Raw genomic sequence first — 118414 nt, 5'->3', positions numbered from 1 at the left:
CCTGAGGAACCTGGGATTTTTCAAGTAACTGTTATTGTCGATGTAAAAAAAAATAACAAACAAACCAAGCGGTCTCAAGCGGTCATCTGGAGGAGGAAGTTTTTCACACCTGGGGAACCACATGGTTTTGGGACGCCGGGGGCTGGGGGAGCCGGTGGTAAGGTGGTAATCGGAGCTGCCGTGCTCAGCTCTGGGGAAGTGGTCCCTTCGGGCCCGCCCCGCCCCTCCTCCGTGGTGGAAGGGAAAGGAAGGCAACCCGAGCCGAGGCAGTCGGGGAGGGTGGCGAGCGAGGGTAAGGTTGGTGAGTCAGAGGACGGATGTTTCGATTCCAGGCCACGGCAGCCTGCGACGGGCAGAATCGAAAGGGTGGCAGGAGGGCAGGAGGTGCCCATGAAAATAGCCGAGGCCTCGGCTCCCCACTGCCTCTTGACCGTCTTGGGTCTAAAATGTCACATGGAGCGTGTTTTTCATCAGCCAAGCAAAAAAAATAATAAAACCCCAAACGAAAATCGCCTTATAAAGGGAAGGCGGGGTAGCTGGAAGGTTCAGTCGCCATCTCACGGCCCAAAAAGAGCCAGAGCAGGTGTCTCCTCTATCGACTTCAGAGGTGAAGAGATAGGCCCAGAGAGATTAAGTGACTTGTCCGAGGTCCCGCAGCCGGCCGGAGGCCCAGTGGGGCCGCTGACCCGGGCCTCTGGACTCCCCGGATCTGTGCTCCATCCACCAGGCCGAGCGAGTGACTGGCTTGTGGATTGGAAATCGTGCAAGACCAGAAGGATCAATCAGTCAGCCACGGGTATATAGCAAGCCCTTCTTGTGTGCCAAACGTTGTACTGAGTACTTGGGAGAGTACTGTGGAACGATTCCCTTGGCTCCTTGGGGCATTTGAGACAAACGTGGGCACAAATCAGGGAGGTATTTTTTTTTCCCAATCCTGCGCCCCTTATCTCTCTGAATCAAGAAAAGAGTACAGAAGTCCTGAATCTTGGTGAAATGAACCCATTTCCCCAATATTTAAGATCCCGGTTGACATCGCCTCATACTTATTATATAGATTGGGTGTTAGATTATTTACACGTGACCGATCGAAGTGTAGAAGTGTTGCATACTTCCCTGACTTCTCAGTGCAACCGCATTGTTAAACTCCCCCATTTTGTATCAATCGTGCAATTTTTTTAAATCAGTTTACCCCGCACCCAATCAGCAGTTTTTCTTGTCCTCTGGAATATATCTGGACTTCCCTGATCAAGGAGTAGGTAGTTAACCTTCAGTGGTTACTTGTTAATTATAATAACTGTGGCGCTGAAGTGCCTACTATGTGCCATGCTCTGTGCTCTGCCCTGGGGCGGACACAAGATCATCAGGTCAGGTCAGTCCCATGTGGGGCTTACATTCTAAGAGGGGAAAGTTGGTAATATTTTAATGTTGGTATTTGTTAAGCGCTTACTATGTGCCAAGCACTGTTCTAAGCGCTGGGGTAGACACAGGGGAATCAGGTTGTCCCACGTGGGGCTCACAGTCTTCATCCCCATTTTACAGATGAGGGAACTGAGGCACCGAGAAGTTAAGTGACTTGCCCAAAGTCACACAGCTGGCAAGTGGCAGAGCTGGGGTTTGAACCCATGACCTCTGACTCCAAAGCCCGTGCTCTTTCCAGTGAGCCACGCTGCTTCTAGTAATATTTTCAAATTTGAATGTTTGGGGTAAACATTAAGTGAAAAATGCAATGAAAGCATCAAAAGCATCTTGCAGGAGAGAGAGTAACCCATCTCACAGACCTGACAGCACAAGCGGATGTAAGAGAACCAATATTTTTACAGTAGAATAGAAAAAACTGCCCCAGAAGACTGCTACGGAACTGAAATTGGCCAGCCAGCGAGATGAGGGAAGACATGTGTGGTCAGACTTGAGTCAGATTTGTGACTTACTCTCACGTCGAGGACTCAGAACGATGAAGGAGGGCAGAGGTAGCCGAGTCGCCACGCCTTGTTCGCGGTTCCTTAACCTAAGGCCGAGTGGGGGAGCGGGTGAGGATCTCAGAATCTGGTGATTAAAATAGAAGCTTTGGAGACTGAGCTCCTCTTCCCCCTCTACTCCCTCTGCAATCCCCCCTTTACCTCTCCGCAGCTAAAGCTTCATTTTCCCCTTTTCCCTCTGCTCCTCCACCTCTCCCTTCCCATCCCCACAGCACCGTACTCGTCCGCTCAACTGTATATATTTTCGTTACCCTATTTATTTTGTTAATGAATTGTACATCGCCTCGATTCTATTTAGTTGCCATCGGTTTTTACGAGATGTTCTTCCCCTTGACGCTGTTTATTGCCATTGTTCTCGTCTGTCCGTCTCCCCCGATTAGACTGTAAGCCTGTCAAACGGCAGGGACTGTCTCTATCTGTTGCCGACTTGTTCATTCCAAGCGCTTAGTACAGTGCTCTGCACATAGTAAGCGCTCAATAAATACTATTGAATGAATGAATGAATGAGTCAACCTCCATCTCTGGTATTTACCGAGCACTTACTGTGGGTAGAGAACTGTACTGAGTGCTTAGGGGAGGAAAGTCCAATGGAGTTGGAAGACGCAGTCCTTGCCCTTGAGGAGCTGACAGTCCGGTTGCATTTATTCTCCTTAATATCTGTCAGTCACTTACCTTGTTTAAAGCACTCTACTAAGCGCTGGGGAGAGTACGATATTACAGAATCAGCAGACACATTACCTGCCCATAATGAGCTTACGGTCTAGAGAGGGAGACAGGCGTTACTATGAATTAATAAGTAATTTATAATCTGCAATTTAAAGATCTCTGCGTAAGTGCTTTGGGGCCGGGGGTGGGGCGAATATCCAACGTCCAAAGGTCACAGATCCAAATGCATCGATGACACAGAAGGGAGAGCAAGCCCGGGAAAAGCGGGCTTAATGGGGAAGGCCTCATGGAGGAGGTGGGGCCTTAATAGCAGAAGTAGGAGGGTATTTGTTGTCAGTTCACCATGTGACCTTAATAGCTGAAGTAGGAGGGCGTTTGTTGTCAACTCACCATCTTCTGGGGGTGTCAGAGGGGCATTTTTTAACGGCGAGGGTACCGTTTTCGTCAGGGGGCGAGTTTCCCAGCAGCCCTCAGTGTGTTTGTGACCCCACACTTCCTGTTTGGCTTCATAAACGGCTCTCTGGCCCCCACCCCCACCGGGGCCTTCGGCCCAAACCGCCCCCCGGGGTCGACCGGATCGTTCCGACCCCCGTCGGTCATCCTGGCGGGATCCTGGGTCCCACGCCCACCCTCAGGCGCTTCCCCTGTTGCCGAGCAGAGTCTGCAGGAGGAGCCTCGGATTGGCCGTCCTCCGGCGAGCCAGTCAGCTAGCCCGCTCACCCTCTTCCCCCCGTTATCCAAGCGGTGAAGCAATCCGTCCAGTTCAGAGGGGGCCGCGACAGCTTGCTTTTGCGGGCCTCCGCTCACATTCAGAAAACCTACAAGTGAGAAAAAGCCAAGGGTGGGGTGGGAGGGGGAGAAAAGATCTATTTCTCTCGCAGTTCTCCTATTGGAGCAGGAGGGTAGCAGAGTCAACTTCCTGTTGGGGCCTCGAAAACGGAGTGACGCAGTTGTTTGCCGAAGCAAAACCGACGTTATTTTTAGCTCGGACGGGAGCGCGGGAGGATGGACGGGACCTTTCGGGAGCCTGTCACGGGAGGAAGGCGGCAAAAACCCTCAGGATTCAGCAGCGGGAGCCTCAAAAGCAATTCCCATTAATTTGGCGGGGTGTGGAGGGTCGGGGGCAAATTGCAGACCTTAAAGCGTCGTTGGGTTAATCGACGGCACCCCAGAAAAAGAACGGTTTAAAAATCCAGGCGCGATGCAGAAGATCCTGACATGCTGTGGCAGTTAAACGGTTGTTTTCCCCTTGAAGTGTCTTTGCCCGCCCCGAAACGTTAACCCTGAGTTAAGGCTTAGACTCAGCGTCATGAGGGTAGAGGGGGCTCGGGGAGGGGGATCTTTGATCAAGGAGATGTGCGAACCTAGGGCACGCCGCCTAATTCTCAGCTACGCAACGGCAGCGTCTGGCAAATTGCAAGCCATCACCTAGAACCACTGGGAGCGAATTCCGCCCCTCTGGAAAAATGGAAGGCCATCCGGTTAACCAACAGGGCCGTAGAACCAACCGTCTTGCAGCTCGACAAATGAACGCTGCTTTCGCGGCAGCAGAACGACCCGTAAACTGTGTTCTAGATTATTTATACCGTGCAAGCAACCGGCGGGCGGTGTTGCTCAAAACCAAGCGCTTTTTAAACTGTGTTTTCCCCGACGCTTGTGTGTGTGTGTGTGTGTGTGTGTGTCTCTCTCCCCTCTGTTGCCAGGCAGATTTCTGAAAGCCGGCTGCCGATTGGCTAATTCTAGAAGCAGGCTCTCGTGCTGATTGGTGCCTTTTTGAGCTGGCAGATTATAGGCTAAGCCATTGCAGCTAACCTAAGACTTCCCTTTGTTTCAAAGGGGCGATCTCTCTGCTGCAGAGAAAAGGGCGGAAGGAAGCATGCTAATTGGCTGAGGAGGAAGAAGTCGCTTGGCTTTTGTTCGACACAGTTGGTAGAATTTGGTCTTATTCCTCAAACGTTGCTTTTCAGAGAATATCTAAGTAGGGAGGAAAAACCTTGCAGGACTGTGGGAATGCGTTTTGTGAGGAGTGTATTTTTGGCCGGTAATTTCTGCAGAGTTATGAAAGATTTTCTGCCCGAATGAGAAAACGGCCGGGAGAGCGTCCTAGTAAATGGCATTTTTGAGAGCTACGTGATGCGCGTCGGTTTGGGGGCGGAAAAAAGAGTTTCAAGGTTCTTTCCAGTTGATAAAACATGGATTTTCCCAGAGGAAAATCCCAACCGACCGATGTCTTTCAAGGCAGCCACGCGGTCGGTCCGAGGAGCGTGGTTCTCATTCCGCGGGCAAGGCCCTGAGACGGTCATCCGGGAAACCTAACCCAACCTTGCAGCAGAGACACCCGGGCGTGGAATCCGACATTCCCACCCCCGGAAAGAAAGACCGAAAAAGGTGTCCTAACGCGGCGGGTCGTTCCGGCTCCGCCCCCGAAAGCCTGCGGGCCACCGCCCCCTAACCTTTCTGCACATGCTTTCCCCGCTGCAGTGTTACACTTCTAAAGTAAGATGGCTGATGGGCTTGCCACCGATGCAGTCAAATCTCCCAGTCCTGATTCTTCACCTAATGCGCGTTCCTTGCTTCCGTCCCTCCTTCCTGATCGTATTCCTTTCCCCGGGAAAAACTGGTGCTTAGCTGCAGTCTGCCCCCTCGTGGCCAGCGACGGTAGTTTATTCTTTGATTCGCAAACGGTGGGCGAGCATGGCAGGTGATGGATGGTGGGCTGCTCTCTGCTCACTCCCCCCGAAGAATCTTCCGTCGCCTCGGTGCCGGCCAGAGAGACGGGACGCTTCCCGGTGAGGTAGGTGCCCCCCGGCCCCCCACCCCCACCCCCTCCCCCAGCTTGCCCGGCCCCCCGCATCCCGCCGTGGCTTTTCTAGTCTGGTTTTGGCCACGTTCAACGCGCGCGGTGACACGAACGAAGCCGGCCGAAGGGCAATAACGGCTAGGCGTATTTGCCCCCCGGGGGATCCGATCAAGCTGTTTTCTGGCCTGTTCATTGTGGCTACCCGCCAGACCCGGGGTTGCTTTTTGGGGTAACCTCTCTCACGGTGAAATCGTGTGGTGGTAGTCCAAGATGCTTTTTTCTGCCGGGTTTCCGCGTTCTGGGCCGCTCGCGTTGTTAATCAGAATCCTCGTAGCGAGGCAATTAAGCGAGAACGTTTTCTAAATGGGAGTTAACTGAGGGGTGCATTTGAAATTTCCAGACCATGGTGGACGTGGAGTGGGAGTTTTCTCTTTGGCTGTACTGTGGAGTTGCGGTAGCATTGTTCTGTTAAGTTGCACGTATGCTCTGTAGAAAGGTGGTACGAACATTTGCACACATGAGGTAAGAGTAAACGTGCCGTAAGATCAAGCGTTCCGAAGCCAGTTGTACTAATTTCCCTCTAGACTCTAAGCTCGCTGTGGGCAGGGAATGCGTCTGCTGTGTTGTCGCGTCATACTCTCCTAAGCGCTTACTACAGTGCCCTGCAGACAGTAAGCACTCAAAATAGGATCGCCTGATTGATCGGAGGCAAATTCAGATTAAACTTTGCTGGAAAGTAACTCCTGCTCCACAAAGATCTAAAGCCCAAGGCAAAGAGATCCCTGCGTTCTAAGATGAGAAATGTGGCATTCTGAGATGCTCTCAAATTCCAAATGGAAGCTGCCCTCGTGCGTTAGAGAGTAAGCTCTCTGTGGGCAGGAAACGCGTCCCTTCTTTGTTTGGCCCCGCCGAGCGTTCAGTACGGCGGAGTCGCACCCAGAGGCAGCTCAGTAAATGCTCTCCCTGCTGCTAGCCACGCTCCGCATCCTGACGGGGCTCTAGGAGCCCGTCTCCACTCCCTGGGCTGGGTCCCGGAAGCAGAGGAGACGGAGCATCTGCAGGTTCTGGTCCTGGCTCTGCTGCAGCCGCTCGCCGGCTCCCTCCCACCCCCACCCATCTCTCCCCCCTCCTTCCCTCCCTCCCTTCCTCTCTCCTCTGCAGAGTTGAGGGATACGTCGTCTAATCAGAGTGCTGGCTCCTCTCGGAAGCACGTTTCATTGCCCCGAGGAGAGCCAGAGAGAGCAGCCTGGCCTAATGGAAAGGGCATGGGCCTGGGAGTCAAAGGGTCCGGGTTCGAATACCGGCTCCTCCACTAACCTGTGTGCCCGTGGGGACGTCACCCTGCGTCTCTGGGCCTGTTTCCTCAGCTGTGAAATGGGGATTCAATCCCCGTTCTCCTTCCCGTTTAGATGGCGGGATGGGGACTGCGTCTGACCCGATTATCGGGTATCTGCCCCACCGCTTAGCACAGTGCCAGGTACGGAATAGCGTTTCTCAAAAGCTGTCATCGTCATCGTCGTCGTCATCCTCATAAGGCCGTCCCGTGGTATGGCTGAGGGTCTCAGTTGAAGGGGCCTCGGAATAAACCAAGGCTGGAGAACCTGTCCTCCCCAGCCAAAGTGGAAGATGTCACAGGAGGTTCAGGCCCCGAGGTTCGAACGCGCCTTCCGTCTACTGGGGGATAATGCCGGCTTGACGGGCTGCGGGGAGCACTGAAGGTTTGGGAATTGACCCATCGGGAGCTCCAACAACTGGGCTCCGGAGCACACGTAGAAGAAGTCGCAGACGGTCACGAATGGCATCGCCGAATCGGGAACCAGTCCGCGAAAGTGACAAACCAAAGGTGGCCACAACCTACTCTAGGAAAAAAACCACACACACCTCTAAAGATTTTTCAGTTGTGACAAAGGTGTGAAAGCCGTCAATGGATTCTGCTACCTAGGCAGCAGGAGGTTCCAAACAAAGAACAGCAGTGAACACTGCCAGAAGGAGACCGAAAAGGTGGAGTGCCCGCACGGCTTCATGCTTGAGGCCAAACAAAAGGCCGAGCGAGGAGCAGTGGTGGGATTTAGGCTTCGGCGTGCCTTGGCCGCATCTGGGTGAACTTCCTGGAAGAAGCTGGCTGCGCTTTGTTCTGCCGGCAGTGGCGACAGCTCTGGGATTCTGTCCGGTGATCTCCGTCCTTTCGCACAGCTCACATCTGCTGAGTGGCATCTGTGTCCTCGACATCAAGGTGGTGATTCTGGAAGCCCAGGGCGAGGATTTTTTTTTAATAGGCCCAAAAGACCCTGGCTGGGATCCCGCCAGCCATCACAGGACAAGAAGGGGCCACCAGAGGGCCTGCCGCCACCCTTTCTCTAGAGGAAGGAAACGGCGCTGTCTCGGGCACGCCACAATGCTTCGTCTCGGGCCCCCCCGTGCATGCCCCCATGTTGTTGGCCGAAACGCCGTTAGGCCCCCGGGCTTTCACTCGCTGGCTTCCTCGAGAGCCAGGCAGGCGGGCACGGGTTCACACCTGGACCGCTTCTCTGCCCTCAGCAGGATTGGAATGATGGGTGGTCCCACCCTCTGCCAGGGAGGCTCTGCTTGTCGGCCCAGCAGGGCGACGCGAGGGCCCCTATGGTGTCCTCTGTGACCCCGGGGATTCTATGGTCGTGCAGAACCAGAAGCTCCCCATATCAATCAATCAGTAGTCTTTACTGAGCACAGAGCACTGTACTAAGCACTTAGGAGACTCCAGCACAACAGAATTAGCAAACATTTTCCCTGCCCAGGAGAGAGCCCGGTCCTGGGAGTCAGAGTAGCTGGGTTCTAATCCCAGCTCCGCCACTTGTCTGCTGTGTGATGTTGGGCAAGTCACTTCACTTCTCTGGGCTTCAGTTATTTCATCTGTAAAATGGAGATTAAGATTGTGAGTCCCACGTGAGGCAGGGACTGTGTCCAACCTGATCAGCTTGTATCTATCCCAGCACTTAGTACAATGCCTGGCATCCAGTAAGTGATTAACAAATATCATTAAAATCAAACAAAAATCTACAGATGATCTTAGAGTCGCCATCCATGGCACAACCCTTGGCTTAGTCTGCAAGGCGCTTGCAAGTGTCTGACCCTGCTTCTCCTCTCCAATTTCCCCTATCCCTAATCTGAATCTGAACTCCTGCCTCCCCCTGTAGACTGGCAGCTCCTCATGGGCGGGGATCGTGTCTACCCACCGCCCTCTCCCAAGAACTCAGTCCGGTGCTGAGCGTCATCACCATCTACGGTATTTGTTAACCACTTACTACGTGCAGAGCACCGGACCTAGCACTCGGGGGTTGGCGGAAACGTTCCACGCCCACAATGCGTGCAAACAAAAAACGCTCAATAGATACCATCGAGTAATTGGTCACTTTTTGACGTGAGCGCGAGAAGCCGCTGGCATCAGGGATTCATCACTGGTTGTGCAGAAGGCCAGTTCTCCGTTTCCGAACCTGGATGGGGGCGGTCTGTGGGGGGGTGGAGAGAGGGAGGGTGGCGCGAGGGGAGGGGGAGTCGTCGCGTCTCAGCTGTCACCGCTCTGCTCTACGTCAGCCTTTGTTTGGGGGTTCAGACGTTCCTCCCCACCCTCCCGTCTCACCTTCCCACCGGGCAAGCATCTGGTCACCCGTCTGTCGCCTGTCGACAGTCGATGGCACTTCTTGAGCGCCTACTGCATGCCAATCCCCAGCACCACCCCGAGCTGAAGTCCCAAGGCCAAGGCGGCTAGAGCCCAGGAGTCCAAAGGACCTGGGTTCTAATCCCAGTTCTGCCATTTGTCTGCTTTGGGACCTCGGGCAGGTCACCTCACTTCTCCTTGCCTCAGTGACCTCACCTGTAAAATGGGGATTAAGACTGAGAGCACCATGTGGGGCAGGGACAGTGTCCAACTTGATTAGCTTGTGTCTCCCCCAGAGCTTAGAACAGTGCTTGAAATGTAGTAAACGCTTAACAAATATTATTATTATTAGTTACGCCCCTTTGGCGGGGACTTCTTGGGAAGTTGGATCAGAGTCATGCCTGTCAGGCCCTGACAGGTAACCTCTCTTTTTTGGGGTCTCAATTCCAGAGGTGGAATTTTAACGGACATAGGGATTTTTCCTACCCCACAGGGGTTGTGATCCCTAAGGACCTCGTGTTTGTGGGGAAATGTGACTTTATGGGGCAGAGTGGGGTCATTTAAGTGGTTCCAGAAGATTGGCACAACTGACATCTTCTGAATCCAATTTCTACATTACCGTTCCGTCCGCCGCCGTAGCAGAATTAGTTTCCACCCTTTTGATCGTCGCTGTTGTTTAATTGGATGAGACACGTTTAATTGGATGAGACACTGTAGAGGGGTGTAAAACCCAAAGAACTGTGAGGAAGCGGTGTGGCCTAGTGGATAGAGCCCGGGCCTGGGAGTCAGAAGGACCTGGGTTCTAGTCCCAGCTCTGCCATTACTCGACTGTGTGATCTTGGGCAAGTTACTTCATGTCCTCTGTGCCTCACTGACCTTATCTGTACAGTGGGGATTCAGACTGTGAGGCCCAGTGGACATGGATTGTGTCCAATTTAATTAGGTTGTGTCTACCCCAGTGCCTAGTACAATGCCTGGCAGATAGTAAGCACATAAAAAATACCAGAATGAAAAAACGAAAACAAAAAATGTACAGAGCAGAGTAGGTCAGGCCAAGAAGCATAATGACATATCTCAACTGACATCAGGCACATGCAAGCTGCCCTTCCCGCTTCTCGGTCAAGAATCGATGGTATTTATCGAGCCCTTAACGTGTGCAGAGCACTACACTAAACACGAGGGAGAGTCCAAAATAACAGAATGGGTAGATATGTTCCCTTTCCACAGAGAGCTTATAGTCTAGAAGGAGAGACACTAATATAAATGACGGATCTGGACGTAAGCCTCGTGGGGTTGAGGGAGCGGTGAATAAAGGGTGAAAATCCAAGTGCGAAATCCCTACACCAAGCCCATCCCTGCCACTTTGCAGGACACCCACTATGGGAACAGACCCGCTCCGGAGGGAGACAGGCCTATGGTTTGCCCATTCTCAGACCTCACCCCGAAGACCGGGGCGTCGGGGGGAGGTCGGTTTCGTTCCTGCATATGGCAGGGTAGACCCCCGTGTCACAATTCTCCAGTGGGCCTGGCAGGGGAGACGATTCGAAGGGCACGCCCTCTTGGGCGTTCCTAAAATGGACGACCTGGGGCTTGCCAGGAATCTGACCTGCCGTTCCCTCCTTAACATCTATTCGGTTATATTATACTCTCCCAAATGCTTAATATAGTGATGTGCACACATTAAGCGCTCAATAAATGCAATTGACTGGCTGCTCAACCACAGTATGGGCCTGCCCTAGTTCCATGGCACTCCCCTTTCTGTACTTGTGTATATTTTTTTGAATATTAATGTCTGTCTTCCCTTTAGACGGTACGCTCGTGATGGGCAGGGGCCGTGCCTACCAACTCCATCGTATGGTCTTCTACCAGGTGCTTACTGCAGTGCTCTGCGTAGAGTCAGTGCTCAATAATTACAATTGGTTGATTGACTGACATGATGAGGGTCAAACAGGGGTGCGTCAGATTAGAGGTAGCGGGGCTTAGTGGAAAGAGCCTGGGCTTGGGAGTCAGAAGTCATGGGTTCTAATCCCGGCTCCGCTAACTTGTCTGCTGTGTGACCTTGGGCAAGTCACTTAACTTCTGTGCCTCAGTTACCTCATCTGTAAAAATGGGGATTAAAAAAAAATGTGAGCCCCACGTGGGACAATCTGATTACCCTGTATCTACCCCAGCACTTAAAACAGTGCTGTGCACATAGTAAGCGCTTAACAAATACCTTAATAATAATAATAATTAGTTTTCTTAGAGCCGGAGTGAGCTGGGTATGTTTCGCTGGCCAGTAGTGCCCCCTGGTGGCCCCATGGGGCAGCCCTTGGACGCTAAGAAATGCAGGCTCTGTTTTTAGATAATAATAATAATAATAATAATAATAATAATGGTTTTTAAGACCTTACTACGTGCTGGGGTTGGGTTGGACACCGTTTCTGTCCCCCATGGGGCTCCCAGTCTTATTTCCCATTTTACAGTTGAGGGAGCTGGGGCCCAGAGAAGTGAAGTGACTCGCCCGAGGTCACACAGCAGACACGTGGCGGAGCCGGGATGAGTGGCCAAGTGCTTCTGACTCCCAGGCCCGTGGCAGAGCAGGAGCGTGAGTTGTACGTGTGCGCTGGCGCTGGCCGGTAGCGTCTCCTTCAACCCCCGTGACCCGACGAGGCGGCCCCGGGGCGGTAAGAGATGCAGGCTCCGTTCCTAGTTGGGCCGCCGAGCCTGGGGAGGCCCTTGCCGGCCGGCCTACACCAGCCAAAGGTTCCGGAACCACTTCCCCGCCGGGGCTGAATTTGCTTCACTCTCTTCGGGTATTCACTCAGCTCTCTTTCCCGCCCCAGGTTCACGATGGACAGTGCCGAAGAGCCTCAGAAAAAAGTGTTTAAGGCCCGCAAGACCATGCGAGCGAGTGACCGCCAGCAGCTGGAGGCCGTATACAAAGTCAAAGAGGAGTTCCTGAAAACGGACACCAAGCTGTTGAACGGCAAGCACGAGAACGGCGACTCGGACTTGAACTCCCCGCTGGGCCACCCCGACGGCGCCGAGGACAGGAGGGAGGTGAACGGCATAGCCGCCGACGGCCCGGAGCCGGAGGAGGGGAGGACGGACTCCACGGACACCCCCAGCCCACCAGGCCCCGAGGGCCCCGACGAGAGGACGGACCCCGCCTCGATCGTCAAACGGGAAACGCCGCCTCCAGGCGAGGCGGTCCCCGAACAAGAGGAGGGCCCCGCCTCGAAGCCCGAAGACCCGCCTCTCGCCAACCATAAGGAGGACAGCTTCCGGGAGCCAACCGGCAGCCGGACCCCAGACCCGGGAGAGGACGGGGGTTCGCCGGCAGGAGAGGACGGAGCAGGCGGCGGCACAGAGCCCGACGGGGAAACGCCGGCCCTCGGCGAGCCCGTCTCCGTCCACCCGGACCCCGCCCCTGGCGGGGAAAAGAAGGACACCGAACACCCGGGGAGCGAGGAGGTCATCTCGAGCAGTGTGGAGGCTCGCCCAGACGCAGAACCCCCAGGGGACGCCCCCGGAAGTGACCGAGGAGACAGCCCCGGCCAGGACGGGGACGGCGACGACCCCATGGAGACGGACGAGATCATCCCCATCTTGGAGAAGCTGGCTCCGGCGGAGGACCAGCTGACCTGCTTCACGAAGGAGACCCTCCTGCCGGCCGGGACGGGGGCGGGGGCCGGGGCGGAGGAGGAGGAGGAGGAGGAGGAGATAGAGGAGGCGGCCAGCCTCTCCTCGGGCCTGGAGGACAGGCTGGACAGCTCCCTGGGCTCACCGTCCAAACAGGACACCAGCGAGAGCCTGCCCAAAGAAGCCTTCCTGGTCCTCTCCGACGAAGAGGAGCCCGTGGGCGAGAAGGAGGCCGAGGAGGAAAGGCCCGGGACCATTGAGGAGAATCCCACAGGTCAGGCCCTTTTGGGGAGTGGGAGCAGGGGTTCAACATTACCGGAGTGGGGGTTACTATTTCCTCCTATTTGTTTCCCAGGCTGTCCGGAGGTCTCGTTTTCCCCTGAAACTTTTGGTTGCCTCATTCATCCAGTCGAGTTTATTGAGCGCTTACTGTGTGCAGAGCACTGTAGTAAGCGCTTTGGAGAGTACAAAATAACATTTAGCTGACAACTGGGTAACCCCAGTTGGAATGCCCTCCTTTTAGAAGTCTTTCTCAGTAACGCCTCTGAATCTCAATGCCAACATTTCTTACAGCACTCTCTCACTCTGAGAGAATCTTGCCGAGTTTGCTCTGACCGACACCTCCTTTCCGCTCTTTAGAAGTGTTTTGGCTGACTTGAATAGAGTGACTAAAGCCCATTTCAATTGTGCAGCTCCTTGTGGGCAGAGAACCGGCAGTGGCTGCTTTCTCGAACTGTCAGTACTACAAGGTGGCTAACCAAGGTGTGAAAGGAAGTACATAATTGTTAAATGTTCACATAAACATACGGAATCTAATTCCAAACTTTTTCAGGTGCATAACATATGTATTGTTCTTTGGTTATATCACCATATTGTGCCTTCCCTTTTTAAAATATATCTGTATTGCTTTCGTCAACTGTTTGGATCATGGGGAGCTCCTTAATTCATTTCATATGATTTCCATTGAGAAGTAATACTTCATTTAGTTCTCTTTTTGCTTAACCTTATTTTTATGGAGCTAACGCAGAGCACTAACTAGGTGCAGCGGCGTGGCCTAGTGGCTAGAACTGGGCCTGGGAGTCCAAAGGACTTGGGTTCTAATCCCAGCTCCGCCACTAGCCTGCTGTGCGACCTTGGACAAGTTACTTCACTTCTCTGGGCCTCAATTCCCCATCTGTAAAATGGGGATTAAGTCTGTGAACCCCATGTGGGACAGAGACTATAGCCGACCTGATGAAACTGCATCTTCCCCGGTGCCTAGATCAGTGCTTGGTACATAGTAAGCAGTTAACAAATACCATTAAAAGAGAGGGCTGAGTCAAGAGACCCAGGTTCTAGTCCCAGTTTTGCCATTTGCATTTTGGAGTAGTAATCTTATGTATTGAGTGCCCCCTTGGTGAAGTGCACTTGAGAAGTAGGGAATAATGAAGCACCATGTTCCCAGTCAATAAGTGGTATTTACTGAATCCTCAAAGTGGGCAGAGCACTGTCCCAAACGCTTGGCAGAGTACTACCTGATAGAGTCGATAGACCCAATCCCAGCCCTCGACAGCCTACAGTCTAGTTTTCCCCGCCCATAAGGAGTTTGCACTCTGAGTAGATAAATATAAAATATATATATGCAACCGACAAAATAAATAATGGAATAAATATATACGTGAGGGTGGGTGTGAATAAATTTGCAAGTGCTCGAGTCGGGTAGATGGGATTTTACATTTCAGGATGCTGGGAAATTAATTAGGGGGAAAAGTTTTTGGAGGACTCATGACCTGCTAGGCACTCTCGGGTCTCAGTTAACTGTCTGTAAATGGCTATAAAATACCCTTTTATACTGTGAGTCCCATGTGGGACAGGGCCCGTGTCTGGTGTGATTATCTTGCAGCTATCCTGGCCCTCGGCTCGTAGTAAGCACTTGGTAAATTCCATCGTTATTATTACTATTCTACGTGTGTGAATGGTGTGTGTGTGTGGGGGGTCTGTCTTTATATATACGTGTATATAAACATATATACAAATATATAATATATATTTATAATTTATAAATATATATATTTATACAAATCTACGTATATATAAATGTAGATAATCTGGCTGGAGCAAACTTCTAAGGCGGCCTGCTTTGTTTTTGTTCTCTTAAATGGTATCTGATAAGCGCTCACTATGTGCCAGGCGCTGTACTATGCACGGGGATAGATAGAAGGTAATCAAGTTAGACGCGGTCCCTGTCCCTCACAGGGCTCATGGACTTAATCGCCATTTTAAAGATGAGGTGACTGAGGCCCAGAGAAGTTCAGAGACCTGCCCGCGGTCACACGAGAGACAAGTAGGGGAGTCAGGATTAGAACCCAGGTCCACTGACTCCCAGGCCCAGGGTGTTTCCACTAGGCCCCGATGTTTATTTGCCGAGGGGATGCCATAATCCCAATTTCATCTTGGGTTGGATATCCCGTGGTCGTACTGCAGCCGTGACAATGAAATCAGGGTATGCGTTTTAACTCTTGGCTCCCCCATAGGCTGTAAACTCACTGTGGGCAGGGAATGAGTCTGCCAACTCTCTTTGTATTTCCCTCTCCCAAGGCCTTAGTACAATGTTACGCACATAGTAAACACTCTATAAATTCCGTTGGTGGTGATGATGAATGGATGATATTTATTGAATATTTCCCATGTGCAGAGCCCTGCACTAAACTAGAGTTGGGCGACGCGATCCCTGCCCACAAGAAGCTTGCAGTCTACGGGGACGGGGGAGCGGCAAAGAGACGGGCTCGCTCTGAAATTGGGTTATGGCTGCTGGAGCTTCACCGTCCTGGCCCCGGGTCAGTGTCTTGGCACCGGTGCCGTCGCTCAGCGTCGCCTCGGCTTCCCCGGGTGGGACCCGTGAGGAGAACGGTCACCACAGGGGCACCTAGACCACTGCGGGGTGACTGCGAGCCGGTCGTTCCCACACGACAGCTTGGTGACCGCGAGGCGGTCATTCTCAAACGACGTCTGCGTGAGTACGAGTTCGCCGCTCTCAAACGGCGACCGTGTGACAACGAGCTGGTCGTTTTCGAACAACCGCCGGTGAATTAGCGGAAATGGGAAGGCCGAAGAGCAAAGAGGGTGGGCAGAGCGTCTTTAGGAAATGGCGAAACGTATTCTCAGACAAGGCTGCGTCTCAGCTCACGACCGGCACGGACCGACCAGCCCGGCGACTCACCCTCAGGCGCCTCTTGGTCGCAAGATCACAAGACAAGGAGAAGGTCGAGAGCGCCGGGCGCTCCAACCGAAAAGCGTGACCACACAGCCGAGGACAGGCTCTGTCCGAGGCCCAAGGCAGTAGCGTCTCCCCCACAACCTTTTCACCATCCGGCTTCTCTGGCACGCACGGAGCAGCCGGGTGTCTGTCGATCCATCGGTGGTACTTATTCAGCACTTCCTATATGCAGAGCACTGTAGTAACCGCTCGAGAGAATACAACAGAATTAACAGACACGCTTCTCACCCGTAATGAACGTACAGTCTTGAGGACGACAGTCTACACTAGTTTTCTACTTCTTCGTCTATCTTTGGCAAGTGCTGTCGGCCTGTCACCCCTCTCCCAGCGAGGAGGGCTTTCCCATCTTTCTCCCAGTGAGCTGTCCTGCCTTTCTTCTTGAAGCCGATGGCGAAGGTTGCAATGCGTTGGAAGTCTCCTATCCTCCTTGCCCCGTTTGTTAGAGTCCCCACTAAGTACAGAGCACTGTACTAAGCACTTGGGAGAGTACCATTCAACAGAATTAGCGGACATGCCCATAAAGAACTTACAGTTTAGAGGGGAAGATACATTAATATGAGTAAATTGTTTATAATTTATAATTTAAATAATATAATCTGCAGATGTGTTCCTCCCCAAACTCCGGGTCATCCCTCTTCTGTCACTGCCGCCGCTCTCCGCCACCTCCGCTGTCCGTCTCCGCCGCCTCGACCCACCCCCTTGGGGATCCCCCGCTCCGCTCTCCCTTCCCCTGCCGCCGCTCTCCCCCTCCCCGTCCCCCGACCCCCAACCTTTGACAAGGCAGTTGGATTCGTCGTATGTCATGGAAAAGCACAGCTGTTATGGCTAGTTTATTCCCCCCGCACCAGTGGCACTAGCCGCAGTTCAGAACCGACACTGAGGTGCTTGACAGTGGTTGTGTCTCTGTGGCCACGTCGGTAAAAGAAAGGGGCAGCTCGAGGTTTCCCAACATGATAGGAGAAAAGCCAGGCATCGATTCGATTGCCCTTGACCTCACGACCCATGGAGAGGACCCTGATTCCCCCTCGGCTAGCCAGTCCCGTTTCCGGTCGAGAGCTGTCGGGCCCCACTTGCCGGGATCAACTAACTCTTTCCATCTCTTTTCACAGAGGAAGCGGCGAGTGAGGAAAAAGATAAAGAGGACAAAGAAGAGGATGAGCCCAAGGAAGATGAGAAACCCCCTGAAAAAAGTATGGAGGTTTCAGCCATTCGTTTCAAGATAGCAAAACGGGCTCTTGACGTATGTGTGTGTGACTGATCGTAGTAGGATAGTAGGCACTGATCCAAATTGACCCCAGGCCTAGCCCAAAGTGTTTTCGGGGATGTTATAGACACCCCTTCAAGCAACTTCGATTTTCCCATTGGTTTCTGCCCCAAGTTCGCCAGAGAATCAGAAAGGGATGTGGGGGTTGGGTTTTTGTGATTTGGGGGCCTGGGAATCTCCCCAAGAGTTTGTGGGCGGGGGCAGAGGAATACAGAAGGGGACGCAGGAGAGGGAAAGAGAGACAGAGCGCGGGTGACAGCGACAAGTACAGTGGCAAAGGAATGGTTGGGGAAGAGATGGGAGGCTGAAGCGGGCACGAGGCCGAAGTGAAGTTTCTGGTTTGAAATTGGGCTGTCGAGAATCACCAGACCCCCTGCTCTCGGGGCACAGCCAGGCCCATCGAGGTTAAAATCCACGGGACGTAACCGGTCTCGCACGCTGACGGCCCCGGTACCCCAAAGTTTGGGGAGGGAGAGTTTGGCCGCAGGGGCGTTTTCCCGGTACCTCGGGAAAGCCCTCACAGTGCTTTGTGCTTCCAGACGAGGCGTCGCGAAGAAAACGGTCCAAGTCAGAGGACATGGACAGCATCCATTCGAAACGCCGACGCTACGTGGGCGAAGAGTACGAGGCGGAACTCCAAGTCAAGATCACCGCCAGAGAGGACATTAACCAGAAGCTGCAAAAGGTAGAATCGGTTCCGGCCGGGCCGCCCCCCACAGCCCCCCACCCCCTGATCCCTGGAACCCCGACAGCTAAACCAGATCTTCTGTTCCGAGGCCTCTTAGAAGAAAGAGGCTTTGCCCTGATCCCTCGGGAGGAATAAGGAGGGTCCAGGTCGTCAAGAAGCCACGCCGGGGGGACGGGGGCTTCCACGGTGGAATTCGGGACGGGTTCAGGGATTTAATCGTCGCTCTCTTCCAAGTCACCAAGCGTCCCGCATCAATAATACTAGGTAGGCCCGAGAGAGAGGCCGGGGGAGAAAGAGAGAGAAGTGGCGGGGAGGGAGACGGTTAGGCGGCCAGGTCTAGTGGAAAGAGCCTGGGCTCGGGCAACGGGAGGCCTGGCTCCTGGAGTCCCAGCGCAGTTGCTGGCCTGCTGCGTGACCTCGGACGAGTCACTTCCCCGCTCTGAACCTCCATCTCCCCTCGTGGTAAATAAAGCAGGGGGGATGTCATCCCTCCTTCCTTTATCAGCGTGTCACCAGGACGAAATGAGTTAGTAACACAGTCGCCCCGGGGAAAGAGAAAAGCATTATACAGACACGGGGGACTATCATGTTTGGTTTTTCAGCCTCATAGGAGCCTGTAGGTTCTCCCCTCCGTCGGTTGCCTTATCTCTGAACTCAAAGCCCGGGCCGACTCTGTTATTACAAGTTTAGGGAGCGTCCGGAAGAGGAAGGGTGTCCTTAACACATAAGGCAATTCGGGCCGGGAACTCCTTGCTGGCAGCCGGGAGTTTCCAACCCCTCCCGGAGCATGCCCCGGTCCTGGGGACACATGAAACAAGATCCCAGCGGCGCCTTTTAGCAGAGCCATTAATAATGACGATAATAATAATAATATTCATTATGGGATTTGGTGCTGAAAACGCACAAAGTTCCGTACTAAGCAGTGGGGTAGATAGGATAATAATAATAATGGCTTTTGTTAAGTGCTCACTGTGTGCAAAGTACTGTTTTAAGCGCTGGGGGATACAAGGTGATCAGGTCATCCCACATGGGGCTCACAGTGTTGATCCCCATTTTACAGATGAGTTCAATGAGGCTCAGAGAAGTTAAGTGACTTGCCCAAAGTCACACAGCTTACAAGTGGAGCCGGGATTAGAACCCATGACCTCTGTCTCCCAAGCCCGGGCTCTTTCCTCTGAGCCACACTGAGGTGGGACACAGTCCCTATATCCCATACAGGGACTGGGTGTTGTGTCCCCATTTTACAGGTGAGGAAACTGAGGCCTAGAGAAGGGAAGTGACTTGCACAGGGTCACACAGCCAGTGCGGGCGCAGCTGAACCACTACACCCAGCGGGCGGATGCACGGGGTGGCTGAGAAGCAGAAACCGGTGTTAAGCACTCGTGCCCACACGCAAAAGGAGTGGGAGGTTGAGAAATGTTTTGGGAAGCAAAGATAATTGCAACTTTTAAATGGCACCGTCTCTCTCGCACGCAAGGAGGCCACTGAAGGCTCATCCAGAAATAAAAAGTGTCCGTTCACCCCACCTTCCTCTTCAGTGCCCAGCTTAGACCGCGAGACTCAGGATGGGGTCTGCTCTCTATCAACCCATCCATCAGTGTATTTATCGAGTCCTTTCTGGGGGCAGAGCACTGTACTGAGCACCTGGGAGGGCACAGCGTACCGCAAGGCCGAGCCAGTTTTCCAGAGCTTGTCTCACTGGCCCGTTGGAGTAGTCAGTTGTATTTATTGACGGCTTACTGTGTGCAAAGCACCGTGCCGAACACTAAGCTCTTAGTACAGTACCAAGTAGGAGAGGCCTAGCTTGGCCAGAAGGACAGAGGGCAGCTTCAGGGCTCCGATTAGCAGAGGAACTGTGTGAGGGCAAGCAGGAGGTGCTCCCGAAGGCCTCGGGAGAGGCGGGTCTGCATCTGGGGGCTGGGGAGGAGATCTCCCCACAGAAGCAGCGTGGTTCAGTGGCAAGACGCCGGGCTTGGGAGTCCGAGGTCATGGGTTCGAATCCCGGACCTGCCGCTTGTCAGCTGTGTGACCGTGGGCATGTCACTTAACTTCTCCGTGCCTCATTTATCTCATCTGGAAAATGAGGATTAACTGTGAGCCTCACTTGGGACACCCTGATGACCCTGTATCTCCCCGAGCGCTTAGAACAGTGCTCCGCACGTAGTAAGCGCTTAACAAATACCAACATTATTATTATTATCTCTGAGGATCTTCCTCTGAGCAGCAGCAGCAGGAAGGAAAATAAGTCCCCAGGATTTAGAGCAGCAGAGGTCATCATAGGCAGGGCCTCACCCAAGGTACCACAATCCTAGAGGTGTCGGAGTGGGAGCTGTCGCTGGCCGTCTTGGGGCCGAGCACCCTACTGAGCACCGGGGGGGATGACGGGTGAGGAGGGCCGGTCCTCGGGGCCCCGGGGAGGCCCCCGACCTCCGGAGAGCCAGCCGAGGAGGAGGAGGGACCTGACGGCATCAGAGTTGGCCAGAGCGGTCGGGACTGGAGAGGAGCGAGGACCAGTCGCCGTTCTTGGGGCCCAGCTGCGGTTAGCCGCATGGCGGGAAGAAGGTCAGGGCTCAGTGGGAAGGCGGGTGAGGCGGCTTTGGAGGCGGAAGGGGCTGTAAGCTGTCCTCTGGACTGTAAGCTTCTTGTGGGCAGGGGCTGTGGCTTCCCACTTTTATACTGGACTCTTCCACATGCCTAGTTCAGTAGTCCTGCCTGCCCTAAGTACTCAATAGATATGATTGATTGAGGGCAGGGACCCAGCTTTGGGTGTGTATTACAGGCCCTCCAGTGCTGCTCCCGCTGCTGCTAGAAGGAGCGGTCCCCCCGAGTCTGGGAGGGCGGGGAGGTCCGTGGGGACCCCCGGGTCCTTCCACGCCCCTGAGCCAACCGGATAAGCCGTAGAGAGTCGCGGCGCCAGGGCGGGGTACGTCCCTTCGGCCTCAGCCCAGCGAATCCCACGGTACCGCTAGCCTGTCCTCACGGTTCCCGAGAGCGTCTCACCCGGACCGGTCACGCTCAGCTGGGGGAGCCCCTCTCTGGGCTTCTTTCGTTCGGAGGTTGTCGCTGGGCGAAGCCGCTAGTCTGGGTCTGCACGTCATTTGGCGGAAAGCAGGGGGCCGGGGTAGCCCGGGATCTGTGGCGACGAGCCCGTGCCCAACGGCCGTCCGTCTGTCCGCCCAGGTTGTCCAGCGCCTACTGGACGAGAAGCTCGGGGCCCTGCAGTGCGCCGTCTTCGACAAGGCCCTGGCCGACTTGAAAACCCGCGTGGAGAAGATCGAATGCAACAAGAGGCACAAGACGGTCCTGACGGAACTACAGGTATCTTGCCGGAGAGAGAGGGGCCGCAGAATCTAGCCCCGCTTTCCAACGCCTGTCCGGAAAAAACACCCAGGCATGCCTTTGATCTGAGCAGAAAACCAGTGACTCCCGCCCGCCGGGAATCTCGGTCACCATCGCCCCCTCCCCGAGGTAAAGGACGGTCGGGGAGAGACCTCGGCCGCCAGCGGAGAGAGCGTGGAGGGGACGAGGTGGCGGGAGAGCCGGGCTTTGTTCCCAGGCCGACCGGGTGACCTCGGGCTAGCCGCTCGGCATCTGGGGGTCCCTTGTGGGAGAGGGTCCGCGTCGGACCACCTGACCCAGAGTCCCCTGGCGCTCGGAGCGCAGTAACGTCTGTCTGCCGTGTGACCTAGGGCAAGTCCCTTCACTTTTCCGTGCCTCAGCTACCGCATCCGTAAAATGGGGATTCAGACCGTGAGCTCCGCATGCAGCATGAATCCCCATTTTGCAGGTGAGGAAACTGAGGCACGGAGAGGTTCAGTGACTCACCGAAGGCCAAACAAACAGCCAGTGCACGGGGATGAGAACCCAGGTCCTCTGATTGCCAGGCCTGGGCTCTTTCCACCCGGGCACCCTGCTGGACATCCTCCATCCTCCCGTCACCCCTTCTTCCCCTTCCTCACAGTCCTGTAGAGACCAAGGAAAGCAGCCAAATTTGGTGTCCCGTTGCCCAGTTTTTTCCTCCGCCTAGGGTCAAGGGACCCCGAAAGAAGGCCCCACTCCAGGCCCGTACGACACCATCGCAACCACGTCTTTTTTTTGTCGGCTTTTTCTTTCCCTTCGGACGCGTCTACCGACACCGTTATTTTTCAGATTTCTCTCTCTTTCCCCTAGGCTAAAATAGCCAGGTTGACAAAACGCTTCGGAGCAGCCAAAGAGGACCTGAAGAAAAGACAGCAAGTAAGGACTTGTTTTTTCCGTCCAGCCCCTTCTCGGCCGGGAGATGGGAAACGATCCTTCCGGTCGGGGCTTGGGTCCCCGCCCCCCCATCTCTGTTCCCACCTCCCAGCCTCCCACCGTCCTGAGGCGGTCTTACGGGGTTCGGGAAGGAGGTCGCCACGAGGCCGAGTGATGGCCGGGTAGTCCGGCACGCTGGTCGGCCCGAATCCTCCTCCCCGGACTCCAGGCTGGGAAAGCAGGGAGTGGGGCGAGGCGAGAAACCAACAGACATTTAAACCGAGTTGCCGGGAGTGGTGTCGGAGGGGTGCGCGTAGCGGGTTGGCAGAGCGGGTGCCTTCACCCAGTTGAGGCGGGAGATCGTGCGAGTGACTCGGTAGGCGGGGAGACGCCAGGGGAAGGACTCTCAATTGGTCCCGGCCCTTTTCAGAACCCGCCGAACCCTCCGCCGTCGCCGGGAAAATGCACCAGCGAGGCCGTCGGCGTCAACACGCTAACGTACAGGTGAGTTCCGAGACGGGCCCGGGGCGGGCCGGCCGCCCCCCGCCCCCAGGGAGCCGTCGCTTCCCGCTGCCGGGCTCACCCCTTGGGTCGGGGGCCCGGGGGCCGGGACATCTCCAGCCCGGGGTGGGAGAGGAGCTGCCCGTCTAACGTGGGGAGAGACCCCGGAAATGCTCCCCCGACTGGATGGACATTTAGCATTATTGGAAAACCGGTCTGATTTACTTTGTCGGTGTGTGTGTTTGGTTTTTTAAAGCCCACATCACCCCAAGTAGCTGATTTGGTACGTGGGGGTGGGTGGGCTCCCCTGCCGTTCCTCTCAAATCTGATTGGCCGCGGCGTGCCGTCGGTCACCGCCCGAGGTGAAAGATGGCCGCCCCGGGGAATGCGGATCTTTATTGGATTTTGCTTTCTAGTGCCGTCGCCCGCCCTGGACTGCCCACTCCCACCCCCACCCTCGGGGCTTCCCGTCGGGGCGGGAGGTGCCAGGCGCTAACGCGAACCCTCGTTCCGTAGGAACGCCGGCACGGTGAGGCAGATGCTGGAATCCAAGAGAAACGTCGGCGAGAACGCGCCGGCCCCCTTCCCGGTCCCCGTGAACACAGGTAACGGCGTGACCCCGACCCCTGGCCCCGAGATGGGTGTCGTCGCCGAGGGAGAGAGAGGCGGGGGTTGGAAAACGAGTCCGAGGACAGGCATCGCTCAATCGGTCGACGGTATTTATTGAGCGCTTCCTACGTGCAGAGCACTGAATTAAGCGCCTGGGCCAGTACAGTGCACCAGAATTAGCAGGTACACCCCCTGCCCGAAATGAGCTCCCAGTCTAGCCGGCGAGACGAACGTTATCACGAATAAATAAGTCTTTTCCATCTAATTTAAAGTCGGCACATAGGTGTCGTGCGTCTGGGGATGGGGCGTTTCGGGCCGAGTAACGCGGGTCTGGGCCGGATGAGGCCCGCCGAGATGGAGGGAGGGCACGGGAGACCCCGTGACGGACGTCCCGGAGAGTGCGTGCTCTCCGAGGGGGGTCACGCCGGCCCCCCCCCCGATAGGGGACGGAACCGGCGTGGTGGAGGCCCGCCGCCTATCGGCGGCCTATGTCCGTTGCCCGTCGGAACCCACCCCGTCTCCCCCGCAGCGTCTTCTACCGGGCCGGGCCCCACGCAAGCGGCGGGCGGAGGCCAGCCGAAGCCTCAGACCCCGGTGACCTCGGCGTCCCTGACGGCCTCCGTCCTCCCCGCCCCGAACGCGGCCACGGTGGTGGCCACCACCCAGGTGCCCAGCGGGAGCGGCCAGCCCGTGTCGGTGTCGCTGCAGTCCCTGCCGGTCATCCTCCACGTGCCGGTGGCCGTCTCCTCCCAGCCCCAGCTGCTGCAGGGCCACCCCGGGACCCTGGTCACCAACCAGCAGGCCGGCGGCGTCGAGTTCATCTCCGTGCAGAGCCAGGCCGCGGTGGGCGGACTGACCAAGCCCCCGCTCTCGCTGACGTCGCCCGGCGGGCCCAAGCCCGGGGGCAACGGGGGCGGCGGCCCCCCGCCCCCGGGGCCCGGCCCCGGCCTCCCCAGGAACTCTGCGGCCGGCCCCGGCTCCCTGGGGTCGGCCCTGGCCGTGCAGGCCGTCCCCCCTGCTCACCCCGCGGCCCACCCCGCCGCGCCCAACACCAGGACTCCTCTGCCCTCGGTGGGCACCCCGGGACTGTACGGCTCCACCACCGGCAGCCGCGGGGCCCCCCCCCATACAGATGAAGATCCCCCTCTCCGCCTTCAGCACCTCCTCCCCCGCCGAGCCCAGCAGCCCCGCGGTGCCCAGACCAGGTAGGTCGGTCGGCCGGGGGCCCCGGGCAGCGGGGAGAGGGCTGGGGAGGGGGGCAAAGGGAGGCCCTAGCGAAGCTCCTGGGAGAGACGGGCTGGGAAAGGGGTGTTTCCGTCGGCTCGCCTCTGAGTGAGAACGGGGATGGAAAAACGGGTCCCTTTTCCCCATCCCTCGGAAAGCGATCCGCGAGGGGAGCGCTTCTGGTTGACCGAGGCGCGTTCGGACACCGACCGTGGGGACGGTGGGCCTCCGGCCCCTCTTGAGCAGCACCTCCGAGCGCCTTGTGGGCGGTCCGGAGGAGAGCTCTCGGGGCCTCCGGGGAGGAAGTGCTTGACGCCCCTCGGGAGTCCGCTCCCGCCAGCCGCCACCCTGCCCAGACCGCGGGCTTCGGGAATCGCCTTGGGACCGCTCCCTCCTAAAACCGCCGTGTCCACCCCCACCCCCGAGCCCCCGGGGCTGACAGGCGGCACAGACGGATCCCGGGACTCTGGGGTTCAGCGGGTAGGCGAACATGAGGTCCTCAATCAAACGGTCCCTTAGGAGCGGGCAAAAACCCAACAAGATTTAGCACGGTGAACTGTTGATGTGTCTGCCGGGAATGGGTTGCGTGTTTGTGTGTGTGCACGCGCACTTGTGCAGTTTGCAGTTCCCATCCCGTACACGCAAGGCGGGTGCCGGTGTGTGCATTTGCCGTCCTCGGTTTTACCACACCGTGCGTCCGCCCCCTTGGGTTCTGTGGCTTAAGGCCCCCCAGGAAGAACGGGTCCCTTCGGCTTCGGGTGCCAGGCCGCGGCACCGCCCCTGGGCCCCTCTCCGGCTGGGCGGGCGGGTTCGCGGGCCGACCGGTAGGAAGAGTGCCGAGGCTCGTCTCTCTCCCCGTCCTTCGATCCGTGGCATTTATTAAGCGCTTACCGTGTGCGGAGAACGAGTTTGCCGTCTAAAGAGGAGCTTGCCATCTAAAGAGGACCCTTCTCTCAAGCGTACTGATGGAGTCCCGGCGAGGGCCACCCCTGCCGCCTCGGGGAGCCTGGCGATTCCGGGGTCCTCGTCCCCTCCTCCCGCTCCCCCCCAGCCCGGTTCATCCTTTTCACCCCGGCCCTTACCCGTAAACGGCCCGCCGCCTCCCGGCCGGCGTCCCCGGCGGCCTGGGCCGGCAGCCCGGCCCACGCCGGCGACCGGAGGCCAGGGTGGGGCGAGGTCAGGCGATTAACTCACCCTGAGTAGGTGGGCCTGAGGACCAAGTTTCACGTCCAGTTGTCGACATTCAGGCCGCCTCCCGGGGCTTTCGGGAGAATAAAGACGGCCATCAGCCAAAGGGGAGAGGAAGAAGGGAATAGACAGAGAGATGGGGGTGGGGGCGGGGGAGAGAGAGAATGAGGACGGATGAGCGAGAGCCCAGGCCTGGGAGACAGAGGGGCATGGGTCCTCATCCTGGCTCCGCCACGTTTCTGCTGTGTGACCTTGGGCAGAGTCACTTCACTTCCCTGGGCCTCAGTTACCTCATCTGTAAAATGGGGATTAAGACCACGAGCTCTACGGGGGGACAGGGACTGTGTCCAATCCGATTAGCTTGTATGTACCCCAGTCCTTAGTATGGTGTCTGGCACATAGTAAGCGCTTAACAAATACCATAAAAAATGGTGATGATGGCACTCATTAAGCACTGACTGTGGGCCAAGAGATAGGACGATCAGGTGGTGCACAGTCCTCCGCCCCACTTGAGGGTCCCACTGGGTGGCTCTCGGGGAAGAACAGAACGGGGGCACTTGCCATTTGTGAAACGAGATGGGCCTTCCCCACCCCCGGCGCGCAGGGGCATCTAGAAAGGGGAGGTGCCCCGTCCCCCCCGCCCCCCACTGGCCCACAGACACCTCCCCACCCTCCCTCCGAAGCCGGGTCTGTCCAGGAGAGTGGCATTCCGTTCCGCCCCTCTGCCGTTCCCCAGGGTCCGCCCACCTGTCACTGGGAGAGCTGAGGCCCCCCGAACCCTCTTGAGGGTCTGTCTTGAGGCTGTCCTGACTCGTCCATTGGGTTGCTCTGCCTCTCGGATGTTAGGAGATGCAGGAGCGAGGGTGGAAGCTCTGAGCACCCAGGAGGTGTTTGAAGAGGCTGCTGGCCCCACTCAAAGGAACAGAACGGGCCAGATAGATGGGCGGTTTGGCCGAGGGTAGAGACCCTGGGGGTGCCCCTCGGGCCCGGCACGAAAATGCAAATGTCTTCTCTCCGCTACTTCTCCAGAGAACCAGTCCAGCCGGCCGACGGCAGACACCTCGATAAGTAAGAGAGCGGCGGAGAGCACGACTCAGGTGAGGCCTCCCTTCGATTTCCGCCGAAACCCACCTCGACTCCGGTCCCCGGGGTAGAACGGTCCCTCTCCCTCTCCGCCGCCAAAATCTCTCCCCACGACACGTCGAGGCCATTGGGCTAGAGCGTCCCGGGCCGAACGTCGAGAGCACCCGGAGAGCTCGTAAATTCCGTTGACCTGTCGAGAGGAAGGCTGCGATCCTATAGAGGACCCCTTTCTTGCAGGTTCCCAGGGGTCAGCCACATTTTGGCAACGCGAGGGCGTCGCGTAACCTTTGGGAGCACGGTATAAAACCGGTTGGAAATCCTCATGGCTTGCAAATGGTGTTTGGAGGACATGGAGGTGGGCTTAGGCGGGCAAGCGGGTTTATCAGAACCTGAAACCTGGCAGAGGGTAGAGCCACGGCACTTCTGAATTCCCCTCAGGGGCAGTGCTAGGGGACGGTCCCGACGACCTCCTCGCTTAGGCCAAGAGAAAAGAGGCTCGAATGGCAGGTTTCAGCCGACGGCCGAGCCCTGAAAGTGACGTTGGCCTGGGATTTCTGGCCCTGTAATGACGCCCCCGTTTTTTGAGGGAAATTTCCCGGGCGGCCTCCCGGGCCTCAACAGAGCAACCGGGTAAATGATGCGATACACAGCTCCCCTAGAGTCTCCTGGGTCACCGCCTCCCGTCCCCCATCTTTCAGAATGGGAGGGAGTTGTCTGTGTGCCTGATGACCCGGGCACTTGCCGTGGCGAGACCTAGACCGGTCCTTTCAAAAACTGGAATGAGGCTTCGGCTGAGAGAGGCGAGGCGACACGATCCAAGTTGAACCTCCCGTGAGGGTATTTTCCCCCCTTCTCTGGGGGAGAGGGCACCGAGAGCACCCCGAAACAGAGCCGACAGGAGCGGCCGTGGCCCTGGAGAAGCGGTAGCCGTCCCAGCTTTCCCCAGCAGTGCTCCGGTCACCCCCCCCAGAGAGAGTCCGGCGGCGCCCGACCCCACTGAGGGCCGCAGAATTGCCCTGCCGGTGGTGACCGAAAGTGGAGGAGGATGGGTCTCCGCACCGAATGTCTCCCTCCAAGAGATAACGGATGCAAGAGGCCCGAGTCCGGCCCGTCCCCTCACCTTCCACAGCACAGCGTTCCAGAAGAAGGGATTTTTTTTTTCCGCATCACATGATAAAAATGGAGAACCCCCTCGTGGGGCTCACGGTTGAGAAGGGAGAACAGCTGTCTCATCCCCATAGTTCAGATGAGTAAACTAAGGCCCAGCAGAATGACTTGCCCAAGGTCACCCAGCAGGCGAGCCACGGGAGCCGGGACTAGAACTCACATCCTCCGCCTCCCAGGCCCGGACCCTTTCCTCTAGGCCGGGAAGAGGCTCCCGTAGGTCGGAAACACCCGGTCGCAGTGCGGCAGTCGACACGAGCGGGGGACGCGGGTGGAGAAGCCGGGCCGAGGCTGGGGTCCTTTTGCCGGGGCGGAAGGTCCTCTCACCCTTCAGAGCGTCCTCACGGAGCCGAGCTTCAGGTAGGGGTCCCCCGCCTCCCTTCGCCCATCGCAGGAATTTCCGTCTTTCAGAGTGCGAAGGTCACGGGTGGCGAGGCGGGAAGCGGCGTCATCGACCTCACGCTGGATGACGAGGAGTTCGGGGCTGCGCAGGGTAAGTCTGTCCGCCTCCCACAGAGCCCTGGCAGGGGTTGGGGTGCAGGGAAGGCCCACAGCGAAGGCCCCAGATTGAGGAAAGGCCAGGAGTCGGAGAGGGACGAAGAATCACCGGTAGCTTTGGTTCTGAACTAGCAGCGGCAGCCACAAGAAACCACTTACCAACCCACGGTCACCCCCGCGTTGAAGTTCTTCCTCCTTTCTGTTCAGGGGAGGTGCTGCCGGTGGTGGCGGCCGCGGTGGCCTCCGCCTCCCCTCGAGACCCTGAGGGTCACTGATGTCCACATTCGAGGGGGCCTCCTCCCGCTCTGCCTTCAGACACACCCAGGCCTCCCCAAACTCCCTCCTTTTGGCGCCCCGGCGTTTTCCTGGCCAAACTCCTCCGGGGGTTGGTGTCTCCACCTGCAGCCTCCCCGCCACCCCCGGCAGTTGCCACTCCCTCCGCCTGGCTCCTCCCTGCCCGCCGGGCCAGCGCAGTCCGGTCGGGCGCTGGTCTGGTCCGCGGGCTCCCCCGGGATCCTACAGGAGGTGGGGGGGGCGGAGGACCGGGGGCGGAGCACCCAACCATCCACGCTCCCCGGCTGGGGGTGAGAGAACAGGCACGGTCTGGACCCTGGGGACCCAGCCGCAGCGACGGCCCCCCTCACCTGGGAGCCGTCGGGTGGGCTCGGCGAGGGTCGGTCGGGGTTGCGGGTCGGGGAAGCCGGGGAAAAAACCCAAACCGAATCCAGAACAACAGAGACCACAACGGGGCCCCGCCGAACCCTTCCTCAGCTCCCCCTCCCCTCTCCCGTTCACAGATCCCAAGAAAGCGGGCCCCGCGGCGGCGCCGGCCCTCGGCCCTCCTCCCCCGGCTCTGACCCGCTCCCTGCAGCCCCTGCAGCCCCTGCAGCCTCTGCAGCCCCTACAGTCCGCCCCCCTGCAGCAGGCCGGAGTGCCCACCAGCGGCCCGTCCCAGACCACGATACACCTCCTGCCCACAGGTATGGGGCCTCCTGGGGCGGGCGGGGCCGGGCAGTGGGTCTGGAAGAGGGCGCGCTGCCAGAGCCAGCTGTCCCGGGGGCGCCTTCGCGGGGCTCAAGCTCCCCGTGCCCAGCGGGGTCACCTCCGGCACTCGGCTCTCGCCCCGGGAAAGGGCGAGAACGGGACCCCGCCCGAGCCGGGACTCGACGCCCCTCGAGGGCCCCGGGGCCGACCGTCACGCCCGACCTCTCTCTCCGTGTCCCCGGGCAGCCCCGACCACCGTGAACGTGACGCACCGGCCCGTGACACAGGCCGCCGCCAGGCTGCCGGTGCCCAGGGCTCCGGCCAACCACCAGGTGGTCTACACGACGCTCCCCGCGCCCCCGGCACAGCTGCCCGTCCGGGGGGCCGTCCTGCAGAACCCCAGCGTCCGGCCGGTCAACCCACAGAGCGGTACGGTGCTTCTTTTCTTCTTCACCTCGAGGGGGAAGAGGTGTGGGAACCGCCAAGGGGCAGGCCGGGGGCAGGGGGCCCGGGGAGGAGATGGGACGGTGAAAAATAAGAGAACGGAGGCGGCGCGGCTCAGCGAGGGAGCCGGGGAGGGACGGCCAGGCAGGAAGCTCGGGTTCCGGGCCCGGCTCTGCCGGTGACCCCCCAGTCAGGTGACCCCGGGTGAAGTGCTCGAGCTCTTCGGTCCTCAGTTTCCTCACCAGCAAAATGGGAATAACAAAGCCCGCCTCTCCCTACCTCACGGAGACGGTGTGAGGGAAAAATGAGATCATTTATTTGCGAGGGCGTTGGCAAAATAAAAGCGCCAGACGAAAAATAAGGTGGTATTTACGATTACCGTTTCCAAATCTCTAGTGTCAGCCCAGTTCCGATTCCCGATCTCTCAAGGGGCCGAGTTGCCATCATTAGGTTATACCAAAATGGTTTCATTTGCCACTCCCGGATTCCCGATCCCAGGAGCCGGCACGCCTCCTCGCACTGGGGTGGGCCAAACGGGCCCGGCCGCCTGACCCTAAGAGCCTGGGTGGGACCCCTCCCCCCGCCCCCGGGGTCCGGATCGGGGAACCCGAGCGACCCCGGCCATGTCCTCGCTTCCCCCCCCCCGCCCCCTCCCGACAGGCCTCACGGTCCGTGTCCCCCAGACGGCCGCCTACGTCGTGAACAGCGGGCTCGCCCTCGGGTCCGCGGGGCCGCAGCTCACCGTGCACCATCGGCCGCCCCAGGCCCATCCCGTGAGTACCCGCCCCCCGCCCCGGCCGACCTCGGGGGTCTGTCACTCGAGTCCTCTGCGCCTCCGTTTCCTCTTCCATAGAGCGGGGATCAAACCCCCCACTCTCTCTCCCCCTCCGACCCGGTCCCGACGGGACGGGGACCGTCTCTGACCCGACGATCCCGTGTCTGCCCCGGTGCTTGGCTTACAGTACAGCGGTATTCTGCCCGCCCCCGGCGTTCCCCCGGCCGCTCCGGCGCGCGGGCTCGGGTTCGGCTCCCTCCCCATCCCTCGGCGGCCCCCGCCCCCGCCGGTGTCCCGGGCCGCGTTCGCCGACTCTCCCGTCCCCGGTTCCCCTCCCGTCCCGCAGGAGCCGCCGCGGCCCGTTCACCCGGCCCCCCTCCCGGAAGCTCCCCAGCCCCCGCGCCTGCCCCCCGAAGCGGCCAGCACCTCCCCGCCTCAGAAGCCCCACCTGAAGCTGGCGCGAGTCCAGAGCCAGAACGGCATCGTGCTGTCATGGAGCGTCCTGGAGGTGGACCGGAGCTGCGCCAGCGTGGACAGCTACCACCTGTACGCCTACCACGAGGACCCGGGCGCCACGGCCCCGTCCCAGTGGAAGAAGATCGGCGAGGTCAAGGCTCTGCCGCTGCCCATGGCCTGCACGCTCACCCAGTTCGTCTCCGGCAGCAAGTACTACTTCGCCGTGCGGGCCAAGGACGTTCACGGACGCTTCGGCCCCTTCTGCGAGCCACAGTCCACCGACGTCATCTCCTCCCAGAGCAGCTAGGCGCCCGCCCGCCCCCCGTGCCCCCGCACGGCGGGGTGGCGGACCCCACCCCCGCCCCGCCCCCGCCCCCCGCTCGGGGTTTGGAGTCTCGTGCATGAAAAGTCGCTGTCAAACCCACGTGCGGCGAGAGGGGCCGGGGGCCGGCGGAGAGACCCCCCGAGACTCGACGTCCGTTTAGAACCCAAAGTCAAATAAACTCTCACGCCTGCCAAGAGAGTCGGGGGGTTTCCTCGGCGGCCCCGAGGTCCGGGCGCGGGAGCCCGAGGGGGCGCGTGGGGCGGGCGGGCGGGCGGCCGCTTCGGTTTGAGTTTGCCCGCGGCCCGGGACCCCCCGGGCTGCTCCCTGCCGGGGGGCTGGAGTTCCCCCTCCCCCACCCTTCCCCACCCCCCCCGATGCCGCTCCGCAGGAGCAGACAAAACCCAAAGAGAACGAACAAGAGGCCCCAGCCCCTCCCTCGCCCCGGACGGAAGCCGAGGTCCGTCAGTAAATGAAGTTCGGTCCGGGGTGCCGGGTGGCGGGTGCGTGGGCCGACCGGGAGACCCGTCGTCTGGCCCGGCGCTCCCGGGGCCCCGCTGAGGGGGGCGTGGGCGGCGGGGAGCCGCCGTGGGGCCTTTTCCGTTCAGTTCGAAGCGCGAGTCAGAGTTTGCCATCCCCACCCGGTCCATCCTCCCTCTCCCACCCCACTCCGCTCTTCCACTCCTGCTACCTTTGAAATTGATTTTCGTGCCTTAAAGAGTTTCTGAGAAAACAGCAGTACTCCTGGCGTCTCTCTTCCTGCCTCCGGAGCTCCCCGAGCCTCAGTTTCTCCCGGGCTCCTGGCAGTCCTTCCTCACGCCTCGTCGCCCGGCGGGAGAGAGGAGGCCAGAGGCACCGGTCCCCGACCGGTGAAGGGCCGTTTCTTCCGGCCAGGGGCGGCGGTGGCGGGAAGGCTGCCAGGGTACAGCTGGGTCCCGGGAGGGGCTCGGGGTCACCACCAGAGAGGCCAGCAGGCCGCCGGTCCCGGTGCCAGCCCGGTCGCTCAGCCCGTGGCCCGTCTTCGACCCCGCTGAGCTCCTCCCACCCCCCGGGGACATCCAGTTGAGGCCTCTCGCCCCACCGGGCCGGGCGGTATCCTCTCCCATCCCACCCATCTGACCCATCCCCGCGGAAGGAGATGGTTGGGCTCCGGGGCGGGGGCGGGCAGAGCCGCTTAAGACCGGCGGGCCGCCCAGCCTTTCCAGAGCGATACCGTCGAGCGTCAGGTGGCGGCCCAGTGGCGAGGTGCCGGAACGCCCGGCCTCCCGGAAGAGAGGGAGGACGGCCTGGCGGGATGACCTAGGAGGAAAGCCGCTCCGAAGGGAGCTGCCGGCTTCTCAGAGGCCAGCGTTCGAATCTGGCCTCTTTGTAACGAGGCGAGCGTTGGCTGTCGGAGACCAGGAAGCGTCTCTCCTCCACCGTGAAGTACTGCGGTTTGTCTCGTCGGTGGGAGACGAGCCGCCGTGGTCCACGGTGGAGGGTTGACGTTCGGATTGGGGGAGGCTTTCCTCGTGGCGCCATTGACTCCGAGGGGTCAGGCGGGGTCGGGGGGGGGAGGGGGCTCAGCCGGGCCGGAGCGAGCCGTGCCCGATGCCCTGAGCCCTGGGCTCCGTCTCCCGTGGGAGTCGGGGTCTCACATCCCCCTGTGGCCTGGTGCGTCCGGGCGAGAACCATCCCGGAGCTTGGCTTGGGCGGTCGCCGTGAGAGACGTTCCGGGCGGAACGTCGGCCGCGCTGGGCGGCAGGGTTACGTCCCGGGGAGGCGGGCAGTGGACGGTGGGCATGAGGGCACGAGGGTGTTTCTGTCTGGGCCGTGATGGGCCTCCCGGTCGCCAAGCTCCCCGATGGTCCGGTGACTCCACGTGTAACTTGGGGATCGGTTGGAGCGTCCCTCCAGGGGATCGGCTTCTTTTTGGCATCAGCCCCCGGTGAGGACCTCCGTGTCGACCGGGTGAGCGGGATGAGCGTAGCGGGCCTCGGTGCAGGGGGCTGCCCGCGTAGCGGCTCGGGAGGAGCTCTCTCCTCTATCGGGGGGGCGGTGCGGGGAGCCTTTCAGAAGTCCTCACTTGACAGATCCGAGCGAGGGATTTTTGTCTTCCGAGAAGTTCCCTCGGAAGAACTGAAGCCACTGAAGTGGGAGCGCTCCCTTGGGAAAAGGTTCGATTTTCCCATCCGGGAATCCGGCAGAAGGGTCCCGAGGTCTCCCCGCAGCAACCAGCGGGACCTCGGGAGGGGGGCGGCCGTCCCGTAGTCACGCGGCCAGGGTGATGCCCGCCGGGCGTGCACGAGTCTTCCCCTGGGGCAGATGGACCCCGGCCCGTTCCCACCCTCAGCCCGCAGGGCGGGACCCCCGTGGGGTCTACCCGCCCGTGCGGACCCGGACCCCCGAAGAAGGGAGCTGAGGTACGATCGGCCGGCCCACTCGGGGGGAGGGAGATGTGGCGGCGAAGTTCTGGTCGTTCTCATTTTGGCATCTGTGGCTTCTCCCGGGGTTCCCCCAGCCCTGGATCTCCAGTGCCAGGTTGGGGACTCGCTGGCAGCGAGGCTTTGCCGCGGGTTTTGAACGGCAGCGTCCAAGTGGAAGGAGCCTCGGGGATCAGGTTGAGCCTGCCGCAGGGGTCAGGATCAGCCCGCCTTGGGGGCTGCCTAGATTTCCAGGTGGCAGAGTAATGGGAGACGCCAGGCCGGGCATCAGACGGATCCTCCCTAGGCACTGTGAGTCTTCTTTCACCCTGTTTTAAGTGTGACCGTCCCCCGGTCCAGAAGCGTGCCGGGCGGACGGTGGTGACCGGCGGCCACGACTACGAAGCTGCCGGCCCGTTTCACTTTCCTCCCAGCAGAAGGCCCCGTCGGGCTTTGCCGACCGCCCTCCCGCCGGCTGCTCCCCCGTCACTTCCTTGTGGGCGACTGGTCCCCCGGGGGCCCTGAGGGGGAGCGAAGACGGAGGGGTGGTCCGTCCGGACGGGTCCCTTTTAGAGAGCCAGCAAGGGCCCCGCGTTTGCCCATAAACTCGGCCTCCTGTCTAAAAGTGGTTTCTCGGTCTCGGTTAACCGCTACGGAGGCACTCTCCGGCCGCCGCTTGAGCGCGTCTGGAAAACGGGGGCGCCGTCCCCTCCCGGCCCCCGGAGTCGGGGTGGGCAGAGCGTATTAGCCCAGCGGGACCTTCTGCCCCCATTCTTCCTCCCCACCTCGCGGCTCCAGGCCGAGACTGGGGAAAAAAGAGTAACGCCCACGGTATCCTTCCCGACCGGCCCTGCGGACGGCGGGTGGAGGGGACCGTCCCCTCCTCCTGCCCTCGTTCGGCTCGGCCCCGCTCTCCCCCTTCCAGAATAACCAGGCTCCAGTATTAAAAAAGGGCGAATGGCTCGTGCCCGGGGCAAAGCTGTGCTTCCGCTACCAAAAGCCCCGCCACGAGGGTGGCGTTTTGTGTCCGGGAAGGGGCGAGGCCGGGGGTTTTGGGAGCGGGGGGGCCAGGCCCCGGGCCGGGCGGGAGGAGAGGAGGCGGCCGGGGGGCCGAGAAGCCAGCTCCAGAGTCGGGAACCAGCGTGTCACTTGGCTGCTCTCGTCCCGCGCATCGGCGGGCGGTGGGGGCCGCCGGGCGGCCCCTCGCCTCCCTCGGGCCGGCGCGTTCGGGGCCGCGTCTCGTCCGCCGCGGGCCCGGCCGGAGGGCTGACGTGTCTTGGCTCCGTTAGAAAATCAAATTCAAAGAGAAATCTTTCGTTCGAAACCTCGAGGTCTCTCGCGTTTTTTTCTCCGCAGCTGAAAATGTAAATAAAACAGGATGTTGGAGGCTCCGCCTCGCGCCCAGTTTAAATTGGGCTACCGCAAGCTGTCCCCCGATTTTTATTTTATTTTATTTTGTACGTGGAGTAGAGTAGCGTGTGTATCAGTGTTAACTGTAGTGGGGTTTTGTCCGGCAAGCCTGAAATTTATACTTTGAAATAAACTACTGGGTTTGTAACATTCCACGTTCCGATGTGGTTTGTTCCGACGGCCCGGGGCCCCCGGCCCCGAGGGCTCTCTTCCTCCCCGGGGGCGGCGGCCCGACCTCCCGGCCCGGGCCCGGGCTCTGGCGACCGGCCCCGTGGCCGCCACCGTCGCTCCGGTCAACGGGGAGGGCATGTCGGAGTCGAGATCGGCTTCCTCTGCGGCCCCCTGCTCTGCCGCCCCAAACCTGCTCTGCCCCCGACCCCCGCTCCTTTCTCTGCCCTCACCCCCGTGGGCGTCCACCCCCTTTCTCGTTCTGCCCCTCCCCTCGGCCTCTTAGGGAAAGAAAAGGCCGTGGGGGAGACGGAACGTCTTTCACCACCCCGACTCCGGTGGCATCCGGAGGCCGCCGGCCCTGTCTCCCCAGGCCCCGGCCCGCCCCCGGGAAGAAGCGGCGGGGGAGAGAGCTGGACGGGGAGTCGCGGGCCGGAGTCCCAGCAGCTGCCTCCCCTGAGCACCGGAGGCAGAGGGCCAAGCAGATGGCCTCTGAGTGCCGGCGGTAGCCCTCCATCCCCTGAGCACCGGAGGCGGAGGGCCGAGCGGTGGGCCCGCAAACGGGGCTGGCGTGGGCAGCGGTCACTCCGGACAGGGGCGGCGGCCACAGCGAGGGGAGTCCGCCGGGGCCGCCCCGGGCTCGGGGCCGAGGCGCCTCCCCGCCGCCGAGGGTGACCATCCCGCGACTGCCGCCCGGCGAACCGGACTTCTTTCCCGTCGAGGTACGTCACCCCAGCCCCCTGCCCCAGCTGGGCCCTTCCTGTTTCCGGCTTCTCTCCTCCCTGCCCCTGGCACCGTGTCCCTCCCTAGCCCCCACTGCCCCTCTCTCTCCTTTTCACCACTCCCTGCCCTTGCCCCATTGTCGGTAAGTGGAGCCTCGTCCCACAAGGGGCAAGAGCCCATTCCCCTCTCCCACCGGCCGATGGTTTAGCCCCGAAGTCCAGGTGGACCGCTGCCCCCCTGCAGCTGGGTCCTGTTAGCCAACAGCCAGAGTCGCGTCGCACCGTCTCCTCTCCCGGGGAGCCATTTCCTTTATTCGGGAGAAGGGGGCGGGGGCCGCGTAGACCTCGGGCGGGACCCGCGCCCCCGGTCACCGCCCCCCGGCCTCCCGCGGCCACGGCGGTCTCAGGACGGGCCGCATGGTGACGAAGTCGAAGTCGTAGGCTTCCGGTAGGCCCCTGTGGACGGTGCCGTTGAAGCGGCTCCAGCGGAAGACGGGGAGGCCGCCCTGGACCGTGGGGCCGCTGATCGCGTGGGCCGTGAGCCGGGCCGCCAGGGCCATGTCCGACACCTGGGGGGACGGGAGGGGCGGCGTGGGCGACTCGACGGCTCCGCCCCGGGCCGGACCCTCGGAGGCCGGATGGCCGCGCTCCCACCTTGCTCCTCCTCCCCCGGCCCCTTCGCCTTGGGGCCGGGCTCTGACCGTTGGAGTGCCTTCCCCTCCACTGCCCCGGGAGGCGGGATTTCTCCTTCCCCTTTTACAGACGAGAAAACCGCGGCCCAGAGGTTCGGCCAATGACCCAAGCTTCAGCGGCCATCCGGGGGCGGAGCCGACACCTGAACCCGCTTCTCCCACCTCCCGGTTCTGCCGCCCCCCGCCCCGGAGCCCTCGCCCGAGCTGAGGTCTCTTTCGTACGGGGAGACGGCCTGGTCGCGGGAGAGGGTCCGGCCGGGAGCCGGGGGACCCCGGTCCAGGCCCACGGGGCCGGGTGAGTGCGGGAAGAGGCGTCGGGCTCGGTCCCCACTGTGACGCCCTCATACCGGACCCCGGTCCGGCTCGAGAAGCAGCCCGGCCTAGTGAATAGAGCCTGGACCTGGGTTCTAATTCCGTCTCCACCGTTTGCTGCGCGACCTCGGGTGAGTTTTTTCACTTCTCTGGGCCTCAGTTCCCTCATCTGTAAAACGGGGGTGAAGACTGCGAACCCCAAGGGGGACAGGGACCGTGTCCAACCCGATTAGCTTTTATCCACCCCGGTGCTCGGTACAGTTCCCGGCACACGGTAAGAGCTTGACAAATACCACTGGGAAAGGGAGAGAGGGTGGAGAGGGTGGGATCCCGAGTCTCCTCCAGCCCCCGAGGACCCCCTCTGGGCCCAGGGCCCTTTACCTTGGTGTCATAGCAGCCACCCGGGACCGGAGCCGTCAGATTCAGGTCCTCCCGGCAGCAGATAGTGCTGCAGGGGTTTCCGCCGGAATACGGGTCCTTCTGGTAGTCTAGGAAATGGGCCACGAGGGGCAGGAGACGTTAGCCGCTCTGTCCGGCCACGGGGGAGGAGACGGTAACCGGTCCACAGCATTGGGGGCAGGAAGGGGACGTAAGCCAGGCCAGCGACGCCCCAGAGGACGGCGAAGGGGGCTGGTTGGGGAAGACTCGTCCCTCCGTGAGCCCCGTGGGGAGCAGGGACTGGGTCCTACCCGATTCATTCGTATCTACCCCAGCGCTTAGTACAGCGCCCGACACACACTGAGCGTTTAAGAAATGACCATCAAAAAGGGCAGGGAGGCAAGACCCGGCTGGTCCAGCCCGGCGGTGCCCTCCGCCCGCCACCGCGGGCATGAGGGAGCGTGAGAGATGGGGCGGGGGGAAGGAGAGAAGCGCGCCATACTGTTGTATCGCATGATGAATTTCATGGACTCCAGGTCGGTCACCTTCCCCTGATCGCGGCGGAAGATCTTGGCTCTAGGAGCGAGCTCGTAGGAGAAGTCGAGGCCGAACTTGCGGACGAAGTCGGGATAGCCGCTCAGGTTGTAGATGGTGCTGTGGAACGGGACGTTGTAAGACGGCCAGTATCCTGAGGGCACATGGGGCGGGAGGAAGAAATGGGTTTTACAACTCCGTTGGGAAACAGCAACAGTTAACGATCTGAATTTTGGTGATTCCCCCCCCCCCCCCCCCCCCCCCCGCGAGATCCCTGGCTTCCAACAAGTGGGTGTCTGGAATCCAAAGAAGCAGCGTAGCCTAGTGGAAAGTCTGGGAGTCAGAGGACCTGGGTTCTAATCCCGGCTCCGCCATTTGCCTGCTGCGTGAGCTTGGGCGAGTCACTTTGCACCTCCGGGCCTCAGTTTCCTTATCTGTAAAATGGGGATTCAATACCTGTTCTCCCAAATCTGACTGTGAACCCCACGTGGGATGGAGGTTGGACCCGATTAGTTTATCTCCACCCCGGTGCTGCTCAGGAGAGGTTTTTTTCAATTGTTGTTTTGCTTTGTTTTTAATGGTCCTTGTTAAGCGATTACCATTTGTCAGGAACTGTTCCAAACGCCGCGGTAGATAGAAGCTAATCAGGTTGGACACAATCCAGGTCCCACATGGGCCTCCCGTTCTCAAACCCCATTTTACAGATGAGGTAATTGAGGCACAGAGAAGTTAGGTGCCTTGCCCAAGGTCACGCAGCAGGCTGTAGACCGTGAACTCGTGGTGGGCGGGGAATGTCGCTGTTTATTCTTATTAAATGGTAAACGTGGATGCAGGGCAGCCCGATTTAGGGGCTGGGGAGAGGGGCCCGGTCCTGACCCGAATTCACGGAGGGCAACAGCAGAGAGGCATTTCTGAGCATGTTTGATCCTCCTGTTGTGACTCTGAGGAGGAAGAGGAGGGCTGGGAGTGGGGAGTGGCGGGGAATCGTCCTCCACCTGGGCACCTCTGGATGCCCAGCCGTGCTGTGCCCTCTGTTCTGAGACTGGGACCGCCACCCCCCTCTCCCCCCCCCCCCCCCCCCCCAAACCCGCCCGGGACCAGAGGCCGAGCCCCCCCGACAACTGTTTCCAGCCTGGCTGGGGAGGGAGGGAGGGAAGGGGAAGCGGGGACGGAGCAGCCCTGACCTGCGCGGAGCACGTTGGTCTGGTCGGAGAATTTCACCAGGGTGGGGATTTGTTCCACGATGAACAGGGTCCCGTCTCCCAGGCTTTCCTTCGGCTTCACCTTCTTCAGATCCAGGATCATGTACTGGTTGTTGTAGGTGCCTGGAAGAGGGCGGCCCGGGCCCGGGGCTCGGCCCGGTGCTCGGTTAGTACCGTCGATGGCCCCGGGGCGCTGGGGAGGGTGGGCCGGGGAGGTGCCTATGGGAAGGAGTCGGTGACACGGGCCGAGGACCGGGTTCTTTTCCCACTGCCATTGAGATCCCCCAGGCAGACAGTCGGCGGTGTATGTATTAAGCATTTTGGGCAGGGACCCTGTCTACCAACTCTGTTTTACTGTACTCTCCCAAGCACTTAGCACAGCGCTCTGAGCACAGTAAGAACGCAAAAAATACCAGCGATGGATCGATTGAGCACCTCGTTCGGGCAGAACACCGTGCCGAGTGCCTGGAGGCCAGGGTCGGGGGGAGGGAAGTACTGTGTAGGGGCACCGAGATCACCGGAGTTGCACCTGGAAAAGGCCTGGGCCCAGTCCCTGCCACCCTGGGCCACCATGTTGGCCACGCGGACGCGCTGCCAGGCCAGGAGGGCCTGGGGGACCACGTGCCGCAGCAGGGAGGTGTTGAACACGTTGTTGGTCGTCTGGAGGACGGCCAGGCCGCTGCTCAGGAGGTAGAAGTCATCCAGAGACATCAGAAACCCTGAAGAGGAGGAGGAAGACGGGGGCGATGTCAAGGAGTAGGTCGGGGAGTTGGACGAGGAGGACAGGAGGATGAGGAAGAGGACAAGGAGAGATGGAGACGGGCGGGGCGGGCTCCTCTTTCTGGCCGGGGCACGGCTCCCCCTCACCTGGGCCCGACTCCCGCACCGTGGTGTTCCTGGAGGTAACGTGCCTTTGCCCGCAGAGTGAGGGGGGACTCTGGGGTCCGAGGTCCGTGCGACCCCAATAGAGATATAGAAGGCAAGAAGGCGGAAGTCCAAGTCATCAAGGACATGGGTCAGAAAGCTGGGAACGCCAGTCCGGGTTGGACGGCGGAAGGTCAGAGGCGGAGCCGAAGGGGTCGACGAGGTGTGGGGGCCGCATGTGAGACGAAAGGCCAGGCTGGCGAGGCAGTGCTTTATCGTTTTGCTCTTAACGGTACTGGTTAAGCGCCCGCTCTCTGCCAGACACTCTACTAAGCGCTGGGATAGATCCCAGCTCATCAGGTTGGACACAGTCCATGTCCCACGTGGGGGCTCACGGGCTTAATCCCTACTTTACAGATGAGGGAACTGAGGCCCGGAGAGGTGAAGGGAGTTGCCCGGGGTCACCCAGCGGACAAGAGGCGGAGCCGGGATTGCAACGAAACCCCTCGGACTCCCAGACCTGGGCTCCAGCCACTAGGCCACGCTGCTTCTCCGAGGGCTCGACTCGGCCCTCTCGGCGGGAGGCACTGATCAGGCCGGGTCCCCCATGGTCCTGTGGGCGGGGGCTGGTGCTTGTGGGCAGGGAATGTGCCTATTCATCGTTGTAAAGTACTCTCCCAAGCGCTCAGACCAGTGCTCTGCACACACAGTGAGCGCTCAGTAAATGCAACCGAGAGGCGCCGGTGCGGGTTTGTGCGCACAGGTACCTGGGTAGCTGCTGAAGGAGAGGCGGGCACTGCGAGTGTGCGCGTCGCGGAGGTTGAAGTCCCAGTGCTTGTAGACGCGCAGCATGGCGGCGTAGCTGAACCAGCTGGAGTGAGCCAAGTATACGTTCTCGTATCCCGGGAGAACCTGCGCCGAGCAGGGCGGGTGGGGGCGCTGGAAGTCTAGGGGGAACACGCACACACCCCCGACCCCCCCAACACACACACACCTCACCCGCTTCCCCCCTGCAGCCGGGAGGAGCCCGGGCGGGCGCGGGGAGGAGGGGCGGAGCGCGTGACTGTCCGGGGGTGACCAGTTGGTAAGCGTGTTCCCCGCCCGGGCGGTCTGCTCCAGGCCGAGCCGACGGAGGCGACCTCCGACCCCCGCCCTCGAGGGACGTGCCGGAGGGGAGGGGTGCCGGGCTCCGCCTTGAAGCCCCCAGAGTTCTGAGGGGGGTGTTGGCGCAGGGGTGGGGGAAGCTCTTACCTTGATGAGGGCGGAGCAGTGGCCCATGTCCCAGGCGCCCGAGGGTCCGGGGGCGGCGTGGAGCCAGCTCTCCGCTCGCCGCGGAAAGAGCGCCGGAATGAGATCCAGCAGGTCCCCGACCGCGTTGAGGAACTGGACCTGGAACCTGGTCACGGGCTGGGGAGGGGGTGGGAGGGGAGATGCGGCAGATGTTGCTGGGGAAGGAGCGGGCCGGGGGCGGGGGGGCCCCTCTGAGAGTCGCTCATTCGGGGAGGAGAGGTCTCTGTGGCCTATGACCTCTCCTTTCGTTTCCGTGGTATTTAAGTGCTTACTATGTGCCAGGCGCTGTACTAAGTGCTGGGGGAGATACGAGGTTGGGACGCAGTCCCCGTCCCACGTGGGGCTCCCAGTCTTCATCCCCATTTTACAGAGGAGGGAACCGAGGCCCAGAGAAGTGAAGCGACCCGCCCGAGGTGGCCGAGCCGGGACTCCCACCGGCGGCTCGTTCGTACGCTGGCGACGGTCAAAACGTATCTTTTGGGCAGGTGGGGGTGCCCAAGAGGGGAGGGGGCCCGGCGGCCTCCCCTTCCCTCACTCACCTGCTTGGCATGGGTGACGTTGGCCCACTCCTCCGCGCCCGCCGCCAGCCCGTCCTGCTGGGCCAGGACGTAGCCCACGTGCCTCCAGAAGGGGTCGTCCCGGCTGTCCCTGGCGTGACGCCGAGCCCAGCGCTCCTGCTTCCTGTGCGGGGAGCCGACTGGCATCGGACACCCCTCCCGCCCCCCACGCGTCCCCTCGCAGAAACCGGCTGTGAAATGATGGTGTGGAATGAGAGTGCCCCCTGGCCATTTGTTTCAACGGCTAAACTGGAAAGAGCCAAACCGAGAGAGGCGTACCCCAAAAACGCCGTCACTTCTTCCAAGACGAGTGGCTTCTTGATCAGCTGCGGGTAGAGGTTGGAGAAGTGATCTTGGATGTGCCTAAAGGAAGGATAAAAATGCCACTCTTCCCACCGTGGCCCTCAGAAACCAGGGCTGCTCACTGAATATGAGGGACTTAGGCATGGAACGGAATGAGAAGCAGCATGGCTTAGTGGCTAGAGACCGGATCCGGGAGCCCGGAGGACCTGGGTTCTAATCCCGGCTCTGCCGCTTGTCTGCTGTGTGACCTTGTGCAAGTCCCTTCACTTCTCTGGGCCTCAGCTCCCTCATCTGGAAAATGGGATTAAGACCGAGGAGCCCCATGTGGGACAGGGACTGTGTCCAACCCGATTTGCTCGTATTCGCCCAAGCGCATAGTACTGTGCCTGGCACATAGTAAATACTTAACCGATACCTTTATACGTGTGTATGTATATATCACAATTCTCCACTCCACAACCTATGTATCATCTACTTCTTGTCTGTGTGTGTTTGTGAGTGAACTGGACATGTAATGATAATTATTATTGTGGTATTTGTTGTGTTTGCTATGTACCAAGCACTGTACTAAGCGCCGGGGTAGGTTCAAGATAATCAGGTCGGAAACAGACTCCCCCGCCCCACTTGGGGCTCACGGTCTAAAGGGAAGAGAAAAGAGGTCGCGAATCTCCATTTTACAGATGAGGAAACCGAGGCCCAGAGAAGCGAACTGACTTGCCCAAGGCCACGCAGCGGGCGTGCGACTGAGCCGAGAAGACCGGGCACTCTTCCTCTGTTGATCGGGAAGCAACCGGCGTGTTACAGGTAAGTTACATATTACCTAGGTTTAGTTGAGCCTTGAGGGCCCCTCCGAGAGCCCTCGAAACCTGCAGAATCTGCGGAACCTACAGAACGTCAAGGGGAAGGGGGAGGAGAGACCACCGACCCACGCTCGCTCCCGAGCCGTCACCCTCCCGGGTGCCCGGGAATGCGGGCGCCGCTTCCGAGCCGCGAAACTCTACGGCCGGAGCAGTCGAGTGCCGAAAATCAAGATCGGCGACGAGGGGCATCCGGTCCCACGTCGCCCTGGACGGGGGAAGACCCGGCCGGTAACCGGACCGTCCGACACAAAGCCGGATGCGAGGGGGCCTCGGCCGTGGAAGGGTACTTACGGGGCAGTGAGGTATCCCTCCAGAAAACCGGCCACAAACATGACGACCTCATCGCTCAAGGCCTGGGCCCCATATCCAGCTCTGATCTCCAGGGTCCCCCAGCCCGTGGTTTGCACCGTGTGATTGTAGAAGCCATAGGCGTCCCCGTCCCAGTCCAGTACGTCCTTGACCCGGACCGTCTGCGTAGCGCTCTCCCAGTATGCCGTGGCGTAGCGGACGTCTGGGAAGGAAGAGGACAGTCATTCGGTCAGTGGTATTTATTGAGCGTTTATTGTGTGCAGAGCACTGTTGTAAGTAATTGGGAGAGGACACCAGAACAATAGAACACATTCCCTGCCCACAGTGAGCTTACCATCTATAGGGAGAGACAGCAGCGTAAATTAATAAATCACAGATAGGTATGTAAGTGCTGTGGGGCTGGGAAGGGAGACGGATAAAGGGAGCCGGTCGGGGCGACGCAGAAGGGAGTGGGAGAAGAGGAAAAGAGGGCTTAGTTGGGGTAGGAAGTGCCTTCAGTACGGCTTTGAAGCAGGGGAGAGGCCACTGTCTGTCGGATATGAAGGGGGAGGACGTTCCAGGCCAGAGGCAGGATGGAGGCGAGAGGTCGGTGGCGAGAAGAACGAAATGGAGGTTAGCATCAGGGGAGCAAAGTGTGTGGGCTGGATTTTAGTAGGAGAGTAAGCGAGGCGATACCCCTCTCAGGATGGCACCTGGAGAGTTTCCAGTACTCTACCAGTCTCGACTACGAGAGGGAGAGTAAAGCAGAGGCCTACCCGTTCCACTCCCAGCTTGGCCAGTGGCTAGCGAGTGGCGGGCCGTCTGCTACAAGTCAAAACACACCGTGCGGGGCAGCAGCGGCACGGGAGAGACTCGAGGGCGGACTCGAGTTTACCGCGCAGAAGCAGGCGACGGGAAGCCGCTTCTCTATTTGTACCAAGAGACCTCTGTGCTGGATCCACTACCAGAACGACTGCAGGTGGAGGCGGGGCGTTCTGGGAGAGATGCGTTCACGGAGTCACCGTGGGTCGGAGACGACTGGACGGCATAAGACAAGACAAGAAGCCAGACGAGGTAGGTGAGGGCAAGGAGATGAGGGATCCATCAGTCAGTGGTATTGATTGAGCCCTTGCTGTGGGCAGAGAAGCAGCGTGGCTCAGTGGAAAGAGCACGGGCTCATGAGTTCGAATCCCAGCTCTGCCACTTGTCGGCTGTGTGACTGTGGGCAAGTCACTTCACTTCTCTGTGCCTCAGTTCCCTCATCTGGAAAATGGGGATTAAGACTGTGAGCCCCACGTGGGACAACCTGATTCCCCTATGTCTACCCCAGCGCTTAGAACAGTGCTCGGCACATAGTAAGCGCTTAACAAATACCAACATTATTATTATTATTACTAAACGCTTGGGAGAGTACAATCTGACCGAGAGGGTGGGCACATTCCCCGCCCACAAAAACTTAGAGTCTGGAGAATGAAAAGAGATTTCCTCATTGGCCTCCTGGTAGGGGGACACGGTCATCCTGCTATAGGGTGAAGTCACCTGATGATCGTGACGATAAAAGTAACTTTTGCGGCCAAGAGGAGATAATTAAGCATCACTCTTAATTCTTGAGTTCGGTCCTCGGAGGGAGATTTTGGAGTCAGCCCTGGGCCCACTTCTGTGCCCCCAAACACTCACCCTCCCAACTCCGGTCACACTTAAGTCCACCCCTTTCAACTCGGTCTCTTCCCCTAGTTGTATTTTATTTCCACGTCTGTCTCCCCCGCTAGATTTTAAGGCCTCAATTGTCACTCTCCCAGGGGCTCTGTACTCTACAGAGAATAAGTGCTCAATAAATACTGATCGGTGGATAAATCAGATGTCAACAAATCCCCGAGACCGGGTTGGCATCTACCCGAGAGCTCGGAGGAACTCGGAGGGAAGTGCCAAATGCCAGACCGGGGTGTGTATGACCTAATGTTACAAATGGTCCCTGTCCGGAAGGCTGACAGCTCACCAGTGTAACTCCCAGGTGGTTCTGGAATTGATAACTTATTAATCGCCCCTGAACACCTGCTAATTATAATGAAGGGAACACAAAAGCCTGCCTACCGCCCTCTCTCCCGAACCCACAGAATCCCAGCAAGTCAATGAGGATGGGAAAGGACACCGGAAAAGAATATATTTCTTCAGTTCTGTTGATTAATAATGATGGTATTTGTTAAGCGCTCACTCTGTGCCAAGGACTGTTCTCTAAACGCTAGGGTATATACAAGGTAATCACGTCGTCCCACACGGTCTCAATCCCCATTTTACAAGTGAGGTAACTGAGGCAGTGCGAGGTCAAGTGACTTGCCCAAGGTCACACAGCAGACAAGCGTCAGAACCGGGATTAGAACCCACGACCTGTGCCTCCCAAGCCCGTGCTCTTGCCGCTAGGCCATGCTGCCCCATGATGGATTGTGTTTAGGCCCACCTGTTTTATTTATTTAACGTGGCCTATTTATTCATCGCTGGCCTATTGCCTAATGAATTTAAAAAAATATCTATTAAAGCATATGCTACTAGAGGGCAAGGACTGTGTCTTACAGGGTCCCAAATACCACCTTAGAAGTAAAAGCGCTCAATAAATGGCACCACTAACCAAGCCAGAGAAGCAGAGATAACTTACAAATGTCGGGAAGGTGGGAACACAGTCCATCCCATAAAGGTCACCCAAGCCCCCTCTCTGGAAACCCCCCTCCCCCCAAAAAAACCCAAACCCAGGAAGAAACCCTGACGTTTGAGTGTGTTAATAACAATAATAATAATAATAATAAAATGGTATTTAAGTGCTTACTATGTGCCAAGCACTGTATAAGCACCGGGGTGGATATAAGCAATCATTGTCGGACACGGTCCCCGACCCCACATGGAGCGCACGGTCTCAATCCCTATTTTACAGATGAGGTAACCGAGGCCCAGAGAGGTGAAGTGACTTGCCCAAGGTCGCAGACAAGTGGCAGAGAAGGGATTCGAACCCTTGACCTTCTAACTCCCAGGCCAGGGCTCTATCCACTACACCACACTGCATCTCCACACCGTGTTGGGGGTTGGGGGGGGGGGGAGTACGGACTTGCAGAGTGGTGGGAGAGGCTAGGGACGGGGGCGTGGGCGGGGGGTGAGGAAGAGGGTAGTGCCCCACGATGGCTTACCCTGCCATAGGGAAATATCTGCCCATATATGCCCAGCCAGAGAAGTCAGCTGGTGAGAGATGGAAAGGCCAAGATGGCTAACAGTCATCGTTCAACAAATACTAACTTTATTATTATTATTGTTATTAATTATCTCGGTGGGCCTCAGTCACCTCATCTGGAAAATGGGCGTGGACGCCGGGACCCTCTATGTCCCCCCCAGCGCTTAGAGCGGTGCTCTGCGCACAGTAATTGTTCAACAAATACCAACTTTATTATTATTATTAATCTCTGTGGGCCTCAGTGACCTCATCTGGAAAATGGGCGTGGACGCTGGGAGCCCTCCCCCCCTCCCCCCGCTGACCCTGTTTCTCCCCCCCGCCCCCCCCCAGCGCTTAGAGCTGTGCTCAGCGCACAGCCAGCGCTTAACAAATACTAACTTTATTATTGTTAACCTCTGTGGGCCTCAGTCATCTCACCTGGGAAATGGGGGTGGAGACTGGGAGCCCCAGCTGCTGACCCTGTGTCTCCCCCGGCGCTTAGAGCGGTGCTCAGCGCATAGTGAGCGCTTAAATGCCAACAAGGTGGCGAGAGGGACGGGGGTACGGAGAGGAGGTTGGCAGTCAGCTGTGTGACCGTGGGCAAGTCACTTCACTTCTCTGTGCCTCAGTTCCCTCATCTGGAAAATGGGGATGAAGACTGTGAGCCCCACGGGGGACGACCTGATTCCCCTGTGTCTCCCCCGGCGCTTAGAACGGTGCTCGGCACATAGTAAGCGCTTAACAAATACCAACATTATTATTATTCACCCCTGCTCTGGTGACTCTGGAGCAGAGCCGAGTAGGTTTGGGGAGGGTGGGGAGACGTGGGGTTGGAGAAAGACTGGGAGAGGGCGAGGGAACTGAGAGTGGGGGTGGGAAGTGGGAGGGGGAACCGAGGGTGGGGGCGAAGTGAGGATGGACTCTCGGTTAGGTCGGGGGTGAGAGTAGGGAGAGGAAGGGAACCGCCGCGCCCTCAGTTTCCCATCTCCGACCTCGGCTCGGTGCGGCTCGGCCTCTCCCCGGGGCAGGGCGCCCCGGCGCTCCCGGTGGATGGGCGGGCTGCCGGAAGGAAGTTGGCGGGTGGGTGTCGTGGGGGGCCCACATCCTCCTGACGAAAGCCAGCTGGGTGGTCGGCGGGGTGGGGCGGAAGCCGCGGGGGGCCTCGGCGGGGTCCGACCGGGCCACGCGGGGAGCCGTGGGCCCGGCTGAAACGAAGCCCCCGGGGGTGCCCGGTTGGCCGTGCCAGGGGAAGAGCCCGGGCACAGGGGGCCGAGGGCAGAGCCAGGGCAGACGCCGCCCAGGCCCCCGGGAGCGGGCACCTTGGTCGGGGCCTCGAGTCCGGGTCGTTCGCCCTCCGGCTCCCCCGGGAGCCGCGTAGTCAGACGGACAGCGTCGGGTGCCTTAAGGCCCGCGGGGCGCGGGTGACTGCCGGGCCGTGGTCCAGACAGGGTTTATGGCTCCTGAAAAGGAAGCCTAGGGGCCAGGGGGAAGAGGGATGTGCGAGGGGAAGGTCAATCAGTCAATCGGTGCTATTTGGTGAGCGCTTACTCGCTTGCGGAGCACGGTACTAAGCGCTTGGGAGAGTCCACTATGAGAGGTAGACACGTTCCCTGCTTAAAAGGAAGCTGCAGTCTACTATGTGCAGAGCACCGTGCTGAGCGCTTAGGAAAGTCTAATATGACAGAATTATTATTATTAATCGTATTTATTGAGCGCTTACCGTGAGTAAAGCAGCGTACTAAACGCTCGGGAGAGTACAGTATAGCATCAGACACATTCCCTGCCCACGATGAGCTCCCAGTCTGGAGTTGGTAGACACGGTCTCTGTTTAAAAGAAATCTGCAGTCTACCACGTGCAGAACACGCCACTAAACGCTTGGGATAGTCCGATATGACAGAGTCGGTAGACACATTCCCTGCCCACAACAAGCTTGAAAGGTGCCAGGGAACGGTATAAGGGGAAGGTGCCGGGGGTAACCCCAACCGGAGGAGACCCCCAGAAGCGAGCAGCGAGTTTGAGCCCGGTCCCTCCTCTCGAGGCTTCAGGTGGGCAAGCCGGGCCCCCGTGGGTGCCCTCTGTCCCCACGTCCAGACCACCCCGGCCCCCCTCCCCGACCCCGGCCCAGCCTCACCGGCTCCTCGGTCTGCGGTCCCGACCCGGCTGTGAGGGCCGCACGGCGCGTCCGCGCCGACGCCGCCAGTGGCCGGGCCCCACGGCCCCGGCACCAGGAGCAGCAACAGCAGCCCCGCCGGCGTCGGCGCCGGCTGCGGGGGTCCGGATCGCCCGCCCCGGCAGGTACGGCTCATGGCAGCGGGGCTTCCCCGGGGCCGGGCCGGGGGCGGGCAGACAGTGAGACGGGACCGGCCCGGGCTCGAGTCTCAGCTCGCCGCTGGCTCCCTGCCCCTGCCCCGTCCGGCCCCCTCAGGGCTGCTTTCACACAGACACACACGCCCAGACACCGCCCACGCACCCACAGAACACATCACACACACATAACCACGCAGACTACCCATCCGATCCAGGCACCGTACACCTCCCCCCACGCCCAAACCCCGTCCACCCATCCAATCCGGGCCCTGCCCCCGTCCCTCCCCACCCACACGCAGTCCCGCAACACGCCCGCCGACGGACTGCCCGTCCGATCCAGGCACCGGCACGCGCACATCCCGCACACAGACCCTTTCCGGAGGGGCCCGGGCCCGTGTCCGACCCGCGAATCGGGGACTTGGCCCGGGACTTAGTGCCGTGCTCAGCACCAGGTGAGTTGACCGAGCTCAGCACATTCTCCGAGTGAGGCGAGACCGGACCGAAACCCTGCCCCCTGTGGTCCTCCGGTCCCCCGGCCTTCCCGACCCCGGCCTCCCCCTGCCCCGGGGTGGTGATTTCGGGGGGAGGGGCACGGGATCCTCATTCTGAGGGAAGGGGGGAGGTGGGAACCCCGAACTGGCTCGGCGAGGTCACCCCGCACCCGCTTCTCCCGCCTGCACTCACATGATATCCCCGTGACTCACCTCCGCCCACTCAACCTGGGGTGGACACGGGAGGGGAGGAGGGAGCTGCCCGGAGCTTGGCAGGTGGGGAGGGACGGGACTCCGGGCCGACGGCCCCAGGGAGACGGGAACGGACACGGTCCCAGAGAATAGGAAGATGGGGAAAGAGATGGATTCAGGGAGGTGGGAGGACGGGGCAAGATGCGGGGGGAAGACGGGGGAAAGATGGGCAAAAGATACTAATAGTATTTAATGATTATGGCATTTGTTAAGTGCTTACTATGTGCCACGCACCGTTCTAAGCACTGGGATAGATATAAGATAATCAGGTGGGACACAGTCCCTGTCTCACGTGGGGCTCGCGGCCTTATTTCCCATTTTACAGATAAGGTAACTGGTGTGCAGAGAAGCGAAGTGACGAGCCCAAGGTCACAAAGCAGACAAGTAGCGGAACAGGGAGTAGACGGGGGAAAGATGGGAGAAAGACGGGGGAAGTGGTGGAGCTGAGATGAGAACCCAGGTCTTCCGACTCCCGGGCCCAGGTTTTCCATTTAGAGTTAGGATCGAGTTAGTTTAGCGCCAGGGTCGGAATCATATCTACCAACTCCGTCTTTTCGGTTTCAAGGTTCAGTCGAGAAGCGGCACGGCCTAGCGGGGAGGACTCGGGCCTGGGAGATGGGCGACTCGGGTACTAATCCGTCACTTATCCGCTGTACTAATCCGAAGTGACTCGGGCGGGTCGCTTCACTTCTCTGAGCCCCTCTCCTCATCTGTAAAATGGGAGTTAAATATCTGCTCTCCCTTTCCCTTAGACTGGCCCCCATGTGGGACAGGGACCGTCTGATCTAATTATCTTGGCTCTACCCTGGCTCTTCTCACAGTGTTGGGCACAAACTGACCACCAAACCGATACCGAAATAATTTTCCAAGACAGGGTGCCTGACTCTGGGCTGATGTATAGAGTAAGTTAAATTGCACATCGGGTCCGTTGCATTTTGGGGCGGCCTTTAGATAGGAACGGCAAAACAGATCCGTTGGAGGTTTTAATGACATCGCCACCAAACACATCGATGCCCATCTCCAAAAACGGCAAATTAAATAGGGGTGACGAGGGGGGTGACTGAAAAACAACGGAGGGGAGGGCTCGGGGGAGATACTATCCCAGAGGAAAAGCAAATACAAGCCGCGGTTCATTCCCCGACTCTGCTGGGCAGGGAAAATCGACCGTCGAGACAACGGCCACGACGATCCAGAAGCCCCCGCCGTCGACGGGCCGCCTTCGAGTCCGGCAAGAGAAGGCGCGTCTCCGGAGCCGTTACGGAGGACGGACGGGGCTTCCCGGCCTGGGCCTGCTCTGGGAAGGAGCCGGGGGGATTCGCGTTTCCGCAATTTGAAGTCTCCAAGGCCTACAGGTATGTGCCGCTGCTGTGGTCGGGAGTGGCCACCTGCAGATACTGCAGAGAGCCTTCCCGGTAACTGGCCACCCGGGAAGGCTTTTGCCGCTTGAAGCCCTCCGCCTGTCTCTTCCGCAAGGACTCCGTGATCATATTGGAGAATTCGGCCTGTAGCCGCTGCTGGTTTTCCCTGGGGGAGGAGGAGAGCCGGAAAATTTGCAGCCATTTTTAGTTTTTGTTTATTGTTTTGTAAATGGGATTTGTGGAGCACTTATTACGCGTCGTGCTGCTCTAAACGCTGGGTTAGATACAAGCTAGTCGGGTTGGACAGAGTCCCTGCCCACGTGGGGCTCACGCTCTTAATCCCCATTTTACGGACGAGGGAACGGAGGCACAGAGAAGTAATAATGTTGCTATTTGTTAAGCCCTTACTATGTGCAGAGCACTGTTCTTGAGCGCTGGGGTAGATACAGGGTCATCAGGTTGTCTCACGTGAGGCTCACAGTCTTAATCCCCATTTTACGGACGAGGGAACGGAGGCCCAGAGAAGTAAAGTGACTTGTCCGGGGTCCACCCGGCTGACGAGTGACAGAGCCGGGATTAGAACCCAGGTCCTTCTGACTCCCCGACCCACGTACTATCCACTAGGCTGCACTGCTTCTCTTGGTCCAGGGTTCCTCGGGCCCGGACATCTCCGGGACTCAGAATTTGCCCTCTTTTTTCCATTCACCTTCTACCACTCGATCTAAAGGTTGACCCTGGCCCTATCCCTAAGGCTACCCCCAACCTCCGCCCCATCCCTACCCCCAGCCACACTCATGGTATCTGAGCGGCCACTGGGTACGGTGCGCTGTCCTAGCCACCGGGGCCTAGCGGGAAGAGCCTGGGAGTTACAGGACCTGGATTTCCAACGCCGGCTCCGCCGTTGCTCGGCCGTGTAACCTCGGTCAGGTCACCTTCACTTCTCTGGGCCTCAGTTCCCTCATCTGCAAAATGGGGATTGGGACCGTGAGGCCCTCGTGGGACACGATGTCCAACCTGACTGTGTCATATCTTTGCCAGAGCGGAGTCCATACAGTGCCTGAGACATAGTAAACAATTAACAAATGCCATATAATAAAATAGAAAATGGCCCATTGCCTGTTCAAAAGGAACTTCCGCTCTCTGATATGGGGGAGTCGAACCCCAGTTCAAACCCAATCCTAACCCTGACCTTTAGCCTTAACTTTCCCCCTCCTCCTAGCCCTAATGTCGTTAAATGACCCCTGAGGTTGCTGCCGGGTGTATTTTGATTTGGGGAAACGCTTCAGCCAAGACCTTTCACTTCCCCCAAATGGAAGCCTCTTGCGCTTGGTCACGTAGCACTCTAGAAAGTCCCCAGGTTTTTCACTCCAGAAAGAGGGGTAGAATAAATAATGGTAATTATGATATTTGTTAAGCACTTACTGTGTGCCAAGCACTGTTCTAAGTGCTGGGTTAGATGGAAAGTCATCAGGTTGTCCCACGTGGGGCTCAGTCTTCATCCCCATTTTACAGATGAGGGAACTGAGGCCCAGAGAAGTTGAGTGGCTTGCACAAGGTCACACAGCAGACAAGTGGCGGAGCCGGGATTAGAACCCACGTCCTCTGAGTCCCAAGCCCAGGTTCTTGCCACCGAGCCACGTGGCTTTAGACCCCGATTTTGGCTTCCAACCTCCGCAGTCTCAACTGTCCCGCTGAGATTTGAGCGTGTGTGTGTTTGGCGGGGGTATGGGGAGTAAACCCTTATCCATCCCCCGCCGTATCCAAGCCCCCGCCCCACCTCCGTACTAACTGCTGGGGGTCCATTGCTCACAAATGCCTTTTTTTATGGCATTTAAGTGCTTACTACATTCCAGCCACTGTACTAAGCACTGGGGTAGATAGAAGTTAATCAGGTTGGACACAAGCCGTGTCCCACAACCCGGGGGCTCACGGTCTTAATCCCTATGATACAGATGAGGGAACTGAAGCCCAGAGAAGTGGAGGGATTTGCCCAAGGTCACACAACAGACAAGTGGCAGAGCTGGGACTAGAACCCAGGACCTGCTGACTTCCACACCGGATCTCTATCCGCTAGGCCACGTTGTTTCTCTTTTCCAAGCCCCTAAAGCCAAGGAAAAAATTGAAATGGCGACTGAGGCGGATGAGGCGAAACCAAGAAAATCAACCCCTCTTCTCAACTGAAGCAGTGTGGCCTCGTGGAAAGAATTCGGGTCTGGGAGTCACTCCCCCAACTTACGTGCTGTGTGACCTCCGGCAAGACATTTGCCTGCTCTGTGCCATCATTTCTTCAGCTGTAAAACTGGATTGAGTACCTGTTCTTTACGAGCCTCGCGTGGGACGGAAACTGCGTCCGACCCGATTATCTCGTATCGGCCCCATTGTTTAGTACTATGGCCGGCGCAGAGTAAGCGCTTAACAAATACCGCAGTTATTATTATCATCGTTATCCGGCTCTGGCCATTACTGCCCCTTCCTCTTGCCCGGCCCCCTTGGTTTTACCTCGGTAACCGAGATCACAGCCTTACCCCACACTTCCCCAATTGGCTTCTTCACAAAACAGATTAGACACCCACGCGTACGTATGTTACACGTGGAGGTACACATGTGTAGGGTGACAGTGTGGCCTAGTGGAAAGAGCCAGAGGAATGGGTTCTCATTCCAGCTCCGCCACCCATCTGCTGCGTGACCTTAGCCGAGTCACTCGCTTCTGTTTCCTTAAGGGTAAAATGGGGGTCCAACACCTGTTCTTCCTCCCAGGTGGGGCAAAGAGCGTATCCACCTTTAAGGCCAACTGATGCCCCAAAGCTGCCTAACTCTGTCACTCTTGCCAGAGTCGTGTGGCCTGCTGGGATCAGTTTCCTCCTCTTTTCGCCTATCGGCGTGTCGGTAGGGCTGTCTAGGTAGCAGAATTTGGTGGCCAGGTTCAGTTCTTCATTTCTAGCGAAAATATCTGGTTTCGTGAAAGGCTGCCCGAGTGTAGGCTCGTGTACCTGTACCGAACCTCATGCGTCCCCAGACCGATCATCACCTGTACAGCGGATACTGGCACAAGCCACAATAAATAAATCTGTGACAGACCCGCTCGCGCCCCTCTCCCCGCCCACCCACAGTACCGACACGTGCGCTCACTAAGACACAGTCCCACAGTCACTTCTTTTACTAGCTCTCCTGTGTGACCGTGGGCAAGTCACTTCACTTCTCTATGCTTCAGTGACCTCATCTGTAAAATGGGGATGAAGACTGTGAGCCTCACGTGCGATAACCTGACTACCCTGTATCTCCCCCAGCGCTTAGAACAGTGCTCTGCACGTAGTAAGCGCTTAACAAATACCAACATTATTTTTATTACTGTCCGCTTCTCCGGTTCAACCCCGTTTCCCACCTCAACAGCGAGGGGCTCTGGGCTGCTCGCCCTCGATCTGCCCCCCGCCCCGGCCTGGTGGGCGGTTACGAGGATGTCCTCACGCAGCGCTACGCTGGAAAAGCAGCGTGGCCTAGTGGCTAGAGCCCGGGCCTGAGAATCAGAGAGACCTGGGTTCTCATCCCGGCTCCGCCGCTTGTCCGCTGTGTGACCTCGGGCAAGTCGCTTGACTTCTCTGTGCCTCATCTGTAAAATGGGGATTAAGATTGTGAACCCCAGGTGGGGCGGGGACTGTGTCCGACCTGATTAGCTTTTATCTACACCAGCACTTAGAACAGTGCTTGCCACATAGTAAGCGCTTAACAGATACCATCATCATTATTATTATTATTACGCATGATGTCATCTGGTCAAGTGCGGTTGGGGGAGGAGCCCGCTAGTCGGACCTTTCTTAGTAACAACAACAATTATTATTAAGGTATTAGTTAAGTGCTTACTATGTGCCAGGCACCATACTAAGCGCTGGGGTGAGTACAAAGAAATCAGGTTGGATACAGTCCCTGTCTCACGTCGAGCTCCCCGTCTCAGACCCCATCTTGCAGATGAGGTACCTGAGGTCAAGAGAAGTGAAGCGACCCGCTCAAGGTCACAGAGCGGACAAGTGCCGGAGCGAGGATTAGAACCCGTGACCTTCTGACTTCCGGGCTCGTCCTCTTTAAGACAAGCGTGAGGCTGAAAACATGGAGCCTCCACCTCCCCACCCCGGGCCCCAGGCTTACACAGATGGTGGCGTGGGCAGGTTATACTCCTGGTGTTTCATCCCCGTCAGCCAGAACGTGGTCTCCGTCCCCTTGCCCTAGTGAGAGGGAAGATAGACAGACGTTCATTAGCTCAGCCCCCGGACCCCAGACCCGCCTTGGGCTCCGGGCCGGACGGTAAGCCAGCGCTCCGGGGCGCTTCGCCGAGGCGGCGATCGACAACGTCAAGTGACCCTGGGCGAGTCGCATCACTTCTCTGGGCCTTGGCTCCCTCATCTGTCAGTCAGTTGTATTTATTGAGCTGTTTCTGAGTGCACAGCCTGTACTAAGCACTTCGAGGGTACAGTTTGACAAGTCACATTCCCTGCCCACAATGACCTTATAGCCTAGAGACTGTAAAATGGGGATTGCCGCTGTGAACCTCATGCGGGACACGGGCTGTCCCCAACCTGGTTAATATGTATCTGTCCCAGCGTTTAGGTCAAGCAAGGAACGTAGTAAGCGCCTAACGAAATGCCATTAAAAAACCCCTCTAAGTAGCCACCCTCCCTCTGTGTCAGAGCCTGATCATCTTGTACCCCAGTGCCTAACATAGTGGCTGGCACACGACAAGGCGGATAAGTACCGTTATTTTTAATAATAGTGCAGATTTTGAGAGTTACAATTTTAGAACATTGGGAAGCGGCGTGGTCTAGTGGTAAGAGCACAGGCCTAGCAGTCAGTTGTCTTCTGCGTGACCTTGGCCGAGTCACTTCTCCGGGCCTCCGTCTCCTCCACCGCAAAATGGGAATTCGGTGCCTGTTCTCCCTTCTACTTAGATTGTGAGCATTATGCGGGACGGGGATTGTGGCTAACCTGGTTGACTGGTTTCCACACCTAGTAAGCACCTGACAAAGACCATAATAAATAGAGTAACGAAGTCTAAATAAATAAGGTTTTGGTCTGGACCAGACGCTTGGCCTGAGGCCCCTGCTGGTCTTTTTATTCACGGGACTTGTTGGACTCTGAACTTTGGCTTTTACGTTGTTTGTGCCTTCCTTCTTGTGGCCGTAGCCAAACCCTTCCTCACCTGCTTCCGAGATTGCGAGCCCTCGAAGGACCTAGGACTGTATCTAATTCCCACCGATGTATTTTTCCACCCCCCCACCCCCCCCCCGGTGCTCAGTACAGCTGCTCCGCACCCAAGTAGGTGCCTAACGAATACTCCGCGGACCGGTACTGCTGTTGCTATCTCAGTCGCTGCTGTGGGAACCGGGACGTGGGAGGGGAACGCAACGCCCTGGAGCAAAGGTGGGGGGAAATTAGTGGTCTTCCCCCCACGCCCAGAAAGACGGGGTTCAGGCCCACCCCAGGATGACATCGTTGCGTTACTCTGCGTGTGCGCATAAAACAGTGGGATGATGTCATAGCAGGCACAGGGGGGGTGGGAATTAGGGGCTCCCTCCCAGCCAGAAAGACGGGGTTCGGGCCCACCTCGGTATGACGCCATTACATTACTCTGCATGTGCACAGAGAACAATGGGATGACGTAAACACCAAGCGGCGGGCGTTGGCACATTCTTCCCTGCTTCTGGGGGGGGCGGGCTAATGGGTGATAATAATAATAATTATTATTATGCCATCTGTTCAGTGCCTCCTCTGAGCCAAGCACCGTTCTAAGCGCTGGGAGAGATACCGAGGTCATCAGGCTGTCCCACGTGGGGCTCACGCTCTCCATCCCCATTTTACAGAGGAGATCACTGAGGCCCAGAGAAGTGAAGCGGCTTGCCCAAGGTCACACGGCAGACAAGTGGCGGAGCCGGGATCAGAACCCACGTCCTCTGACTCCCAAGCCCGGGCTCTCGCCACTAAGCCACATGAAGCCCTGCGATTACTGGACGTCCCAGGCTGGAACAGTTTGGTTTTTCTTCCCACCGGAGTCTCTCCGGCTTTTTTTCTGGGCGTTACTGATTATCTGTCTCCCCTATAGACCTTCAGCTCACTGTGGGCGGGGAATGTGTTTGTTTATTGTTCCGTTGGACTCTCCCGAGCGCTCGTACAGTGCGCTGCGCACGGTAAGCGCCCAATCAGTACGACTGAATGAATGAATGAATCTCCAGGTGGGCCTCCCCTCGGTTATCAGAAGAGAAGCAGCGCGGCTCAGTGGAAAGAGCCTGGGCTTGAGAGTCAGAGGACACGGGTTCGAATCCTGGCTGTGACTGTGGGCAAGTCACTTCTCTGTGCCTCAGTTACCTCCTCTGGAAAATGGGGATTAACTGTGAGCCTCACGTGGGACAACCTGATGACCCTGTATCTCCCCCGGCTCTTAGAACAGTGCTCTGCAAGTAGTAAGCGCTTAACAAATACCAACATTATTGTTATCAGCAGTCACACCTTTAAGTGGGGCAGGTTTCTCAAGTTCGGTGGACTCTCCGCTCCCCGGCTGTGGGAGCCAAAGGGCACCCCAGGGAGCCTCACGGATGATGAGCGATGCTGGCTGGAGTTCTCGTGATGTTCCAGGGAGATGGGTCAGGCTGTTTATTATTCGACTGGATTCTCCCAAGCACTTAGTGCAGTGCTTTGCACATAGTAAGCGCTCAGTAGAGACGATTGAGTGAACGAATGGTGGTATGGAAGACACTGTGTGTGTGTGAGAGAGAGAGAGAGAGAAGGGGAGAGAGGCACTTACCTTTAGAAACGTTTCTCCTCTTACTTCGTACAGGAACTGGCACTGTGTCCTTTTGAGAATGGCGATAGTGGAGCCACTTACGTGAATCCTCAATGCTAGAAACAAACGAACAAAAAGGCAGAAGGACTTTGACTCGGGAAACTGGTTTCAGCGGGGTTGCCTCTCCCCGGGGTCTGCGGCGGTTCTCGGTCCGGGCTGCAGTGGGGTGAAGGAAAACCTGCTGATTCCAGGGCCCTTCCTTTCAATCGGTCAATCGATCACTGGTATTTACTGAGTGCTTCCCGTGTGCGGAGCACTGTACTAAGCACTTGGGGAGTGCTCTCTAACAATATGACCCATTGTCCCTGCCTCTTAGATTACAGGCACTGTGTGGGACAGGGACCGGTTATCTCGCATCTACCTTGGCTCTCAGCACCTAGGAAATGCCGAATAGACTATGATTATTCTCACTAGTATGATGATTATGGTGATTCTTCAGGGAGCTTGACCACCTTTCCCCCAAACTGGGTAGCAGAACAAGAGTCTGGATCTGAGTGGACAGAGGAGGGAGTCGCTTTGGGGGAAGAACCCCAGTGGTGAACGGAAAGGCCACGTGCTGGACCCGGGGAGAGATGGCTCCCGTCCACCTCGTGATCTCTCGGGTCCCGCCCTGTCGGATGGCGGCGGGGAGGGGATGGAGGAAGGGGGCCAGGGCTTACGGAGGCCAGTCGACTCCATCCTGGAGGCCGTGTTCACCGTATCTCCAAACAGACAGTAACGGGGCATCTTAATTCCAACCACTCCGGCGGCACACGGACCTGGAAGGGGAGCCGGGAGGAGGAGGAGGAAGGGTTACCGGTCACCCCGCGTTGCCCACCGCTCTGAGATCCCCAGCGGGCGGAGGTACGCCTCCGGCTGGATGTGTCTGAAGCCGCTTGGGTGCTCCCCGCCGGCCTCGGGCTCCGGGGCTGGGCAGGGGGCGAGGGCGGAGGCGGGCGAGAGAGGAGAGAGAGAGAGAGAGGAGCCCACCTGGCTTCGGAGCCCCAGCTTCGTCTCCCCGCTCTACGCGCCTTCCCGACTCACAGACCCACGGGGGAACCACCCCAGCCCCACCTGCTTCCTTCCTTCCAGGCCCACTAGGACATTAAAACCACGTAGTTACAGGAGCTGGAAGGGACTAAAGTCAGCTTTCGGGGAGCCACTGAGGCCCGCCCCGCCCTCAGACGTTCGGCCCTGCAAAGCTGGGAAGATTCACCCCTCCCCAACCCTCAATTCCTACGCTGTGATCCCGTCACACCCTGCGGGCACGCACGGCACCGTCCCCGTTCCCCCGGTCCCCGGTCACACAGACCCCACCCCAGACAGACGGAGACATGAGGCCGTTGGCATCCTCGACCTCCGCCACCCCTTTGACACGGTCACTTTCCTCAAGGTAGAGCCGGCCCTGCTTTATACGAGTCCTCTCAAGTCCAAACTAGCCCCGGCATCCTCAAGTGACCAGCAGCAGCGGGGAGAAGTCTGGGAGGTGACCAGGTCCTCCCGGCCGGGGCCCGCGCACGGCACCGGAGGCCGAAACCCCTACCGGAGTGCACGCCGATGCGAATCCAGACGGGCAGGCCGGGGAGGTGGCGGAGTTCGAAGGAGCCCATGAAGCTGAGGATATCCAGTGCCATCTTGGCGATGTCCACCGCGTGCCGGTGGCCGTTCCTCTTTGGCAAACCGCTAGCCACCATGTAGGCATCGCCGATGGTCTCCACCTGTGGGGACGGTTGGACGTCGCCAGCCGGGGCCGCTGGAACCCGTCGGGGCCGGAGTAGCGGGGAAGCAGCGTGGCCTACTGGGAAGAGCCCGGGCCGGGGAGTCGGAGGACCCGGGATCTAATCCCGGCCCCGCCACTTGGCTGCTGCTGACCTTAGGCCAGTCAGTTGGCTTCCCGGCGCCTCCGTTTCCTCATCGGTAAAATGGGGTTGAAATTCCCCTTTCCCCTCCTACTAAGACGGTGATCCCCGTGTGGGACAGGCACCGCGTCTGACCAGATGATCTTGAATCTCTCCCAGAACTTAGCACAGTGGTTGGTTTAATGAAAGCGCTTAGCAAATGACAACGATTATCGTTATTATTAGCCATCATCACCGCCAACACCCGCCTTGGTTTGGGCCTGAAACTAGGAGAGCAAGGGATGAGAAGGATGAAGAGCCAACAGGTTAAGAAACTCTGTTTCTCTCTCTCTCTCTCTCTGTCTTGTCACCGACTGCTTTTGAGTTCCGCTCTCTCCCGACCGCCACGGCCTCTTGTTTCTGCACTGACCGGCCTCTGCAGACCTCCAGATTCACCCCTCATCAGCGGCTCCCCAACATGAGCGAGCCTCGTAATTACCGAGCACCCCTTCCCTACTGAGATCAATCCTTCGGCGGGGTGGATCTCTCAGTCCTCTTCCCCCCCAGACCCCAGTTATTTTCAGCGCAGCTCCGCCGGGTTACCTTGTAGACGTCGTGGTGGTCCAGGATATGGTCAAAGCTCATGTAGACGTCATTGAGCATGTCCACTACCTCCATAGGCGTGCTGTACTTGCAGATGGTGGTGAAGCCCACGATGTCGCTGAAGTAGATGGTCACTTCCTCGTACAACTCCGGTTCCACCAGCCCCGTCTCCTTCAGGGACTTCACCACCAACCTGAGGAGAGGGAGAAACCCTCAGGGCTCTGTGGTAGCGAGGGCGGGAGGGGACGTCGGCCTCCGGCCGCCCGGACTCCCGGGGCCAGGGGAGGCGAGTCAGCCTGGTCGTCGTACCTGACGTGCCGACTGAGACGCCCCCCATCCAGTGCCGGGGAGGGTCGGAGCTGGGAGCCGACCCCAGGGCTCCGTCCCTTGGTGTGCTGGGGGACGGAAGAGGAGATAATCTAAGGGACGAATTTAGGTCTCCACTTGCATCTCTTGCCTGGCGCGTAGCAGAGTGCTTCGCACACAACAGCCCGGCCTAGAGAAGCGGCACCGTGTAGTGGATAAGCCCGGGGCGGGGAGTCAGAAGGTCAAGGGTTCTAATCCCAGCTCCACCACCTGCCTGATGTGAGACCTTAGGCAAGTCACTTCACTTCTGGGTGCCTCAGTTCCCTCGTCTGTAAAATGGGGATGAAGGCTCTGTGGGACAGGGACCGTGCCCAACTCCATTGTCTCGTATCTACCCCAGTGCTTGATACGGTGTCTGGTAAGGAGTAAGTGCTTAACAAATATCACGGTTATTATTATTGTACTGCTATTATTGTATTAAGAAGCAGCAGGGTTTAGTGGATGGAGCATGGGAATCAGGAGGACCTGGGTTCTAATCCCATCTCTGCCACATGCCTGCTCTGTGACCTGGGGCAAGGCATTTTACTTCTCTGGGCCTCGGTTCCCTCAACTGTAAAATGGGGATTGAAACTGTGAGCCCCATGTGGGACAGGGACTGGGTCCAACCCGATTTGCTTGTATCCAACCTAGCGCTTAGTACAGTGTCTGGCACATAGTATGCGTTTAACAAATACCATAATTACTATTCTTGCTGTGGGCAGGGAATGTGTCTATCATATTGTACTTTTCTAAGCGCTTAGTACACTCTTCTGCACACAGTAAGTGCTCAATAGGAGAAGCAGTGTGGCTTAGTGGACGGACCATGGGTCTGGGAGTCAGAAGGACCTGGGTTTTAATCCCGGCTCTGCCTCATGTCTTCCGTGTGACTTTGGGCAAGTCACTTCACTTCACTGGGGCTCAGTTCCCTCATCTGTAAAAGGGGCATTAAGAGTGTGAGCCCCACATGGGACAGGGACTGGATCCAACCTGATTAACTTGGCTCTATCCCTGTGTTCAGAACAGCGCTTTGCCCATAGTGTTTAACAAGTACCCTAATTATGATTCTCATTACTCTCCCAGGGGCTTAGCACGGTGCTCTGCGCACCGTAAGAGCTCCAAAAATACAGTCGAGTGAATGAAAGAAAAGGATAGCGCTCCCCACAGGGCAGCTTCCCCCCAGAAGGCCCAACCTGGGGAGGAGCATGAAGTTGAGCCTGTCGGCCCGGTCCCGCTCGGCCTTGTAGAGCTCGGTCCGCTCCTCCACCAGGTGCTCCAGATTCCGCGAGTAGAGCTGCAGGCGCCGGATCAGGGTGTCCATGTAGCTCTCGCTGTTCTGGCTGTGGAAGTTCCTGCCGGGGGAGAGTAGCACCGGGGATGTCGAGCGGGAAGACGCCCCCTCCCCGCCGCCGACGTCGGAAAGATCCTCCAGGCTGGAAGCTCGTTATGGGTGGGGAACGTGTCCGCTAACTCTGTGGTGTTGGCTCAGTACGGAGCTCTGCACCTAGCAAGCAGTCGGGAAATGCCACCGATTGATTTCAGGGCGGGCTCGTTTGTGGGCGGAGAACGTGTCCGTTGTATCGTTAGACTGTACTCTCCCAAGCGCTCGCTACAGAGCTCCGCACGTAGTAACCTCTCCGTAAATACGATTGACTGACGGAGTGGCGAGACCTCGGGGGAAGACCGTAGGACCAGGGGCCAGGCCACCTGGACCCCAGTCCGGACTCTGTCACTTGCCTGCTGGTTGATCTTGAGCAGATCGCTGAATCTCTCCAAACCTCAGTTTCCTCGTCTGTAAAATGGGGAGAACCCTGCCCTCTCTCCCTCTTCGACTGTGAGCCCCGGGTAGGAAAGGGACTGTGTCCGACCCGCCGGTCTGGGAACGGTATTCGTTAAGTGCTTACTGTGAGCCGGGAACCATACCGAGAGCTGGGGTAGATAGAAGTTAATCACGTTGGACACGGTCCCTGGGGCTCGCGGTCTTTATGGTCATTTTACAGATGAGGTTCAGAGAAGTGAAGTCACCTGCCCAAAGTCACACAGCAGACAGGCAGTGGAGTGCTTAACCACTACCACAATTATAATCATGGTTATCATGAGTGTTATTAGGACAGTTGCAGGAGAAGCCAAGACTTTAGACTGTAAGCTCGTTGCGGGAAGGGAATATGACTGTTTAGTGGTGCATTATCCTCTCCCGACACTTAGTACAGCGCCCCGCACACAGCGAGCGCTCAACGAATGCTGTTGAATGAAGGGCCCGGCCACCTACCCGTAGAGCTTAGCCAGAGTGCTCTCGATTTTCTTGAAGTCGGGCCTCTTCTCCGGATCCTCCTCCCAGCAGCTCTTCACCAGCAGATAGACCTAGGGGACCGAGCCGAGGTAGACCAGCTGAACCCCGGGAGGCCCGTCCGGGGAGGGAGGGGAGGCCAGGACGGGGGGACAGGACGGGAGGGGACGGGGGAGACGACACACATGGCTTTACCTCCACCTCTTTTTCCTCTGCGTTCTCCAAAAACAGATCTGGGCGGAAGGGCTTCGAACCTTCGGCCTTCTCCACTCGGTAGATTTTCTCTGATGTCAAGGGAAATGGAACCACTCAGTCCAGCGGGAACGTATGTCTTATATATATATATATATATATATATATATATATATATATATATATGGTATATTTTAATTATAAAAATGATAATTACGGTGTTTAAGCGCTTACCATGTGCCAAGCACTGTTCTAAGCACTGGGGTAGATACAAGGTAATCAGGTTGTCCCAGGTGGGGCTCACAGTCTTAATCCCCATTTGACAGATGAGGTAACTGAGGCCCAGAGAAGTGAAGTGGCTTGCCCAAGGTCACCCAACAGACGAGTGGTGGAGCCGGGATTAGAACCCTCATCCTCTGACTCCCAAGTCCGGGCTCTTTCCATTAAGCCACGCTGCTTCTCTAAGGACTCAGTATGTGCCAGGTACTGTTCCAAGCGCTGGGGTAGATAGGAGTTTATCAGGTTGGATATAGTTCCTGTCTCACATGGGGCTCATGGTTTTAATCCCCATTTTACAGGTGAGGGAACTGAGGCCCAGAGAAGCAAAGTGACTTGGTCCCACAGCAGACAGGAGGAGGAGCCGGGATGAGAACCCGGGTCCTTCCGATGCCCAGGCCCGGGCTCTCTCTGCTAGGCCACACTGCTTCTCACTATGCATTTGGGCTAGAACAGCTTCGGGGAGTTGAGGGAGACTTTTCTGCTCAGTGTTCTGGGGCCCCAAGGCCAGCCCACAGGAAATCCAAGTATCTTATCTCCAAACTGGCGCTAACGAGAGTACAGCCATATTGTCCTGTCCTAAGCGCTCAGTACAGTGCTCTGCCCACAGCGAGGGCCCAATAAATGCCACTAGTTTACTAACGGGGCAGGGCCTGCCCAGCCCAGCTGCCAATCACCGTTGCCGGGATCCCGGGCTCCATGGGGCCCACAGAGAGACGTCCTGCCTGTCCGTCAAGTGGACCTTTCTCTGCCGGCCCCAGTTGACGGGAGAGACCCCCCCCCCCCACCCCAAGCCGCGGCGGAGAGCGGAGTGAGGGCGTGGACGGACGTGGACCCCCATACCTTTGGGGTCCCAGCAGCACAGGGTATGGAAGGTCTCCTTGCGTAGGATGATCTCCTGGGCGATTATGCCGTAGCTATAAACGTCGCCCTTCTGGGATTCGCTGGCACGCCGGAGGTGTTCGGGAGCCGTCCACAGGTCTGTGAGGTCGCAAGGAGAAAGAGGGAAGGCGCTTAGAACGGTGTTTGACACCCAGGATGCGCTTAACGTATACCGTAATAATAATAGAAGAGGAAGGAGGTTAGGTTCCTATAACTTCCCCTTCCTCTTCCTTGGGTTTTCCTTCCTCCTCCTCCCTCAATGGGAAAGGGGGACAGAAGAGGGAGCTGAGAAGAGGGAGGGAGAGAGATAATAATAATGTTGGTATTTGTTAAGCGCTTACTATGTGCAGAGCACTGTTCTAAGGGCTGGGGGAGATCCAGGGTCATCAGGTTGTCCCACGTGAGGCTCCCAGTCTTCATCCCCATTTTACAGATTAGGGAATTGAGGCACAGAGAAGTGAAGTGACTTGCCCACAGTCACACAGCTGACAGAGGAAGAAGAGAGGAAGCCGAGAAGAATTCCAGTTCCCCTTCCTCCTACCCCTACGATGCTCCCTCCTTCTCACCTCTGACCCAGCCGGCACTTCCACCCCTCAGGATGCCCCGCCATTTCCAAACTTTCAGGGCCCACCAGAAACGTCAACCACTGGAGGAGGCCTTCGCCGATCTGGCCCCCATCTTCCCATCTCGCCTTCCCGCAAAGCACCTCAGCTCTCGTCCACTTATCCGCTCATTTCTTGTGTCTATTTATAACCCACCCTTCCCATTCTAAACCACAGAATAGTCCACATTCTCAGATTGTCAGCTCCTAAAATCAGGGATTATGCCCTTGCTTTCTTTTATATGCCACCCCGCTGCTCCTCAGCCTCATCCACTCCTCCCTCCAAGTGCCCTATACAAGGCGGATGCCCCGGGTGATGCTCAGCATCCATTAGGAGCTTAACCCACGCCAATAATGCATGACTCAGTGGAAAGAGCATGGGCTTTGGAGTCAGAGGTCATGGGTTCAAATCCCAGCTCTGCCACCTGTCAGCTGTGTGACTGTGGGCAAGTCACTTAACTTCTCTGTGCCTCAGTTCCCTCGTCTGTAAAATGGGGATTAAGACTGTGAGCCCCACGTGGGACAACCTGATTCCCCTGTGTCTACCCCAGCGCTTAGAACAGTGCTCGGCACATAGTAAGCGCTTAACAAACACCAACATTATTATTATTATTATTATTATTAATGCTTTTCCCGGCAAGATTATCCCCACAGATTGGGAATAGTGGCTGTGCTACTTGGCGTCGGTGACCTTGGGCAAGTGACTTCACTTCTCTGAGCCCCAGTTCCCTCATTTGTAAAATGGGATTAGGACTCTGAGCCCCTTGGGGGTCATGGACCATGTCCTACTCGATTTGTCCATTCCAAGCGCTTAGTACAGTGCTTTGCTCATAGTAAGCGGTCAATAAATACTATTGAATGAATTAGCTTGTATTTACTTCAGGGCTTAGAACAGTACTAAGTGCACATTTAACAAATACTGTAAACTCGTTATGGGCGGGGATTGTGTCTGCTAATTCTGTTTCATTGTACATTCCCAAGCGCTTAGTACAGTGCTCTGCACATAGCGCTCCATAAATACAATTGAAAAATATAAAAAATTATCTGTACCTCAGTTGCCTCATCTGTAAAATGGGGATTAAGACTCTGAGCCCTATGTGGGCCGTGACCTGTGTCTTAGTTGATTAGCTTGTATCCGTCACAGTGCCCGGCACGTAGTAAGTCCTTAAATAGAGAAGCAGCATGGCATAGTGGAAAGAGCCTGGGCTTGGGAGGCAGAGGTCGTGGGTTCTAATTCCGGCTCTGCCACTGATCAGCCATGTGACTTTAGGCAAGTCACTTGACTTCTCTGTGCCTCAGTGACTGCATAAAATGGGGATTAAGACTGTGTGGGACGATCTGGTGACCCTGTATCTCCCCAGCGCTTAGAACATTGCTCGGCATACAGTAAGCACTTAACAAATGCCAACATTATTATTATCTTAATCATTATTATTATTAAATGGCATTAAAAAAGTCCGTTTTCACTGAGAGCAATGTGGGATGTTGAGAAGCGGCTAAACTCTCAACTCTCGGTGCTGTGAAAAAGTCGAAGTCGGCGAGGTCTCTGCAGAGTCATGGAGAGAAGGGGAGACGGAGAAAGGGGGAGACCGAGATAATCGGATAAGGAGGACCCCAATGCCAGATGGTGAAGGGGAGACAGAGGGAAAGAAACCATGCCCCGTTAAAGGGTGGTCTTAGTCACGGGGTAATGAATAATAATACCGGAGATATCTGTTCAGTGCTTTCTACAGAAGAAACAAGATTATCAGATGAGACAGTCACTGTTCCACCCAGGACAGCAGCGTGGCTTAGCCTGGGAGTCAAAGGACCTGGGTTCTAATCCCCGATCCACCGCTCGCCTGCCCTGTGACCTGGGGCAAACCACGGAACTTCTCCGTGTCTGTTTCTTCACCTGCGAAATGGGGATTTAATAACCATGCTCCCTCCTACTTAGAAAGTGTGCCCTGTAGGGAACCTGTTGATCTTCTCTCTACCCCGGCGCCTAGTGCAGTGGTTGGCGCACGGTAAGCCCTTAACAAATACCGCAGTTATTATTGTTGTTGTTTTGATTATCATTAATCATCATTACTCAGGGCTCATAGTCTAGTTATTGCTGTTGTTGTTGCTTTGGTTATTATTAATCATCGTTACCCAGGGCTCAGAGTCGAAAGGGGAGGGAGAATAGGCACTGAGTCTCCATTTTCCAGAGGAGGAAACTGAGGCCCAGAGAAGCGAAGGGGCAGCGACGAACTTCATTCCAAACCTTTCTTGGGAGGCAGAATCGAACTGCAGCCAAAATCAGTGATCTTCACTACCATGCGGCTGTCCACCACGCAGTTGGTGGACTTCAAGCGTCCGTGCACTTCCGTTTTGCTGGCGTGCAGGTAGGACATTCCCTAGAATTTCCACAGTCAGAGGGAGAGAAAAGGTGAAAATGCAGAAACTTGCCCGGGTAATAACCACAGCTGTTCCATGAGTGGATACTCCTGGATTCTAGTGGATCCATACTAGTGGATACTGCCCAGGCTGGGCAGTCAGAAGGGCCTGGTTTCTAATCCCAGCTCCACCACTTGATAATCCTGGTATTTGTTAAGCACTTACTATGTGCCAGGCGTTGTGCTAAGCACTGGGGTGGATATAAGCAAATTGGGTTGGATTTAGTCCCCGTCCCATGTGGACCTCACAGTCTTCATCCCTATTTTACCATGGAGGTAGCTGAGGCACAGAGAAGTGAAGTGACTTGCCCAAAGCCAAACAGCAGATAAGTGGCGGAACTAGGATTAGAACCCAAGACCTTCTGATTTACACCAAATAACATAAAAAAAAACTGCACTATTCAACACTGAAGTCACGACTCCTCTGTAAAAATGGAGATTAAGGCTGCGAGCCCCATGTGGGACATGGACTGTGTCAAACCTGCTTAGCTGGTCTCTACCCCAGTGCTTAGTACAGTACATGGAACGCTCTAAGCGCTTAACAACTACCATTAAAAATATCAATTCATTTGAAATGAATTCAGAATCGATGCAATCGATACCATGTACTGGGCACCTGTGTGCAGAGCACTGTACTAATTGCCTGGGAGAATGCAATAGAGTTAGTAAACATGATCCCTGCCCTTGAAGACTTTACGGTCTGCGTGCAGAATGGTGGAATAACCCTTTTGGAGAGTATCGGGAAGTTAGAGACATAATCCAGTCAGCGGACGGACCAGACCAGTCCAGTCCCTGCCCTTGAGGGGCTGATAATCCAGAGGGGGGAGAACAGGCGAGGCACGAAGGAGAACCAGCCGATGTGCCGGCCGATATATTTTCGGAGGGAAAGTTTCAAACGGGACAGGGGTTCAAGCCAGCATCAGAGCAGGGAGAGATTACACAGGCGGAAAGAACTGTGGCTTCCCTGCTTGGGGCGAGGGTGAAACCACGGACTCTCAAACACCCTAGCACAGCTTTTCTTCCAGAGAATGAGGTTCTGTAAAGAAAGCATGGCCTAGTAGATGAAGCCCAGACCAGGGAGGCAGAGGACCCGGGTTCTAATCCCAGCTCCATCACTTGCCTGCTGTGTGACCGTGGGCAAGTCTACTTTGCTTCTCCAGGCCTCAGTTTCCTCAACTGCAAAATGGGGGTTCAGTACCCGTTCGCCCTCCTACTTGGACTGTGAGCCCCATGTGGGACAGGGACTGTATCCGGCCTGCTTAACTTCTGTCTACTCCAGATCTTAGAAAAGTGCTCAAACACGTAGTAAGCGCTTAACGATGTCATTAAAAAAGTTCCTCATCCAGTGTGATGAAATGGCTATCGCACCATCGTCTAATTAACGCACACAAATCACATTAACCCGTCAGCCGAAACATATTTATACACCTACTCGGCACATCTACGTACATGCTTATTCACTGGTACGTTCCATTGTTAATTTCGCTTTTTCTAAGTATTTTTGGGTCTAGACTGTAAGCCCCTGTCTAGACTCTAAGATCGTTGTGGGCAAGGAACGTGTCTACCACCTCTGTTATATCGTAATCTCCCAAGTGCTTAGTACAGCACGCTATACACAGTAAGCGCTCAATAAATACGATCGATTGACATGTCTCTCCTGTTCGAGTGTAAGCTACTCGGGGGCAGCTTTTTTTTGTACTTCTTAAGTGCCAAGTGTACTGCATTACACCCATAAGGGGCTCAGTAAATAGTTTGACTACTATACTGATCAGTCCTATTTACTGAGGGCTTACAGTGTGCAGAGCACTGTACTAAGCGCTTGGGAGATCCTCGGTACGTACCACCGATCGGGAGGAAGAGGGGACTTGAGCACTGATGAAACAGAGTGCTGAAATCACCTCTAGTTACCTCCCACCTGGGTCACCGGTTCACTTACCTTGGCGATATCGTACATGACGGAGATTTTAAATTCCAAATCCATGAATGCGCCGTCGGGGTAGGAGATTGAGTCATTCAGGACATCCTGCAAGGGAAGAGAAAGGAGGAGGGTGATATTCTGTAGCAGGGAAACAGACGGACAAAAAGCCCCTTGGGAGAGTTAGCCTTCCTTCCCCTGGAAAGTCTCCTGCGAAGATCAAAAGGCGCCGAAGCCCAAGATGGGACATTTCCCTTCCCTTAGAGCCCAGGTCCCCTGACTCCTAGATCGGTCTAACGCGTGACGGAGATGTGGATTAGACTGCGAGCCCATCATCGGGCAGGGATCGTCTCTATCTGTTGCCGAATTGTCCGTTCCAAACGCTTAGTACAGTGCTCTGCACATAGTAAGCGCTCAATAAATACTATTGAATGAATGAAAAATAAATAAAATACTATTGAATGAATAGTAAGCGCTCAATAAATACTACCGAATGAATCCTAAATCCTCAAGACCGTCAAGCCCGAGGCAAAGCAGCAGCACCGCACGTCATTCCAAACGTTCTTGGGAGGCAGAATCGAATTGCAAGATAGAATTCAGCTCAGAGAAAAATCTCTCTGGGAGTCCGTGTGGGACCGGGATTGCATTTGACCTAAATGCCTCAGGTATTTGCTATTTCAGCCAGATGGGAGGGTCTGAACTGGGAGGAAGAGGCATGGAGTGCGAGCATTTTTGTGGTTCTCTAGGTTGGGCTGTTGGGGTCCTGGGAAGCTGACCACACCGGCCACCATCCCAGCCACTGCCCAGCTGTCCCAGAGAATCGGAGCCAGGACTCTTCCCTGCCAAGATAATTTGGGGCATTTTGGCACCACCCCAGACCATGGTGGATAACAGCCGTTTGTTGCTTTTTTATGGTATTCGTTAAGCATTTATTATGTGCCAGGCTCTATACTACGCACTGGGGTGGATGCAAGTTAATCGCACTGGACACAGTCCCTTTCCCACACAGGGCTCAGAGTCTTAATCTCCATTTTACAGATGAGGGAACTGAGGCACAGAGAAGTGAAGTGACTTGCCCAAGGTCACACAGCAGGCAAGTAGCGGAGCTGGGATTAGAACCCAGGTTCTTCTGACTTCCAGGCCGGTGCTCTATCCGCTAATAATGATAATAATGTATTTGTTAAGCTCTTAAGCCAGGCACTGTTCTAAGCACTAGGGTAGATATAAGGTTGTCAGATTGGACACAGTCAATCCCCATTTTCAGATGAAGGAACTGAGGCACGGAGGAGTGAAGTGACTTGCCCAAGGCCACATAGCAGCCAAGTGGCAGAGCCGGAATTAGAACCCAGCTCCTTCTGACTTCCAGGCCTGTACCCTATCCATTAGGCTACGCTGCTCCTCTAACTGCGATTACTAATGCTCCCTTGGATAGATTTTTTAAGAGATGGACTCGTCTCTTTTCCCTGTCGGGCTGTTCAACTCCAACCGCTTGGGTCTCTGAAAGGTTTCCTTCCAGCCTCCACGCTCACCCCACAAACAGCAGGACCCCGTTTCCGTAGGCCTTCCCGGGATGCTCCCTTAGGGCGCTAATAACCCCCACGCCCACCTCCATTCCACTCACCGCCCTTAAGGAGGCTCACCTGAAATCACCCCTCCTCCCCGAGGCCTTCCGTGATTAATAGTAAGTGCTCAGCACAGAGTGGGCACACGGGAGATGCTCGATAAATACGATGGCTTGAAGTAGTGCATCAGTCTTACCTCGGAAAGTCAACTAAACAGGCGTACAGCTTTAAGCGCTCAGTGCGGTGCTCCGCACGCAGTAAGCACTTGATAAATATCAATAACTGATAGAAGAGCCTCTCACCCGGAGGGACCCTCTCTCGCAGTATTCGATCACCCCAAAGATGGTGGCGTCAATCTTCACCGTTCCGTAGAACTTGGTCAGGTTGTAGTAGTCCACCTGGAGCAGCTGAAATGAGATGCGTCGGTTCATTCAGACCAGGAGGCAGTGTGGCCTCATGGAAAGATCGCGGCCCTGGGAGTCAGGAGACACCAGTTCGAGTCCTTGGATGAGTCGCTTCGCTCCCCTGGGCCTCTGTTCCCTCCTCTGTCAGATGGAGTTAAAATACCCGCTCTCCTGCCCTCTTGCACCGTAATGCGCAGTTGGGCGTCTTAAAATACTACCAAGTTTCTATAGTCCATCTGGTGAGCACACATACCTTGTTCAGGGCTATCTTTTGCTTCTCGCTGAAGTTACCATCGTTGTATTTGAGATCTTTCAAGATCACGATCTGCGAAAAAGAACCAGTGAACTTTAAGTGCCACGGGGGTGGGGACCGTATACAATAGGAGCTGGTTTCGGGGGCGGAGAGAGAGGGTTTACTGCGGACAGGAAAGCGGATTCGCAACGTGGGCGAAACAGGCAGAGTAGGGAAGCAGCAGGGTCTAGCGGAAAGATCACTGAGGCCCCAAGAAGCTTCACTTGCTCAAGGTGAAATGGCGTTAGAATCCAGGGCCATCCACTAGGCCGTGCTGCTTCTCAGCATAGGTGGCATAGAAATGCTAAAGGGTATAGATTTGGGGGACTAGATTGAATCAGGGAAGGCCCAGGAGGAGGTGCGGTCCAGAAGAGCTTTGAAGATGGGGAGAGCGGCGGCCAAACGGTGACTACAGAGCTGGGTAGGGGTTAACCCCAGGAGCGGCCCACAGGAGCTGGCCTGGACAGGGGTCCCACGCCAGTTCTGGAGGTGGGCCAGACGGCGGGCACGGCTTAGGGGTCCAGGGTGGAGTAGGCAGGACACCCCGCGGCCCATCGGGTCCGAAGACGATGCTCCCGCGCGGTCGTGGTCGGGAGGACGGGGGCTGGCCTGACCACTGTGCCTCCGCTGGCAGCCGAGGGCCACTAACCTTTTTGTCATATTTGCCTTGTCGCAGCCTCGGGCCCGTATCACGCCTCTTGTCATCGTCAATCTGTACAGACAGAAGACGCTCTTCATCCGGGGAAGATAACACGTCCGCCCAACCGGCCCCGAGAGAGCGGCTTTGGGGCCGGGCTTGCGGTTGTGCAGCCGACATTCATCTCTCCGGCTCACCGCCATTGCGGGTCGCATCTGAAGAGCTCCAGGGGCTAGTGTGGCTAGCGGAGGCCAGGGCTCAAACATCTCAGTGGCCAGATGACCAGCGACCCTCGATGTTCTAGCACAGGAGAGAGGCAGGCTGGCCTAAAGGAAAGAGCTATTCTCATCCTGGCTCTGCCAATGGCCTGCCACGTGACCTCAGGTAAGTCATTTAGGACTCAGTTTCCTCATGTGTAAAACGGGGATCAAATTCATTCAATTGTACTTATTGAGCGTTTAGCACTTGGAAAGTACAATTCGGCAACAAATAGAGACAATTCCTACCCAACAACGGGCTCACAGTTTAGAAGCGGGGAGACAGACAAAAAAAAAGAGATAGGCCTCAATAGCATCAATATAAATAAACAGAATGATCAAATAACCACTCTCCCTTTTAGGTTGCAAAGAAACCCACGTGGGACCGAGACTGTTGGAGCCGATTAGCTCATCTCCACCCTCCTACTTAGTAAGCAATTTTTTTACATTTTATTTCTTTATAGTATTTCTTAAGCACTTACTATGTGCCAGTCGGTGTAATAAATACTAGGGTAGATGCAAGTCAATCAGATTGGACCCAATCCATGTCCATATTCCAGGGTCCATAGTCCACGGGGCTCACAGTCTTAATCTCCATTTTACAGATGAGGTAACAGGCCCCGAGAAGTGAAGTGACTTGCCCAAGACAAGTGGCAGAGCCAGGATTAGAACCTAGATCCTTCAGACTCCACTGCTCTATCCGCTAGACTGCACTCGACTGTGTCGAGCTTAATCAGTTTCTATCATTATTAGAGTCCAGACAGCTCGGTGAAATTCATTCCCCCTTGGTTTTGCGTTTAGAATCCGTCAGAGGTATTTACTGAGCGTTGGCTGTGTGGAGAACACTGTATTGGGCACTTGGAAGAAAGCAGTATAACAGTTAGTGGACAAGCTCCTTGCCCTTGAGGAGCTTTCGATTTAGTTGGGGAGACAGATACTAAATTAAGTTACACTCTGCCATAAAGGAGCAACGTGGCCTAGTGGATAGAGCGCGGGCCTGGGAGACAGAAGGTCAAGAGTTCTAATCGAGGCTCCACCACTTGTCAAAAGTGTGGCCTTGGGCAAGTCACTTCACTTCTCTGAGCCTCGGTTCCCTCATCTGTAAAATGGGGATTAAGACTGTGAGCCCTATTTAGGACAGGGACTATATCCAACCCTGGATGTACCCCGGCACTCAGAACGGTGCCTGGCACATAGTAAGAGTTTAACAAATACCATAATAATAATACTAATTATCACTATTATTATTTTCCCTGCCTGTATTGTACTTTAGTGTCTGTCTCCCCATCTAGACTGTACACTCCTTGTGGGCAGGGATTGGGCCCGCTGACACTATCGTATTATACTCTTCCAAGCACTGGGTCCAGTGCTCTGCACCCAGTAATAATAATAATAATATGATGGTATTTATTAAGCACTTACTATGTGCCAAGCACTGTTCTGAGCACTGGGGCAGATGCAAGGTAATCAGGTTGTCCCATAGTCTTCATCCCCATTTTAATAATAATAATAATAATAATGTTGGTATTTGTTAAGCGCTTTCTATGTGCCGAGCACTGTTCTAAGCGCTGGGGTAGACACAGGGGAATCAGGTTGTCCCACGTGGGGCTCACAGTCTTAATCCCCATTTTACAGATGAGGTAACTGAGGCACCGAGAAGTTAAGTGACTTGCCCAAAGTCACACAGCTGACAAGTACAGATGAGGGAACTGAGGCACAGAGAAGTGAAGTGACTTGCCCAAAGTCACCCAGCTGACAAGTGGCAGAGCCGGGATTTGAACCCACGATCTCTGACTCCCCAGTCTGGGCTCTTGCCACTGAGCCACGCTGCTTCCCGGGTCACAGTCAAAGCCAAACCCCCAGGAAGTCCACCCCGAGGTCACCCAGGGTCCCCCAGGTCCTACCTTCAGGCTGATGTGGTTGGACTCGTTGGTCTCCAGGGCGAGGATCTTCTCGGAGGGAATATGGGACCATTTCTTCTGGCGCAGTTCATGATCCCGGCGGTACTTCCTGGGGAACAAGGACAGCTGCTCTCCTGGGGCCCCGGGGAGGCCCCGTGGCCTAGTGGGAAAGGCTCGGGACTGGAAGTTGGGAGACTGAGGCCAAGTCACACAGCCTCTCCAAGCTGCAGTTTCCTCCTCTGTAGCGAGAGCTTCGCTCTCTTTCCCTCTCAGGTTGGAACTCTTGAGTGGAACTGGGACCTGACTGTCTTGTATTAACCCAGTGCATAGCACAAGGTAAGCACTTATTAATAAATACCATTATTATTATTAACGTGCTCAATCAGCAGCCAGAACTCCCCTCTGAGAGAATTGGAGAAGAATGTGGACTCCAAGCCTTCCTCCATAACCGGAGAGGTGTAGGAGGGTCTGACTGGCTTGGGGAAACGAGATGGGCTCAAGAGAGGTGTCCCCAATAGTCCCGTTGATACGACGACAGATCCTTGTGATGGGGATGGAGGAAATTTACGTCCAGTTTCCAAATGTGACTAGATCGGACATCAAATCGCTAGCCCCTTGGGAAGACAGGAGGAGAATTAAGAGTTCTGTCAGCCAACTGGATATGAAGGTCTTAATGTGAAGAGAATTTGGAGATTAGAGAGTGGGCAGAAAGCGGAAGAGAGGGGAGTTGAGGGAGAAGGAAAGAGGAAGAGCGGCCAGAGGAGGACTGGGAGAGAGGGAAAGGGAGAAGGAAGGGGAGAAAGGAAGAGAGGGGAAGAAAGAGGAAGAGACAAGGGGGAAGACAGAAGAAGAGACAGGGAAGAAAGAAGGGAAGAAAGGGAGATAGGAAGAGAAAGAAAGGGGAAGAGGGAGATGGAGTATGATTCTAACAACGATTCTCTTGGTTTTAGCTATTTTTTTACACCTTCTAGGTATTTCATGTAGCCCTGATAGTCCGGGGTTGGGTTTTTTTTGTTTTGATATGGGTTTTTTCGGAGGGGTAGGGGTTGATGTTATTTGTTAAATGGTTTCTATATGCCAAGCACTACACTGAGCACTGGGGCAGATACGAGATAATCAGGTCGGACACAGTCCTTGCCCCATAAGGGGCTACCAGTCTAATGGGAGGGAGGACGGGAGCAGAGCCCCGATGCCACAATTCGGGACTATATATAAGTGGGATGGTGCCGCTTGGACCCAGCACCCCCAAGCAGAGATCTAAGAACACTGACTTGAAAACGGGCAGACACGGAAAGGAGGGAGCCTTGAGCGTGGAGGGTTTGGAAGGGGGATAAAGGGTCAACTTGACCCCCTCCCCACTCTCAGATGGAAATCAAAGCAGCAATCATGGCCTCTTTCAGTCCTACTCCGGCGGCTGCTGGGAAGGGTCAGGAGGGTGGCCGTACCAGATCATCAGCAGGGCAATCAGCAGGATGAGAAACACAGCTCCCGTGAGGGCGAAGGTCACAATCATCAGGAAGGGGAGGCCTGTGGGAGGGAAGAAAAAAAACGTCCAATTGCCCAGGGAACTAAGGGAGGAGAGACTCCGGATTTCTCGATTAATCCACAACACCCTAACTGTGTCAACCCTACCCCCACCTTGCATCCCTAAAGTATTTTATTCCTATTCTCAGCACTCACTCCCCTATGGATATTTTTATCTGTTCATCCATTAAGTTCTACATTTATTTGTATATTCCATTAGTCGACTATTTCATCTGGGTGCCACTTCCTGTCATATCCTTCCTCCCGCTTCACCATTTGTAGATACCTTCCGTCTCCCCCATTGGACAGGCAAGCTCCCTGAGGGCTTGAGAGCTTGTGTTTTGTTCCAGTTAGAGTAGTAGGAACTCCTGTTTGGGCTGGTACACTGTACCGGGCACTTGGGAAATACAGAACAAAGTGACTTCCATTCCCCGCCCATAGGGAGCTTACAGTCTTAGGCCTCTACAGTTGGCTCTGTAACCTTTAAGCACTTGATAGACACCCCCACGGCACTACTGGACGTACCCGTAATTTCCTGATTCAAATTAATGCCTGCCTCCCCCTCTAGACTGTAAACTCTTTGTGGGCAAGGAGCGTGTCTTACGACTCTGTCGTATTGGACTCACCCAAGTGCTTCACCCGGGGTTCTGCACCCAGTAAGTGCTCAGTAAATACCACTGATTGCCCTTGGTAGGCAGCAAGCTCGGTTATGGGCAGGAAACATGCCTGCTAATTCAATTGTATCATACTCCCCGAAGCGCTCAGTACAGTGCTCTGTACGTAATAAGCACTCAATAAATGCCACTGATGGACGGGTGGCTAGGGTCCGGGTGAACGTACAATAGGGTCCCGTCCTCCACACCAAGCCCCTTTTGGGGGCACCTGAGATGCTTGGGGAACTTCTTACCCTGTCCTGGCTTGTCGCTGGGTAGCTTCCCCTTCTTCCAGATGAACGTTGGGTCGGGGTCCCTGGGGTAGGACTTATTCTGGTGAGTGTCATAGTGCATGAGGACTTTGTACTACGGCAGAAGAAAACACACTTAGTCGGCCTCCTATTTGCCTTTCTCCTCCCTTCCCCGGTGCCGTCGATACAGGCCCGACCAGCCCCCCTGAATCCCAGGAACGACCTCCGGCATCGAGGCATCTCTGACTCCATTCCTCGAAGGCCATCTCGCCCTCCCTCTCTGATACCACAGGGGTGGGAGGGGGGCACCGTCAGCCCTCCAGACCCCATCCCATCCTCCTCTTTCCATCCCCACTCCCTCTCTTGGTCCCATTCTAACTTGACCCTCGGGAGTCAGGCCATCCGGGTTCTAGTCCCCGCTCTGCCGCTCGCCCTGTGTGTGACCTTGGGCAACTCACCTGGCCTCACTTTCCCACTCCGTAAAATGGGGAGAAGCTCCCTGCCCTCCCTACCTTTTTCACTTTGGGCCCCTTGGGGGGCAGGGGTTGTGTCCGCCCTGATGATTTCGTATAGACCGCAGCACTTAGCGTGTGGTGAGCGCTTTAACAAACCCCATCATTATGATTATTATTTTATGGGAGAGGTGACCTGGCAAAGTCACTGGGCAATTGGCGGGGGAGCCCAGATTAGGAAAGAACTTTCCAAACTTCTGGGTCGCTGATGAGATTTTGCAGGCAGGAACAAAGCGAGTCCGGAGGCCCCTGAGCCCTCCCATCATCCTTCACCCAAGGGTGTGATGGCACCTACTTTATTGTTGCCCATCGAAGTGTACAGAAGGGTCATATTACTGTCCACATCCCCAAACTCATCCACCGTAACAGGACCGAGTGCCCCTGGGGGGAAAAAAGAATTAGAAGAAGTTGCTGCCCAAAGCCCCTAGTTTGCCAAGAAAGCAGGTGACAAGCCAAGCAGGAAAGCAGCATAGCCTAATGGAAAGAGCCCAGGCCTGGGGGCGGGGGGGGGCGTGTCACAAGATCTGGGTTCTAATGCCGACATTCCACCACTTATCTGTTCCGTGACCTCGAGCAAGTCACCTCACTTCTCTGGGCCTCAGTTACCTCATCTGTAAAATGGGGATCAAGCCCATGAGCCCCATGTGGGACATGGAATGTGTCCAACCTTGTAACTACCTCAGGGTTTAGAACATTGTCCGGAACATAGTAAGCACTTAACAAATACCATTGTTCCCTCCACTTCTAGAAAAAGCTACCTCCACTTCTAGAGCAGAGGGAAGGTCCAGAAGTTTCTAGAGCAGGAAGCTGCTTACTCCTCATCCTCTCCTCCCTCAAGCGGAAACCCACAAGCCAGATCTGACTCCTTGAGCAGTTTTGCCAGCGGTATTTACGGGCTGGACTCAAAATCAGACGGCCGGCTCTCAGGTTGCTGTTGGACACCCAAGAAGAGGCCCTCAAGCAAACACCTCAGACTGACTGTAAACTTTCTGTGGGCAGGGAACGTGTCTGCCGACTCTGTTATATTGGATTTTCTGAGCGCTTAGTACAGTGCTCTGCGCACAGTAAGCGTTCAGCAAATACCACTGACTGACCTCCGGAACATCCAGGCCCAGATCCGCGTACCTGGGAAAGTGAGATTCCGGAACAGGCGGCCGAAGCTGAAGTCCAGAGTCTCCTTGTTTTGGAGCAGTTTCTTCAACATGTGACCAAAGAGCAAGACACCGTCTAGGTAAGCCACTGCAAACTCATCCTTGAGCTGGACAGAGCAGGAAAAAATCGGGGGAAGGGTCAGGAAGGCCATGTCCGCAAGGCGAAAGCCCCATCTCCTTCTCATCCCAGTCGGGAAGGCTTTGGGGTAGGAATCACACGTGGGAAGGGAAAATGTGGGGTGGGGTCACTAGAGGAGGGCGGTGGGACAAGAGCAGCAGGAAAGACTGACACAGCTCACTGAAGACTTTAACCCTCCACGTTTTGAGCCCAAACACTCTCCCTTTATGATCGCTCTCTCTTTCTGTCCCTGTCTCTCGCTCTTCCCCTCCGCCAAGCGGTTAGAGCTTGAGCCTCAGGCATAGGGGAATGTGTCCTTCTGGATGGAATAAGTCACTTAACTTCTCTGTGCCTCAGTTACCTCATCTGTAAAAAAAAATGGGGTTTAAAAGAAGTGTGAGCCCCACGTGGGACAATCTGACAATCCGATTACTCTGTATCTACCCCAGCGCTTAGAACAGTGCTCGGCACAGAGTAAGCGCTTAACAGATACCATAATTATTATTATTTATCAGTTCTGCATCTGTCACTCAATCGGAAGAGCCTCATTTAACTCGTTTAACCAAATTTGGTTCAGTTGGATTAGAGAAGCAGTGTGGCCTGGTGGAAAGAGCGCAGGCCAGAAGTCAGAGGAGCCGGGTTCTAATCCGAGAAATTCACTTAACTTCTCTGTGCCTCAGTTCCCTCATCTGCAAAGTGGGGATTCAAAACCTGTTCTCCTTCCTAGTTAGACTGAGCCCCATGTGGGATCTGATGATATTTTATCTATCCCAGCTCTTAGAGCAGTGTCTAGCACATGATAAGCATTTAACAACTACCACATGTCGTCATTATTATTATTCTTATGTTTCTCTCCCTGACCCCCGGGATGGCTGTGTTGGGGAGGGAGGGGTAAGGCGGTGAGGAAAGAGATTTCTGCTCGCTTTCCTCTCTCCAAACAGGGCACAAGCCTAAGAGGGCAGGGTGAGGATTAGAACTCACAGCTTCAGGCTTTCGGTCTCTCATGGACCACATCATCTAAGCCCTTGGTTCAAGCCAGAGCAGCAGAATCGATTTCTCTGGATCCAGTAACTTGCTAAGTTCTGCTGACCCAGATTCTAGGACCACTGATGACATAACGGAGTCAAGCCCGGTGTCGTGGCTAGAGCCCGGGCCTGGGAGTCAGAAGGTCGTGGGTTCTAATTCCGGCTCTGTCACTTGTGTGCTCTGTGATCTTGATCAAGTCACCTCACTTCGCTGAACCTCAGTTCCCTCATCTGCAAAATGGGGATTGAGACTGTGAGCCCCGTGGGGGACAGGGACTGTGTCCTACCGATTGGCTTATATCCACCCCAGCGCTTAGTACAGAGCCTGGCACATAGTATGCCCTTAACAAATACCACAATTATCATTATTATTATCATTATTATTAGGATTTTTAGAAACACAGATGGTTGGAGGGGGGCCAACAACTGACTTTTAGATGACCTCAAGGAGCAGGGAAACAACCCGGCTAGCAGTTAGAGCGCAGGCCTTAGAGTCGAAAGGACTTGGCTTCTAATCCCTGCTCCACCACTTATCTGTTGGTTGACCCTGGGCAAGTTGTCTAACTTCTCTGTGCCTCAGTTACCTCATCCAAAAAAAGGGATTGAAGATCGTGAAAACCCCATGTAGGACATGGACTCTGTCCAACCCAACTACTGACTGTGTCCAACCCGCTGACTCTACCCCAGCGCTCAGTACAAGGCTTGGAACATAGTAAGCACTTAACCTGTGCCATTTCAAAAAAAAACTAAAAAAGAGCAGACAAGAAAGAAGTCAGCGCATATAATTCCCACCGGTGTATTATTTCGCAGCATTTAGCATACAGCTCCACACACCCAGTAAACACTGAATACATTACATTACATATTGAATACATTATTACTACCACTAGGGAGAAGGATAGTTACCAGGGAGGATCCGTGAGGATAACCCTCTCCGAAGGTATAATTATCCGGCGGTGGCGGCAGGGTCACTACAAGGACATTGTGCATGTAGTCAGCAGACTGCTTTGGGTCCTCAAAGTACTTGCTGCTGCTACAACAAAAAAAGAAAAACCAGGCGCCTCAGGAAAAACACGAAAGCCAAAAAAATCAATCAGTGGTATTTATTGAGTGTGTGCAGTCTGTGCCCCACGTGGGGCTCGCGGACTTAATCCCCATTTTACAGATGAGGTCAGTGAGGCCCGGAGAAATGAAGTGAGCCCAGAGAAGTTAAAAATGACTCACCCAAGGTCCCGCAGCAGCAAAGTGGTGGAGCTGGGATTAGAACCCAGGTCCTTCTGATTCCCACTCTCTACTAGGCTCTATCCACCTGGCCACTGAAGTCCACGCCCGTAATTTTAATGTCTATCTCCCACTCAAGACTGTGAACTCCTTTTGAGTAGGGAGTGTGTCTACCAGCTCTGATGCGTTGGACTCTCCCGAGTGCTTGGTACGGTCATCTGCACTCAGGAAGTGCTCAACAAATACTATTGATTGAGTTGGGCCAACCCTAGCATGTGACATCTGACCCCACGCCCCACACGTCGGCTCCAGTGCCGTTGCATTTCCTCTTCCCCACCCCGCGAGGTTCTTATGGACGCCGGCACCGCGATGGAGCGAGGCTGACCTCGGGAAATCTAACCAGCGGATGGAAAAGTTTCCATGTCGGCATCGGGACCAGACCAAGGACGGGGCCCTGGGAAGCTGGGCACCAGCCCCCACCTGCAACCCCTGACACCCGAGAAGGGGAGAGCAGGGGAAGCCTCGGGGTAATACTGACCTAAAGAGATCCACAAGAATGATGATGATGTCTTCATCTACTTGCCGTCCCCCAACGATCTCAGACACGATCTCGGGGGTGCCGCACATGATGATCACTGGAGCAGAGACACGCAGAGAGGTTTGGATGTGCCCGGGAGACACCACGCTAACTTGAGATCATCGTTGCCCGGGGTGGTTTGGAGGGGCAGGACTTGGGGGGGTAAGGGGAGGGCAGAAGCGTTTAGACCCGGGTCAGGTGGCCGGGTGTCATTTGGCCCACGTGCCTCCTTCACCACCATAATAATAAGCAGTGGGGGAGAGCGCTCTCGACATCTCACCGTTACTCTTCCGGTTCTGATCCGTCAGGAAAGCCTGGAACTGCTCCTCGTTCCGTAAGACCTCCTTGAATTCGAGGATCCCTGAGAAATAGGTGACTCCGGCTTCCAGGGCATTGAGGTACCTGGGAGGAGAGCAGGCAGGGGCTGAGCAGGATGCCCCATCCACGGCGAGACCCGGGTTGGGGTTCGGGGGCCACCCGGCTTCCCTGGGGCCGAGGAGAGGTCCTGGATCACCTCGAGCCACTCGGGTCGGATGAGGCCGGACCAGTCGCCGGCTTTGGAGAGAGGAGGGAGTCATCCGGTTGGACATGGAAGGCCGCTCTGCTCAGCCTTGGCGAAACAGGACCTGACTCTGAGAAGACCCCAAAATAGCACAGAAGCAGCCTGGCGTAGCGGCTGGAGCCCGGGTCTGGGAGTCAGAAGGTCATGGGTTCTAATCCCAACTCTGCTGCTTGTCTGCTGTGTGACCTTGGGCAAATCACTTCACTTCCCTGGGCCTCAGTTCCCTCATCTGTAAAATGAGGATTAAGACTGTGAGCCCCACCTGGAACATGGACTGTGTCCAAACTGATTAGCTTGTATCTACTTCAGTGCGTAGTTCAGTGGCTGGGACATAGTAAGCGCTAAACAAAGACCATAAAAAAAATGGAAGAGGAAACTGAGCCCGGAAGCTTTACAGCAGGAATAAAGTAGAGCCCCGCAGCTCTCCGAGACCGGCCGGTGGGGATTTCGGGGTGCTTCTCACCAGAAACAGTCCTCGGAAAGATTCTGGTTTTTATACACGTAGGAGGTTTTCCAGGGGGTGGTTTTGAAGGGCAGGTTGGACATCTTCCAGAAGTCCACTAGAAAGTTGGTGAGCTTCCGGGCCGGGGTCATCAATCGGGTCAAGGTCTCCTTGAAGTCACACGACAGGCCGAAACTTCCGGCTGAAATCGTAGGCAGGTCCAGTTCCATGTCTAGGCTGAAAGAGGCATTCAAAGGTCACAGCCGATATTCCCGTTGCCGGACACTACAGGCCCCGCTTGTATAGATGTTGGATGGTTACAAAGATTTACCTATGTTTAGGTCTGTCTCCCCGTCTAGTCTGGAAACTCCTTGCGGGCAGGGAACATTTCTACCCACTCTGTTGTCCTGGAGTCCCCCAAGCACTTAGTACAGTGCTCTGGATACAGCAAACGCTCCATATACACCACTGATTGCCTGAATGAGCAACTAGATAAATCGGATATACGAACTGGATATACGAAAGGGCTAAATGGGGGTAAATTCATTTTCAAGTGCCAGGCTGCCATCTCGTCAGATCTGAAGTGGCATGGTTCAGTGGATAGAGCACAAGCCTGGGAGAGAGAAGGACCTGGCTTTTAATCCCGGCTCTGCCACTTGTCTGCTTTGTGACCTTGGGCAAGTTACTTTACTTCTATGGGGTTCAGTTACCTCATCTGGAAAATGGGGATGAAGACTGTGAGCCCTATGTGGGACAGGGACCGTATCCAACCAAGTGAACTTGCATCTACCTCAGTGCTTAGTACAGTGCCTGGCACATAGTAAGCACTTATCAGATACCACGGTTATTATTATTATTATTATTTGGGGAAGGAGGAATGCCGGCTGCCATGACATCACATGGCACTTGGGGGGACCCGACTCCGCAGATGACCCCAGGGCCCGTCGTCCTGGGCCTGGGTGGAGGGGGGAGGAAGCAGGTACGTGGGCCATCCCCGCTGACCCAAGGCACGGCAGGCCCCTCGAATGCTGCCCACTCTCCAAATGGCTTCTGTTTTCAGGCCAAAGAGCCATAGAAACCTGCTACCCCCTCTTTTCTCTTCCGGGAAGCCCCAGTCGGTGCCTCAGTTTTCCCGGCTCTGGGCCTTCTGCCTGGGAGCCCGACCTCTGATTTTCAGGGAGGAGGGCGGGACCCTTAGGGAAGAGGGAAGGGGGCTCAAGCCACTAAGTCAGTGCCATTTTCACAGAAGCAAGTCCGCTCCTCCCTCCATCCTTCAGACTTACTCTGGGCAACCCCAGGCACCACACCCGTGGAGACACCATCCATCTTGTGGGCGGGACTCGGGGCAGTTGCTGTGGGGAGAGGGGGAGGACCCGTGAGCCCATGTCATCAGCGCCCCAGTTGAGCTTGGGGGGGGGGGTAGGAAACCGGGGCCCTGGCTCTGGGGCTCGTGGGGTTCCCCTGGAGCTGTTCGGTAGCCCATTCTGGTTTCTGGGGGCCCACTCTGGTCCATAAACACCCCTAGGACATTATAAACTACACCGGGCCAGGAAAAGACCCCGGCCCAGAGACCCAAAAAACCTAGCCTCCAGGGGTGGTCACTGGCCTGGATATCCACCAAAGATGCTCCGAGTAGGGACTCTAGCCAAGAAGGGTCACCCAGATCCTCCTTCCCCATGCCCAAGTCCCCTCTCCTCCGGCCCCGTGGGGGCAAGCTTGGCAAGGCGGGGTGGGTCTAGCCCCCGCGTTGCCCATTTTCGGACACTTACTACATCTGGAAGGTGGCGTAGGTGCACGAGGGTCCCATGAGAGCGCAGCCCATCTTCTTTCCCTTCTGGAGGAGAACACATCACGGTCAGTAGCCGGACACCAGCCCCCACCATCCCAAAGCCTCGACTCGGGTGGGCGGCGGAGGGAAACGACGGAAGCCAGGCCAAGGGGCCCGATGGGTGCTTTGGGGAGGGGGCTCCCCCTTGACTCTTGGGGAGGCTTTTGATCAGGCCCCTGTCCCTCCTATCCGATCCCGAGAGCCCTGAGGAGGCCACTGGGGGTGGCAGGATGCACGAAGTGATTCTAGACAACGCAGGGGCTCGGGAGACCCGTAGGAGAGCGGCTGGGTGAGGCTTGGGTGAGAAACCTTCTCCCCGAGGAATCAAGGGATCCCAGTTTTCCCCATTAATCCTTTGCATAAACACACAAAAGGGGGATATCGGTGGTCAACGGGATTCATTCATGCAAAACACCTCTTTGTGGATAAACTTCTCCCCAGGGAATCCAGGGACCTCAGTTGTCCCCATGAATCGAGGCTCTCCAAAATGCCTGTTGATAGAATTCTCCATCTAACAAGGTTTTTATCAGAGAGGGTTGGACACTGATATAGCTCTTTTCATCTGGTTGTTGGGGGTTGGTGCTAGCTCAGTCGGCAAAGTATGAGACTCTTAATTTTGGGGTCATGGGTTTGAGACCCATGTAGGGCAGGATTCTATGTCCATAACTATATTATATCATATCCATATCCATACCATAAACAAAGAGATATTTGGGAGAAGCAGCGTGGCTCAGTGGAAAGAGCCCGGGCTTGGGAGTCAGAGGTCATGAGTTCGAATCCCAGTTCTGCCACTTGTCAGCTGTGTGACTATGGGCAAGTCACTTAACTTCTCTGTGTCTCAGTTGCCTCATCTGTAAAATGGGGATTAAGATTGTGAGCCTCACGTGGGACAACCTGATTACCCTGTACTTACCCCAGTGTTTAGAACAGTGCTCTGCACATAGTAAGAGCTTAACAAATACCAACATTATTATTATATCTGTAATTTTGTTATTTTTATTAATGTCTATCTCCCCCCTAGACTGTAAGCTCATTGTGGGCAGGGAATGTGACTGTTTATTGCTATATCATACTCTCCCAAGTGCCAGTGAATGAATGACTCTGGTCCGAACTTTGACCCCAGATATATTGACAAATTCCACAAGGACCTCCTTGATTTGTATTTTCTATGTCTATCAGTGCCTTGTCAGAAGGCCAACTGTCTGAGAAGCAGAATTTGGGGAGGACGTTAAGTCCATCTTGTTGCTGAAAATGTTTTCTGGCTTCTTGGAGCAGGCAGGGACAGGATGCAAGCTTTCCGTCTGGAAGGGTCGGCTCTTTTTTGTTTTCTTAAATAGTATCTGTAAAGTGCTTACTATGTGCCAGACACTATACTAAGCGCCGGGGTAGGCGCATTGGGCACAGTGCATTTCCCAGGAGGGGCTCACAGTCTTCATCCCCCTTTTACAGGGGAGGTACCGGCGGCACAGAGAAGTTAAGTGACTTGCCCGAGGTCACACAGCCGGAGCGGCTGCCGTGGAATCTTACCAGGATTCCCTTGATCAGATCCAGGCCCTCACACGTACTGGAGCGGCAGTCGGTCGACCTGTAGATCGGGCTTTCAGACTCAAAGAAGGAGGCGTTGACTTGCACATCGTGGCCTGCAGTTCAGAAAGGGGATACAACAAAGAAGCTTCCGTCACCGGATTCAGCTGCAGCTGCCTCCAGGCCTCTAGTCCTCGGTGAACCAGGAGAGAGTAAGAGAGCGAACACACACAAAAAACACACCCTGCTCCCCGGGTACCAGCCAAGAAGATGACAGTAATTAGGACGCGAGATAATCGGGTCAGACCCAAGCCCTGTCCCACGTGGGACTCCCGGCCCAAGACGGAGGGAGACCTGGTATTTCATCCCCATTTCACAGAGTCAGTCAGTCAATCGAATTTATCGTGTGCTTACTGTGTGCAGAGCACCGTACTAAGTGCTCGGGAGAGTGCAGTCTAACAATATAACGGACACATTCCCCACCCACAGTGAGCTTACAGAGAAGGACACTGAGGCGCAGAGAAATTAAACGATTCGTCCTAGGTCACGGAGCAGGCAAGCAGCGAGGCCGGGCTCGGGACCCAGGTCTCCTGACTCCCCGCTCTGGGTTCTACTAGATTACTCTCCCCGGTTCCAAACTGCCGAGAGATGCTGCAGTTCCCCTGTCCTTCAAAGGGACATTATAGGTTGTCCCAGAAGCCTGGACCCGCAGGTTTCTATTCTTTAAACATTTGTAATGTCGCTTGCATATCGTTCAGGGTCCACAGATCAAGGGGACGTCTGTGGCATGCCACCTAAATAGTATCCGGGGGGTCCAGGTTTGTAGGCCACCTCGACCAAGCCCCAGCAACGCGAACCCTGATTATGCTGCACTTCCTTGATTACTCACAAATCCCTGGTCTGCAAAAAGGTGCTCCTCTGGCCTGGCGATGGCACTCACTGGTTTAGCCTTTCTTCCCCCCCGGCAGCGGCACAAGTGCGAAAGCTCAATCTCTTCTCTGCTGCAGGAGACTTTTGGGGGTGGTGAGGGATTGGAGCCCTAGCTGCTACTCTCTCGGGAATCACCCCAGTTCACTCCCGCGGCTCAGTTCCCCTCTAGTCTGTGAGCTCACTGGGGGCAGGGAATCTGTCCGTTGATCGTTCTGTTGTACTCTCCCAAGCACTTAGTCCACTGTTCTGCCCATAGTAAGCGCTCAGTCAATATGATGATTTACTGACTCACTCTCTGAGGTCAGTGAGGGCTACCGGAAGGACTCCCGGGTCCGGGAATCAGCAGAGCTGGGTTCTGGCCTCAGTTTTGCTATTTGGCCCCTTGGGCGAGTCAATGAACCTCTCCGGGCCTCCGTTTCCTCATCTGTAAAATGGGGACAATGCTAATAATTCAAGGCTACCGCTCCCTGCCAAGCTGAGATATTTGGGAGACAAAATGAGAAAGAGCGATTAACGATAATGGCATTTTTTAACACCCTCTTTACGGGGCCAAGTCCTGGGTTACAGATATAAGATGATCTACACTACACCATAAACTCGTTGTGGGCAGGGAATGTGTCTATTTATTCTTACATTGTACTCTTCCCGGGGCTTAGTACAGTGTGTTGCACACAGTAAGCGCTCAATACATACAATTGAATGAATGAATGGCAGCGTGGCTTAGTGGAAAGTTCCCGGGCCTGGGAGTCCGAGGTCATGGGTTTGAACCCCAGCTCTGCCACTTGTCAACTGTGTGACTGTGGGCAAGTCACTTACCTTCTCTGTGCCTCAGTGACCTCATCTGTAAAATGGGGATGAAGACTGTGAGCCTCACGAGGGACAACCTGATGACCCTGTATCACACCAGCGCGTAGAACAGTGCTCTGCACATAGTAAGCACTTTACAAATACCAATATTAGTATTATTATAAAGTCACTTCACTTCTCTGGGCCTCAGTGACCTCATCTGGAAAATGGGAATGAAGACTGTGAGCCTCACGTGGGACAACCCGATGACCCTGTATCTCCCCCAGCATTTAGAACAGTGCTGTGCACATAGGAAGCGCTTAACAAATGCCAACATTATTATTATTATTATAAAGTCACTTCACTTCTCTGGGCCTCAGTGACCTCATCTGGAAAATGGGGATTAAGACTGTGAGCCTCATGTGGGACAACCTGATGACCCTGTATTACCCCAGCGCTTAGAACAGTGCTCTGCACATAGTAAGCGCTTTACAAATACCAACATTATTATATACGAAGTAGGTCCTTTGTGCTGCCATTCCCTCTTTGGCCACGAGGTGGCAGCAAGACCGACTCCCCCCGCCCACAAAAAAAACAGAATTTATTTCTATTTCTGAGTCCTCTTTCTTTAACCCGATTCCAACCCTCCCTGAGATCTGACTGGTTCCTAGCCTCTAAATCATCCTCATCCTCATCATCAGTGCTATTTATCGAGCTCTTACTAAGTGCAGAACACTGTACTAAGCAGCCGGCAGAGATTCGGTGAAGACAGAGCAGAGACTGTTCTAGAAAGGAGGAGGCTGGACCAATGTAATAATAATAATGGTATTTGGTGCTTATTATGTGCCAAGCACTCTTCTAAGCGCTGGGGTAGATACAGGGTTATCAGGATGTCCCCCGTGGGGCTCACAGTCTTAATCCCCATTTTACATATGAGGGAACTGAGGCACAGAGAAGTGAAGTGACTCACCCAAAGTCACACAGCTGACAAGTGAAGGGACGAAAGCGCTAGGCAGATGTACCTTTATGGCAGGGAGGGACTGTCAGGGGCAACTTCAGCCCCCTCACTTCCAGCCCGGGGACCTGATTTGGTGCTAAATAATAATAATATTAACTGTGGTAGCAGCGCGGCTCATTGGAAAGACCCTGGGCTTCGGAGTCAGAGGTCATGGGTTCCGCTCCCGACTCTGCCACTTGTCAGCTGTGTGACTGTGGGCAAGTCACTTAACTTCTCTGTGCCTCAGTTCCTTCATCTGTAAAATGGGGATTAACTGTGAGCCTCAGGTGGGACAACCTGATTACCCTGTATCTACCCCAGCAGCTTAGAACAGTGCTCTGCACATAGTAAGCGCTTAACAAATACCAACATTATTATTATTACGTGCCTGGCACCATACAAAGCAGCGGAAGACACGCAAGGTAATCGGGTGGGACGCGATCCCTTTCCCACGTGGGGCTCACAGTCTCAATCCCCACTTTACAGATGAGGAAACCCAGGTCCGGAGAGGTGAAGTCCCACAGCGGACAAAAGACAGAGCCAGGATTAGAACCCGGGTCCTTCTGCCTCCCAGGCCCGGGCCCTCCCCACTAAGCCATGCAGCTTCGGCCTGCTGGGTCACCCCAGGCCCAGGCCACGTTGCCCACTTAAAGCGCTTCGGAAGTCTATTTTCTGGGCCTTGGCAGCAGTGAGCCGGATCACTCTTATCTTAAAACAACAATGCGCCGCCCTTAGTACTTAGTGCATCTCTCCCCATCCTTCCCAGTTGTGTCCATCCCATTCTTTGCTCCAATTTCCCGGGAGAATATTTGTTCCGGTCTCTAGACGATGTTTGCTCTTCCTCCTGCCCCCACAACCTGGACGTTGTCTGTCTCCCCCATCACAGGTCAAGCTCCACCACCCCCTTTTTATGGCATTTGATAAACGCTTACTGTGTACCAGGCACTGTGCTAAACGCTGAGGTAGAGCCCGGGGTAAGGCTCACGGTCTCAATCCCCATTTTAGAGATTGAGGGAACTGAGGCACAGAGAAGTGAAGTGACTTGCCCAAGGGCACGCGGCAAACCAGTGGCGGACCTGGGAGGAGAACCCCGGTCCATGCTCTCTCCACGTGTGGGCAGGGAACAAACAAGGCTTAGTGGGAAGGGCACCGGCTTGGGAGTCAGAGGTCGTGGGTTCTAATTCCGGCTCTGCTGCTTGTCAGCCGTGTGACTTTGGGCAAGTCACTGCACTTTTCTGTGCCTCAGTGACCTCATCTGAAAAATGGGGATTAAGATTTTGAGTCCCACCTGGGACCACCTAATGACCTGTCAGCTGGGTGACTGTGGGCAAGTCACTTCACTTCTCTGGGCCTCAGTGACCTCATCTGTAAAGTGGGGATTAACTGTGAGCCTCACGTGGGACAACTGATGACCCTGTATCTCCCCCAGTGCTTAGAACAGTGCTCTGCACATAGTAAGCGCTTAACAAATACCAACATTATTATTGTATCTACTCCAGTGCTTAGAACAGTGCTGGGCACAAAGTAAGTGCTTAACAAATAGCATTATTATCATTCATTCATTCAATAGTATTTATTGAGCACTTACTATGTGCAGAGCACTGTTCGAAGCGCTGGGGTCCTCTGATTCCCTACCACGCTGGAGCTACCAATGTTGAACCTGTTTCCAACAGCACCTCAACAAGTCCGGAGCCTCCTGGGCACTTCATAATCAGTCAATCATATTTATTGAGCGCTTATTGTGTGCAGAGCACTGTGCTAAGTGCTGGGGAGAGTACAATGTAACAATCAATGGACACATTGCCCACAGTGAGCCGACTGGCTAGAGGGGGAGGCAGACATTAATATAAATAGATATAATGATAATAAAAATTATGGTATTCGTTAAGCGCTTACTATGTGCCAAGCACTGTTCTAAGCACTGGGGTAGATACAAGTTAATCAGGTTGTCCCACCTGGGGCTCAGAATCTTCATCCCCATTTTACAGATGAGGCAACCGAGGCACGGAGAAGTGAAGCGGCTTGCCCTTGGTCACCCAGCAGACAGGCGGCAGAGGCGGGATTGGAACCCACATCCTCTGACTCCCAAACCCGGGCTCTTTCCACTAACCCACGCTGCTTCTCCCAACTTAAGCGGTGTGGGGCTAGAAGGGGGAGATGAATAAAGGGAAGGAGTCCAGCGACGCAGAAGGGAGTGGGAGAAGAGGAAAGGAAGACTTAGGGAAGGCTTCTTGGAGGAGATGGAGCTACACCGTGGTTGTGCTTTGACCCTCCTTCACGGGTCAGTGCAGTGCTCCGCAGAGAGTAAGCGCTCGTTAAATCCCTCCGATGGATTCCTAAGCGGTAGGGAGAGCGCACTAGAGTCAGTAGGCGTGATCCCTACCCTCCGGGAGCTTACGGCCTAGCCGGGGAGTCGAGCACAACAGCCCGCCACCGTCGCGAGCCGACCAGATGAGGAGCTCCGATTTGGGACAGCTAAAATGAGAGGCACCTTACCTTCTTTCTTTAGAAGTTCTTCCACTAGCTTCACCCCCAGTTCCACCGCCGGCCTCACCAACTTCAGCGACTCGGGGAAAGCCGAGCTGCTCATCATCAGCACGCTGAGCTCGTAGAAGTCTTTCCTGCAGTGCGGATTCCCCGTCGTGGCCCAGCCCAGGACCTGGAAGCCAAGAAGCAGCGTTCCCAGAGCGACCCCAAGGCCCAGCCCCTCCATGCCGCCCCAGGCCGGAGTCCTCGCCTTCCCCCCACTTCTGGGAGCTCGGGGATGGTCTGAGAAGAATAGGAACTCCAGCCCGGGGCGGCCACCCCCTCGTCTTCCCCCGAGGGTTCCCACCCGCCGCTCTGGCACTCAGTACCCCAGCCGGGCTCCCGTTGGCCGGGTCTGGGATAGGGAACGAGGGGGATCGAAGGTCGCTTTGGGTGTTTGCTCCCATGAAGGTCAGAGCTGTAAAAACCCTGCGATTACCTGGGCCGCGCCCAGTAGGATCAAATCGACTCGTCGCCCCTCCGCCCCGGGTCAGTCGGACGGAGAAAAAGAGGAAGGGGATGATCTGATTGTGGGGACTTGCGGGTATAAATCAACGCTTTTAAGTGGATGGGAAATGGAGGGCAAAAGCTCCGGTGACATTCCCAGAAGAGCCTCTAGATTTTTCAGGTCCTTCCGGGCTAGATCGTAAGCTCCCCGCGGGCAGGGATTGGCTCTACTGGCCTTATTTTGCTCGCCCCAGCGCCTGCCGCAATCAATCCGTAGTATTTACCGAGCACATACTGTGACCTGTACTCAGCAGTTGGGAGAGTGCAAAGGAGTAAAGAGACAAGCTCTATTAAGGAGCTCAAAACTCCTGCGGGAGGAAACGGACGCTAAAAATAAATAAAATGACTGTGTCCTCAGTAAGCGTTCAATGGCCTAGTGGATAGAGAGTGGGCCTGGGAGTCAGAAGGTCGTGGCTTCCACCTCGTGTCTGCTGTGTGACCTTGGGCAAGTCACTTCACTTCTCTGGGCCTCAGTTACCTCATTCGTAAAATGGGGAACGAGTCTGCGAGCCCCACCTGGGACAACTCGATTTGTTTAGCAGAGTGCCCGGCACAGAGTAAGCGCTAAACAGATATCGTAATTATTATTATTCCTACAGTGTTCTGCACATAGTTGGCATTCAACAAATACGACTAAGAGATTGATTACAATTGGGCTGACCATCGCACCAGGCCACCCTGATTGTCCGCTAACAGAGGTCATCTAAAAGTCAGCTGTTGGCCCCCCACTCCAAACCATCTATGTTTCTAAAAATCCTAATAATAATAATTGTATTTTTAAGTGCTTACCATGTGCCAGGCACTGCACTAAGCACTGGGGTGAATACCAGCAAATCGGGTTGGTCACGGTCCCGGTCTCACATGGAGCTCACAGTCTCAGTCCGCATTTTACAGATGAGGGAACTGAGGCATAAAGAAGTGAAGTGACTTGCCAGCGGTCACCCGGCAGGCAAGTGGTAGATCTGGGATTAGAACCCAGCTCCTCCTGACTTCCAGGCCAGTGCTCTATTCACTAAGCCACACAGCTTCCCATATAGTCCCTGACCTACATGGGGATCGTGGTCTAAAGGGGAGGAGGAAACAGGCATTGAATCCTCATTTTACAGATGAGGAAACTGAAGCACCGAAAAATGAAAGGACTTGCACAAGTTATATATATATATATATGTGTATATATATATATATATGTATGATTTATTTGCATTGAAGTCCATCTCCCCCCTAGACAGTGAGCTCGCTGAGGGCAGGGAATGTCACTGTTTCTCGTTGTATTGAACATTCCCAAGCGCTTAGTACATTGCTCTGCACATAGTGAGCGCTCGATAAATGCGACTGAATGAATGAATGAACCCAGGTCCTCCGACTGCCAGGCCTGGGATTTTTCCAGTAGGCCAACCCTGCGACACCAATACAAGAACTCAGGGTGGCATACGACAGCCTGGGAGCGTCAAGCAAAGTTCAGAGAGGGTCGAAGAGTGCTCTGCACATAGTAAGCACTTTACAAATACTAACATTTTTTTTTTTAATGGCAGAAATATCCCAGCCACCCGTGCTTAGCTTCCAAACTCCACAAGAGGGCAGCACAGCATCGCCGCTGACATTGGTTGTACGGACGGAACGTTCAGCAGAATGTCAAACCCTGGACACAGGTAGGAGGAAGAAGAGAATGGCTGCCTAAGTGCTTAAACAGCAGAGCGTCTACACCGAGGCAAAGAAAAGGCCCACGGATGATCGAGTGCCTGAGTGCAGAAGTGCCGGGAGGGTAGCAGCGCCGCTCAGTGGAAAGATCACGAGCCGGGGAGTCAGCGGTCATGGGTGTGAATCCCGACTCTGCCACTTGTCATCTGTGTGACTGTGGGCAAGTCACTTCACTTTTCTGTGCCTCAGTTACCTCATCTGTAAAGTGGGGATGAAGACTGTGAGCCCCACGTGGGACAACCTGATGACCCTGTATCTCCCCCGGCGCTTATAACAGTGCTCTGCACATAGTAATCGCTTAACAAATACCAATATTATTATTATTGATCATAATAATAATCATAAAAATTGCCTTTTTTTAAGTGCTTACAGTGTGCCAGTCACTGGACTAAGCACTGGGGTGAATACAAGCAAATGGGGTTGGACACAGTCCCTGTCTCACATGGAGCTTGCGGTCTCAGTCCGTATTTTGCAGACGAGGGGGCTGAGGCATAGAGAAGTGAAGTGACTTGCCAGCGGTCACCCAGCAGGCAGGCGGCGGATCCGAGATTGGAACCCAAGTCCTTCTGACTTCCAGGCCAGTACTCTATTCACTAGGCCACACAGCTTCCCTTGTAGTCCCTGACCTACATGTGATCGCGGTCTAAAGGGGAGGAGGAAACAGGCATTGAATCCCCATTTTACAGATGAGGAAACTGAAGCACCAATAAATGAAGGGACTTGTGTATATATATATATATATATATATATATATATATATCTGTAATTTTATTTATTTGTATTGAAGTCCATCTCCCCCCAGACTGTGAGCTCAATGTGGGCCGGGAATGTCACTGTTCATCATTGTATTGTACTTTCCCAAGCACTTAGTACAGTGCTCTGCACATAGTAAGTGCTCAATAAATACGACTGAATGAATCTGACCTGGAAAATCCACCTTGAGGAGATGGAATTTCAGAAGGACTTTGGAGATGGGGACAACGGCCGTCTGGCAGAAGCAAGGGGGAAGGGGATTTCACGTCCTGAGAAAGGATGCGATAAAGGGGTCGGAGGTGAGAGAGTCTAGACTGAGGCAGAGTGAGACGGTCAGCTTGGCAGCAAGGATGAGTGTGAGCTGGGGTGTAGTGGGAGAAGAAAGTGGATAAATAGGTGGGAGAGAGCTGAAGAAGGGCCTTAAAGTCTGTGGTTAAGGGTCTCTACTTAATGGAGAGAAGAATGTTTGATGGTTTTTGGAGGGTGGGGAGACAGGTGCAGAATGACAATGAATTAATATAATCCAGGCAGCAGAGTGAAATATTGATTGGGAAATTCAGTATTGATGGGAAAATCAATAAAGAGGTGATTATCATGACTAACATAGTTTAAATAGGTTTGGAAGTCCCCTGCGTAAAGATCAAATCAAAAATATTGGCTGAGCACTTACTGTGTGCAGTATATAAGGCACTTGGGAGAACACAATAAAACTGAGTTGAATCATATAACGACGCTACTAGCTGAAGCCCTAGAGAGTTTTTGACTATCCGGCCAAAGCTTTTTTATGGTATTTGATAATAATGATAAGAGTAACAATTATGGTATTTGTTAAGCACTTACTCTGTGCCGAGCGCTGTTCTAAGTCTGGGGTAATCAGGCTGTTCCTCATGAGGCTCATCCTCTTAACCCCCATTTTACAGAAGAAGTAACTGAAGCATAGAGAAGTTAAGTGGCTTGCCTAGGGTCACGCAGCAGACAAGGGGCAGAGCCGGGATTAGAACCCACATCCTCTGACTCCCAAGCCGTTGCTCTTTCCACTTAACTACGCTGCTCCTGTTAAGTGCTTTACTATATGCCAGGCACTGTACTTAGCGTTTGGATAGATACAATATAATCGAATCGGACACGGTCCCTGTTCCAAAGAGGGCTCACAGTCTGAATTCCCATTTTACAGATGAGGTAATTGAGACACAGAGAAGTGAAGTGACTTGCCCAGGGTCACACAGCCGACAAGTGGCGGAGCCAGGGTTAGAACCCAGGACTTTCTGACCCCCAGGCCCGGGCTCTACCCACTAGACCAGGTTGCTTCAGTGATGGAGAAGCCGAAGCGGCTTGTGGAGTTTTTCAGACGGCTAAATGTACTTCGCGGTGTCCAAAGCCTTGATGGAGTCAACTTCTTCGGTGAGGTTAGTGACCCCAGCACTAAAGTCGGTTTTGTCTGCTCCCCGGCCCATTCCTTCCGCACCCAGCTTTAGACACACACAACACACAACTACCATTCCTTTCCAGTTGTTTTGGAAGTGACCTAATTCAGTGCTGGGTGAGGCACCATTGGGAACTGGAACAAATTCACCACAACCATGACTGGAAAACCACACGGTGAGATCGGCCGTGTCGTGTGACGGCTTCCGATTGGACGAGGGCTCACCCCACGATTTTATAACGGCGAGAATTCCGGGGTTAGAGTCCTGAATATCTGGGGGGTTGGGGGGAAGGGAGGTGTGTGTGGAGGAGTTGGACAAGAACAGTGTTTGGCACATAGTAAGCGCTTCACAAATGTCATTATTATTATTATTATGTGCCCAGGCCCCCACATTAGTAAGATCTTTGGTGGGGGCAGACCATTTTACTTTGTACTTCCCAAGTGCACTGAATCCAGGGAGCACTCAGTAAACATCATTATTACCTTTGCCTCAGTCAGCTACGGTCACCGTAGCTCATCAGTATAGCAATTTAAGTGCTTATCATATGTTGGGAGCTGGGGTAAATATAAGATAATTGTAACAGACCCAATCCCTTCCCCATAGGGGAGTATGGAGGGAAGAGAAAAGGTTTCTTTTCACGTTTTACCACTCAGGAATTGTGATGGCTTCGGGGATAGGGATGGAAATGTCCCCACCATTTCTCAGTTCTGAAGAGACAAGAATCCAGGAGGGTGGATCCTTTTATTTCAGGGCTTTTAGGAGGCTTGCGTCCCTTTTCACATGCCCTGCTTGAGTTTTGGAGGCAATGCCCACCTCCCTGAATTTTTCTGCTAAGAGAACTTGAACCTTCCCGGGAATCTAGCCCTCAATCACCCCCCTCTGGGGGTCCCAGTGGCTGATATGTTCTCCCATGTGAGAGAGAGAGGGAGAGAGAGAGTGTTGGGGGTGGGAGGAGGCGGGAGAGAGATTCCCACCTTCTCACCTCAAGACAGCAGGTGGAGGAGCATCTTAGGAGACAGGTTCTCCATGAGGCAAACCTTCATTCAGATCAAGAGAGAGAGATGGAGAAAGAGAGAGGAGAGATTCCTTCATTCATTCAGTTGTAATTATTGAACGCTTACTGTGTGCAAAGCACTGTAACTAAGGGCTTGGGAGAGTACAATATAATATAAAAACAGACACGCATCCCCTACCCACAACAAGCTTACAGTCTAAAGGAGACAGAGAGAGACGGAGAGACAGAGCTCAGCAGAATCATTGATTTCCTGAGCAAAGAGCAAGAGAGGGGAGGCGAACAGGGTAGAGGCTGGAAGAAACTGGGAAGACACGTGAAGGCAAGAGAGGAAAGAGTGGAAAGAGCCCGGGCTTAGGGATCAGAGGTCGTGGGTTCTAATCCCGACTCCGCCACTTGTCTGCTGTGTGACCTGGGGCAAGTCGCTTCACTTCTCTAGGCCTCAGTTCCCTCATCTGTAAAATGGGGATGAAGACTGCGAGGCCCACTTGGGACCACCTGATTACTCCGTACCTACCCCAGCTCTTAGAACATAGTAAGTGCTTAACAAGTACCATCATCTTTATTATTATCATTATTATTATTATTAAGGCAGACTGAAGTGAAGGAAGGAAACTGGAGGAAGTGGAGGAGGAGGAGGGAGCGGAGGGGGAGGTGAAGGAGAGAAGTGGAGAGACGAAGGAGGGGAAAGGGGGGGACCCGGGGGAGGGAGAGAAGGAGGAGTAATCAGGGGAGGGGAAAGGAGAAGCAGCGCGGCTTAGCGGAAGAAGCGCAAACGGAGTTCATTCATTCAATAGTATTTATTGAGCGCTTACTATGTGCAGAGCACTGTACTAAGCGCTTGGAATGGACAAATCGGTAACAGATAGAGACAGTCCCTGCTCTTTGACGGGCTTACAATCTAATCGGGGGAGACGGACAGACAAGAACAATAGCAATAAATAGAATCAAGGGATGAACATCTCATTAAGACAATAGCAAATAACTAGAATCACGGCGATCGACGGAGAATCGACGGAGTCAGAGGTCGCGGGTTCTCGTCCCGGCTCCGCCACTCGTCAGCTGTGTGACTTGGGGCGAGTCACTTCACTTCTCTGTGCCTCAGTTCCCTCATCTGTCAAATGGGGATGAAGACCGCGAGCCCCACGTGGGACAACCTGATTCCCTCGCGTCTACCCCAGCGCTCAGAACAGTGCTCGGCACACAGTAAGCCTTTGGGAAATATCAGCAATAAAGAGCAGAGGGTGAGTGGAAGGGGGATGGAGGGGAGGAAGACGAGGAGGAGGGGGCAGGCAGAGCCCGGGGAGGACCGAGAGAGGGAGGAGGAGGAATTAGGAGAGGGCAGGAGAAAAGTGCAGAGGGGAGTGAAAGGGGGATGGAGGGGGAGGAGGAAGGGGCAGGCAGAGCCCGAGGGAGGGGGACGGGGAGGACTGAGGGAGGAGGAGGGATGAGGGGAAAGGAGGAGAAAAGAGCAGAGCCCGGGGGAGGGCGGGCAGGGGGCGCAGGGTGCAGCCCCCTGGCGCCGTGGGGACCGTGGCGCTTTGGGGGCCGCTGCAGGCCGGGCGGGACCTCCTACGCTTACTGCGCCCGGCCCGCCCCCGCCCCAGCCCCCGCCCCCGAGCCCGCCCGCGGGGCCTGCACAGATGAGGCCGAGCACGGGGGGCACGGCGGGGGGAGGAGGGGGTGCCGGCCCCGGGGGTCCGGCGCGGGGGGCCCGGCCAGGCGCTCCCCACCGCCACACCTTCATTCCAATAACGCTTCCTAGGTGCCAACCACTGGCCCCGGCGCCCCTCCTCGAGGGCTTCAGCCCCCCTTGGGCAGGTGAGATCGCCGAGGCCCAGAGAAGCCAAGGGAGCGGGCTGCGGTGGCCCAGCGGCCGAGCGGCCGAGCCGGGAGCAGGGAGGACCCCCGCCCCGGGACTCCCTGGGGCGGAACCGAGGCGATGGGGTGGGAGGCCGGGCCCCGTCCCGCGTGGGGCTCGCCCTCCGAGCGGGAGGGAGCCCCGAGGGTGGGGGGTTCAGCTCCCCTTGGCAGCTGAGGGAAAGGAGGCGCGGGGAGTAAGGAGGAAAATCGGGGTCCGCCTTAAGCCCCGGCGAGGTGCCGGCCGCTGTGCTGAGCGCCGGGGACGGTTCGAGATGATGCGCCGGGACGCGGTCCCTGTCCCACGTGGGGCTCACGGCCTCCATCTCCATTTTGCAGATGAGGGAACCGAGGGACGGAGACTAATAACGGTGAGTGAGGATCGTGTTACGCGCTTACTAGGTGCCGGGCGCTGTGCTGAGCGCTGCGGACGGTACCAGATGATGCGCCGGGACGCGGTCCCTGTCCCACGTGGGGCTCACGGCCTCCACCTCCATTTTGCAGATGAGGGAACCGAGGGACGGAGGGTAATAACGGTGAGTGAGGTTTGTGTTGAATTGTAGATTCTAAGCACTTAGTACGGCGCTCTGCACCTAGTAAGCGCTCGATAAATACTATTGAATGAATGTTAAGGGCTCACTAGGTGCCGGGTGCTGTGCTGAGCGCCGGGCTCGATACGAGATAATCCGATTAGACCCAGCCCCTGGCCCACGTGGAGCTCACGGCTTCCGTTCCCATTTTACGGATGAGGGAACTGAGGCACGGAGAGTAATAATGGTGAGTGAGGTTTGCGTTAAGCGCTTACTAGGTGCCGGGCACTGTATTAAGCGCCGGGGTCGATACAAGATAATTCAATTGGGGCTCACGATCTCAATCCCCATTTTACAAATGAGGGAACTGAGGCACTGAGAACTTATGTGACTTGCCTGCCCAAGGTCACACGGCAGATAAGCGACGGAGCTGGGATCAGAACCCAGGTCCTTCTGACTCCCAGGCCCAGGCTCTAATCGCTAGGCCACGCTATTTCTCACGAAGGGGCTTGCCACACGAGAAGAATACCTCCCAGGTACACGAAGTCTCACACGCATGATGTCACATGTGCACACAGCGTCTTACGCACGTGATGTCGCGTATACACACGGTAAGCTCGTTGTGAGCAGTGACTGTATCCGTCTACAAGAAGGGGACTTCTCTCCCCTTCCTACCCAGGCCAGCCAGTCCATCATGTTAACTGAGCGCTTACTGTGTGCAGAGCACTGTTCTAAGCGCTTGGGAGAGTGCAGGACAACAATAAACAGACACATTCCCTGCCTACAATGAAATTACACAGTCTAGAGACGAGCCTACAGTCTAAGATATAAAGTGGGAGAAAACCACAGGGTCAAATTCGCCTCTGTCTGGGGCGAATACCTATTTACTCTGGGTTAAATTTTCTCTCTCTTTATGATATGTGCTTCTTGGGGAGAGAAGGGATTCATTTGGAAAAAATGTCTAGTCTGGTACATTTCTGGGTATTTCTTTGCCAGGCTGAAGTCATCAACGTGTATCGCCACTGGGTCAGTTTTTCTCCTCATCCACTGAGTCCTGCCCATTCCTGAGAGGCTCAGGAAAAGGTTGGAAAACGAATCGCTTACTGGCAATCGACCTTTCATTTCAGTGCATTCCTAATAACTGATGAACCTCACACTTAGACCGCGAGCCCCATGCAGAACAACTTAATCACCTTGCATCCGTCCCAGCGTTTAGAACGGCGTTGGATGCAGAGTAAGTGTTTAACAAATGCCATTTTTTAAAAAAAACCTCCATTTCAGCTCAGTTCTGCAGCCCGAGATGTTCTATCCCGGGATCTCAGGTTTCAATCCCACATTCCTGCAGTTTCCTGAATAGAGCAGTGAAATCTGAGTTGAACTGGAAACCCCCAGAAATGCTGAAATGAAGAGAGAATTTGGCTGATTCTAAGCAAAATGCCAAGCCGGCTGCCTAGTTTTACAACTCTAACTTGAAATGGTGAAAACAGGAAATCTCAGCCGCCAAAGGGGTTCGATGCCTCGTTGATGAGGTGGTAATTTAGGGTGGTTTTTCCATGGGTAGAAGGAAGATCTAGCGATCGATCGATCGCATTTATTGAGCGCTTGCTATGTGCAGAGCACTGTACTAAACGCTTGGGATGGTACAATACAACCGAACTGTTTCTTGTAAGGTGGGGAGAGTGATCGTCTGTCGGATATGAAGAGGCAGGAAGTTCCAGGCCAGAGGCAGGATGTGGGCGAGGGGTCGGTGGCAATATAAAGGTGTGTGACGGCTGGGTGTCGGAATACCGAGGGAGAAACGGGTTGCACAAAATCTCCAAGTGCTGAGGCTGGTTTGCAGAAGCTGGATTGTAGGATTTTATATCCACATTCTTCAGGGGTAGAAAAGAGATCTGACTTTCTCCTCCCAGCCGCTTTTGTGGTTTAACCGGGCCCTGGCACCAAGGAGCGACAAAGCAAGCTTCGTTTCCAGAGTCTGGGCAGGTTGCCCACATCTGGAACTGGCCACCGGCTGAAACGGAATCGGGTGTCGGTTGATGGATGTTTCTTCCAGGGACGGGGAGATGGCGTCTGCTGAACATATGCTGGGCTGTGACGTTGGGTTACTGCATAGCCCAAGTCGCCAGGCTTTCTGGAGGCTAAGTCTCCGCTCCAAATCCTCTTCTCTAGTAAATCTGGAGCAGAAGCTCGGAACGCCACCCAGAATCCCGAAGCATTAACATACCCCTCGCTCCAGTTCTTCTCCTCGCACATATGTTTCTCCGACGTTGGGTGTGAGTGGATTGAAAGATTCCAATTTCCCTCTGCTGGTCTACTTTTTATCATCGTTATTTAAGTGCTCACTGTGTGCCAAGCACTGCTCACAGCGCTGGGGTAGATACACATTAATCAGGTGGGACACGGTCCCACATAATAATAATAATAATAATAATTATGTGGGTATTTGTTAAGCGCTTACTACGTGCAGAGGACTATTCTAAGCACTGGGGTAGATACAGGGTGATCGGGTTGTTCCAAGCGAGGCTCACAGTTAATCCCCATTTTACAGATGAGGTCACTGAGGCCCAGAGAAGTGAAGTGACTCGCCCACAGTCACACAGCTGACAAGTGGCGGAGCCGGGATTAGAATCCATGACCTCTGACTCCCAAGCCCGGGTTCTTTCCCCTGAGCCACGTTGCTTTTCCTGGTATATGTGAATCCTGCCCACGTCGAGTTCACGGTCTATGGGGGAGCTTACAGTCTATGATCAATCGATCAACCCATGATATTTCTTGAGCACTTACTGTGTGCTGAGCACCGTACGAAGCCGTTGGGAAAGTACGATGCGAGGGTTAGTAGACACAGCCCCTGCCCACGAGGAGCTTGCAGTCCACAAGGAGCTCGAAAGAAAAGTTCCTAGGATCCTGTCCCTTTCCAGGCTCCCGGCTCAGTTTGAGGGTCTGTTTCCTTTAACCTCTCCTTGGCCGACTGTCCGGAGGGGAACCCCAGAACCTCGGTTCCCAGCATTTCCACTTCAGCCTCCGCTTCCTACCAGCAAAACCGGAACCTCCCAGCCCTGAGGAGGCTACAGCAAGCGGAAGGAACGTTTATTCCATTTCTGCCTTTCGGGTTCTATCGGAAGGCGCTTTCTCTACACCGGGGGTCAGCCGCCCCCGTGGCTAACCCCCCGCTGACCTACACCCTCATCAAGAGGCTACAGTCTGATTGGAGGAATGTGGTGTACAGCCTGGAAGCCACTGAGAACCTCAGAGGTAACCACGGGAAGGTTGTGGGCTCAGAGAAAAGGCTGAAATAGTAATAATAATGATGATGACGATGGTATTTGTAAAGCGTTTACTTTGCGCCGAGCACTGTTCCGAGCACCGGGGGAGAGACGAGGTGATCAGGTTGTCCCAGATGGGGCTCCCAGTCTTCATCCCCACTTTCCAGATGAGGCCACTGAGACCCAGAGAAGTGAAACGACCTACCCAAAGTCACACAGCAGACAAGTGGCAGAGCCAGGATTAGAAATCAGGTCCCTCCAGCCCCCTGACCCGAGGGAAGCAGTGTAGTTCTGTGGCAAGAGCCCGGGCTTGGGAGTCAGAGGATGTGGGTTCTAATCTCGCTCCACCACTTGTCCGCTGTGTGCCGCGGGCAAGCCGCTTAACTTCTCTGGGCCTCAGTGACCTCCTCTGTAAAATGCGGATTAACACTGTGAACCCCACGTGGGACAAACTGATTACCCTGTATCTACCCCAGTGCTTAGAACAGTGCTTGGCGCATAGTAAACGCTTAACCAATACCATCAGTATTATTATTATTATTATCCACTAGGCCGTGCTGCTTCTCACTCAGGGCCTGGGGGTGCCCAAAACACTGCTCTCTGACACTGGTTGCAGATCGAGACAACAGGAGGATGGCCAGAAATATCCTGAAGTATGAAAGGCTTTTGGCAGAGAGACCCAGCCTGGCAGGAGTCGAAGCGGCCATCCGGAGAACCACCTTCCCCCCGCTGCAAACCAGCGACCTCCACGAACACCTGCGTCGATCTCCCGGCTCTCAGGTAACATCCGTCGGCTTATCCCGTGCCTGGGACAGTGCTTGGCACATAGTAAACGCTTAACAAATACCATCGGCATCACCTGTCATCCCCGGACGTCTTGACTACTACTTCTTCTGTGATGACTGCCTCCTTGGGGCTCAGTCCCTGCTTCTAAGCCTGGACTGAGTCCTCATTTCCTCTCCCCCCCACCCTTCTCGGTCGGATTTGCACCCTCCATTCGCCCCTCCCTCGGCCCCGCAGCACCTACGTCCGTATCCAGACTTTATTGATTTCTCTTAGTGTCCGTTTCCCCCCTAAGCTCGTCGTGAGCGGCGAGGGAGCCCACCAACTCCGTCGTGTTCTACTCTCCCTAGCGCTTACGTACGGTGCTCCTTCCCGTCGAAGACAGGTTCCGCTTTTCCCTTCCCGGACCACCCAGCACACCTCGCCCAGCCTCTACTACTCCTCCGAGACCAGCGGCAGCCCCCTCCCGTTGCTCCAGCCTATCAGGAAGGAGCCCGTGCATCCGGAACCAGAAGTCGCCCTTTAGCGGGACTCCGTCGGCGACCTAGAAGCCCAGAAGATTAAGGAACTTGCACCCCCTTAGGTGAGTGTCCCCACCCCCCGCCGGGCCCATCACCCTGCCCTTCACCAGCCGGAGTTGCCCCCCCCCCCACCCCGCCACCCTACCCCGCGCCCTCCTGGCCTGTGAATCTCTGGCCCAAGGTTCGGGGTAATGGGGCAGTTAGAGCCGACGACGAGATCCCGAGCCGACATTCTAGATCAGACCAGCTGATCGTATTCGTCGAGCGTTTCCCGGGCATAGCGCGCCATACATACTAAGCACTTGAGAGAGTATAATAGAGCAGTAAACAGACACATTCCCTGCCCACAGCGAGTTTACAGTCTAGAGGGGGAGAGAGAGGGGGAGGGTGGCCCAGTGGAAAGAACCCCCAGAGGTACATCATTTGAATTCTCTGGGCCTCGCTGGTCTCCCCTGTCAAATGGGAATTAAATACCTGTTCTCCCTCCCTCTTAGGCCGTGAGCCCTGGGTGGGACAGAGATCGTGTCTGATCTGATTCTATGACGTCTAACCCAGCGCTCGGCACAGTAAGTGCATAACAGAAACGATAATTACTGCACCTGGATGTGTACCCTTTAGGCACTGGTCCCAACCCCAGCCCTCCAGCATGTATGTCCGTGTCAATAAATATACATCTAATCTTCTGTCTCCCCCTCTAGACTGTGAGTTATTTGTGAGTTAGGAATGTGTCTATCAACTCTGTTGTATCGTACTCTCCCAAGTGCTTAGTACGGTGCTCTATACCCAGGAAATGCTCGATAGATACTATTGATGGAGTCTGCCAAATCTGTCATTTTGTACTCCCAAGTGCTCAGCACAGCACTCTGTGCCCATAAGCGCTCAATAAGACTGATTACTGTCGAAGAGACAGACGAGGTATGTGGGGGCCCATACGATCCAACCTTGCCGGTGGATTTTTTTTCTCTTGGGGCCCAGGCACAGCCCCTGACGAGGAGTGGGGAGGGATCACTCGAGGGAGCGGTCTCTCTGCGAAAAGCAAGAAGCGATGCCCGCCCATCGCGATCCGACTCAGAGTCGTCTCTTTCTCTCTTAAGCCGCTGTGCAGCTGAAATGGCTGGTGAGTTTTGGGCTGCTCCTGCCTTTCCCTGAAGAGTCGCCACGGCAACCGACGAGTCCAGCCCACCCGAAACTCACTCGGCTCCGGGAACAGCTCCAACTCATCAGTTCGACACGAAGGGGGATCCGTTCATATTGGTTCTATAGAATGTAAGCTCGTTGTGGGCTAGGAATTTGACTGTTTATTCTCATACTGTAGTTTCCCAAGCACCAAATACACAGCTCCCCTTGCGCTTAGTGTGCTCAATTGCGCTCAATAAATGTGAACGAATGATTAAATTACAGCTCCTCTGCTCTGTCTCTGGTCCCAAGGATCCGCTATAAATTGCTCCTATTTAACTTCGTAGGGTCATTTCAGATCGACTGGGGTCATCTGAGGTAAAAGGGGGCCACAAAGAGCTTTCAGAAAAATCTAGACCACACAGAAGTGAAAGTGGGGGTGACCCGAAGATAAAAATGGGGACGCAGAGATTAAAGGGTCATTTCAGGTCAACTGGGGCCATTTCAGGTGAATTTAGCAAGGAGCGCTTTCAGAAAAATCGGGGTGTCAGCAATGAAAGTTGGGGTGACCCGAGGGTACAAATGGGGAGACGGAGAGCTCATTGGGTCATTTCAGGTCCACTAGGGCCAGCTGAGGTAAATTTTGGCAAGGAAGCGCTTTCAGAAAAATCGGGGTGCCAGCGATGAAAGGTGGGGTGACCCGAGGTACAAATGGGGACACGGAGAGTTTTGGGGGGTTATTGCAGGTCAGTTGGGGCCGTTTGAGGTGAAATTTGGCAAGGAATAGCTTTCAGAAAAATCGGGGGGTCAGCAGTGAGAGTTGGGGTGACCCGAGGTACAAATGGGGACACGGAGAGTTTTGGGGGGTTATTTCAGGAGAGTTGGGGTCATCTGAGGCGAATTTTGGCAAGGAGGCGCTTTTGGCAAAATCGGGGGGTCAGCAATGAAAGTCGGGGCGACCCGAGGATTGAAACGGGGACACGGAGAGTTTGGGGGGCGGTCATTTCAAGGCAATCGGGGCCCTTTGAGGTGAATTTTGGCAAGGAAACGCGTTCAGAAAAATAGGGAACTCGAAAAAGTGAAGTGCGGGGTCATGCGGGGACAAAATGGGGTCACGGAGAGTTCACCGGGGTCATGCGAGGACAAAATGGGGTCACGGAGAGTTCATCGGGTCATTTGAGGTGAAATTTGGCCACAAGGCGATTTCGAAAAATCGGGACCTCGAAAAAGCGAACTGCGGGGTCACGCGAGGACACAAATTGGGGTCACGGAGAGTTCATCGGGTCATCCGAGGACGCGGATGGGGTCACGGAGAGTTCATTGGGCCATTTCAGGTCAACCGGGACCGTACGAAGTAAAATTCGGCCACAAGGCGATTTTAGAAAATACGGGGAGTCACGGCAGCGAAAGTGGGGGGCCCCGGACATGGGAATGGGGTCCCGGAGAGTTTTGGGGGGGTCCGTTCAGGTCAATCGGGGGCATTTGAGGTGAATTTTGGCAAGCAGCCCTTTCAGAAATATCGGGGTGCGAGCAATGAAAGTTGGGGTGACCCGAGGATACAAATGGGGTCACGGAGAGTTTTTGGGGGGACAGTTCAGGTCAATCGGGGGCATTTGAGGTGAATTTTGGCAAGGAGCGCTTTGAGGAAAATCGGGGTGCCAGCAATGAAAGTTGGGGTGACCCGAGGATACAAATGGGGTCACGGAAGGTGTGGGGGGTCATTTCATGTCAATTGGGGCCGTTTGAGATGAATTTTGGCAAGCAGCTCTTTCAGAAAAATCGGGGTGTCAGCAATGAAAGTTGGGGTGACCCGAGCATACAAATGGGGACACGAAGAGTTCATTGAGCTCATTTCAGGTCAATTGGGGCCATCTGACGTGAATTTTGTCAAGGAATACCTTTCAGAAAAATCGGGGGGGTCAGCAGTGAGAGTTGGGGTGACCCGAGGTACAAATGGGGACACGGAGAGTTTTGGGGGTTATTTCAGGAGAGTTGGGGCCATCTGAGGTGGATTTTGGCAAGGAATATCTTTCAGAAAAATCGGGGGGTCAGCAATGAAAGTTGGGGTGACCCGAGTATTCAAACGGGCTCACGGAGAGTTTGGGGGAGTCATTTCGAGTCAATCGGGGCCCTTTGAGGTGACTTTTGGCAAGGAAACGCGTTCAGAAAAATCGGGAACTCGAAAAAGTGAAGTGCGGGGTCATGCGGGGACAAAATGGGGTCACGGAGAGTTCACCGGGGTCATGCGAGGACAAAATGGGGTCACGGAGAGTTCATCGGGTCATTTGAGGTGAAATTTGGCCACAAGGCGATTTCGAAAAATCGGGACCTCGAAAAAGCGAACTGCGGGGTCACGCGAGGACACAAATTGGGGTCACGGAGAGTTCATCGGGTCATCCGAGGACACGGATGGGGTCACGGAGAGTTCATTGGGCCATTTCAGGTCAACCGGGACCGTTCGAAGTGAAATTCGGCCACAAGGCGATTTTAGAAAATACGGGGAGTCACGGCAGCGAAAGTGGGGGGCCCCGGACATGGGAATGGGGTCCCGGAGAGTTTTGGGGGGTCCGTTCAGGTCAATCGGGGGCATTTGAGGTGAATTTCGGCCTAGGAGCGCTTTCAGAAATATCGGGGTGCGAGCAATGAAAGTTGGGGTGACCCGAGGATACAAATGGGGTCACGGAGAGTTTTTGGGAGTCAGTTCAGGTCAATCGGGGGCATTTGAGGTGAATTTTGGCAAGGAGCGCTTTGAGAAAAATCGGGGGGTCAGTAGTCAAAGTTGGGGTGACCCGAGGATACAAATGGGGTCACGGAGAGTTTTTTGGGGTCCGTTCAGGTCATTTGGGGTCATTTGAGGTGAAATTTGGCAAAAAATCCTCTCCGTGACTCCATTTTTATCCTCGTGTCACAGCAGCTTTCATTGCTTACACCCCGGTTATTCTGAAAGCGCTCCTAGGCCAAATTGCCCTTCAAATGCCCCCGATTGACCTGAACGGACCCCCCAAAACTCTCCGGGACCCCATTCCCATGTCCGGGGCCCCCCACTTTCGCTGCCGTGACTCCCCGTATTTTCTAAAATCTCCTTGTGGCCGAATTTCACTTCGAACGGTCCCGGTTGACCTGAAATGGCCCAATGAACTCTCCGTGACCCCAATTTGTGTCCTCGCGTGACCCCGCAGTTCGCTTTTTCGAGGTCCCGATTTTTCGAAATCGCCTTGTGGCCAAATTTCACCTCAAATGACCCGATGAACTCTCCGTGACCCCATTTTGTCCTCGCATGACCCCGGTGAACTCTCCGTGACCCCATTTTGTCCCCGCATGACCCCGCACTTCATTTTTTCGAGTTCCCGATTTTCCTGAACGCGTTTCCTTGCCAAAATTCACCTCAAAGGGCCCCGATTGACTTGAAATGACCCCCCAAACCCTCCGTGACCCCATTTGAATCCTCGGGTCGCCCCGACTTTCATTGCTGTCCCCCCCCGATTTTTCCGAAAGCGCTCCTAGGCGAAAGTTCGCCTCAGATGGCCCCAACCGACCTGAAATAAGCCCAAAAAACTCTCCGTGTCCCCATTTGTACCTCGGGTCACCCCAACTGTCATTGCTGACACCCCAATTTTTCTGAAAGCGCTTCCTTGCCAAAATTCACCTCAAACGGTCCCAATTGACCTGAACTGACCCAAAAAACCCTCTGTGACCCCATTTGTATGCTCGAGTCACCCCAACTTTCATTGCTGACGCCCCGATTTTTCTGAAAGCGCTCCTAGGCCAAAATTCACCTCAGATGACCCCAACTGACCTGAAATAAGCCCAAAAAACTCTCCGTGACCCCATTTGTATCCTCGGGTCACCCCATCTTTGACTACTGACCCCCCGATTTTCCTCAAAGCGCTCCTTGCCAAAATTCACCTCAAATGCCCCCGATTGACCTGAACTGACCCCCCCAAAACTCTCCGTGACCCCATTTGTATCCTCGGGTCACCCCAACTTTCATTGCTCGCACCCCGATATTTCTGAAAGCGCTCCTAGGCCGAAATTCACCTCAAATGCCCCCGATTGACCTGAACGGACCCCCCAAAACTCTCCGGGACCCCATTCCCATGTCCGGGGCCCCCCACTTTCGCTGCCGTGACTCCCCGTATTTTCTAAAATCGCCTTGTGGCCGAATTTCACTTCGAACGGTCCCGGTTGACCTGAAATGGCCCAATGAACTCTCCGTGACCCCATCCGTGTCCTCGGATGACCCGATGAACTCTCCGTGACCCCAATTTGTGTCCTCGCGTGACCCCGCAGTTCGCTTTTTCGAGGTCCCGATTTTTCGAAATCGCCTTGTGGCCAAATTTCACCTCAAATGACCCGATGAACTCTCCGTGACCCCATTTTGTCCTCGCATGACCCCGGTGAACTCTCCGTGACCCCATTTTGTCCCCGCATGACCCCGCACTTCACTTTTTCGAGTTCCCGATTTTTCTGAACGCGTTTCCTTGCCAAAAGTCACCTCAAAGGGCCCCGATTGACTCGAAATGACTCCCCCAAACTCTCCGTGAGCCCGTTTGAATACTCGGGTCACCCCAACTTTCATTGCTGACCCCCCGATTTTTCTGAAAGATATTCCTTGCCAAAATCCACCTCAGATGGCCCCAACTCTCCTGAAATAACCCCAAAACTCTCCGTGTCCCCATTTGTACCTCGGGTCACCCCAACTCTCACTGCTGACCCCCCGATTTTTCTGAAAGGTATTCCTTGACAAAATTCACGTCAGATGGCCCCAATTGACCTGAAATGAGCTCAATGAACTCTTCGTGTCCCCATTTGTATGCTCGGGTCACCCCAACTTTCATTGCTGACACCCCGATTTTTCTGAAAGAGCTGCTTGCCAAAATTCATCTCAAACGGCCCCAATTGACATGAAATGACCCCCCACACCTTCCGTGACCCCATTTGTATCCTCGGGTCACCCCAACTTTCATTGCTGGCACCCCGATTTTCCTCAAAGCGCTCCTTGCCAAAATTCACCTCAAATGCCCCCGATTGACCTGAACTGTCCCCCCAAAAACTCTCCGTGACCCCATTTGTATCCTCGGGTCACCCCAACTTTCATTGCTCGCACCCCGATATTTCTGAAAGGGCTGCTTGCCAAAATTCACCTCAAATGCCCCCGATTGACCTGAACGGACCCCCCCAAAACTCTCCGGGACCCCATTCCCATGTCCGGGGCCCCCCACTTTCGCTGCCGTGACTCCCCGTATTTTCTAAAATCGCCTTGTGGCCGAATTTTACTTCGTACGGTCCCGGTTGACCTGAAATGGCCCAATGAACTCTCCGTGACCCCATCCGCGTCCTCGGATGACCCGATGAACTCTCCGTGACCCCAATTTGTGTCCTCGCGTGACCCCGCAGTTCGCTTTTTCGAGGTCCCGATTTTTCGAAATCGCCTTGTGGCCAAATTTCACCTCAAATGACCCGATGAACTCTCCGTGACCCCATTTTGTCCTCGCATGACCCCGGTGAACTCTCCGTGACCCCATTTTGTCCCCGCATGACCCCGCACTTCACTTTTTCGAGTTCCCTATTTTTCTGAACGCGTTTCCTTGCCAAAATTCACCTCAAAGGGCCCCGATTGCCTTGAAATGACCGCCCCCCAAACTCTCCGTGTCCCCGTTTCAATCCTCGGGTCGCCCCGACTTTCATTGCTGACCCCCCGATTTTGCCAAAAGCGCCTCCTTGCCAAAATTCGCCTCAGATGACCCCAACTCTCCTGAAATAACCCCCCAAAACTCTCCGTGTCCCCATTTGTACCTCGGGTCACCCCAACTCTCACTGCTGACCCCCCGATTTTTCTGAAAGCTATTCCTTGCCAAATTTCACCTCAAACGGCCCCAACTGACCTGCAATAACCCCCCAAAACTCTCCGTGTCCCCATTTGTACCTCGGGTCACCCCACCTTTCATCGCTGGCACCCCGATTTTTCTGAAAGCGCTTCCTTGCCAAAATTTACCTCAGCTGGCCCTAGTGGACCTGAAATGACCCAATGAGCTCTCCGTCTCCCCATTTGTACCCTCGGGTCACCCCAACTTTCATTGCTGACACCCCGATTTTTCTGAAAGCGCTCCTTGCTAAATTCACCTGAAATGGCCCCAGTTGACCTGAAATGACCCTTTAATCTCTGCGTCCCCATTTTTATCTTCGGGTCACCCCCACTTTCACTTCTGTGTGGTCTAGATTTTTCTGAAAGCTCTTTGTGGCCCCCTTTTACCTCAGATGACCCCAGTCGATCTGAAATGACCCTACGAAGTTAAATAGGAGCAATTTATAGCGGATCCTTGGGACCAGAGACAGAGCAGAGGAGCTGTAATTTAATCATTCGTTCACATTTATTGAGCGCAATTGAGCACACTAAGCGCAAGGGGAGCTGTGTATTTGGTGCTTGGGAAACTACAGTATGAGAATAAACAGTCAAATTCCTAGCCCACAACGAGCTTACATTCTATAGAACCAATATGAACGGATCCCCCTTCGTGTCGAACTGATGAGTTGGAGCTGTTCCCGGAGCCGAGTGAGTTTCGGGTGGGCTGGACTCGTCGGTTGCCGTGGCGACTCTTCAGGGAAAGGCAGGAGCAGCCCAAAACTCACCAGCCATTTCAGCTGCACAGCGGCTTAAGAGAGAAAGAGACGACTCTGAGTCGGATCGCGATGGGCGGGCATCGCTTCTTGCTTTTCGCAGAGAGACCGCTCCCTCGAGTGATCCCTCCCCACTCCTCGTCAGGGGCTGTGCCTGGGCCCCAAGAGAAAAAAAATCCACCGGCAAGGTTGGATCGTATGGGCCCCCACATACCTCGTCTGTCTCTTCGACAGTAATCAGTCTTATTGAGCGCTTATGGGCACAGAGTGCTGTGCTGAGCACTTGGGAGTACAAAATGACAGATTTGGCAGACTCCATCAATAGTATCTATCGAGCATTTCCTGGGTATAGAGCACCGTACTAAGCACTTGGGAGAGTACGATACAACAGAGTTGATAGACACATTCCTAACTCACAAATAACTCACAGTCTAGAGGGGGAGACAGAAGATTAGATGTATATTTATTGACACGGACATACATGCTGGAGGGCTGGGGTTGGGACCAGTGCCTAAAGGGTACACATCCAGGTGCAGTAATTATCGTTTCTGTTATGCACTTACTGTGCCGAGCGCTGGGTTAGACGTCATAGAATCAGATCAGACACGATCTCTGTCCCACCCAGGGCTCACGGCCTAAGAGGGAGGGAGAACAGGTATTTAATTCCCATTTGACAGGGGAGACCAGCGAGGCCCAGAGAATTCAAATGATGTACCTCTGGGGGTTCTTTCCACTGGGCCACCCTCCCCCTCTCTCTCCCCCTCTAGACTGTAAACTCGCTGTGGGCAGGGAATGTGTCTGTTTACTGCTCTATTATACTCTCTCAAGTGCTTAGTATGTATGGCGCGCTATGCCCGGGAAACGCTCGACGAATACGATCAGCTGGTCTGATCTAGAATGTCGGCTCGGGATCTCGTCGTCGGCTCTAACTGCCCCATTACCCCGAACCTTGGGCCAGAGATTCACAGGCCAGGAGGGCGCGGGGTAGGGTGGCGGGGTGGGGGGGGGGCATCTCCGGCTGGTGAAGGGCAGGGTGATGGGCCCGGCGGGGGGTGGGGACACTCACCTAAGGGGGTGCAAGTTCCTTAATCTTCTGGGCTTCTAGGTCGCCGACGGAGTCCCGCTAAAGGGCGACTTCTGGTTCCGGATGCACGGGCTCCTTCCTGATAGGCTGGAGCAACGGGAGGGGGCTGCCGCTGGTCTCGGAGGAGTAGTAGAGGCTGGGCGAGGTGTGCTGGGTGGTCCGGGAAGGGAAAAGCGGAACCTGTCTTCGACGGGAAGGAGCACCGTACGTAAGCGCTAGGGAGAGTAGAACACGACGGAGTTGGTGGGCTCCCTCGCCGCTCACGACGAGCTTAGGGGGGAAACGGACACTAAGAGAAATCAATAAAGTCTGGATACGGACGTAGGTGCTGCGGGGCCGAGGGAGGGGCGAATGGAGGGTGCAAATCCGACCGAGAAGGGTGGGGGGGAGAGGAAATGAGGACTCAGTCCAGGCTTAGAAGCAGGGACTGAGCCCCAAGGAGGCAGTCATCACGCTTACGGTGTGCAGAGAACTGTACTAAGCGCTTGGGAGAGTACAATAGTGTCGGTAGACATTTCCTGCCCACAACGAGCTCACAGTCTAAATGGGGAGACAGGCAAGAATAGAAATAAATAAATTACGGATATGGACGTCAGTGCCGTGGGGCTGGGGGAGAGGGGTGACCAAAGAGAGAGAATCAGGGTGAGGCAGAAGGGAGTGGGAGAAGAGGAAAGGAGGGATCAGTCTGGGAAGGCCTCTTGGAGGAGATGGGCCTTCAGAAGGCTTTGAAGGAGGGGAGAGGAATCATCTGACAGATAGACATTAGCAGAGACCGAGGCATGTATCTTAAACGATGATAAAAATGACAACGATGATAAAAACATTTCAAAAGAGGGACGTCCAAAATCTAAGCATCTTGTGGATCACATACGTGGGTCGTGTCGGCTGAAGAATTCAACATCTCCAAGGGAGGCATTTCACCAAAATAGAGACTGTCCGAACAAAGATTTTTATCATCCGAAAAGGAGTTGAGGCAAACAATAATAATAATAATTGTAGCAGTTGTTAAGTTCTTGGTACTGTACTAAACCCTGGGGGAGGAGTACAAGCAAGTAACAACAGTGATAAAATATGGATTTAAAAAAAAAGGAATTCCATCCAGGTACCGATGACTATTTAGGCTTTGCAAATTATACCATACCTGAGGAATGTTCTCGAGTAACCCAGCAAGACGAAATTTAGATGGAAGAATCAAAGCAGGAGCAAATTCCACTTAGCAAAGATGTCCACTTTCCCAAATGAGGAGAGCTGAATTCAGAGAAGTGCCTGGCTTCACATATGCAAAACACTGGAATGAGCTTTTATTGACAGGGTATTCATTCATTCATTCAATAGTATTTATTGAGCGCTTACTATGTGCAGAGCACTGTACTAAGCGCTTGGGATGAACAAGTCGGCAACAGATAGAGACAGTCCCTGCCGTTTGACGGGCTTACAGTCTAATCGGGGGAGACGGACAGACAAGAACAATGGCACTAAACAGCGTCAAGGGGAAGAACATCTCGTAAAAACAATGGCAACTAAATAGAATCAAGGCGATGTACAATTCTTTACACTCACAGTAATGTGAGTGTATTCATTAACAAAATAAATAGGGTAACGAAAATATATACAGTTGAGCGGACGGGTACAGTGCTGTGGGGATGGGAAGGGAGAGGTGGAGGAGCAGAGGGAAAAGGGGAAAATGAGGCTTTAGCTGCGGAGAGGTAAAGGGGGGATGGCAGAGGGAGTAGAGGGGGAAGAGGAGCTCAGTCTGGGAAGGCCTCTTGGAGGAGGTGATTTTTAAGTAAGGTTTTGAAGAGGGAAAGAGAATCAGTTTGGCGGAGGTGAGGAGGGAGGGCGTTCCAGGACCGCGGGAGGACGTGACCCAGGGGTCGACGGCGGGATGGGCGAGACCGAGGGACGGCGAGGAGGTGGGCGGCGGAGGAGCGGAGCGTGCGGGGTGGGCGGTAGAAAGAGAGAAGGGAGGAGAGGTAGGAAGGGGCAAGGTGATGGAGAGCCTTGAAGCCTAGAGTGAGGAGTTTTTGTTTGGAGCGGAGGTCGATAGGCAACCACTGGAGTTGTTTAAGAAGGGGAGTGACATGCCCAGATCGTTTCTGCGGGAAGATGAGCCGGGCGGCGGAGTGAAGAATAGACCGGAGCGGGGCGAGAGAGGAGGAAGGGAGGTCAGAGAGAAGGCTGACACAGTAGTCTAGCCGGGATATAACGAGAGCCCGTAATAGTAAGGTAGCCGTTTGGGTGGAGAGGAAAGGGCGGATCTTGGCGATATTGTAGAGGTGAAACCGGCAGGTCTCGGTAACGGATAGGATGTGTGGGGTGAACGAGAGGGACGAGTCAAGGATGACACCGAGATTGCGGGCCTGCGGGACGGGAAGGATGGTCGTGCCATCCACGGTGATGGAGAAGTCTGGGAGCGGACCGGGCTTGGGAGGGAAGATGAGGAGCTCGGTCTTGCTCATGTTGAGTTTTAGGTGGCGGGCCGACATCCAGGTGGAGACGTCCCGGAGGCAGGAGGAGATGCGAGCCTGAAGGGAGGGGGAGAGGACAGGGGCGGAGATGTAGATCTGCGTGTCATCTGCGTAGAGATGGTAGTCAAAGCCGTGAGAGCGGATGAGTTCACCGAGGGAGTGAGTGTAAAGGCGTACTCACAGTACTCACAGGGTACTCTCGTTCTTTCTCTTTCTCTCTTCTCCCTCGCCCTCCCTGTCCCAGAGTTGGATTTAGGATTTTTTTTTTTTTGAAACAATTATATCGCTTCTGCTTGTCTCTTGAAATCTCTGATGCTAGTTTATTCCCTGTGGAATATCTCCAGGTCGGGACTAGGTGAATTTCTCTTCCACGCCGGGAAGGAAGCCAGAACAGATTAATAATAATGGTGGTATTTGTTAAGCGCTTACTATGTGCAGAGCACTGTTCAAAGCGCTGGGATGGATACAGGGTAATCACGTTGTCCCATGAGAGGCTCACAGTCTTAATCCCCATTTTACACAGTCACCCAGCTGACAAGTGGCAGAGCCGGGATTCGAACCCACGATCTGCGACTCCCAAGCCCGTGCTCTTTCCACCGAGCCGCGCGCTGCTTCTCTTGCAGCATGCGGCATGCAGATTATTGCAGGGTTGCTGGAAGATCCAACGGTCCTGGGCAACAGCACTGAAAAACTGGGTTCAGGCCGGGGGAAGGACGCTCACTCTGACCTTAGCCAGGCCCCAGAGAGGGGCTCCTGCTCAGATTTCTGCCAATCGAGCAGTGTGACCCAGTGGGTAGAGCACGGGCCCGGGAGTCCGAAGCGTCCTAAACCCCCGGCTCATACCAAAAAAAAATCCTTTCTGATCTCCTAACCTCCTGTCTCTCTCCACTTCAATCTATACTTCAGTCCGCCGCCCGGATTCTCTTTCTACAGAGACGTTCTGGGCCCGTCACCCCCCTCCTCAAAAATCTCCGGTGGTTGCCTATCCTTCCTCGACGCCCTCCCTCCTCAAATCGGCCAAACTAGACACCTTCCCCCCTTCACAGCCCTACTGAAAGCTCTCCTCCTCCAGGAAGCCTTCCCGGACTTAGCCCCCCTTTCCCTCTGCTCCCCCCATCCCTCCCTCTGCTCCCCTCCTCCCCCCGCTCCACAGCACTCGCGTGTATATATGTACATATTTATAATCCTCCTTATTTCAACGATACGTACATAGCTATAATCCTATTCATTGATATCGCTGCCCTTGATGCCGGTTTACTTGTTTTATATAATAACGGTATTTGTTAAGCGCTTACTGTGTGCAAAGCACTGTTCTAAGCGCTGATCTGTCTCCCCCTTCTAGACCGTGAGCCCACTGCGGGCAGGCATTGTCTCTCTCTGTGGCTGAATTGTGCTTTCCAAGTACTTAGTACAGCGCTCTGCGCACGGAAAGCGCTCAATAAATACAACTCGGTGAGTGAATGAATCTCCCAGATCAGACCAGCCTCCTTGACAAGTCTAACGTGAAAAGCCAGACCACCAAGGTTCCCGTGGAAAGCTTAACTTAATTCTTACCCCAGGTGCAGGGGAATGACACCTGCACACGCTCACATCACACCCACTCCGGCGAAGGCCGGGGGACCTCACATCGGCAGGGTTGGAGAAGATCCTGGTGGGGCGTGGAGGCTGCTGCAAACCCCCTGAATTCTGCTTTTTTTTTCCTCCCGCAAAACCCCTGATCTCTGCTCCCCCCCCCCCACGTGCAATTCAAAGCAACCACCTTTTAACTGCCCTGGGCATGGCAGCGGGGCCCTAGGTGGCGGTTGCCGATTGGTCCAGGCCTGTTCCTGGGCAGAAAAGAGAGAGAGACCCCCCCATCCACGCGTGCCCCCTTCCCCGGACCCCCCCCAACAATAAGCCCGCCACCATCCGCCCTGGAGCAGAGCAACTAGTTCCTTAGCCAACATCGCCTCTGCCGTTGTTTTCCCCGGGAACAAAAAAGCCACTCGTGAAACGGCTTGCTACGGTCTCGCTACGAGTATTATTATCATCATGGTCATCAATAGTATTTAATAATAATAATAATAATATTCAGTCATTCAATAGTATTTAGCGAGCGCTTGCTATGTGCAGAGCACTGGACTAAGCGCTTGGAATGGACAATTCGGCAACAGATAGAGATCGTCCCTGCCCATTGACGGGCTCACGGTCTAATCGGGGGAGACGGACGAAAACAATAGCAGTAAATAGAATCAAGGGGATGGCCACCTCATTAACAAAATAAATAGGGTAATAAAAATACGGATGAGCAGACGAGGCCAGTGCTGAGGGGAGGGGAAGGGAGAGGGGGAGGAGCAGAGGGAAAGGGGGCTTAGCTGAGGGGAGGTGAAGGGGGGCGCAGAGAGGCTAAGCGCTTACTACTTGCAGACCACTGTTCTGAGCAGTAGGGTAGACACAAGGGAATCAGGTCGTCGCACGTGGGGCTCACAGTCTTCCTCCCCATTTTACAGATGCGGGAACTGAGGCGCGGAGAAGTGAAGTGACTTGCCCACGGTGACGCAGCCGAGAAGTGGCAGAGCCGGGATAAGCCCCCTACCGGGTGCGGAGCACCGTCCTGACCCCTGGAGACCCCGTTGTTGGGCAGGGATTGTCTCTCTGCGGCCGAATTGTACGATCCAAGCGCTTAGTGCAGTGCTCTGCACGTAGTAAGCGCTCCGTAAATACCGCCGAATGAATGCACGAATGAGAGACTACAACAGGAGAGAGTTGGTGGAGATTCCTCTCCCACAGTGAGCTTTCAGTCCAGAGGGGAGATTGCAGTACAGGGAAGCAACCTGGCATGGTCTAGTGGCTAGAACTCGGCCCTGGGAGTCGGAAGGGCGTGGGTTCTAATCCCGACTCCGCCACTTGTCTGCTAGGCGACCTTGGGCCAGTCACTTCACTTTTCTGGGCCTCAGTTTCCTCATCTGTAAAGTGGGGATGAAGACCGTGAGCCCCGTGGGGGCCAGGGACGGTGTCCAACCTGATTAGCTTGGATCTACCCCAGTGCTTAGTACAGTGCCCGGCCCATAGTAAACGCTTAACGAACGCCATAGAAAATAATAATAATTGTGGTATTTATTAAGTGCTTTTTATGAGCCAAGCGTCTGGTCTTCTCTCTCCCTCCAGTGGAATAATCAGGAAGTGCGAACCCTGGAAGGCAGCCCGACCTCTCCGTTTTCCTTACCTTTAACCCCCTTCTAATCATTCAAATTGGGGTATTTGTTCAGCCCTCACTATGTGCCAAGCACTATTTTCTGCGCTGAGATAGACACGGGTCAATCGGGTCGGACCCCGTCCCTGTCTCGCTTGGAATTATTGGCTTACTTATGCGTATTCATTTGTCTCCTCTGATGATAATGTTGGTATTCGTTAAGCGCTGACTACGTGCCAAGCGCTGTTCCGAGCGCTGGGGTAGATACGAGGTGATCGGGTTGTCCCATTTGGGGCTCGCAGTCTTCATCCCCATTTTACAGATGAGGTCACGGAGGCACATGGAAGTTAAGTGAGTTGGTCAAAGGGATAAGTGGCGGAGCGGGGATTAGAACCCAAGACCTCTGACTCCCAAGCCCGGGCTCTTTTCACTAAGCTAGGCTGCTCCCGTGAACTGTGCGCTTGTTGTGGGCAGGGAAGGTGTCAGTTCTATGGTTGTATTGTACTCTCCCAAGCGCTTAGTACAGTGCTGTGCACACAATAAGCACACTCTCTCATCGGCCCTGACGCCTTGTCTTGTTTATTCTTTCGTAATTTATGTATTTATCTGTTTAAGTATATTAACGTCTGTCTCCCCATCTAGACTGTGAGCTTACTGTGGGCAGGGAATACGTCTGTCTGTTGTCGTAGGGTACTCTCCCAAGCGCTTAGTACAATGTTTCACACCCACTAACCTCTCAATAACTATGATTGTACGAACCAAGTAGGAAGGAGAACAGGCATTTGATCTCCGTT

The 118414-nt window shown here is 55.4% G+C and overlaps 4 protein-coding genes, 1 long non-coding RNA gene and 1 other non-coding gene across 6 annotated transcripts; 3 read left to right on the top strand and 3 right to left on the bottom strand.

Moving 5' to 3' along the window:
* The first annotated feature begins 4040 nt into the window (after positions 1 to 4040).
* On the top strand, positions 4041 to 35356 carry LOC100086987 (activating transcription factor 7 interacting protein). The gene is given in 16 exon segments (XM_029054221.2): positions 4041 to 5436; positions 11902 to 12974; positions 17066 to 17146; positions 17760 to 17905; positions 21089 to 21226; positions 22079 to 22144; positions 22572 to 22645; positions 23159 to 23247; positions 23781 to 24373; positions 24375 to 24456; positions 26693 to 26760; positions 28322 to 28403; positions 29206 to 29388; positions 29639 to 29821; positions 30497 to 30609; positions 30958 to 35356. Coding segments are annotated over 16 exon segments (3474 nt in total). The 5' UTR covers positions 4041 to 5350; the 3' UTR covers positions 31375 to 35356.
* A 1014-nt stretch (positions 35357 to 36370) lies between these two features.
* Positions 36371 to 49100, bottom strand: PLBD1 (phospholipase B domain containing 1). Its single transcript, XM_029054426.2, has 11 exons — positions 48697 to 49100; positions 43375 to 43594; positions 42200 to 42283; positions 41903 to 42044; positions 41325 to 41480; positions 40841 to 40985; positions 39728 to 39928; positions 39192 to 39332; positions 37976 to 38161; positions 37477 to 37583; positions 36371 to 36660 (listed from the first exon to the last, which is right to left on the bottom strand). Exons 1-11 carry the CDS (start codon positions 48869 to 48871, stop codon positions 36460 to 36462), a joined length of 1758 nt encoding a protein of 585 aa, XP_028910259.1. The 5' UTR covers positions 48872 to 49100; the 3' UTR covers positions 36371 to 36459.
* LOC114807851 lies at positions 44067 to 44204 on the top strand. Its single transcript, XR_003755890.1, has one exon. It is a non-coding gene; the product is annotated as a small nucleolar RNA SNORA7 (small nucleolar RNA).
* A 1483-nt stretch (positions 49101 to 50583) lies between the features above and the next one.
* GUCY2C (guanylate cyclase 2C) lies at positions 50584 to 90998 on the bottom strand. Its single transcript, XM_039910675.1, has 27 exons — positions 90782 to 90998; positions 85576 to 85688; positions 83990 to 84054; positions 82242 to 82457; positions 81497 to 81618; positions 81178 to 81274; positions 80325 to 80448; positions 78250 to 78370; positions 77420 to 77505; positions 76616 to 76727; positions 75630 to 75711; positions 74188 to 74293; positions 72039 to 72101; positions 71351 to 71422; positions 70996 to 71100; positions 69153 to 69239; positions 67045 to 67177; positions 64160 to 64297; positions 63044 to 63132; positions 62831 to 62922; positions 61755 to 61913; positions 60220 to 60412; positions 59322 to 59496; positions 58459 to 58557; positions 57761 to 57855; positions 55114 to 55190; positions 50584 to 51139 (listed from the first exon to the last, which is right to left on the bottom strand). The coding sequence occupies exons 1-27, from the start codon at positions 90996 to 90998 to the stop codon at positions 50962 to 50964; spliced, it is 3216 nt and encodes a 1071-aa protein (XP_039766609.1). The 3' UTR covers positions 50584 to 50961.
* Positions 90999 to 95125: 4127 nt separating this feature from the next.
* Positions 95126 to 104560, top strand: LOC107547276 (prolyl 4-hydroxylase subunit alpha-3-like). Its single transcript, XM_029054173.1, is given in 8 exon segments — positions 95126 to 95170; positions 99592 to 99621; positions 100709 to 100868; positions 101533 to 101847; positions 102475 to 102638; positions 102937 to 103224; positions 103657 to 103728; positions 104257 to 104560. Coding segments are annotated over 6 exon segments (1002 nt in total). The 3' UTR covers positions 103657 to 103728; positions 104257 to 104560.
* Positions 104561 to 110627: 6067 nt separating this feature from the next.
* Positions 110628 to 112286, bottom strand: LOC114807826. Its single transcript, XR_003755877.2, has 2 exons — positions 111963 to 112286; positions 110628 to 110931 (listed from the first exon to the last, which is right to left on the bottom strand). It is a non-coding gene; the product is annotated as an uncharacterized LOC114807826 (long non-coding RNA).
* Between the last annotated feature and the right edge of the window lie 6128 nt (positions 112287 to 118414).

This window comes from Ornithorhynchus anatinus, chromosome X4 (genome assembly GCF_004115215.2).
Source record: "Ornithorhynchus anatinus isolate Pmale09 chromosome X4, mOrnAna1.pri.v4, whole genome shotgun sequence".
In the NCBI taxonomy this organism is placed as follows: domain Eukaryota; kingdom Metazoa; phylum Chordata; class Mammalia; order Monotremata; family Ornithorhynchidae; genus Ornithorhynchus; species Ornithorhynchus anatinus.
This window is presented reverse-complemented; position numbering and strand designations above follow the sequence as displayed.

Excerpts from the sequence above, each read along its gene's own strand:
- PLBD1 (XM_029054426.2), bottom strand. The coding sequence starts at position 48,871 with ATGAGCCGTACCTGCCGGGGCGGGCGATCCGGACCCCCGCAGCCGGCG. Across the intron at positions 43,595-48,696 it reads GACCGCAGACCGAGGAGCCG|ACGTCCGCTACGCCACGGCA; the intron begins GTGAGGCTGGGC and ends CTTCCTTCCCAG. Across the intron at positions 39,333-39,727 it reads CTTTTCCAGGTGCAACTCCG|GCACCTACAACAACCAGTAC; the intron begins GTGATCTCGGTG and ends GCCCTCTTCCAG.
- GUCY2C (XM_039910675.1), bottom strand. The coding sequence starts at position 90,998 with ATGGAGGGGCTGGGCCTTGGGGTCGCTCTGGGAACGCTGCTTCTTGGC. Across the intron at positions 72,102-74,187 it reads CCAACCACATCAGCCTGAAG|ATTGACGATGACAAGAGGCG; the intron begins GTAGGACCTGGG and ends CTGTCTGTACAG. Across the intron at positions 59,497-60,219 it reads ACCACCACGACGTCTACAAG|GTGGAGACCATCGGCGATGC; the intron begins GTAACCCGGCGG and ends CCGTCCCCACAG.